Source organism: Oryzias latipes, chromosome 12 (genome assembly GCF_002234675.1).
Source record: "Oryzias latipes chromosome 12, ASM223467v1".
Classification (NCBI taxonomy): domain Eukaryota; kingdom Metazoa; phylum Chordata; class Actinopteri; order Beloniformes; family Adrianichthyidae; genus Oryzias; species Oryzias latipes.
In genome coordinates, this window is record NC_019870.2 from 6,530,880 (window position 1) to 6,632,057 (window position 101,178).

The following is a 101,178-nucleotide window of genomic DNA, read 5'->3' on the forward strand; positions in this document are numbered from 1 at the left end:
GTTGGCCCCTTTGCATGGAACATTTAAGGCGTTTTAAACATATATGACAAAAAATATATATGTAGTGTACTTGTACAAAACTTCAATGAGAATAACAGAACAGAAAACCTTATTGATTCCTGGGATATGAAAGGTCGGCTCAGGGGAATAAGAGATGTACAAAGAGCTTTTCAAATGGACTAAGAAACGCAGATGTTACTGCTCAAGGGGACTTAAGAGAATAATAGAGGGGAGAAAAGAGATGGGAAAAAAAAAGTGTGTACTGCCAGCAGGCAGTAAGCAAAGACAAGCCTTTCTTATCTGGATCTACATTCAGACTCAATAATGAAGACGTCTAGTTTCATTTTTCTCAGGTTTTACGTAACAAGCAATGTTCAGGTCCAACTTTGTGCTGACAGGAAAGGCCTGTGCTCGCATGAAACCCGAGTCTGAGAAAAACGATCACATAAAACAGTCGGCTTCAATCACTTCAAACCCGAGTGTCCCTGTGCCGATTCATCTCGTCCTTTCATGGGCAGATGAAGCAAAAAGAGAAGGCTCGGCCGGATGCATCAGACGTGGAATGCAAACATCTGCCGTTTCAGAGACAAAGGCTCTTGTGTGCGGCACGTGGGTCAGGCTGCTGCCATGCCGACCATGCCGGCAAGTGCGTTTCGTGTGAAGTTTTCTGGGGGAAATCAACTCCTAAAAAAGCTTTTAACTGGGGCTTCCTGAAAGGGGAGTCTAACATGTGTACCACTCAACGCCCTGAGCTCAGTTTTTATCTAACTGTCATCACAATTCATTCGGGTCTTTTTTTTTTCGTGCATGTTTTTCAACTTTTCACAGTCAACCACAGAACAAATTAAAAACCCATGAGTCTCATCTTGTAGAAGAGTACTGTCATCAGTGTTGCAATGTGGCAGATTTTGCACTGAGGGTTACTTTGATGTGAACCTACAGCACAGTGTTATGCAGGAAAAGATTTCTGAGAGCTTTCTTAAAGACTCACTCTGATGAAAATTGTGTTTTTACCATGTCTGTGTGGCAATTGTCTGATGATGGAGGACATTTATAAAGAAAATTAAGTCTAAAGTTGCATTTCTGAAGGGGAGAGAAAGGGGGTGGGGTTGCTCTATGCCAGGAGTCCCACCCACAACTCAGAGACGAATTTCTAACAGACTACTGCTGCTCTGCAGAAACTATGTTTTTAAAAAACCACACAGGTTGTGGTAAAATTGGCAAAATTATAATTAAAGGACCACAGGGAATGCTTTTACAATTTATGTAAAGATCTATTGCTACCAATTTAAATAATCTGCACTTCCTACTCTGCAGTATGAAGATTAAACCCCAGAGAAAGGAAATCCTATCACCAAAAGCCTGTAAAAATACGGGCTGTGACACTGACTTTTTAAACATTTTTTCTGTTTCTTTTATTAAACAACATGCAAAAAAATTATTTGGTTTGAAAAGTCTTTCTAAAAAAGAAAAATGTTTGATCTGATTGACTTTTAACTTAACTTTGGGCTCATCAAAGTTCAAACGTTTGGGAAAAATAACAGCTAAATTCACTGAAAGCACTTTTTTTTTTACACAAGAAAAGAGTGAAACAAGTCACTTCCTTAAAAAGTTCCTCCAAACTTTTTTTCCATACGCTCCCACAACTATGCAAAGCTTGTAGTCGGTTTTGCTTTCACTCTTGTTTCCAGTTGCTCTCAAACCAGCCTGATATGGTTTAGGTCAGGAGATTTGTTCCTATTTTCTTCTTTTACCCTGAAGACATTCTGCCATTGATTCCAATAAGGACTTCAGTAACTTGCTGCAGCATGACCCATCGACTCACACCTACTCACATTTCGATAACATTTCTATACAGACTTTTCAAACTAAACTCTTTGTTTAGAATAATGTGCACAACAAACTAATTAAAACGTCAGATTTAAATTCAACATTGCATTTTCTGTGGATTATTGAATTTTAAGAACATCTCAGGGCTTCAATACCCTAAAAAAACAGACATCCTGAATTTTTTAGCCTTTATTAACCAATTGGTACCAAGCAACACTGATAGACCGGTGAGGATGAATACCAGCGCATACTTCTGTAATGCCAGTTTCACAGTCGGAATTTTGACGTGCTTTTGGTGGATAGGATTTCCTTTCTCTGCAGTTTAATCTTTATCTTGCAGAGTAGGAAGTGCTGCTTGTTTAAATTGGAAGCCGCCAAACCAAAAAGTTACGTCATATGAGCACTGTTCACGGTGCGGTAAGACTGAGATGGTACACTTTGAGTGAGAGTGTTGTCACTTACAAGAAACCAAAAAATAAAGTTCATTATAAAAGTTGGAAAATGTCTTGAAGGAGCTATTCAGTATAGAGCCGTGGGAGGACTACAAAGAGAAATTAGTTCCTTCTTCTTCTAGTTGGCACTTGTTTTGTGCAATGAATAAGCCATTGGTGAAAAAGCATGACACAAACTGAACGGAACAGGAGTGAACATTTTCAGTTTTCCCGGACAAGTAAAACAAATTCCACATGACTTGTTTAACCACTCAGAACACTTTCAGCAGGGCTCCAGACTGCGAGCAATTGGTCGCATTTTGCGACCAAAATTTGAGAGTGTGCGACTGAATTTTACATCCAGTCGCACATGCGCGACCAGTAAATTTGCTTCCCCCACCCTTCGTATTTTTTATACATTAAACGTGGAAGGGGCACGTCAATGATCAATGAAATAATTAATGAGACGCAAGCGCACACGGACGCAGGCAGACACACACACTCGCGCACATACTGATGAAACGCGAGCACGTACACTCTCGCGTGATGCCTGTGTGCGAGGCGGCCACTGCGTGTGAGAAGAATAGGGACAGCCACTGTGAGTGGCTAAAATGCGTGTAGGGGGAGGGGCCTAGAGATAATCGAGTGCGCGTAAACATCTGTGGGAAGGAAACGGAGAGACAAATATCAAAACCTGATATGTGCGTCTGAGCTATGAGCAAGCGAACTATTGATTCGTTCTTCCGACCTGCAGCTAGTGTACCAGTGCAAGAGTGTACAGCAGGGGTCTCAAACTCGCGGCCCGCAGGCTATTTGCGGCCCCCAAGATGATATTTTGCGGTCCCCGCCTTAATATGAAGGTTTAATGTTACTGCAGCCCGCCAGTTTTAATGAATGACACTTTTTCATTGTCGTGCGCGAAGCTGACCAACCAATCACAGTGGGGTAAATGACTCTTGGGGGCGGGACAATGACCGGGCTTGAAAGCAGGAAACCTGACAGCTCCCTCCCCGGACCACATTAAGGAGTTCCTTACTTTCCTTTAGAACGTATTTATTCGCTCGTGATTTTCTAAATACATGCAGTCCGTGCTGAACTTTTCTCTGGGCCGCACAGACCCGGAGGAAGGTTTAGGTTTTGGTTACGGTTACGGCGGCGCATAAAACGGTCCTGCGCGGTTGTTACGGCAGCACACCGTCCCGCGGGAGTCGGGTCAGCTGAGGAGAATAAATGTCCCACACCTACATGCGTGACAGCTAACGGGGCTCGAACTTTAAACACGTGCGAGCAACAACAACATTAGTTTTAGACACACTGAAAATATGTGGGGAAAATGCAACGATAGACGTGTTTGAGATGAACCAGCGGCTCGCCTAGATCGTTGGGGAGACCGGGGGGGGGGGGGGGGGGGGGGGGGGGCTGTGAGATGAAAGCGAATCTGCAGCAAGACTGAAGGAGGACAGGAAAATGGAATTGTCCTTAACATTCAATTTAGTTTTAATATTCTTCTCCCCCTTAGTATGATCTGTGTTATTATATATTTTATGATTATTTTATTGTTTTGTGATGTATGTAGCCTTTTTTTAATGAATTGGTATTTTAAATTATTTTAATTAATCACTCCACTACAAAAACCATCAGGACACATGTCCCATAATGCATTGTTTTGTAGTCTGTAGGGCAGCTTTCAGTCAGTTCAGTTTCCAGCTGTGTCCGGGTAGGTTTGCCCCTTGCCCCACCCCTTTCTCGATTGACAGTTGATGTTGGAGCAAAAACAAAAATATATGTCACACACCAGGTGATCTGTGCAGCGTTGAGTTCACCTGGGTGATCTCAAACACGCTTATTGTGCATCTTGGCTGCACCTATTTGGTGTCACAAAGATAAATTTGTACTGTCATGACAGTGATGCTTTTGTTTTGTTGCATCTTCAAAAGTGCAGAATAAAATGTGACACTGAATTTGAAACAGCACATTGTAATTTCTGCATCTATTATTAAAGTATTTATTAGTAATACAGTGGAAATTAGTAAATTTGGTTAGAATGTTGATTTACGGTATGCGCCCCTAAATTTTCTGGTTGCACCCCTAAAATTTTCAGTTAGGGGCCACTGTGCTCCTAGTGAAAAAAGTTAGTCTGGAGCCCTGTTCAGGGATTTTCTTGCCAGTATTGGCACTGTCAGAACACTTGAATTACAACAGATTTGTGACCGCCTAACCCAAACAAACACTAGAAAAGTATTAAAAAAAAAACAATAAATATAATCCATTTTCTTGTGGTTCATAAACTGCATTTACTGCAATTCAATTAGAATAAAAACGTTTTTAGTATGCATGTTCTGGCTGACCTTTACCGTTACCTTTTACATCACAGAGTCAATATTTTTCCTCTCTTGTTCTTCTGCACTTTCTCAGCCTTTCAGGCGCTCTCGGCCCAGAGTGGTTCCGACACATTTGCAGAAGATTTACAAGGACGTGAAAATCACATTCCCTACAGAAATTTGGTGCAAGAACGTAACAGCCTCTGTGTTTGGCTGAGTTTCTTTCCACTGGACTCCGTTCAATTTACAAGTTGTTTGGATGTGTAACATTGACATCACTTGCAGCACAGCCATATGCAATTCTATACTAATAATCAGTAGCCACCCATACTGTTTTTGTCGTTTGTATTTGTCTCTGTTTACACACTCCTGGTGAGTGTTTCTCTGTGTCTTCCAGCCTCCACGGAGATGCTCTGTTGACTGACAGGCTGACATCAGGAAGGCTTCCTAACAAATGGGGTCAAATGGACTCAAGCCATTGATGCTGTTGGCCACAAGTCAAGTCTTTAGGCTTACAGCTTTAGAAGGTTATTTAAACACCTTTACCTGACTAGTCTAGGTGCTAAATCTCTTAAGTGTAACTCGCAGCACATAATATCTTCCCACCAAGCGTTTTTGTTTATTTTTTTTGTGCTTCCCCAATTCAAGGGCCTATTTCATGCAAAATCAACTTTTTGAGTCTTTAAGTTTATCATAATGTTCAATCATCACAAAAAAACAACCTGGATGCAGGTAAATGCCCACACAAACGACACTGTCTAATTTCCTAATTTCTAACAGTCAGGCTGCAAGCAAGGAGCACACACTTGTCACGTGAACAGCACTGATAAGGAGGTGGAAAAAGAAAAAAAAATCTGTACAACGCGCCTGCATCTCACCTACTTCACACTTGCTTACCCATACGTGTTGTATAAGAAAAAATGTGAATGAACATATTTTGCTCTATATGCTCACAGGGTGGTCTTGATCTTGCTGTTTTGTTCGTGCATTCTGCCTGCCCATGACATATTTGCCCATTCCCCCCCACATCAGCCCATATCCACTCGTAAGGGCAGTTGTGACTGAGACTCAAACTTCACTTCATCTCTGCTCCACTTTGGATTTACAAAAACGTTGTTTGCATCTGTCGTTTCCCATTTCTATTCATCCATTTGCAAATGGCGAACAGCTCATGCTTTCCTCTTGTGTAGCTGTCAGTCTGCAACATTAATTATTTTTTTCCCACAATCTATATTAGGAAACATGCACAGCTTTCCCCAAAGATTCAAATATAAACACTGACCCAAAATCTTATCAACTGCAACCATCTGAAGTGTGCTGAAGGCTTTGTGTCAATGCTTATAGAGAAAAGACACAACTTGATCTTTTTTTTAAGAACCAGAAAATGAAAAAAAAAAAAAAAAAAAAAAAAAGCCCCTGTAAAGACAACAAGGGCTTCATATTTTAACTATTTTTATATGGGATAAAAATTTTTTTTTCAATTTTTTCTATTTCCTATGCAGATTCTACTGGCTAACGCTAAAGGAAAAGAAAAACATTGAATCCTACAAGATTCTAAGTATGAAAAGCATCTATAAAATTTAAAAAAAGATTAGCTTAAGTGTATGTGATTTATTAAATTTCTGAGATCTGTCAAAATAAAAATTAAAATAATAAACAACACCCAGGAAGTGATGACCAACCATTAAACCTGTTCCTTTTGTCTATCCCAAAAAAAACAATAAACGTCCTACTGCAACTCTAAAATAGTAAAAAATTATACAATTTTTTAAATCTAAAATACTGTTGTACTTCCTGATAACTAGGATCTTCAACTACATGTGTGAACATATCTGGATCTTATTCTTCAACTGCTCCAATGTTGTTTGGGGTTCCACAGGGCTCTATTTTAGGACCGCTTTTAAAAGACAGAGTTTTATTTTATGGCTATGTCGATGATAGTTAGATATATTTTCCAATTAAGACAGGTCATTAAGACAGATCTTTGTGTCTATAAGTCATTAAAGACTGAAGCTTTTTAAGGTTTAAAAAATGGTAAAAATTGAAGTGATGATGCTCGGTCCAACTACTTCCTGTGACCTCTTCAAAGTGGAGTTGGGTCCTTAGGCTCCACATCTAAAACAGTCTGTTTTAAAACTGACATCGAATTTAAACATGCCTATCAAATCAGCTCAGCAATAAAATCCAGCTTCTTTTATTTGAGGCAGTTGGTGAAGGTGAAAACATTTTTTACCAAAAAAACACTTTGAGACAGTAATCCATGCTTTCATTACATCTCACATGGGTTACTGTAATCCTTTACACTTTGGAGCTGGCTGGTCCTCCTTCTCACGTCTCCAGCCGGTCCAGAATACTGCCTCAGGTTCTGGTTCCGTAAGAAGGACCACACCATCCCCATCCTGGCTATCCTTCACTGACTGCCTGTGAATTTTAGAATTCATTTTTAGATTCATCTATGTGTTTTTAAATCTTTAAATAATTGTGCACCACATTCGGCAGTCATCCTCACCGTCTTCAGGCTTTTGACACGGCATGAGATTCTGCTCTGCTGGTGCTTTTTATTTTTTATTTTTTTTAGTTGCCCTTGTTTTTATCAGTGTTCTTGATTTACCATGGTATCTTTTTATAATTTTTTTAACTTTTTATCTGTTTTTAATTTTTGTAGATTTACTGTATGGCTCCTTGTTTGACTTTGGTCATGTTAAGGCGCCATCTAAATAAATAAACTAAAACTTCTATGAGAGTTGCATTCAAATCAGCAATAGTAGAAGTTTCAAACTACAGTCTCTGACCATATGAAAGAGCCTGTAGAGTATAAGGAGCCAGAAGGACCCTCCATGTCACACAGAACAGCAATATGTCTTTTTTATTGAGATATGAATACAGAAAAACACACACATGTTCAACACAGGTTTTTGCCACACAGAAGTTTATAGATGGAAACAGCACAGACTATAAACATCATATTTTCATCAGCCCCTAAACCCTGTAAATAACTTTAATCTGCTTTGGCAGCAACTTCACAAAGTGAAAAATGTCTCCAGCAGACGAGAATAAATGAACCATGAGGTCTGCTGAAATACTAGATTATAACTCTTAAGCAGACAATCCACATCCCAAATCGACACGCATTATTGGAGCCAGGTCAGGCAGAGTTTTAGCACATGACAACACGAGCAACAATAGATCTTCTATGAAGAGCTGTGAGATGTTTTTTTTTTCTTTCTGATACAGCCTTGCAGCATTCTTACCCATAAGGCCACAGTTTCATCTGGATATTATTTGTGGATTTTAGAAGCGTAGATCTTCTTCAAAAGGAGAACTAAGAGGAAGCCTCTTAGAAAGTGCTTTAAGGAATCTCAGCTGGCTTAATCCCCCTTGAGGAGAAAAGTTGAAACTCCCTTGGTTTTGTCCTCCTGTACTTACTAAAGCAAGCGCTCAACCTTTCTCATCTAGGACAAAAACATGCAGACCTATTTACATGTCAATGAAGGCCACAGTTAAGGACCGTCTCTTTTTGTCCATCCTCTAAAATCTCTGATCTCTCTTAGACACAACAGCAAATGGAATCCTTTTTATTTGATGCAATTTATATTATTTTGATGCTTAAAAAGTCACGTTTGTTTCTAGCATGTCTTGTCCCAACAGAGCTGTACCACAACTACCAAACCACTCCTGTCCAACACTTACCAGTCAATCATCTTAACTTTAAAGAAAAACAAAGCTGGGCTCCTGGATTCCTGGCTCTGTAAAACTAATTTTTTGGGGCCTGAAATTGGACTAAAATGACTGGAAATGTTCATGAGAAACTAAGTGGCACATAAACCAACCAGAACATAAAACAATTAACCTTAATAATACCCAGTGTTTCATTGTAAATTATGTTTTAAGGTGGTCAAATCAGGATCAGATTAGCATGAATGAAACTTCAGATTGCAAATTCAATTTCTTTTTTTTATGTAATGACACAGGCTGCGCCAAAAAAAATGATGGGACTGAAAGCGAAGAAACACAAATAAGAAACGGCTACTGTTAAGTTTAAATTTTTTTTTTCTTTTTTTAAATTTTCAATATGTATTTTTCCACAAATCTTTTTCAACAGCGTTTTAAACTTGACAGAACACACTGTAAACTTAAAGGAATTACTGAAAATGTGAACAAATTAAAATGGAATTTGAAAAAATAATGAGATTTTTTTGCTTTTGTCCCTCTCTGCTTTCAGTCATCAACTAGCAGTTTCAATACAGAATGTTTCTTTTTGGTCCTGAGCCTAATTTTACATGTGGGTTGGGTGTGAGGCCATTAGTTACCGGGACATATGACACCGGGTGACAGAGGCTCTGATGACATAATTTCCAGTCTAAAACCGCGTCTGTTCTTGCTGCAGCCTGTGTTATTAAGCTTGTTATTTATTTATTAAATTTACAATGTCTGTTTTTTTTTAAATTCACAGTCTGGTTTTCCATTCACTTTGAGTTGATTCGGATTTAACCCCATACATGTTTTTAAACCTCACATATCTAAATTCACTTAGATTGAGACGCTAGTTTACTGTACCTTTTAGATAAAAACATCTTTCAGGTGTATCCAAATTGGACTAATCGTGTACAGCTCAAGTCTTAGCAGATCATCATCCTACTTGATCTACCTTCTATTGATTACTTAAATGATGTGGATTTTGTAAGAAGCATCAAGGCAGGGGTGTTCCCAAGAGGCCTGTGCAGTCACTGTGCCATTATGCTTGAAGAGCTGTCTAAAGCTCAGTTCTCAAGGCTCAGATGTGTGACCCACCCAATGTGATTCTCAAAAAAACCTGAATGGAATACTCTGCAGCTATATGACATAAGAGATATGACACGAAAAGCTGCGTGTGCACATTACGAGACAGACCATAGATATAAGCATCACATGTATTTAAAGACCCACTCCGATCATTGATTTATTTTCAAAAACATTGCCACAGGTCTTTCAATTATGAAAACCAAAAAACCTAAGTCGTTTTCTAGGACATAGTTTCTGCAGAGCAGCAGTAATATATTAGTATAGGTAAAAAATCTGCCTCTGAGTTTTGGGAGGGACCGTTAACACGGAGCAACCCCAGGAGCAACCCCACCCCTCTTCCCATCACCCACAACAGAGAGCCACCAGTTGAAGCGCTCTCCAGCTAGCTCACAGCCCCTCACACCCCAAATTAACATTACTAGTGCAGCAATAATGGCAAGCGTGATTGAAGCTATCCAGCTGTACAGTTTTGAGCCAGATGTAAGGTCGGATGAGGAAAACAAAGAAGTACATGGATCTAATCGTCTACCAGTGGGTGCATCAAAATGGAACGGAGCGTGTAGCAAGTGCCCAAGCACATTTTTTTATGAAACAAATAAGGTCTTTTTCAAATGCCATTTATTTTGTCTGCTTCTGATTCACCACGATTTGAATAAACAAGTCCTCAGAAATGCACATTTAGGCTCAATTCTCTAATTATATGTTATCTAAGACTGCTTGATTTCTATGCAAAATGTTTCTATTGGTTACATCCACATTTCTATATATTGGTAAATTTGGCTACAAAAAATGAATTACAAAATATAGGAAGAAGTCAATAGGAACTGGAACGTAACCAATTAAAGATCTGATTTTTTGGAGTGTCAATGATCCCATTTTATATCATCTTAGGCACAGAAGATCACATAGAGAAGTTGTAGCGTACAAATAATAACAAGAAGTGCTGCATCCATAAGGATGTGAGTAAAACATTATATTTAAAATGCAGGCTGGCGTTAGCCGTTAAAACAAAATACTCATAATACAGTGGGTGATACGGACACCAACACGGATATGAAAAAGTGGGATTTGTGTCTATTTTTGCTTTTTATAGTGAACTTTCTGAGTTGGATTTACAGGTGTGTAATGCCAGGCTAGTAAAGGTAAAGGAAGTAGATCAATGTTATTGAGTCTTTTATCTAATCTGAAGCTTTTATTTACTTCAAGATGCAGAGCCAAATTGCACAACTTTTGTGTTTAACTCCAGTTTCCACTGCCCATTCTTCATTACAGTCGTGGCAGACAGCCCAGTGCATACGCTGTAGAGATCAGACGCTGCTAAAAAGAAACTATGGCCTCTTGAAAATATGCTCCTTGTTTCATTCTCTTAACCACACTCTTCACCAGGAGCACAAGCGTTTTACCACACTGACTGAAACTTTTCTGTCTCTTTTTTCAATTTACCAGCCTGTGCTCTAAGTAGCGGAGGAAGAGTGGCAGCTAAAAAGAGGAGAAGGAATAAATACTCGCCAACACTAGAGTCTAGATCACTCTGGAATTCTATGTGTACATAACTCCCATTCTGTTTCTCCCCGTCTCTATCCCTCTGTATCCTACTTTCATTTCTTTGCCCTGCTTTGAATCTCCCAAATAAAAACACCCACATACTGTACCCAACAGCCTACAAATACACAAATTCACACAGCCGCCAAATGATTGTGCTCCATTTGAGGAGGAATCACACACCCACGGCTCTTGCATATGCTGATTATTATGCTCAGATTCAAAGATGAGAGCTTCAGGAGCAGAATCCTGAAAATGGTTAGAAAAAAATAATAGACAAGCAGAAACAACACAACATACAAAAGGTTATACTGTCAAACCTTAAAAACTATTAAGACACTTTTACAAAATGTTCCTAAATTTCTGGGTATTTAACAGGCGGTTCATTTTATCATGTCGTCATGTAACTGCCTTCACCTTTAACCCTGCACCAACAGTTCAGACTGAAGTCTTATTCATAGCTGACCACAGAGGCCCAAGTCAGTCAAAAAAACCATAAAAGCTAGCTAACAGGAAAACCATGTGACTTCACGAGCGCACTCTTCAACTTTTCCATTTTATCACTTTTATCTTTTCTCATCCTCCCCTCCGCCTAAAACCTTACTCACCCTGCTGCGCCTCTTGCCCGGTATTGGTGACGGGGTCCATGTTAAGTTCACAGCCTGATGAGAGCCCAAATCAACACATCCATGTCCTGAATGAGGAACATATAAATCCAAATGGCACTAGCCTTGCCGCTGCCGCTCCGCAGCTCTCTCCAGTCAGTATCGCTGGCTCGGGCCTGGTCCCTGCAGCCTGCCAACTCAGCTCAGGCTTCTACCACTGTGTTACATCTGTCTGACTGAGCCCCTCTCTGGAGAGCTGGGAGTGAGAATATAACAGCCCAGAGTGGGAGGGAGGAGACAGAGGGGCAGTTTCCAAATGGAATGAGACAGATGTAAATGGAAGGGCTTGTGGCTGCATGGAGGGTTTCTCCTTTGGATAATGTGAAGCTTTCCCATATTTTGTGTCATAGAAAAGATATAAAGCATATGTCACACAAGATCACACCTTGAAAAAAGAAGGTTAAAAAGTTGCATGAAAGGACAAGACACTGTTGTTTTAGGAGATCCACAACAAGTTTTTAAGCTCTCACTTGTTTTAATCTGTGGAAGGCTAAGGCTCATACCAGGAATGGATAACTCTGAAGGTACCTAGCAGAAAGCAGACCCTTTCAATGAAAAGTCTATGTAAAGTCTATGTCAACCTGTATATCGGGGTTCTGCATTCAAAACCGTCGCTAGGCAAGTTTTTAAGTCTGGTGGCAGGCTTTATTTACAGATGGTGCGCTGAATGTTCAACAGTTGTGTTGGGTTGTGTTTTCTTTTTTTAGGGCTGTTTTAGAGCAAAGGGACCAGGACAACTGATTTGTGTAAAGAAAAGAATGAATGGGGCCATGTATTGTCAGATTTTGAGGGAACACCTCCTTCCATCAGCAAGGGCATTGAAGATGAAACATGGCTGTGTCTTTCAGCATGACAACGATCCCAATCACACTGCCCAGGTAACGAAGGAGTGGCTTCGTAAGAAGCGTTTCAAGGTCCAGGAGTGGCCTAGCCAGTCTCCTGATCTCAACCCCATAGAAAATCTTTATAGAGAGTTGAAATACTGTGTTACCCAGGACAGCCCCAAAACATCACTGCTCTAGAGGAGATCTGTATGTAGGAACGGGCCAAAATACAGCAAGAGTTTGCAAAACCCAAGACTTATGTTTGACTGCTGTCATTGCCAACAAAGGGTTTATAACAAAGTATTAAGTTGAACATTTGTAGTTGACCAAATACTTATTTTCCACCATAATTTATAAATAAATTCTTTAAAAATCAGACAATGTGATTTTCTGCAACTTTATTTCCTTTTGTCTCTCATAGTTGAAGAAAATTACAGGCCTCTCTCATCTTTTTAGGTGGGAGAACTTGCGCAATTGATGGTTGCATAAATATATTTTTCCCGCACTGTATTTCATTGTGTGGAAAAGTTCTAATGACTTAATCTATACTTTAAAAGCAGATCTACGTCATGGAATATGAAACTCAATGATTGAATCTGGTTTATTAGCAAAGCCTCCATGCAAGGCACCCATGATGAAGCAAATGCAGAAAATGTCTCACACAAAAGCTGACATTCTAAACACAACATTTGTTGGACAGAAATTCCTCACCGAGGCATTTGCTCTTCCCTAAAAATTTCAAAAGTTCATCTCAAGGTTGTAAATGCATTCAGTTTCACTGGAGAACCCACTGTACAGCAGCTCACGTGTCCAGCACCATAATTAAATTTGCTGACAACACAGCCGGCATCCAGCTTCTTTCACTGAGAAATGAGTCAGCATACGTGAGATATACAAAGTAACATGAGATAGAGAGACAGTCAGCGTAGTGTTCAGTAAACAACTTGAAACTGTACGCCACAAAGACCAAAGAGGTGGACTGGAGGAAAGACAACGCAAAACCAGCTTAGCTGAACACAAATGAGGTAAGTCTGGAATGGCCCTAGTCAGCTGATTGGAATGCAGTTGTCTGAAAAAGCAGAAAAGACCTTCCATTTCTCAAGAGTCCTAAAGGTACACAACACAAGGAGAAAGCCACTGGTGACCTTCATAAACATCAACTGATAGTCAGATAATATGCTCATCTCAGTAGAAGGCGAAAGTGCAGAGGAAAGGGTTGAGAAAGCATCTAAAAACATTACTTTCATTTTCTCCCTTGGGAAGAGTTTTTAACCTTAAACTACTGCAGCAGTGAAGCTAAGACCATCGAGGACTCCACATAGTAAGGTCACTACGTCTGTGAACCTTTACCCTAAAGCAACTGCTACACGTTCAAGAAGCACTGACAGATTCAGACAGTGTAGTTTTCAAGAAACGTACACAAACATGTCTGCATTAGCATGAGGTCTTTAAGTGCTTTAATTAATTCTCAACTCACTCCGATCATCTTGCGATCTATCTTAAAAGTGTTCCCAGTGGTCTTTTGATTATGATTATGCCATTTGTATCCAATATGCCAAAACGTTAGAACATCCTATCTGCAGAGCAGCTGCAGTTCATTAGAAATTCACCTCTGTGTTGTAGGCAGGACTGTTGCCACACCCTCATTTCCCATCATTCATCTGCTTACATGCTCTCCAGCTAGCTTACAGCCCCTCACACGCCTCAACAGAACATTACTGGCACAACAAAAATAAAAAGAGGGAGCAACATATCTCTTTTCCCAGTTTTTTCACAATTTAAGTACTTAAATATCTTACTACAACTTCAAGTATGTTTTATTAACATTTAATAAACAGTACAATAGTATTACTCTGGTACTAATCTACTATATTATCTAATTTTCTTGTTTACATAAACTGAAAGCTCTTTGTTTTCTTTTTAAATGAGAGGTCTTGTGAAATCCGTGCCCTCACTATATTATAAAACGTATCTAAGCTTTTGCCTCAAAAGGACCTTGATCAATTTGAACCCTTTATTTGTCATGGAAGCCAATTTTATGTTCAGTTTATGAAGTACTCAAGATTGAAAAGAAGAAGGAATAAACCATTTATTGAAGTGGCCCATGTATTAGTTTTATTCCTAAGGTTTGGCACAAACCAGTAAATTGAAAGTATTTCTATTGACTGACTATGAAGAAAGTAAGACAGAAAACCTTCGCTATAAAGAAATAAATAAAAGAGTGCAGGATTCATCTTATGTAATTTGTTTTCTTGGTTTAACCTATAATATGTTGAAGCCCTTTGCATTGTGTGATAATACACTGTGTCTCATACCACTTGTTAAATGACAGACTGGATGTAGTCATTAAAGCTGTCGCCTCCAAGCAAACATGTCCTGGTTTAGTTCCTCACCGCGTTTTTATGTTTTTTTTCGTCCATCCGCGGGTTTTCTGCAGAGATCCTGGCTTTCTCCCCCAAGTCTAAAAACATGTCCATCTGGAGAGTGTGAATTGGCCTAAGGCAGTGTTTCTCCAACTCAGTCCTCGGGGCCCACCGTCCACCATGCTTTCTACATTTCCTTGCTCAAACTCACCTGATTTGTGTGACTGGCATTATCAGGCCTCTGCAGAACACCAGGATAAGTGGAATCTGCTGTATTTTCTGTAGCAAACATGCAGGATGCTGGGCCCGAGAGCCCAGTTTGGGAGACACTGCCCTTAGGAGTGAGTCTGACTGTGTGTAGTTGTTTGTCTGTATGCTACCATGTGGTGGACGAATAACCATGTACAGGTTTGGCAGTTTATCACAATGCCTGGAGATGCCTGGAAAGACTTCTGCAGGTCCACTGAACGTGATTAGAAATAAACAGGTAAATTAAAAATATAGTAGTGCAAACCTGATGTGGAATAGGTCAAACTTCATTTATAAGAAACAAAAAAAAAAGTGTTTTTATGGTACTCAAGCTGAGATACTGGGAAAAAATCCACTGTATAACGTCAAAAGATAAGCACACTTGCTGGAGTGTTCCGATATACACCTGATAGTACCGAAGCCTGAATATTACATAACAGATAAGAAAGCATTTTTTTTTAGATGCTTCTGTTTTGTACGACGGAGATTTAGGGTCACAAAAAAAAATGTAAAATTACGAAATTTTATCTCCGGCCGATCCAGGCATCCAAGAGCCTCACCGTTAGACAAAGATCCAGGATCGACCGCCTTCCCGTGCACCGGACCCCCACCACAGAAACGGAGACGGAGGTCAGGACCCATGAGCCCCCCGGCCGAGGAATAGGAGGAACAGAGAACACGCAGAGCCGGAGCCCCGGCCCCGGCAGGGACCCGCCCCACCCCAAAGCGCACCGGGCCTGTACCAAATGCCCCAACCGCTTGAGACCTACGCCGGCGCCCAGACGAGAGTTCCAAGCCCCCACCCGCCCCCAACCCCAGAGGAAGGCTGGCACAGCCCATGGTCAGCCCACACTGCGCACCCGTCCAACCTGCCCACCAGCCCCACCAAGGTCAAGAGGGGGGAAGCAGCGGAAACCGACCCTCCGAGTGGGAAGGCGGACGCAGGCGCCCAGCAGGGGCCCCAGACAGGGCCAGGGGATGGTGAGCCTGAGGACCAGGCTCTAGTTGCTGTGAGCAACGATGGAAAAGATTGGGGTGTCCCGGTATGCACAAGAGAGGGGCCCCACCCGGCCCCCAGGGGATGCCGCCCAGCCCGCTCAGATGTTGTATACTCCCTCCCTGCACGGAAAAAGAGCAGCATGATCAGGGGCGCAGGAGCCCCCACAGCGTCACCAAGTCCCCGGCAGCAGACGCCGGCCCATCCTACTCAGCGAGGGGAGGAGGGGACAGGGAGCAACGTGAGCATCCCCCTCTCGTTGTGTGTGTATGTTATATTTGCCGTTTAAATAAAACATGAAAAAAAGTAGTGACCGTGGTGACCGAATTGCTTTTAAAATCCAGGGCTCTAGATTGTCCTGCACTAGTTTTGTAGTAGTTAGGGGTTGGGGAAGAAATCCGGACATAGCTTAAATATTTATGTTGCCTACTGCAGTTTTACTGTCCAATGTTTCAAAACTCTCAGACAAAAGAGAGCATTTCCTCATATTTTCAATCAACTTTCACCATGAAGAACTTTCAAAACAAACTTAATGTACTTAAATATTGGCTAACAGCTCCTCCTAAGGCAGACTGCTTAATGGAACATGCTGCTGCAAAGGCGTCAAACGCACCTCCTAGCTAACACTGCTGGCTATTATGCAGTTTGGGAGCAGGATAACAAGCAGGGGCTGGAAAGCGTGCAAAAATATTTAACAGCCTTTGGTCAGCTCCACTCATTTAATCCCATTTAAAACAATAGAGCTTAAAGCGAGGTAAAAGTGAAAAGTGGGGCAGCATATGCCCAGGAACCTCAAGCTGACAACTCAGCTAAAACTTAAAATAGAAAAAAATAAAACTTCTTTACTTTGTACTTAATGACTGCAGATGTGAATAACAGTTCATTTCTTTTTGGTGACAAACAAATGCTTAAAACAATAGAAGCATCACTTCCCTGCTTTTATATCCTCAAAAGTGGCCGTTGCTTGTTTGTTTGGATGGTTCATCTTTTCTTTTTTTTTACTCACAAAGGACAAAAGCAAATTAGAGCCAGCTTCACCCTCAACCATGGATTAAAGAGTGAATGGTGAAGAGGGGACAAAATGATGAATCAATGCTTGGTTTTTAGGGTTTTCGTTTAACAATTTATCAGTAGTTTTGTTTTTGAAGAGTCACTTGCTTTTTTTGCTTGTGTGAAAATTCCTTTTACAATTTAACAAGGGTTTTAACAACCCAATTACAGTGTCTCCCTGTGCAACACTTGAAAAGCATGATACTATAAAGTAATGAAGTGTTTGCAATTACCCTCCACTACTGGGTTCAGCAGCATGTTTGCTTAAATAAAAATTGTTTTGATGTAAACTCTTATTCCTAATATACTAAAATGTCCAGCATTATCTGATCTCTTGGTAATTTTACTAAACAGTTAGAGCATTCAGAATTTCGGCATTTTTTAATGCCATTTTATAATGCCATTTGTAGTTCCCCACAGAAAAAAAAAAAAAAGATAAAGAAAAAGAAGAAGACGAAATGGTAATTGATCATCAAAAATCATGTCTATTTGTTTTTATAGAGAGACTTATTAAAGATGTCTTATGCAACGATGGCAGTTCAACAAGTTTTATACTTTTTGTGCAAAGATACACAAAGAACTGTCTACACCCAAGACGTTTGTGTGTATTTGTCTTGGCATAATCTTATAGCAGAAATACCTCTGAAAACATCTTCAGCACATTTGTCTCCAAAGATGTTAGAATGCAGACACATGCAAAGCTGCAAAAGCTCTGCCTTTGGGTGTGCCGCTCTCTGCGACATAAAGCAGTGCAAAAGAATGCTTAACAAACTCCTAAAATAACACCATAAAAGAAGAGCTGTATGCTTCAGAGTTACAGGAACCACAAAATCCAAACACTCCTTCAAAGATGAGAAGTCACTTCCATGCCAGATCCTGAAAAACTCCTAAAAGAGGAAACATCCTAATATTTCCTGCAGACATGACAGTTTGTTTCAGTGTTGCATCACGAGTGATAAAACAAGAAGCTCAGAATGTTAGTTTGTAAGAAAGAGACTGTTTCACCTCATGCATGCAGGCAGGCGCAGGAGACCAAGATTAGCATCCATATATAGTGTGTGTGTGTGTGTGTGTGTGGGTGTGTGTGTGTGTATGTGCGTTAGTTTGTTTATCTAGAGCAGTAAGGCTCCTGCTTGATGAAAGCTCCAGAAAACCCGTCTTTTGCATTTAAAATGACAGAAAATCGGAATGAAAGGACTGTGATAGAAGACGAAACAAAGATCTGATTATACTTTACAATAAGGGTCCCTTTATTAATTATAGTTAATGTATAATTCAACATTAATTAACAGTAAATAAAGTGTCAACCTTACTCTATCTGTTGCAAAGCATGAATAAAAAGCTGGTTTGATTTTATAATGCATTAGGTAAGGCTGAATTATAAACATTAGTTAACTACTAACTAATACAATATGTAATACAAATCTTAATGCTGAGAAATGCATGTCTATTACCCTATATTTACTGTTAATTCTTGCTTAATAATGCATTATCTAACAGTACAAAGGGACCCTTATTGTGGTGTGTTACCAGTGTTACCAGATCTTTGTTTTGTCTTCTATTCCGTTCATTTCCCTCCAGTTTGTAATTATTGTAAATTCAAAAGAGAATTTTCTGAAACTTTTACCTGACAGGAGCTTTACTGGTCCAAATAAACTAGCAACAACTCTTAGTTTCTTACCCACACACATGCCATGCATGGATGTTACTCTGGGTCTCCTGGGTCTTCCTGCATCAATGAGGTGAAACAGCATCTCTGTCTTACAAACTGCATCAAGTTCCATGATGAGCTCTTTGGTTTATCGGTCCTTATGAATCACGGAAACAAACGGTCATGCCTGCCGGAAGGTTTTGGATGTTTTGCCTTTTTAGGTGTTAACTGCTATCTAATGTATAAAGTAATACACTTAGTAATGCGAGGTGACATAAAAGTGGCTATTAAAACTTTATGCAATAGTTAATTTAGGATTAATTATGCTTTAACTATTGTAAGTGAAGTGAACATTTTTTATAAAGTGTTATCAAATATGTTGTAAATGATGAGTAAAATATTTGTTTTCCTTGTTTTTTTAATGATTGAAGACCTTTAATCAAATAAAATCAAATACATGCAAAATTACATAAAATGTTGTTCGACATTACTATAATTCTCAATGATCAAATATCATACTCCTGATCATTTTCACCCATTTTAAGGTACAATGTTGAGGCACTAACAATATCTTTTAAATATTTTGAGCTGCAGGAGGTGAGATGTGGCACCAAAACACTACCGCACTGCAAAGCAGCAAGCTCTCCATCTAGTGGATGGGAAGTAGAAAAAACATATTTCGTGTCTGTTCTAAGCATGAGAGCATTGGAGAGTTTATATAAAATGGGGTTAGTGTTTAAATTAGAAGGGAAGTTAACACTTTTATTGACCAGGGAGAGTTGTGTAGGTTTTGAAGAAAGGTTTTTGTTAATGTCTCCTCAAAATAACACGATATAAAAATAAAATATGAATAAAACCAAGAGGCTGAAAACGTTAAATATTTGCCGTATAACATTTTAGGATCCTGTCTGGAATTAAATGGTTTAAAGTTTTCCAGCTCATAAGTGCAAGACCACTGCGTGGGCACGGCCTCCGGCTACTCACGGCTTTCAGTGGACAGCTGGCTGTGGAATCCTGGAAACTGGGTTTCCACCGGAACGCTGATGGTGCGTCGCAGAAGGTGAGCCTTTCCCGACGAAGAGTGCCTCTCCTGCAAGCACACACACAAAAAAAAAATTTCTGCAGGAAGTGAAAGAAATGAGGAGGGGTGGCAGATGAAACCCTGAGTTTGTTGGAAAAAAAAGGCAGAAAAAAGTACAGAAGAGTAAAGAATTGTGCAAAGAAGAAAGAAAACTACTGGCTTTTTATCTGAGCTGCTGATCTTCATGTTAAATGCTGTGCCTACAAAACCCACAACGGCCATCACAACCCTGATAAATGAGCTACCACTGAGCAAAGCAAAGCAGACATTAAATGAACATCTATTCTGTGTCGGCCCGTATCTCCCACTCGCTTGCATTGAAAATGTTTGGCTCCAAAAGATTCAGCACACAAAGGAGAAAGAATGGCTGTGGTGAGAAAAGGGCCCGATGTGTTCCTCTTGGAGTGATAATGGCTTATCGAACGTCCTCACACCTTCAAACTCCCTGCTGCCGCCTGTCTATCTTGTTTTCTCACTGTCTCTGGTTTTTTTTGTCCTATTATCTCCATGTCCACCTGATCCTCTCACCTTCCTCATGGGACTCCTTTGACACCGTCTCTGACATGACACCATTGTGTGCTGATCTGAGCTATGATGATGAAACTGTACCGAGAGCTGAAGCACCAAACACTTCTCACTGAAGCATTTTATGTTGTAGACATTTAATGAGTCTGGATTCCCCCTGTTCAAGAAGACAAGAGGATGACGTGATAAATCCCCATCGTGAATTGATCCTTGTAGTACAAACCTGTGGAGGAAGTACCATGATCAGGGTTTGCTGCCATTGCCCAGGTCTAGTTTTAGCAATTTCTCTACCATAAAGAATGACGTTTGCTGATTTTTTTTTATTTTTTTTTAAATAAGATGGCGGGAATGCTCATGCCGTGTACTCACTGGCCACGCGTTCAAGAATGCACGATAAGCGGTTCCATGAATTTAGTCGGTGGGGTTCACAGCGGACACGCAGGGAGCAGCAAGCAGGGGGAATCTTCTTCTTTTGTTTTTTTTTCTGTTTACTAGCGTTTGTCTGCTACCTACAGTGGGATGAGGCTTGATGTGAAATGTCCAAGCGGTGCAAATCCCGCAAATCTTGCTCCAGGCTTTTTCTTTCACAGCTCTATTCGGAAACATCAAAGACTAGGACCCAAACCACCATTATTCATTTCTCCCGCGTGATCTTGTTTACAATGTTTGGAAATGGATGCAACCTACATGTCACAACCAAATCCCAGTCCCAGATTGGTCAAAGTTCAGCATTGTCACGTTTTAGCAGCCAGGAAGATCAATCGGTTAAATTTCCATCGCGCCCGTTCTGTACATGGAGCCCAGGATCGGACTCAAAAACATGAACATTCTGAATGCAGAGGCCCATTGAAAGTGGCCCCTCAAACAAGAGTCGATGCAGCCGGTCTGAACACAGCTTGAAAGTTACAAGAAAAAAGTGTCACCCATGAATCTAACTCTTTTTTTCCAGCACCAGCAAAGACTTTGTGATTTATTTTATCAAGTTTGGATTTGGAATTTTTTTCTGCAGCTTGTCTGTGAAAAATCCTTCAGTTTAGACGAGATAATTGGAAAGTGAAGCAATTTAAAACTTCCCTCATAAATGCTGCTTTCACCTTTTTCTCCATGCATGATTGATTTTCAATATTACGTCTAAGATTTTACAAGATTACTTTTGGCTGTGAAACTTTTTTCAAAACAACAGTACAATGGATTGTTTGTTATTTGACATAATGGAACAAAAAAAACCACCAAACCACCAGGATCAGTTATGGTGAAATAGCTTTACATGAGACTGAAATTATTCGGCTCAACATATAGAAGATGCATGTTTTCCCTCTTTTACTTCAATGATCATTTCTATATATTGGGTTCATTTATTGGATTACAGCTGAAATGAGGAAAAGCCATGTTTTGAACGTAACTCCTTGAACACATCTTTTTCTTTCCTGTTACCTAATTGTTTCAAGCCATGAGCCCTTCCCCCAGCAACCTCATAAAGCTTAGAAATGGAGCTCCAGTTTACAGCGGCCTAAGCAGATAAATCAATTGTTGACGGCTTTTACTGGTGGATACCCACAATACATTTGGACTAAAGAGCCAATATACAGGACCGTTTTGTATTTTTCCCCCTCGACCCATTGTTAGCTTGTTCCTCTTTTCTGTTACAGAGTATAGACGTGGATTCTTCTGGTCTGGGATGTGGAGATCCGGACTTTAAATGTAAACAGGTAGTTGCAGGATCACAGAGACACACACACCTATGGGCAATTTAGAAGATACCAGTTAACCTATAAAAGGATGTTTTTGGACTGTGGGAGGAAGTTGGAGAGCCAAGGGAAAACCCACGCATGCATGAGGAGAGCACGCAAATTCCAAGCAAAAAGAACCCCGCCAAGATTCCAACGAGAGCCTTCTCACTGTGAGGCGTGAACGCTAACCAACACCGCCATGCAGCCCTGAAATAAGGACATTAAAAGTCCAACAAAAAAATGTTGCATTTGATGCTTGGTTGTTTTTTCTTTTCTTTCATCCCAAATGTAGCCTACATTTTGCACTTACTAAAGTACAAAAGTTTAATATGTTTTTTATTTAATCTCTTGAAAAAAATAATGTAGGTGATTCTTATAAGGTCAAATGAGAATGATCTTAAAGTAAATAAAAAAAAGTTTTTAAATAAATGAAAAGAACAAAAAAAATAGAAAAATTTCATTTCCAAAATGCATATTGTATACATCAGAGAAATAATGAAAATCAGAAGAGGGGTGACACGAGCGGCGCCAACCCCACACGCTGTTTTGAGGTCAGAAATGCCATCACCATGTTCTGGTAGCCAGTGGACTTCACCCCCATGTGAAGTTTGACTCAACACTTACATTGAAAATTCTGAACCAAAACTGTAAAGTAATGACTGAAAGTCAAAAGGAACAGAAACAAAAAAACAACAACTTTTTTTTCAATTTTTTAAAATTTCTTTGGCGTTATTTACTCTATTTTTCACATTTTTAACATTTCTTTCAAATTTACAATGTCTATTTTTCAAACATTCTATCTGAATGGATGGATGAATTATGACAACTATGCAAAGATATAAAATTTAAAACTCACTTGAACTCACTTCTTCCCACTCCTTTTCAATCATCAAACTTTACTCGACTTTAGTTAATAATCAGTTTGCAAGCCAATCAATCCACGACAGAGTTTTAGGGCCACGAAAAAGAAAAAAAAAGTACAATTACAAGATTTTAAGTCGTAACTTCACGAGAAAAAATCTCTTAAATTTACGAGATTAAAGTGGAAGTGAGCAAACATTGCAGCAGCAAGTGAACGCCACGCAGCAGCAGAGCAGCCCTTATAAACTCAATTGAACAGGTGAGCTGAATGTTTATTGATAAAGTTCCAAATGTTTGGAAGGTCATTTGTTTGATTTGCGATTTATTAATGTTTTATTTATTGATGGGTGGTTTGCAGGATCTCTCCAGCCCAATGAAGCCATCAGTATCCCTGAAGCTGTTCTCTTCAATCCTTTCTTCCTCCATTAAAGACAAGATCTCTACATTTGTGTGACGCTTGTCTGAGGAAGAGCACTATCTGGCATTTTCAACGTCCTAATGCTAATATAACAGACTATATTCATTCCTTTTTATTGTTCTATGTTGAAACGGGACGTTTCATCTGTAGGAGGGGGCGTATGTAACACTGTTTACTTCCGCATTGGTGTTCGGATGACAGGTTCATGACGTTAGGTGACAGATGAACTTCAGGGTGTGTGAATGAAAAGGAAAATAAAGGCTGCAGCGGTCCTCTACACCCAAACGTGTCTCTGAGCTCCTTATTTTACAGATAAAACTCTGCTTTACTGACACTGAACCCCAGAAAGCCGGCTCCACTGACAATAATCTGATTTTGAGTCGCCAAAAGGTTCTGAATCTCTTTGTTTTTTTAAACTTATCCGGAAATAAAGCTTCTAAAGGCTCCACATATTTCATCTTCAAGCTAAGCTCTGATAAACAGAAAACTTTGGTGTTTTTTCCTCGTTAATCTATGACTTTTTGCCTTAAAAGTTTTTATCTCGTAAATTTACGACTTAAAATCTTGTAATTTAACAGTTATGACTTTCTTTCTCGTAAATTTACGACTTACAAGTCGTAATTAAAAAAAAAAAATTCTTGTAAACTTGCCCTAAAACTCCGTCGTACTAGTGTGTATTGTATGCATTACTGCAAAACAAAATTCTATGATTACATCGTTGTTTTTTTTTACATTTTTACAGATTTTTCTTTGCTTTTTAATCAATGTATTACTTTATTTCTGAAATAAATTAGATTCATCCGTGTTTGTTTGTGTTGCATGCTTCATAGGTTAATTGGCAACTCTAAATTGTCCATAGGTGTGAATGTGTGTGATTGTGACCCTGCCACAGACTGGCGACCTATCCAGGGTGTCCCCTGCCTTCGCCCACAAGTGGTCCGGATAGGCTCCAGCAGCCCCGTGACCCCGAAAGGGATAAAACAGCAGAATATGAATGAATGAGTGAATGTGCGTGTTTTTATTGCTTTGTCTAAAGTTAATGTTTGAAGTACGGTATTCAAATTAAATCAAACCAATCCAATCCGCTTTAAGGTGATCCTTGATTCAAGCCCATAGATTCTTTGAAGGTTGCATGAATGTTCAGGGGCCTTAAAAACTGTTTTAAAAAATATAGAACATGAGAAGTGGTCACTGGAGACTTAAGAGTATAGGAACAGGGATATACTAGACTGTTGATTTAAGTGAGTATCTAAAATGAAATCACACTTTACAAGGCCTCAATAAACAAGAGAAGCAGAACAAGGAGATAAAGTTGAGATTTTAAAGTCTAAATTCGAGTCTGGTTTCCATTTGTTCCTGTTCATGCAGAAATATAACACATTTTCTTCTGACGTTTTGGTGCAGTCTCTGTATTTGTCACTCTGACTGCATCTTTGAGGACAATTTTAAAAAGATTAATTGTGCTGCTGGTGATTTACATTTTGCTTTTTTATGTTTCCTCCTATTCTGCTGGAGAAATGATCCGGAAGTCGAGCTGCTGAGTACTTGAAATCTGCCTGTGTTCTCTTCTCAGTTCATAAACAGAAAATAAAGCAAAAAAGAAAATGAGAGTCAAGCGCGTTTCAGAGAAAATATATGCACATAAACAATATAAAATAAAGACAGAACAGAGAATAAAAGAGTGGCTGGTCAAGCTATGAACAGAAAAAACTCCCAGTCTGTTCTATCTTCAGTTCCTGTTAACAGAACACAGTGATTCTTTGCAGCAGCAGATTCTTTTGATACACAGCCCCTGTTTTGCAGATTTTGTCAGTAAGTTTAGGATCACTTCCTTCTTCTGATGACTTGGTTCTGGCCGATCTTTGGCTGGACAGATGGCCTCACATTTGCCTCCAGAATACTTTGGTGCACTGAGGAGTTTGTGGTCGAATAAATGACTGGAAGGTGTTAAAGTACTGTAGCTCCAAAGCAAGAACAAACCAACACCCCTTCATCCAAACGGGATGTTTGTTAAGAGCTGTTTGAACTGAGAGACTTGTGTTGGTTTTTGCAAGAGAGGTACACAAAGTGGTGCTAAACAAAAGACAAACTGCACCCCACTTTGATCCTGTCTGTCCAAAGACGTTTGGGACAAAGTTTTTCTGAGGTTTGTTCTGCTCAAACTTTTGGATTTTTTGCAGACAAGTTTAAGCAAAGCATACTTTGTCAGACATACTATTTGAGGCCAAAAGAATGAGATATGTGGGAGTTTTTGTGTCTTCTTACTGTAAATAATATGCTTTCCCATTTGATTGAATAGGTTTGGACATCCATTCCAACAAATAGTGACAATTATTATTATTATTTTTTTTTAATAAATTATTTTCTGAAGTGCATATTTTATGGAAGTCACCCCTTTTCTTCAAACAGCTGGACAGGAAAGTGTTAAAATGCCAGCCCCCACTTATTTTTTTTTTTTTACAGGCAGTTGCACAAACGTGCACAGCACCACTTTGCAGGTAAAGTAAACAAGTAAGTTACAAGTGCAAGTAAACAGATTCTTCTGAAAAAGTAACATTTTGGAGAATTTTCCAAACTTGCTTTATTCCCATACAGGGTCAAGGGGTTATTAAAGCCCTCCCAGCTACTGAGGGGCAAAGGCAGGATACACTAGACAGATCGCCAGTCCATCGCAACACTTTTTTGGAATAATTTCAGGTAAGTAAAGGTTTATCTTCCCCCTCAGTAGTCTCTGGACTCAACAGTCAGCTGGCCAATGAGATTAGCCGTTTACAGTGATGTATGAATGACATCCATTAGTATTCATTGAAATTTAAAGGGATGGTTTCTAGTAAGGTATTTTGCTTTAATTTATTTATTTTTTGCTTAAAATACATAACTGGAATTTAACTCTATGCGTTTTACTTGAGTTTAAACATATCCTTGGAACATAATTTTGTGGAGTTTTGCCTGTTTGTTAGACATGTTTCACATTTGTTTTTGATTCGTACATTTTTATTTTGACCTTACAAGTTGATATTTGTCATAATACATAAAAGAAAAACTCATTTCTAGCAGTAAAAAGAAAAAGAAAAAAAAAAACAGACTAAATGTATAGCTTGTAATTAACTTTTTTGGACAGTTTCAGGTTCATTGTGGAATTATTGTGTAACATAATAAAAAATATAAAACAACCAAACCAAAAAAAAGATGGGTTCATACCAAAACGATGGACATGAAGAATTGCCAAAAAAATTGATTCAAAGAGAATTTATTAGAGCAAAATAGAGCATATATGGACCCAGATAGAGCTATCAGAAGTGATCAGAAGTTGGTGCAAATTCCAAATATTTTCTTTGTTCTATTGTTTTATGTCAATAAAACATTTTTTCACAACTCTGCTTCTTCTATTATTTACAATTTCCTGCTGTCTTGTTATATTGACTTTACCAATGGTATCTTAATTTTAAAGAAAAAGGGTTGTTTAAAGTGAAAAATGAAAGAGTCAAAGTTTAAATAAAGTCTTGGGAAGTGACAAGGAAGAGAACAGTGACACAGAAGGACACAACAGACAAAAGACTGCACTTTCTGTTCTCACCACCTCCTCCTCATCGAGAAGCAGCATCTGACAGTCAGCGACTGAGTGCTTCAGGTTCCACACAGTTTTCTCCTCGTTCGAATGTCCACGGGAAATCCTGTGCTTCGGAGGACACCACATATCTGCAAGGGGAGACAGAGGAAACACAAAGTCACCAAACAACAACAAAAAGTAGTGTTGGTGCACAGCTGAACTCTGAAGGGCACAAAAATAGAGACACTTTTCAAATAATTTCAGGAGATGTTTTTCCTCTGCAAACTTTTTAGATCATTTCAACTGGAAAATATTTTTTACTGTGGAGTAGGGCTGAGCATCACCAATAACTTCCAGAATCGATTTGATTCACCAAAGCCTGGATCGATTCAATTCGGTTTGACATTTAGACGTATTTCTATACAAATACATTATTAATCTATGTGTGTTTTGAAGATATTCATATTATTCTGAAACAGTTCACATACTGTGAAATGTATTAGTGAAATAACAAGCCAATGAGATTGTTAACACCATACAGTGTTACATATTTTTTCAAAAAGAGAAGCTCCAACAAAAATGCGCAGATCATTAACATTGTAAAGGCTCTAAACCGATCAAATTATAAAAATAAATGTTCGTTCTCTCCTGGAGGGCTTTTCAGGTGGAGCACACACTATAGTATGACACTTTATTTCAGAAGATTAAGCAAAAACAGTGCTTTAAACCAGTGGTCCCCAACCCCCGGGCCGGTACCGAGCCGCACAGAAAAAATAAATAACTTGCATGAATTCCATTTTATTTATTTTGGAATCTGAAAGATGTTTTATTTTGGAAAAATTGCCCCATTATCTGTTACATCCGTCCAAGTCACTCTTGACGCAGGCCAAGGTGCTCTTCTCGGTCACGTGATAGGTTACCGCTAAAATAAAACCCAGGAGCTAGCAAAATGAGTCAAAACAAACGTCTTTGAAAAGTTTCTTTGCCAAGGCGAAAACGCTCAGCCAGGAGACAGAAGAGGAGCCTTTGACTTCCAAAAAAAGCTACATTTAATAGACAGTACTTCTAATCGTTCGTCACATTCTATAGACCGGTCCGCGAAATCTTTGTCTGAAGTCACACCGGTCCGTGCCTTCAAAAAGGTTGGGGTCCCCTGCTTTAGACCACAAATGGTTACTTTTAAAAGAGTTTGGAAAAGTCAAACCTTTGAGTAAATAAAGCTGTTCATAAAGCTAGTCAGCAATGTAAGTTTAGGTCAAACAAACATTAGCATTAGCCGTTCTATGGGAAATTTCATTATTCGTTGTAGCATCGAGTTAGCGAACTTTGGCTTTACTGCTATTAAAGGGTCACCAGAAAAGGTAAGGGATAAAAGGTCGATATCTACTTGTATGCATCGATTATTGATTCATTAAGCTTGGTTCGATTCAGATTCATTAATCAATTTTTATTATTGTGGAGTAAAAACAGATTTGAATAGAAACTATCACTCCAACAACTCAGGTTCTTCTAGCCTTCAGAGACTAAAATTCAATAGATCTGCCTTTACATCCATTAACACTCAGCTGCCTTAATGCTGCAATCTTTGACACAAAACCTTTTCCAGGATTTTGAAGTGGGTGGAGGTCAGGCACCCTGTAGGTTTCTGTGCTGCCTTGAACACTGTACAGCAACACTGCTGTTGACAGTTTAGTTTATTTCTTAGTGCAAACATTTCAGCTTTGTGGTTGTGTCTGTACTGTCGTCTATTACATAAGCTAAATGCCTTTGTGTCAATGTACCCAATGTCTGTATGTTTCCTTTGTTTTTATCTGCCTCAGAAAAAAAAACAGAAGGTATTTAGCTTTTGTGCTATTCTGGCTTATTTGTGCTCTAGCTATGCTAAAACATTGATTATTGCACAATGTCCTCGTTTAAACAAATAAAGAAATGTAAAAAAAAAAAAAAAAATAGCTTTATTTTTCAGATTGGTATCATTATCTCAAGAAATTGATCCACTGCTATTTAGTCTGGATTTTCTCAAGTACTTGATTTAGGGAGGGTGTTTTAAATAAAAAGATTAACAATGAAAGTGGCGAACGTGGCCACGAATGGATCCTTCACTGTCAACGTATGTTGTATTATATTGCATATTTTTACAGAAAAAAAAACCTTTTGAAAAGGTCCCTGCTGTCAGAAAATATTGATAAAACAGGAAGTGTTTCTAATAAAAATGTGTGTACAAAATATTTCTTACAATTGAACATTCATGACTGATGGATTCATAGTAAAAACAAACAAAAAAACACATGCAGGCTTAGGTTAGAACAACATAAGAGCTGCTGAAAGCCATTATCATGCTGCTTCTGCTTTGAGTGAATATTAAAACATACCCCAGAAATCCTAATGATCTTACTTGTATTATTTAAAATATGTCTCAATTTGTTCAGGATGAACAAAATAGTAATTATTATACCAACTCCTGAGTGCACAAATATATTTTGAAGTTTCTTCAGGCAGAAATAATGTAGATGCTGCAAGAAAAACACTTTTTTTTACTGAACTTCTTTGGATTTGCTCCCTTTTTAAAAAAAATTCCCCAGTTCCCTAAATTATGCAACACAGGGTCAGCTTGAAAAGCTTAAAAAAAATAAGGAAGGAAGACAGAGCTAAGAAGAACAAGAGATCGACATGAAGGGTGACACAGTTTCGAGAGATCACTTTCATGTCGAGTGTCATTGCGTTTGATGAAACATGAGGAATGAGCAGCAGAGCTCATGTGGAGAGCAGACAATCCTGAAGCTTTAGAATTTTGGGAGGGAGATTTTCTTCATTAGAAACCGGCTGTGGAGTGTCATGATTTAGAACCAATGAGAGCTGAAAGATGGATCTTGTTGAAAGATTGCATGAAAAAAACATAATAAAATCCAAATTTGAAAACTACATTAACAATGCAGTTATTCTAGGTTGTTTGTATGATTCAGATAAAAAGTCAGAATACTAATCTATGCCACCAAGGAGCAAAAACTGGGGCTCCAACCCAGTACTAGCAAGTTGTACCAATAGACTGTATACGAGAACTGGACTGAGTGAATTCCAATTAAATGAAGTCAATTCAGTCGCCATTTTAGACGACCTCAGTAAGGACTGATTGGTCCGTGTCAGTCTGAGTCTACATTTCTATGGAGACCATTCTCTCCTATCAGGAATGAACTTGTTGGAAGGCCGGGAAATTCTGTTAATCAAACACTGAGCATTCAGCGTGAGGCCACCTACTTTTACTGAGGCATCTGGTTGGCCAGTTTATAACTTGAATAACGTGCACTACAGCAACAATATCATGAAAACAAAACAGAATCAACAACAACATTTAAAAAAAGGTTATTCTGACTAACAGAATGACTGAGTATTAGCTGTTCATTTCTCTATAGCAGTCTATGGCTTTTTGGGAGCAGCGGTTACTTTCTATTTGTCAAGTGGAACTAGGAGAACCAAAGAGTTGAACGTTATAAAAACAGTCCCGCTTGGATAGTGACGACCTTTGTCTGCTTCTTTAATTTATCTTTTTTATTGAGAAGCCATTCATCTTCTTCAGTCTCCTCTCCTTATGCTGTGCTCCCACTGATTGTCTTGTAGAACTAATATCAGGCATATTTCACATAAGATGCAATTACCGGTTACAGCAGAGTAAAGAAACAACGAATTACAAGTCAAACGCTGAGTGTTTGTAAGTGTACCCAAGACTGGTATGGATGGGTGGGCCTTACACCACATGGGAAAGATGAGGAGCATTTCAATAAGACTGCAGCTACAGATGCAATCCAATCTAACAAGGATGACAAGTGGCTGTGCCGCTGTCGTATGTGTTTACGGCCTCGGCGTAAAGCTCCTGGATGGAGCTGAACTGCTGACCTGCACACTATGAGCTTTATACTTCCTCCATTAATATCTGCTATGGACAGCGCATTACCGCTCACAGTTTGCCAGAGAATTCTTCTATCGTTGTGTAAAAATACAAAAGTAAAAGCAGCTTTCTGTTAATATTTTAAATTTGGTCAAGATGCTTGAGAAATGCATTGAATACTTGCAGCTACTTTGGGAGATACAAACATGCTTTTTATTTTAAAAGCTCAACAAAAAATAAAAACAAAGAGGGTGACTATTGACTTTCCATCTTTCTGCATGTGAACCGTCTCCCACAAAATATGGATTTCAGCCTCCAAGCTCACCTGAATTAGACTCTTTTGGGAGTGCTATTGTTATAAGGAACATTTTACACCACAATAGGCTAGCCTACATGTTGTTTAAAATACTATTTCATGGGAATACTATGGAAAAAAACAATTGCCAGCGGGTTTAATTATTTTTTGTTTATCCTTGAATAAACCCAAATTGAAATAAACAATCACAGGTGGATTGCTTGGCAAAGTCTATAAGTGTTTACTTTATTTTTCCAGATTTAAGGACACCCTTAATCATTAAAAGAGGCTATTTCTTCTCTTTTTTTGACTTATAAGATATTATAATGACATTTTGTCAATTACATTTACACACATTTTACTAAAAAAGGTTTAATTATGGTTTTCTGGTGATCAAAAACCTAATTGTTCATATTTTGTGATAAATACCCGTTTAATCTTTCAAAATTATTTAGCTTATTTTTTTTTCCGTTTATTTATGGTTTTCTGTTTTGGAAATTTTCTGTCTTCACCACCTGCAGAAATTCCCATGGTCGCCTCCAACAGACATGTGTGAGCTGCTGCTCCACCAGGAAAATCTTAATGCTCTGCCTGATAATCTACATTTCAGAGGCTCTCCCTTTTAAAGTCATCTCCCACATCGATACACATCTTCCTTCATATGTCTGTGAGGAATCTCATTCATCCAGGATGATTCCACAGCTGAAGAAGTTTCAAAAAACAAACGAACAAAAAAAACTCTTGTTCTTGCTAGTGTTCAAAAGAAACAAGAACCAAAAAGGAGCCTTACATTTCCGCTCTGTCAGACAAACTTAAAAGGATTTTCAAACAAGAAAAAACCCAATCCAACTTAAACCTTTTAATATCCTTAGATACAAACTAGTTCATCCAAAGGACAAAATCCCCAGTCATAGAGTTATATGATGTACTTCATCCTCCTCAACAAAAACTGCAATGAACAGACCAAGAACAGGGCTGCACCTCTACCTGAAGGTCAAACACTCTGCATCTTAGCCAGAGAGAAAGGATGGCTTGAGCAAAGAGTGACCTAATATAACCTTCCACGTATTTACTGCCACACTGACACACAAACAGAAAAAGCCTATTACACCCAGGTCTTGAAAGAGCCACTCTGAGAAATTGTCGTTTTTAACTTGTGGCATTTTTTTACATGGAGGACCAACATAAAGAAAATAATGCTTGACATTGCATTTGCATTGTTCTGCTCCATTTTGATGCATACACTTGTAGACGACTAGATCCATGTACGTCTTTGTTTCGTTCTTCCGAGTTAGAGCCTCTGACTTAAAACTATGGTTGCTCCATAGCTCCAATATTTGTGTTGCACTGGTAATGTTAGATTGGGGGTGTGAGGGTCTGATAACTAGCAGGAGAAAGTGTTATCAGGGGACTGATGGGAAGTCAGGGTAGATGTACTCCACACCAACAGTCCCGCCTACAACTTAGAGGGGAATTTCGAACGATATACTGCTGCTCTGCAGAAACTATGTCTTAGAAAAAAACATGTTTTGTTAAATGTTGGGTTAAAAACAGCTAATTCTTGATTAGAAGACCACTGAGAACGCTTTTGGCATGATCAAAAGATGATTTTAGTGGGACTTTAACACCTGAAGGAGCTACTTAGGTATAGGAGGGTAGCAACTGTCCCTCACCCCAGCTAAGGACTCCCATAACAGATCATTTCCTAATTCAAATTTAAAATCATCAGCATGGCTTTCAATGGACTCCCAAGTCTCTGTGACCCAAAACCACTGAGGCTTTTGTTCTACTCACTTAGCAGACATAATCATCAGGTCCATATCTTCCTTCCGAGGAGCCAATAAAGACAGTTCTCCTACAAGTTTAATTCAGAATTGAGTGGTTTTTGGGTCAGAGGCCACTTAGAAACCTAAGTTCAGATGACCTTTTACTAACTTTTTCGGATATCTTCTTTTTTAGTAGCCAGAGTGTTTCATAGATCGGAACTATGTGATTCCCATCACAACAGTCATCATCTCCAGTTTCCCCTGTTAAAATTAATTTGAGTATACTCATGATGTCTATTTTTATCACCAATTCCACGCAATTATTCTGCTGCATCAGATAAATTTCTATTATACTGTATATTCTATTCAATTGTGTTATATTCTTTTTCATCACAAAAAACATTTGCAATGCGACTAAAGATCTCTTGTTCCATTACTCCTACAGATATTTGAGTTGACTTCCATTAAAATTGGGTTCATAGTACGATGATTCATTTCCAACCGATAACAAAACACATGCACTGCTTGCAAAAACTCCACAGAACCAAGCCTGCAAACCAAGCTAGAAGAAGAAAATCACACATTATTCAGTGAAGACAAAGGGTGACACGGCTTATCACTGCAGGTTTCCTTTAAACCACAACAGCTGAAAGGATCTTACATTTCAGTTCATAACTTATTGGATGAATAATTGGAAACAACTTTTCCCAATTTGAACTTTTTTAGTATATTTTTTGAGTAACACAAAAAAGAGAGATCAGTTGTGATTCAATGCTTCAGAAATACATTAAATAATATATTAAACTAATATTATAAAAACAAATTAAACTAAGTTGTCTGAGAACATTTGATGCTGGCTGTGTGTTGGTACAACTTGCTAATTTTAAAGCAGTTTTTCACAGTAAAGAAAGAAATCGTACAATTCTCTGGTCAAAGAGGAAATCAGCATTCCTGTTACACTCTGAGACTGATGAATGAAGAAGACTGAGTACAGACAACACAAGGACAACTGGACAAGATTGGAAAGATTGGAGAAAACTAGCGATGATTGAAAAGAAAAAAGGGAAAAAGAGCATTTTTCAACTCCAAATGTTGCTGGATTGTTTATAGATTTTCCGCTGCTTCCACTAATCGGTCTTACTATTGATTACCTATTGGTTTTATATGAATTTATTTTATGTAAATAGACACAAACTGTAAAAAAAAAACCAAATACCTCAAGGAGTTTCCCTGGAAACTGAGAAAGGAACAGATTTTTGCCTTTTTTTTTGCATGAAGAAAAACTAAAATTAGAATACAATCCTAATAATTGAAAGTGGCAAGTTTTTGACCGTTTTTGGCTGCTATTTTAATGAAATGCTGATATGGACTTAGAAATCTGCTGCAGTGTGTAAACGTTTAGTGACAAAAGCTGCATTTCGTTCAATCTCACTTGAATTAAACTGTTGGCTTATGTTTCTCAGAGCTTCTGAACTTGCTCAAGTAAAAAGCATAAAACATTGACATACGGTTCAGCGTATGTAAGGAGCATTAATTAAAACGTCTCTTTGGAAAATCTATTGATTAAAACTATTACATTCAAGTAAACCCAAAACACAGTAGATGTTTTTGAAATAATAATCTATGATTGCATTACAGTTTTGCCTTTGTTTATAAAATTTGGAGGAATTTTGACAAAAGACAATTCTGTCAAAGTTACTTCAAGATACCGTTCTAGTCTAATTTCAAAAATTTTACAAGTATCTTGTGAGTCTTAGTGCGACTCAGGGATAAACAGGTGAAGTTTTCCAGATTCCTTATATTTCTTGCAGGATAATAAATTGTAACTTAAATGTGTACAAACAAACATGTAAACAAGAATTAATGGCAAATCCATTGACATTTTAGTTTGATAATGTTCCACCCACTGTTGTTTTTCCACATCAAACTAGAGCATAATTAGAACATTCTACCACATTGTATGGTGACATGTCTGTAAAATTCAAAGTGTTTCCAGGCATTGGACTGTAATGATGGTTTGAGCATCTTTTGCTGCCATCCCATGTGTGTTGTCCGCTGTGATGACACTTGGTTGTTTATGTGGTATAGTAAAATAAAACTACCATGTCTCAATCCAAATGGTATTTTCCAAGATTGATTACAATCCAATTATTTCGATTTGAAACTATATTATGATAGGTTTGATTAGCAACTTGCCTTAGACAGATCAACCTAATAGAATCGTAGGAATATAATGAATTGTTTCATAATTTAGGATAGCCTCAATTAAGATATATTGTTACACAAGGCTGGGTATCAACAATAACTTCCAGAATCAATTTGATTCAAGTAACCAGAGGCTGGATTGATTTGATCCACGATTACTGCTGTTATGCGTTAGGTCACCAGAAAAGGAAAGGCATAAAAGATCGATCTCTACTTTTATGGATCAATCATTGATTTATTGAGCTTGGATCATTTCAGATCGATTCATCGATTTTATCAACCCAGCCCTATTAGTCTTTTTTTACTATTTTTTTTCTTACCAGATCACTTCCTTAAAACCTGATGATATCTCTTTTTTAAAAGTTAATTTGTTAGTAGAGAATGAATGATTGATTTATATTTAGACCTAATTTGATGGTAAAATGCAGACTTAGCAAATGAATAGGAATGAGGTCATACACAGTTTAGTCAGCATAACTGTGTTACGGTTAGGCATTATTGATCTTTTTTGTTTTGACCCCCTCAAACCTGGTGCTAAAGTCTATAATTAAAGGGCAGAATCCTAACAGACAAGAGTCTTTTGTTGTCATTAAATTGGGGCAAAGTAAAAGTTGTTTCATAACGGGTGTTTTTTCTCTCAAAGCATGATCTGAAAAAGGCCGTGCAGATGAGCTTATGAAGATTTTCCTCCTTGAAGTAAAGAGATGGGGCTAAGATATGTGATGGCTGATGTGTTTTCTCTTGGTGGAGGATCTTCATCCAAACTCTTGTTTCAGGTTGATCTGAATCCCCACAGTGACGATTCAACAACAGCCTCTTTTTTTATTGGAGAAACGCAGAACAACATTTCATGTCACGCCAATCAGCTGCACCCGTCAGGGGAAAATGAGCAAAAAAAAAAGCAGCTTGTTATTAAATCTAGGTCAGAAGAATGAACTGCTCCCTGGTCCATATGCTTGTTCACAGCTGTGCTCTAGGAGTGAGGCAGTCATAGTTAGCAGGAGCTGCACCTTCAGCGCTGCTGTATGGAAGGAAGCTCACTTTCTCTTTTCTGCAATAACACTCATTGAATCATTTCTTACGGCACACTACGGAATTAAGTGACAGAAAATAAATGGATAGATTAATTGGATTTTAAAAAAAGGCAGGACCTAGCAGTTTTGAAGAAAACAAGGTGCAAAAATGGTGCAAGAAAGAAAAAGATGGCATGCTCACCTGAAGGGTGATGAGGAAACACACTTTCTTGCTTCTGCATCTTTCTCCAGCGTGTTTACAAGCTACGGAGAAAAGGAGAGCCCGCTTGCCTCACTCTGTGTTTGGGTGACAGAGCCTCTGTAGCAGCTTCGACAGCGTGAGCCAGCAGGCGAGTAAGGCAGGAGGACGATCCAAGAGAGAGGAGTGGAGCGTCTCTACTGCCTCGCCAAGAGTCATCTATGTCAGCTTCTCCCATTCTCGCTCTGTAGACATCTACCATGGAGCACATGTACTGCAGATGAGGATTTATGACGAGGCTTGGAGATGGGAGGAGCGCCAATGGAGGGAGTAGTAAAGGCTGAAGAGGAGAAGGAGGACGAGGTGCTGAAGAGAGTAAGACAGCAATCACTTCTAGTATTGGCTTAGTCGCTCAGGCAGTGAGCCATCACTCTTCTCTGCACTCTCTCCTACCTTTGCAGTGGTGAACGCTGTTCCAATTCACAAACTACATCAGTTCGGCTGTGCATGGCAGAGCCAATCTTCTGCCAATTTGCAGGCTGAACAGAATCAGGTTGGTACGAAAACAGTGGAATGGTTCTGGTTCACAGCAGTTGAGGCGAAAAAAAAAAAAGAGTCCAAACAATGCTGTTTCATTTCTTTAAACTGTTTGACGGTAAAAAGAACAGCATAGTTTCTGTTCAGATAAGCCGGTGTGTAAGTTCCCACACTGACTGGGATTTGTTTTGCAGAGGATTGGCAGTTTTTTAAGTGTATATGTAACTTCAACATTATTATACATCACTGATTCCTTGCTAATGTTATTCATTTTTACTTTATAGTGTTATTGTCTTAGAACTGTAATGCATGACACATTGACTTCATTTCTTCACAAGTTCACTCTCTTTGCAGAACATAAAGATAAAGTCTGAAAAGACAAAATGTAGTGCAGAGCATTTCAACATTAAAGGGACTTATATTATGCTATCCGCAGCCTTTTATTGTAAACAATGTCCATGTATATGATAATATAATACCTTTGGCACACAAAAGAAGTTTTTTTTTTCATTAAATATTAGTAATTTTCCTGAGTTCTCTTCCAACCCGGAAGTAAGGCGACTCAATCTCTGGGGAACCGGCTTTCACTCCGTGTGGATGTGCCCATTTCGTGATGTCTACCTAGAGTCAGCCTCAACAGCGTGTCTGCGTTTCGCCAACGAAAACACACAAATTTCAAACTGTTGGAAAGATGGACGTCCTTCTAAAACGAAAGTGTTTTTGTCAAACACCAGTTGCTACACAGCGAAAGTGGGTGTGTGTGTTAGCCTAGGGGCGGTGCTGGAAGTGCAGACTCTTCCTAGAAGGGGCTGTTCCTCACCTTGTGATGTCACAATGTGAGTATTCACTCGTTTTCATGGATCGGGAGGGGCTGGGACTAAGAGAGCAGGTTTTTAGAGCAATATTCAGAAATCTGTGAACGGATTAAAATACCGCTTTGGGGCCTCTTTTCGTAAGGAACAAACGTAATACACTTGAAAAATAAAAAAAATTGATTTTGCATGGTGTAGGCCCTTTAAAGACCCACTCCAATTAAAATCATGTTTTTGCTGTTTTTAACATTTTCTTCTTACATTTTTCTGATCATGAAGGACAAATATAAAAAAACACAAACTCAAAATTGAATTTTGAGTATTTATTTATTGAAGTTGTGAATCAGGAGCAGACTAAAAAATGCAGTTTGAAAAAGAGCTTATTTGTGACTTAGAAAACACCCTGGAAAGGCCACAAGCTCTGCTCTGCTACATGGAGGGAAAGGGGGCAGGGTTGCCCTGTGCCAACGTTCCCGCCAACTCATAGGCAAATGAACTACTGTCACTCAATGCAAATAACTTAAAAGATGATCAGAGTGGATCTTTAAGGTGACGGGCAAAGTGATTTAAAAATGAAAACACTTGGAAAGCTCTCAACTTAGGTTATTTTGTGCCCTAAAAATAAAAATATCAGTCAACGTCTTTCAAAAAGTAAAAAAAAAAATAAAAACATGTGGAGAACCTCTGACAGACTAAAATACATGATTTCTAGTTAAGGTGGGTTATTACTTAGTGTCCCATGGGGATGCCAGTGACATTTATAACTTTTTCAGCAATCTTGATATTCCTGCTCTCTCAGAGGACTTTCGGAAAAAATTGGAAGAGCCCATATCGGAGGCAGAAATAGTTGCGGCCATCAAGTCAATGCAGTCAAACAAGTGTCCTGGTCCAGATCGCTTCCCCACAGAATTTTTAAAAAAGATTTTCTAGATTACTCTCACCGGTACTTTGTTCACCTATACTTTATAGAATCTTGTAAATTGGATCGATTACCTTGGTCCTTTTCTGAGGCCTGCATTACACTTATTGCAAAGAAAGACAAGGGTCCTACTGATTGCACATCATACAGACCCATCACCCCTTTGAATACGGATGCTAAGATCCTAGTAAAAGTTTTAGCTCATAGATTGGAGAGCATCCTTCCTACCATTTTTTCCAAAGATCAGACAAGCTTCATTAAGGGCAGACGGGCATATTTTAATATTAGACAGCTCTTTAATACTATCTATTCTGCCCCTGAAGACATACCTGAATGTGTGATTACCATTGATGCAGAAAAGGCATTCGATTGGGTTGAGTGGCCTTATCTGCTGGCTGAACTGGATACATTTGGTTTTGGGCCTGCCTTTAATCTATGGATCAAGTTACTGTATCTAAACCCACTGCTCCTAAACATCAAGCCCCTTTAACTTGCACCCTGGCAGCCAACAGGGCTGCCCTTTGACCCCTATACTCTTCAACTTAGGGATATAACCTCTTGCTTTTGCATTCGCAGCTGTAAAGACCTATCTGGTATTAGGAGAACAGGTGTGGAGCACAGGGTCTCCTTATATGCAGACGACCTGTTGCTCCATGTCTCCAACCCAGCTCAGTTCCTTCCCTCTGCCTTGACATTGCTCAGTCATTTTGGCAGTTTTTCAGGCTATAAGGTGAATATTAAAAGACTGAGCTCTTCCCAGGTAACGAAGCAGCATAAAGCCTATACCTCAATAGTTTCACTCTGAAAGTTGAGCGCAGTAGATTCACTTACCTTGGAGTCACAGTTACCAAAAAATATAAATATTTTGTGACGGAGCGCCTATAGATGCAGTCACCTGCGCACACACACACTCACGAAAGCATACACACACAGTTTTTCCACACATATTAACCTCTCACCGCATTTTCAGACACTGTGTCGCGAGGCGGGCGCTCCTTGGGTGGGTTGTGTTGAGGGTGCACACTCAATGCGCTTTACCGGGATCCGTTAAGAACCGCGAGTTTCAAACGGAGGGGAAAATGTGGGGAAAAACAAATTATTCATGTAAATATATTATTTATTATTGTTTGTAGCATTTTGGGATGGAGGGATTTATTCCTAAATGGTTTGGGATTATTCTGTGTTTTTTTTATTTTATTTTCTTTGTAAATGGGTGGCAGACATTGCCAGAATGACAAGCAAAGGACTAATCAGAGGAATATGCAGAATTCAGCCTAATGGGAGGGGCTTAGATATATATATGTATATATATGAGGGAGAGGTTAGTTGCCGCAGGCGGGCAATGAAGGAAGACATGAATGTGCTCCTCTCCTGTGTAAATGCTGTTGAACCCATGTAAAATAATTTCACTGAGGATTATTGCACTTGGGGATTTGTGGAGAAAAAAATAAACCAGTTGCAATTGGAGCACGGCTGCCTGGATCTGTGAAACACCCATCCTCATCACATATTTATTCAAAGAAAATTTTGCAGTTACTTTAAACCAGATCAAACTCATAGTCCGGCAGTGGTCTTCCCTATCAATGTCTTTAGTTGGACGAGTGAACTCTGTTAAAATGGATATACCGCCTAAACTTCTGTATCTTTTCCAAACTCTACCAATATGCATTACCGGCTCATTTTTTCAGCAACTAGACTCTCTTATATGCTCTTATAAAAGGCAGGGTAAGCAACCTTGTCTAAATAAAATCTACCTCCAAAAAACTAAAATAGAAGGGGGGCTTGCCCCGCCGAATTTTCGCTTCTATTACTGGGCATCCAACTTAAGAAATATTGTGAAGTGGTCTTTCTACTATGACCACTCGGACTGTCCTGACTCGATTGCGCTCGAGCTTTGCCAAGACAACAATCTCTCGCCTCTGACCTTTGTTGGCTCTGGTTTGCCTCTGTGTTTATTGCATCTCTTAACAACCCTATAGTTAAACACACACTGAAGATATGGTCTCAATTTAGAAAACAGTTTGGCCTTCACAGTTTCTCTATTTGGAGTCCTATTGCTATGAATTTTTAAGCCATCTACTATGGATCCAGGTTTCCTGCGGTGGCATCACAATGGTATCACTCGCTTTAAAAATCTACTTATAGAGGATAACTTGGCTTCATTTGTACAACTGAAAGAGAAATTCGATCTTAGAAACTCAGATTTTTTTCGTTACCTTCAAGTACGCCATTTCTTTGTTTCACAACTACCAAAATTCTCAACCACTATTGAAACAGAAAAAAACTGAAAAGATTTTTTCACTAGATCCATCCCGGAAGGGTCTTATTTCTAAATTGTATAACATTATGCTGGACTTTAAATATCGCTCTGTGGATAAATTTAAGATGGCTTGGGAAGAAGATATGGGGCTCCCTATATCAGATGATACTTGGGTTTCTGCTCTTAAATTGGTAAACTAATCTTCATTTTGTGCTCGAGACCAACTAATTCAGTTCAAGGGGGTACATCGGGTCCATATTTCCAGGGTTAGGCTGGCCTCTATGTACCCCACAGTTAGTCCAAGATTTATAAGATGTAACCTTACAGATGCCATGTTCTTTTCGTGCCCTCATTTGAATGTATATTGGAGGACAATCTTTAAAACCAAATCTATTAATAGCCATTTTTGAGGTTGTGAAGGACCAAGCTGTTTTAAGTAATGCCACAAAAACACTGTATAGCCTTTGCATCACTCTTATATGGAAAGATGCCTCTCCCCCTTCTCATTCCCAGAAGCTACAGGATGTCATGTGCTGCTTAAAATTGGAGAAAATTAGGTGTTCATTCAAAAAGTCTTTTGACATATTTGAAGATTTATGGGGTCTCTTTTTGAAAACATTTCCAGTTTTTTAGTAATATAAGCTTACAGCAGCTTAGCTGCATGTGGTAGCACAAAATGCAGGTCCTGTGTGATGGAGTGATGGTATGACTGAGGCAGTGACAGGGAATGGTATGGGGTATTTTGTTTATTTTATTTATTATTCTTACGTATTATTATGTTGTTGTTTTTTCCTTAGCTTTATTATAAACATTTCTTTTAGTAATTTGTCTTGGGTTAAAAAGAAAAAAAGAAAAGTGGTTTATTACAACACTTGCTAGCCAACAAGATGGACATTTACCCTTGTTAACAAAAAATGAAATAACTTGTTTGGCTCTATAAAGTCTTTTAGGACTTTGTAGACTCTTTTATTCAATTAGAAATAAATAAATTAGTGACTGACTGTAGAGTTGCTCCATACTGAAGCATTTCTTGGGAGTCACAAGTCTCAGCATACAGCTTTCATCTATCCTCCTACATACAATCTCCCAGCCTTTTATTTCCTGGCATCTACTAACTCTCTGTATTGGCAGAGAATTCAGCCCTTTTCCTTCCTTTTTATTCATATTTATGCTCAAAAAGTAAAGTTTTAAAGGTTTAGCTTTAGTGTCTAATAAATGTTCATCTTGTTCGGCCCGCAACCTAAAGCGTTTTGGATTTAAGTCCACTGTCCAATTTGAGTATAGAAAATTCATACTTTTTTTGTGTGTGTGAAATGGCCAAATAAAAATAGGGAACACCAAAGCGTGTTCTCAAATTGTGTGTATGCGGTTGGGGTTACTTACCCAGGCAGTAAGTTAGTGTAGAACCACCACTGCTAACCGGCAAAACAACTCAAACAAAACCCCATACAACACCGAAAAAAACCCCAACAAAATGTTATTCAATGCTTCCCCTCCTCCCCAGCCGATGGTTTAGTCCAGGTGAGCAGCTAATTAGCCCCCAGCTGATTCTCCTCTGGTTCTTCTCCTTGTGTTAATCCAAGTAGACCTCCTGTAGGGGTCAGCCTTGGTTAAAATTAACCTGTTGGCAGAACCTGGACCTGACGGAAACAAAACCAGCAAATGTCCATGCAGAATACATGACCTGAGGGTGGAGGGACGGCATCCTCACACTGACTAAAAACAGAAAAAAAAAGAAAAAGACCAACCTGAAGCCACATCATAACAGATACGACCTGCTTTATATGAGCTCAGCTTATAGTTCAAGTGCTGCACTTTTTTAGCTTAAGAAGACAAATGTTTCTGTGTATGTTTGAGCAGCTGCATGATAAATAAGAGAGCATAACAGCAATATACAGTGGATTTTCTGTATTGTTTTGTCAAGGAGGGTGATCCAACACTGTTTGCCTGTAGGTACCCCAGCAATTTTCCAATGCAATCTGTTACGGTTGTGTGTAATTAGCCCATTTATCAAATAAAATATTCAACATCTGTTAAACTGGACTCAATTAATCTGACTAAATCATTTTTCTCTTTTGACTTGGTTTAATATTACATTTTTGCACAGCACCTAAACAAATTTATGGTTGTCAATAGTAATTTGTAAATAAAATGAATTAAACTGATTTAGTTAGTTGAAATAACTAAACATGCAATCATTCTAGGAGTTGGAGAAGCTAAAACATACCCAAGTTTAGTGAAACTGCTGGATTTCCTGAATGCATATGTGAATATAATGGTATTTTATTGTGAAAACCCTTTTTTTAAGCAACACACTACACTGACATGTCAAGATATTATAAATACTATCGTTTTCTGTTTTGTGTTTTACTTAAGAGATGTCAGAATCATGTAATCTTTCAAAATAATTGTATATATTTAGAAAAAAATGCATGAATCAGTTCTTAAAAGAGATTGTTTGACTTTATATCCGCCAGATGGAGAACTTTTCTCTGCAGAAAAACAAGACATTATGATTATACAAGGAACCCAAGCGTTTTTTCTTTTTTCTTTTTTTTTTATATATAACTTTAGGTATAAAATCTTTAAAATTTGAATTTAGGGTATAGAATATTTGTTCACAAATATTCATTCAGTCTTCAAATAAATATAAGCTGTTCTTCAAAATAATCTTGTAGTCATTTTAAACCAACAGTGTTGGATATAAACTCTCATTTGTTATTTTTAATATTCCTATTTTATACAACTATTTGTATTTATAGTAAAATAAAATAAAAACAATATAAAGAAATTTTTTATTATTATTATTTTACGATAATGATTAGCTTTGGGCCTGTAAAGGAACAATATAAGGCTTAGCAGTTTCTGATTTTTTTATTAGCATTCACTCAGATCATTAAACATAAATGGAATGTTTGTCCACAAAAGAATAGTGAGGTATTACCTTTTTTATCAAAAATAAACTAGAAAAAATTACTTTTTTATATTGAACTATACTATAAACTATTGTCTGTCGTGCTATGGCATCTTATTGAGACTTGGGTGTTATCTTAACAGAGATGCTAGTTTTAACAAATAATCCAGAACCAAATGTTTCTAAACTTTCTATTGATCATAAATTAACTTATTACATTTTCCAACAAAACGAATTTGTTTTTTCAAAAGATCAAATTGCATGAATAGTAACAAAAAACAAATATTTCTAGAAGTAAAACTTTGTCATGGGAGACGCGATTTTAGAAATGAATGTGATCTAAAAAATAACTACAGTATATTTTGTGACAAGCAGATGGAAAAAAGTCAAAACAAAAAGATTGTTAATTAATCCTAATTTGATTTTTGGATTTGTGTTTACAACACAAGAGATTTGTAGTAAAGCTAATGCCTCTCCTTTTCCATTTGACAGTGAATCTTTTTTATAGTATCAGCATTTACCCACTCTGAAATCTTAATTTCAATAATGGACATAAACAACAACAATAACCGTTCTTTATAAGCAAACGCAGCAGTGGTGAAGAGGTTGAGCGCTCGCAGATTCCCGGGTTCTTCCAAACAGCACTTGTTTTTTTTTCCTTTTTTCTTTCTTTTAAAGCAAATTTTATGATGACTATTTATGTTTTCAATCTTTGCACTGTTATGTATTGTAATTTGAATACATTTTCCTGTTTTGTGAAGCACTTTGTGTACAAATTGTACTATACAAATAAACTTAACAGCTCCTAATTCCCAACAATTTGAATAAAGAAATACTCAGAAAAGCAATTTTAACCATAATATACATCATAAATGTGTTATGTCTTCATAAAAATGCAACAAATATGTTAAAAACACAAAAAACACAATTTTCATGGTATTGGGTTTTTAAATCAGTAAAAAAATACAGGTTTAATTAAATGTAATAAAAAGTCATTTATGGAGGGAAAATTGTTTATTTTTGCAGTTTTACTATCATATTACGCTGACTGGAAATCATTTCTCTGACTATTGAAAGAAGGGGGAATTATTGCAAATTGCAGTAGCACCATCTAGTGTACATTTGTTAAAAGTGCAGGAGCATCCTTTGGTGGTTTCAGTTTTTTTATTTCCCTTTTTCCTTCGCAAGATACATCTATATTTAGTCAGCAAAGCACACAAGTCTCTTAATACACCAAAAAAGATAAATAAATAAACCCTAAACACATGGAACGAGCATCAACATTTTGGTAAAACATTCTGAAACATTTTCATTGTATTGTCTCGCATTTCATTTGTTCCCCGGACCGGACGGGGAGGATTACAGCGGCTCTGCAGACGCAGCACCAAACTGGAACCTTGTCTGCAGTTCTTTTGTCCAGTCTGATGGCAAAAAGTCTTTCTGCATAACAGCGCTTCATGTGTTTTTTCGTTTTTTTCATTTTCCAAAGCGCCCCAAGACCTTTAATGCAGTGGACTCAAACCAAAATAACAGGACTGGTGTGGGATTTGGGAGAATAATCTGTTCAATATTAATGATATTGTTTAACACAAGAGTTTTTTTTGTTGTTGTACTTTTTTCAATCCTAAAGTTTAAAGATAAAGAAGCTTCACCACACAGAGACTTTCTCTTGTTAGAACCTGCTCGCAAAAAAAACAACAAATATATGAAATATTTAAAAATATGATAATTATACTTGAAATGTTTCCTGTTTAAGGAAAGGGTGTTGCGTAAGTACATATGATATGTATATCAATGCTACAAAGTGGAAACCCGTCATCCACTAAACGTTTAATGATCAGGAATGACAAAAATAAAATTAAAGAATGTTGAAGAATTGACTTAACTAAAGCTGCCCTAAAGAGCCCAAACTGAGCCAATTTAAACCTTACCTGTGATATAAAACATCACTGCATAACCTTTGGACATTTAAATACATTAGATAGACAAAAATTATTGAAAATGTACTAATACACATGTCTAAATCTACTTCAAACTTGTATTTCGAAAAATTAAACGTTTTGTTTCAAGCCAGTGAGCAGAAAAAAACAAAACAACAAATCAACTTTGGCCTCTTCTCCAGGATTTTTAACATCCAACATTTCAACATCTACAGACAAACTATTTAGCCAAAAGAAAATCCCTGAACTGAGACAAAGAAGGAACATTTTAAATCTTCTACTCTAATATGAAGAAACAACAGATTGCCGTACCAATAAATAAGCTTAAAATAAAAAATTTCTGCAAAAAAAAAAAAGTTTTTTTAGTTGTTTAGCAATTTAGTTGTTTGTTTAAAATTTTTAAAAAAGGAAGGAAGTACTTGGTCACAACTTCCTGATGCTTCACATTCCAATTTTGGCTTCAAAAGTTCATTTGATCTGGAGAAAACTGAAACTGAAACGCAACAATCTAGACTTGTTTGTTGTTGTTTTTTTGATAAATATATGTAAATTACTTTTAAACTAGCATTTTGCTTTAAACGTTTGTAATAATAATTATTTGAAAAGCTTCAAGTTGGGTTTTGCAAATGCTGCACTCTGCTGGGCTTAGTTACATGACGTCTAAATGCTGCATCTCAGAAAAGTGAGTCGTGAGGAATTGGAATCATACAGTCTATTTGTCCAAATTTCAAACTTTTCCCTGACAGTTTGATCTTCAAGTGATTTACTGAATAACATTGATCCCCAGTTTCTTTTGAGGGAACCAGTGCAATTCAAAAATAAGCACACCTCCTACCGACTGGCCTTGGAGTCGACAAGGCTTTTTCAGGGTGTCCTCTTGGATCCTTGTTGAGGCGCGGTCACTGAGCAACCCAGGATTTGGTTCCAACTGCAGGGATCAATCATCCGGAACGGCTTCATCAATCCACTTCATGTAATCCAGACTGCCGTCCTCCACTGGGAAGCTGAGGATTTCTGGGGTCCCATAGGGATGGACGGACCTTCAAAAGGGGCCGCAAAACTCATCACAGAGCTCAGAGTCCAGCTACACTCGTGATTGAGGAAATAACAGTGGCTACACACAAAAAGAAATCTGTTTATACAATGAAATTCAAAAAAGCTGCAAATTACAAAACAGATGTCCTTTAAGTGTCCTTTAAGTGCTTTTATCTTAAAAAACAGATTAAAGTGTTGACATTTATTGTTTGTTACTCCTCTGTTTCTTAACTATTCCACTCATAAAAGCCTATTTCAGATATGATTTCCATTTTCTTTCATAGTTTTACTTTTATTACGCTTCTGACTTGTCTTTCTAAACTTGTTTTTTTAAGGCATGATCTATTGGCCGGATCGCCCTTGCAAAACTTGATCTCAAAGGGTCTTTTCTGGTTAAAATAGGGTTAAAGGTCCTGTATCATGCTATTTTTTAGCCTTTCAGAGTAAATGATATCCATATATGATAATATATTACCTTTGACACACTAAAGAAGGAAGTTATTTTCAAACCCCCGTTTTTTCTACTCAGAAGTAAGATGACTCGATGTCTGGGGAACCGCCTTTCGCTGCTTGAGGGTGCCGCCCACATCCTAACTTTTGCAAAGATGGATGTATATTGTGCATGGAAAAGGAAGCGTTTTGCCAAACACTGCTAGCTCCATGGAGAAAGTTGGTGTGTGTATTAGCCTGGGGGTGGTGCTGACAGAGCAGACTCTTCCTGGAAGGGGCTGTTCCTCACTTTGTGATGTCACAATGTGAGAATCTGCTCGTTTTTGTGGATTGGGAGGGGCTGGTGCTCAGAGAGCAGAGTTTTAGAGGAATGCTCAAAAATGCATGAAATAATCAAAATAGTGCATTGGGGTTGTTATAGTGAGGAATAAACATTAAAATACACTTCAAAGCTCAAAAAGATTATTTTGCATGATATAGGCCCTTTACACAAAACCTATTATAGATGCCAACTATCTCGTTAATTAGAGGCATTCACAAAGAAAAGGTAAACATTATTTGTGATATTTGTCATAAACAAGAAAGGGACGCTTTGAAGTTTTTTTGTTTATTTTTATTTAATTATTCTATATCGACAGGAATAAAATGAAAAAAGGTCAACAAAGCCTCCGAAAACCCACCCTAATCCTTAACTAATAAAAAAACGATATAGTGCAGGACTATGTAGTGCCCTGAATTGTATTGGCAATTAGGACACCATCCCCACTATTTTTTTTTCCCTTTAAATAGCGAATATGACATCATCAATTTCATGACCTGAAAATTAAATTGATATGGAGCCTTTTACTATATATGCATCTACTAAAAACATTGCTGGTTTATTAAAATATACATTTAGATAAAAATGTTGGCTAAAATTGTTCAAACACAATACATTGTGGTCTATATTCACCAATCTAGTGAGCATTGATGCACACTGGTTTTTCGCAGAGTCTCCTGGGAAATTTTTAGGGCACTTGGTTTTGGAATTGTAGATTCGGACAACACTACAAAATGAGGAACGCTTCATATAGGGCACTATGTAGGGAGTAGTGAAGGATAGCAACCGAAGAGCACATGAACATGGAAAACAGAATTGTGAGGCTCAAAAATCAAGTAAAATATGCATATTTTCTTCTTAAAAATAGCTTCTTTAAAAAAAAAAAAAGACTGTTGTTTAAAAATATGACAACAAACAAAACAAAGACTTTTGACAACAAAGAGCGTAAATTAGCCTTAATAGTAATAAAGTGGAGTAAATAAAAATATAAATCTTAAAAAGCTGGTGCAACAAGTAGATAAACACTAAAAAAATTTAATTTAAAAGAAAAAAGTCCAGATTTTATACAATCCACTCAAATGGAATAATTCTGTATTTGGTCTTTCATCGTATTGAGGCTCATTTAAGGCTGTGAGAGTGGATTTTTGTGTGTGGGTGTGATCCTGGTTTTGGTGCGACTGCTATGGAGGATACGACCACAACAATCCAAATGTTTTGGCTGATTTTTTTTCAACAAAAGCCAACCAAAGGACAAAACTGTGGGAAATTTGGGGGAAATTCCAGGGCAAAGAAGGTGAAATGCAGAGTCATGATCAAAGAGGAGACATCTCTTTTTCAAGCTCAAAACCAACAAGTGAAGTTGTGAAGGAATCAGTGCAGCTAATAACAACCCCGTATTTCCATTTGTCTGCTAAAACTGAACATTTCGTTTTTAATAGAAATACAATGCCACATTTGTTTTGTTCATTTTCTGCCAAATAATAAAAAAGGAACAAATCTAAATTGAAATTTCTAGGATTTCCACAGTAAACTCACTCAAAAACAGCTCTTACCTCACATAATTCACGACTTGCTGGATTTTGGAGCTCCTCGTCTTCACCAGCTAAAACAGGAGTTTGGATTTAATGACACACACACTTTTGGGTTCATTTAGCCGGAGAACTACACTTCACCCAGAAACACTCACCATCAGGATTTCTGTTGCATCCTGGATCTCGCTTTTCCAATAATACCTGAAAATACCAGAAAGAAAAAAATGTTCGCAGACTTTCAAATTTCAGAAGCAAAAAAAAAAAAAAAATTCTGCATAGGCGTTTACATTGTGGAGGTTCTGTAGAGGATGTTAACACTGGCTGCAAGTCGATGCTCCATGACGCCCCTGAGGGAAAAAAAAGCTAAAGCAGAAGGGAAAATTGAAAATCAACATAAAAAGAAAACAATAAAAACGTAATATGAGGTCACAGACACTACTTTTTTAAATGTAAAATACAGATCTCAGCAAGCAGAGGCAACTAAAGTGAACAACTGCAAGACTCCCAAACGTTGTTTCTGATAAAGCTCAGATGAAATATTTTATTGCGGGTGCGCTGCGAGGTGATTTCCATAACATGAATCTGCTCCGCGGTTCCTTTCCTGTCCTGTGCTTAATAGATGGAGCTCATTAGCATGCAGCTGAACCGCCATCTAAGGCTATGAGAGTGCAAACGCAGCGCTCCAGTCAATTTGCAGCTCTGACATAATTTTCTCCGCTGCCGACAGAAAAGTCCGATTTGTCTGGAGTGGAATGACTCTGAATCACATAAATCACTTTGGCACATGTGCAGAACGTTACCGTAGACCAAAGCTCGATCTTCTGGTTAGCACGCCGAACAAACCCACTTTGCAAAACAGCACGTGATCTGCTGGACTGATAAAGAGATAGATGGCGCTCTGTTGAGTCGACACAAAGTTATTGTTTGTGTACAGAAAACAGAAACAAACCAAGATCTGTTTAAATTAGACTCGGTTCATAGTGGGATGGAACAGTGTCCAGCTTTTTTAGGTTTAACTAGGCCTGTGGGTCATTACAGCTCAAACCGCGATTCTTACTATTTTAGATATTATGGGTGCTAAATGTTTGTCTTTTTACTGAACGTGTGAAAATTCTTATCACTTCAAACATTCCCCCTTAACACTTTCTCTGTCAACGTCCTGGTGAATTTCAGCAGTAGACAAAACGTTAATGTTACTTTGGATTATTTTACAACAAATCCTAAAAATGTTCGGCAGTTTATCCTATCCTCAAGCTTTAGCTGATTCCAGTTCCAGTAGAAGACGATTGTAAATGAAAACGCAGCAACACCTCAAAAAAAATGTAACAACTAGAAAACACTCACAGTCCTTTCATCTAAATGGACAGCAGTGTTTCTAACAAATATGTTTTAATATCAGATTTTTTTTACATTTTTAGTGGAAATACCAAAAAACTTTCAAACTTGAGATAATCATTTTACAGAGGTGTTCCAGTATGGTTGCCAAGCAACAGTCATATGATGTCACATAATTGGTGTCACCAGATTTTCGTGATGTCAACTATTTATTACATTTTTTTTTATTCAAATTGTTGAATATATTTAAAACAAAATAACTTTTTAAAACCAATTTCAGTAAACTGAACTTCAGATTATTTTTTTTCCATCTATGAAAAAGATGATAGATTTCGTTTGAAAATGAGAACTTTCCCCGACATTTTATTTTGAAAGGTGATTTACTTAGCCTTTACATATAGTTTTGTTGATAAACTTAAAAATCAAACATTATTCTGCAATTTTACATAAATAAATACATTGCCTGACGTGTATTTTTTACTATAGTCTAATTATATGTGCAATGATAGGAAATTTGCGATGTTGGACATCACAAATATTCTTGCTTGTTTAGATCGTTAATATCCGAGTATCAACCTCAGCTTGCCCCCAAACTCTTCCACCTTTAACCCCTTGTGCTATCCTAGTGGGTCATCTAGACCCACTAGACAGTGCGCTGAAACTTTTTTCTTCAATGATTTGTGATCTTCACTGGTGTCCATGGATTACATGAAATCTTTCCACCTTTATCCACCTTTGTCATGGTAGGGAGAACACGTCAATGTAAGGGTGGGGTCATCTAAGATAGCACAAGGGTTAACTGGATTCAAAAATATAATATAAATTATTTACCATAGAATAGCCAAAGTTTATAAACGCTAAACACCAGTTGGTTTAGAGAATAACTTTTACTAACTGATCAGATAAACAGAAAGCTCTACAAATGAACTGGGACTCTGGGATGTCGACAGAGACGTTAAAACACCGGAGAGTTTTTCGAAGTAAATATGGATTATGAGTAGATGAGACAAGGACGATGCTCTCTCGTATCGTTTCACCATGATGGCTCTCAGAGTGGTGGGGAAAGAGTCTGAGCATGCCCAGAAGCTGAATCTGCTCTCAACTGCCACCAGGAACCAGTTTTAAATGGGAATGTTTGCTAATGATGCTTATCTAACACGCCTGCCACCTGATGCCTGGCCAGCAATGAAGAAATCAGTGAAAAAACAAAAAAACACACGCATTGTACTTGATTTCTGCACTGTTTTAAACTGAGCTAGAAGCGATTTCAATGAGTCGCTGAAACACCTACAGGACGAGCCGTCCCAAAGATCTCATTTGACTCGGCTTTTAGAGACGGAGGCGGGTGTTTAAGCTGCAGACGATCTGACCTTGAATGCAGAATTCCAGTCCTTTTAAAGTATTTTGGATGTTTGCAATTGTAAAATTGATGACCACACATGTAAGAAGGTTTTTCATCAGGCACTAAAATTTGTAAATTTCAAAAAATATTTAATTAAGTCCAGAATAATTTTAATACCAATGTTATACTTGATACTGTCATATTTGTTACATCTCACACAGATCTGTCCTTTACTTCTTGTAGGCATTGTTTGCAAATAAAACATGGAGTTTCTTTGTCATCATTAGAAACACGTAGTCATGACAGCGGTGAACTGAACCATAAAAAAGGGGGCCGTCAAGCCAGACGCCATTCAAAATCCCTCATAGTATGTTTTTTAAGGGGTGACGATGACTAAACAATTTGCCAAATTCTTATTTTTAATATAAAGCTTAATAAAACCTTTTTTGACATTAGTTAAGTAGATAGACAGACTCCATTCTGCTGCAAAACCTAGGCTAAGTTCAACTGTGCAACCAGTAGAATACATGCCATTATCAGGCCGAATTTGTATTATTTTTTATTTATCTTGCTCTAAAGTTTTTTTTTTTTTTGTAATCTTATGGTTCTGCAAATCATTCTGGTCTCTGTTTATATTTGTGTGAGTGTGGCGAAAATGTGTTGTTGTTTTTTTTTTTATCAATTTACCATTGTTTATCTCGATTTTCTTCACACCTGAAGGATGTGACCTCTGTGGGACACTTGCTTTATTTTATACTCGGCGGGGACAAAAATGCAGGAAGCCAGATGCCAGCTAAGACGAGGAAAACAAAGACGTACAAAGATCCATTTGTCTGCCAGTGGATGCACCAGAACCAACAGGAGCCGATTGTTGTACCAACGTCCCTCCTAGGATTTTCCAACTGCACTTTTATGTCTGCTCCTGATTTATAACAATTTGATAAAAAACAATACTCAAAAACGCAATTTTAAAATGCATTATGATTATCTTTTCATATGCCCTCCATCATAAGACAAACAAGTGCCCGAGACAGAGGTTGAAAACACTAAAAACATGATTTCTATTAGAGTGGGACTCAAACTCCAGGAACTAAGAAATGCACCACTTTGTGCATCTTTACCTGGCAATTTCCTTCGCTGTTTGCTCATTGGGGCTGTTGATGAGAAGAACGGAGTGGTGGCCGGCTACGTAACTTCCGGTTAGAACCGACTTGAGGCGAACCCCGATGGACCACAATGCCGGATACAAAGACATGAACAGGAACAGAAACTGCGGGGGCAATATTTGTACCAACAATACCGTTAGAATAGCACATTAAAAAAAAAAAAAGTTTATGTTTTCGAACTAATTTATTGTCGTTTTATTTTCAGGTCGAACTGAGACCAACCTCCAATCCTTTTGTCAGTTAGTTAGTCACAGAAAGAAATGAATTAAAAGTTGTTTTGTTTACACGCTTCTCCCTTTAATTAAACGTTTTAAATGCCAGAGCGGGACGGTTTGGGTTCTCACCAGGCCGGTGAGCAGCAGAGACGAGCGGAGCGTTGGGGTCTCGCGGCATCGTTTGAGCAGCGACTCCATCCTCGCGGCACCACAGAGTGACATCAGCAGATTCCGACAGGTGCTGACACCCCGGGCCAAACTGCGCCGAACTTCCTCCATAAGTTTCCCCCGACGCTGTTTTTTGACTCCACAAGAAGCCTGTGATTTCTCATAACACTTCTGTGCTCTTCAAAGGTCCCCGGAGATCAGGAACTAGGAATCTCAAAACATTCAAAACAGCAGTGTGTTTTTTTTAGGTCAAGTGGTAAAATACAGTGACAAAATGTTGGGTGCTTTGATTGGCTGATTGAAACGTCTATCATAAAATCCAACCAATAAGACTGTAGTATGCAATTTAAGCCCGGCCTCTACCCCTGCTGTCATAATCGGCTTACTTTTCCTTAATAAATAAGCGGTTGAGTTGTTGATGAAACATAAAAGCAAAGTTTGTGGTGTGTAGATAACACAACTATTGAAAAAAAATTGTAAATTAATGTCCGTCACTTTCTCGAGTGTCAATATAAAAACAGAATGGTATTGATCCCACAACAGAGGACTTGATTTGATACCACAGCTCAACATAAAACACCACTAAATGACTGCTTGAACACAAACAAAATACAAGATTGTCATAATTACAGAGCTCCACACAGGCCCTATAGAAAATATAAGTTCTGGTTTTCAGCTAAATATTTTGTGTAGTAGAAATCTTGGAGAATTTAGCACACTCAATGACTAAAGAAGTGCATTTTTAATAAGGGAAAGTAAATAAATACAATATTCTGGCTTGATGAGTTTTTAACACTTTTTTAAAACAAACTTGCAGCAAGATTAAATTAGTAAAAGTTTTTTTGTTTTTAATAAGGATTTTCATGTTTCAGCATTTTCTGACGGTTGCACGTCTTAATGATTTACATTATTAACCCCAAATACAAGGTCTATTTGAACCTGTACTGTTGATATTTAACCAAAAAGTTGAGCATACTATTCATACCTGACTCCGCTCAAAGTTATTTGATGAAGTTTTTTGTTGCTTTTTGTTTTTGAAATAAGTTTAATACTATTTTATATATTTTTTTTTAACCTAGCATAGTGAACTTTATTTTTACAAGATTATAACATCACAGTTTCTCGGTCTTGCCTAATAAATCACATTATTCCTTTATTTGAGCAGTTAAAGTTTGTAATTGTTCTGTTACAGGGTGCATCATGTTGAAAGTTTATTCTAATGTTTTTCCTTCCATCATTCGGTTAAAAAATCTACTGATAGCTTAACGTAATCAACTGTCCAATGTGTTAAACACTAATTACAGGCTAATCATGTTTTGAATCATCAGTATAATGATACACTTATGTGTGACGTTTATGATGTGGAACAAAAACGATCAGCGGTCTTCATAAAGCCTCAAACAGCTTCTGATTTAAAATAAACTCACTACAAATTAAGAATGAAGTCACTTTTTATGTTGAGCTTTAGTATAGGCATGTCCAAAGTCTGGCCTACAGGCCAAAGTCTTGTGAAAAATACCACCAGCCTACAGTGTGTATGATTTCTTGCTTTTGATTGGCTAACTTATGTTTTAAGTCATTTTAGATCCGTGGCAAAACCATTGCTCGACACTTTTGTGATACTTTCTTGCTCATTTATAAAATGCCACATGTAAATTAAAAAGAAAAAAAAAAAAAAACTTATTGGCTGTTTTTCTGTTCTACATGAAGAAAATAAAAGTACGCCTAGCACTTAAATTTTCATTAACATTTAACGCCATTATTAGGGTTCAAAGAATGCAAGCCAATTGACTGGTCCTCACAAACGTTCACCTGACCAAATCTGGCTGTCTTTGCAGAAAAAATGTGGACATCCCTGCTTTAGACAATGCCCAAAAAGTAGACCATCAAGGACAGCATTCATGCAGATGACATTGAATTCTAAAAAAGATCGTCTTTCATGGCGTTTCTTTAAAAACTCTCTGAAAACCAGCCTGAGTTTTTTTCTCCAAGTTGCAAATAAAAGGATATTCCATCAGTGAGCCACTGCGTTGTTTCATAGAAATAGGACACTTGTTGCAGAGTAATAGCAGCCTGCAGCCTGTTAAGGAAAGAGGAAGGGTTTAGATTAATTTTCCGGTTATGGTGACTAAATCCAGACAGACTTATTTGCATAGCAAGACAGCACAGTGAGTAAAGACACACACACATTCACAGAAATATCCAGTGTGAGGTCTAGCAGAGAAACACTTCTTCAGAGAATGGAAGGTTGATCTAGAAGCTGCTTTTCCCCACTGTGACCACATGGGGAAGCTGTGGCTTCATCCATTCTTTCCTGTGAGTGGTCATTAAACGTGTAAAACTCACATGGACTTAAGATGAAATGTAAATGCTCCGACGCAGCAAGCAGCATGACTCATCCAGGCAGCCCAGCCCTTTTTGTCTTGACCTCTTCTCCGCCATCCTTGTCGTACCTCGTTTCTCTTTCACCCTGATTTTTTTTTCCCTCTGCCTGGGCACAGAGGAGCGATCGAACAGCAGGGGGCGCCACGGGAGTCGCCTATCTGAAAAATGAACCAATTTATTTCCCATGCTCTCATTGGAGAGCCCATCAGAGATCTCCAATAGAGCCACTTAAGCCACTGCTCGCCGACATAAAAGAAGACAACCAAAATAGAGCGACGGGAAGAAAGCCGAGAGGAGAGGCGTTTGATCTGCTCGTTCTGGGACATCACTCTGAGGGGTTTGCATCCCCCCAAGGAGAGCTAAGGCCTGTGTGTCCTCTTAGAAGTCGAATGTGAGAAACGAGATTATTTTTATTTATGTCTGTGCTTTTTGTGTGTTTGTAATGAGGCCACAAGGTCTAGAAAGGGAATGGAGGGAGGGTGGGGGGTGAAATGCGATGATGGGGCCAGTAAAGGACTCTAACAAGTTGCTCTTTGATTAATTGACATTAAACTGTGACCATCGCTTTGTGGGATCAATTAAGCAGCTTTGCAACACAAGTTAGGGGAAATGAAAACCTACTCAAATGAAAATTGTGTTTTTGGAATTTTTAACATGATCTTGTGGCTTTTTTGTCATGATGGAGGACATATATATTTAAAGTTTTGATTGTGTTTTTTAGTTTTTTTTTTTTAAATTATTATTCAAACTGCTGTGAATCAGAAGCAGACGAAAAAAATGCAATTTGAAAAACCTTGTAGCAGTGATGTAGGACCTACAATTGCAAGCCACAGACTCACTGCTCTGCTCCATTGTGATGCATCCACTTGCAGACAAATAGATCCATGTACATCCTCAATTTCCTTGCCTGAACTGGTATCTGGCTCAAAACTGTACGACTGTACGGCTGGACAGCTATGAAATTGCCCACCATTTTTGTTGCAGCAGCTATGGTAGGTTGGTGGTGTAAGGGGCTGTAACCCTTGTGCTATCCTAGGCACTTTAACATTGGGAGTTGGGTCATTTAGACCCACTAGACAGTGCGCTGAACCTTTTTTCTTCAATGATTCGTGATCTTCACTGGTGTCCATGGATTACATGAAATCTTTCCACCTTTATCCACCTTTGTCATGGTAGAGAGAACACGTTAATGTAAGTGTGGGGTCATCTAAGATAGCACAAGGGTTTTTAAGCTAGCAGGACAGGAGAGTGTAAACAATGGGATGATGGAAAATGGAGGCAGGCTCACACTGCGCCAATGGTCTTATCCACACTTCAAAGGCAAATTTCTAATGAACTATTGCCGCTTTGGAGGAAAGGTCTGAGAAAACAACAGTGTGCTTTTTAATTTTGGCTTAAACCGAACAATCATAATCAAAAAAACCACTAGGAACCCCTTTGAAAAAGAGTAAAAGATGACCGGACTGGGACCTAAAAGAACGCCTTGGTGAGACTGAAAATGAAAATCATTCAGTTTTCTCTAGCTTTTTTTCTGCCATTTAAGTTCTTCCCTTTATGGCTGCCGCATTGCCAAGTTTAATGCGAGGTGGAGTGAGGTAAAGAAAGACATGAAACTCTCAAAAGGTCACATAAGTCCTAATACCAGGACTTTCCAGGGTGATTACTAAGCTCGGTTCACCCGAAGAGGTTAATTAAAAGAAAAAAAAGGCAAGTAGGCAGAAGTAAAGGAGTGTCTACATCACTGCTTGAAACCCATGTGACCTTGTATCCGCTCAGACAGACACAACCATCCGTCACGGCTGATTCCCAGGCACCTCCTGCTGCAGCTACCGAATTCCCAGAGTGACTAAGAAACTGAAGCGCATGTAGCATCACTCCCAACTCTGACAAGACACAAGAAAAAAAAAAAAAAGAAAAAAAAACACAGCCGCCGAGACACCCCAGCTAAAGTCCCTCAGGTATAAGGCGAGCTTGGTGTTTTGTCATCTTTCCTCAATTCTCTTCGTCAATCTTCTTTTACCCTCAGTTGCAGCCACTGGAGCACACAAGACCATTTACCCGAAAAACTCCCTTATTTACTTCCTTGTTTACAATATTCACAGCTAAACAGTGGCATAGTTAGAACATTTTATATAGAAGACTATGGAAGGGTGGTAAATGGGAACAGGAGAGTGGAAGTCAATTACACATTAAGTATCAAAAAAAAAAATCATATTTCAATCATATTTTAAACAGCTTTATCATTGTTATTAATAACAAGTCCCCCACATTGCTTCTTATGGTGTAGGGCAGCGGAATGTGCAAATGTGTGTGTGCAGAGACTGTGACTCTAAAGCCCTATGGGCCTTCGAGGCAGGTAGAAAAGTGCTATATAAGTCTACACCAAGATTTCATTAAAAAACATTACTTTTGTTATTTTTGAAAAGCATAAAGAAGCTTGTGCTGATGTTTCTTTAAATATATTTGTCAACTAAAATATAATATTTACTCAAAAATTGGGGGCCAAGTAGGGGGACAAAGCCTTTTGCTTGTAGCTCCGCCCCTGCAGCTTAAATTGATCCCAACAGTGAACTTTGGGGGTGATGGAAAGAGAAAAACGAGGAGTTAGGTGAATCATTTGGGGAAGTAAAGTCTGGAGAGGCTTTTTAAATAAAACAATAATTAAAAAAAAAAACAACCTTCAAAGAACTGCTTAGTTCACACGCAGGGATGAGAGGCTTAAACCACATCAGTCTCTGCTGGTTGAGAGTGAGAAGCCTCTCCTCAGAGTGGATGGGGACACCTACGGTGCTTCCTCATTACACTTTCTCACCAAGCCGTCTGCGGCACAACCGTCTCTTGTGCTGACGCAGGTGGAATGAGCTTGTTCTCTCGCCATTCAGAAGCTCGGAGAGGGGAGAGGCATAATAAGTTCAGACTCCAAGTTAGAGTGCCTTGAGGCAATAACATGGAGGCTGAACAGTGGAGACCTAATGGAAAAAGTGTCTGCATGTGTGAAGGGAGGATTAAATAAAAAAAAAAAATCCGTTACACTGATACTCTGCATTTCACAACTCCTTCACAGAAAATTAACAACTCCTTAAATGTATTGATTCATAAACATCAACCAAAAGACCTCCTTTTTATTCTTCCTTGCATGTGAGGTAAAAAGTACACGCTCAGGAAGAAAAATAAATATGTAAATTTAAAAAAAAAATCCTTGTGGGTTCAGGGTTGGTGTCAGACTCATGCAGAATGCATGCGCAGATGAAATAATACTACGTGCATGAAGATGTTTAATTCACCATCATTGCTGAAGAAAAAAAAACACTTTTAAAAGAAAGTCCTTCAGCAGAAATTCTTTCTGCAAAAGCAAGGTCACCTGGAAAAACACAGTAGAAGGCGGAGAAGATCAATACATTCACTGAGGTGCTGTGCATTAGAGATCAAACTAGGTGTTTGGTTTACGGCTGGGTTGAGGCGAGTTTCTGGAAGTGTGCTAGAAGTTGTTTGGACGATCCTGTTAGGACCCGTAATGGTATAACAAACTACTTCAGTTAGATTTGAGTAAAGTCTTCGGCAATGTATGGACTTAGCAAAAGTAATACAAGAATTTAGAGAAAAGAGCAACATTTAAGAGTGAATACATTCTTAAAAGTAAAACAAGGATTTAAAGACTGAAAATGATGAGAACGAAAAGGAAACAAGTGCTTTCATATTTTCTTTTTTTAAATTAAAGGTGCATTTGTTCAGCCCTTTTTTGTTGTTGTTCTTCTAAACCAGGGGAGTCAGAATCGAGGCCTCGAAGGCCGGTGTCCCACATGTTTTCCAACCAAACTGCCATTGAAAGTCGTTAACATACCTGATCCAGGTAATCAGAAGCAGATAAGGCCGGAGGAGGCCAGCCTTTGAGACCCAGAGTTGACCCCTGCTCTAATTGGTGCGCTTGTTGTGGTGGGATTCCAAACCTGTAAAGATCCAGGAGTAACATGGTTGATGGCGTATCCTTGTTAGAAATTAGGAACTTAAAAGTTAGAAACTTAGACAATCAGTGTAGTTTGTGTGGGCATCCTGTGGGGGTCACACAGGCACTTGCACATCACCTTCACACCCCGTACATGCAGTATTGTTGTGTCTACAGAGGAACCATTGAGAGCATCCTCTCCAGCTGCATCACTGTGTGGGGTGGTAGCTGAGCACACAGCAACAGGAGAGCCCTGCAGCGCATAGTCAACACAGCCAGGAGAATCATTGGAGCACCACTCCCCTCCCTGCAGGACTTATACATCACCCGCCTCCCCGGCAAAGCACTAACAATTATCAAGGACGCACACCACCCTGCACACAACCTGTTCAGCTTTCTGCCCTCGGGGAGGAGGTACAGGAGCCTCCGCTCCCACACCACTAGACTCAGAAACAGGTTCACACACCAGGCCATCAGGATGCTAAACACCTTCTCCCCTTTCCACCCAATCACCACCCATCTCCTCCCATAATCAGTGCTCAAACGACGAGTGCACTTTATTGGCTAATTTTGTGAATTGTCTTTCTTTTCTTTCCTTTCCTTTTATTTTCTCTTGAACAGGCATGAGAGAGTAAGAAACGGCATTTCAATTCATTGTACACGTCACTTGTGAAGAATCGACAATAAAATTGACTTTGACTAGTTATTGTTGTGTAGTCAGTAAGAGGCCAGTATGTGCACTTTACTGACGAGTGCGACTTAAGGACACCGTATGACAGCATCACTCATTCGTGCGCGTAACTTGCTTTATCCTTACAAATACGTCATGATACACTTACCACACACATGACAATGGTATGTGCCTCATGACGGTGGCCTCAATGCCACCTGAAAGGAACTGCAAGACACACCTGTGCTCTTCCTAAAATGAAGTCGCTCCTGTCTATGACCCTCCACGGATCTGGAAAAAAATCCATAGAACCCGTACGGATCAACCCCACGTATAGGTACATGCAACTAAGGCCTTGTCATGGAAATATCAACTCACGGTGATGTGAAGAATCCACACGGAAGGCTTTTGGGCACCAAATATATGACAAGAACTGGTAGATTCAGAGTTAGAGCTGTCAACCTCTTCCCGCCCATGTGCCAAAGTGTTCCTGGGCAAGACACAGAACCCGACATTGCTCCGGATGCCTAAAGGTTGGCACCATCAGTGAGTGAGTATGTGTGTGAATGGGACTGTGAAGCACTTTGGGCCTTCTAAGAAGGTAGTAAAGCGGCACGTAAGAATACGTCGTTTAGCATTTTCCCAGTACCTCAACTGAATCAGTTAATAGCAGACTGACAGAGGCATGGCTGCCAGTACGCAGCTACGGTCCCTTTGACCATCACCGGGATCATTCATACACATTCACTCACTGGAGGCAGGAAGGGTGAAGTGTCTTACTCAAGGACACGACAGTTGTCTGGGGGGAGCGGGTATCGAACCCGCCGATCATTAGCCGTTCTACTCAACCATCTGAGCCACTGCCGTGTGAACTGGTGTGTATATGTGTGTCTTTTTGTGTGCTTTTGACAGACAGGGAACATGAAAAAAGTATCATGGAAATGCAAGATTAGGCATGAAAAGGCAGCAATGAGCATGCTTAGGGTGGCCTTTCATGTGGAGACCAGCAGACCAAGTGCCTTTTGCTCCTTCTTCACCAATTTATGAGTCACCCCTAAACCTGCATCCACCAACTTTAATCTCCCCTCATTCCTATCCGTCCCCTCTGAGAGGAAAGCAGCAGTTTTTTTTCCAGTGTTAACCATCTTTGCCAGGAGCTTTTAGCTGATTTTTCAGATCTTCACTGGCAGTCAGCTGATAACCTCCAACTGCTGTGAGCAATTGACAAGACTATTTCCACGGTCAGAAGGGGTCCAGAAGGAGGGATTCCTTTTGATCCGTGAAGAAGCAGAGCAGCTGAGATTATGACAAAACAAAAAAAAAAGAGGGATAACAGAATGAGAGATAGGAAGACGGCAGGGACAAAGACCCATTTTATGGTCATTCAAAAGGAATTTGCTGCTCAGAATGGGTTGGTTCATGCAATCTGCTGATAAGGAAAGGCCCAGCTTTCAGAATACTGCAGTTACATGCTCTGTGTGTCTTTGCATGTGCAGAAACTAATAGAAACGCCTGCTATCAAGGTCAAACAACCCACTCCTGCATGCGATGGTAGACACAGGAACCCTGATCCTTGTGGAAGTGGTGACAGAAGTCCTGCTCAATATTTGGGGAAACGTATCGATTCAGCATCTAGTTTTAACAAAGTCGGCTTCTAATCAAAGATGCCTTTGTGATATTCTCCAGGAAAATGCTTCATTGCTCAAAAGCAACCATGCTTGACCACGCACATGAAAATGTTGCCAGTCATCCAGCTGCAGCTCTTTTACAAATGGTAAAAATGCATAGAAGCAGCAAAACCAGAGCACAATCATTTGCTTGGCTGCACTTGACACTTCTTTCCAAGCAAAAGGAAGGAAGAAGAAGAAGCTACGACTGACTTGAGCAGCAAGATAAAGTCAGGTCTGAGCAGGTTTGTGCGTCTGGGATTAAGGGAAAGCTCTTCTCCGTAAGTACTAATTAAAGTGGGAAGGTGTATAAACAGGCTACAAATTAGCAGCATGCCCCTGACGGTATTGAGTATTTTGCAGGTTGCATTTGTAAACACTCTGATATCACCCGTTTTTTTTTTTTAAACTGCTGATATTTATTTGCTTCAAAAACTTTGGCAAGTGGCGCAGTGAGTGGAGTCGGGCGGGTGGAGGTTTACAGCACATTACAATAGAAACCAGGAGAGGCGAAGATCAAAGAACTGCGCTTCGATTGTAACATGAAGACGTGTGGCAGGGTGGATAGGGAGAATTCTTGGATGTCTCTGATGGGACCGCTGCTCCAGATTCTGATATCCATTTTCTCTTTGTTTTCTATCTCAGCTCTTTGAAATATTTAGCGTGAATTCCTGATGAACACATAGAGCATCTGCATATGCAAGCACGTTTACAGCCACTGCGCTCCCCACAGGCATCAGCCGTCAGCCGGCGCCAACAACATCTGGAAGGGGGCAGTCTTCCCCGTGGGGTAGGAAAAAAAGTCTCCATTGGAGCACAGAGCTCATCTTGAGGGAACGCTCCTGCCACCCCGGTCATGGCACCTCATTTACTTTTTGCTGCTTCAAGCACCTCATGGACACCATACATCCATTTTTTTTACTTGTACTTCTATCTGTCTCTCGTCTCTCAAGAGTCTGTTCTTTTTAACTGTAAAGCTCAATAAAAACAAGCCAACACTGGCGCTAAGAGTCGTTTAAAACGCTATTATATTTCAAAAAAGAACATGATGTATTTGCAGGCAAAAAGCAGCCCAGAGGATAAACAGCCTCTCCAGGGAATACATAAAGTTCAATAAATCTTCCTTTTACGCCGCTGCCGCCGCTCTACTCCTCTCATCATGGCCTTTACCCTCTGTGGCGTTCAACCTCTAGGAATGGTCCTGCAATCTGCACCACCTTGTTAGGCACACTCGCCATCTGAAGCGTGTTGTGTTAGCTATTCCAATGCATGTCTTGTTACCCATATAGATGAGAAAGGGAGTAGACCAAACAGATGGTCAGGGACAGAGGGACTTGCAGGCGTAAAATCCTCCTCCACCAGGAATGGAAGGGTGGATTCAATCGCTGCACATATTGAGAAACTAAAAGGCATTATTATATAATCGCCAAATGTTTTCTCCTGTTTTCTAATCTCTGCCTAATTCTCTGTGATCTATTGATGACACCTGTTTAGGTACAAAAGATTGTAGAATGAGACCTATTTTTTCTTCCTTGTTGTAGATGTAAAACCTCTCTAAAAAGTACCAATATTATGCCTTTTTTGTCACTGATATTCATCTTCGAACATGACAAGCATGCACAGAAGCAGTCCTCATACTCATAATGCGTGTCATTAGCTATTTGCAAACTCATCTAGCTTCCATCTCTGGAGCAATTCCACCTCAAATTTGAGGGAATTTGTCTATGATGCAAAGCATATGCTAAGCTAATTGCAGACAGAACTACAAATGGGACACCAATCACTGGATTTATCAACACGCACACGTGTGCAAGTTTATTTTTGCGGGGACTATACTGTCCTAAGAGAAAGCTTTGTTGTATTTCCTTTTAAATAGCAGTGAGTTTAACAGTTTGGAGCATGTAGAACAAGATACATATTGAGAAATGATGGTTAAATGCATGTATTTCAGCTCTGTAAAAAAAAAAAAAGTTTAAAAAGTATTTTTGCCAACTGATAGTTGTTTATTAATTCTTTATGTGACATTAGGGAAGACATCCTCCAAGAGGGAGAATATATCCATTAGTGTGCAACAGCAGAGGAAGCAGAGTGAGAAACTCTTAAAAGGCTTTCCTATTGCATCAGTTAGCTTTTACTATATTTGTTGGAACTGCTGGCTGGAGAAAGAAAAATTCAGATAGCAGTGACTTGTGCTGGAGGTAAAACCTGGGCTTTATTTACACGATCTTCGTCTGTTGAAGTCTGTATGAACCGTCAGCGTCCTGCTGGCTCTCCTCCTCCATCGGACACAATGAAGACTGACGAGTTGCCCTGAGATGCTGTCTTTGTGATATTATCTTTTTTTCCCCCCAAATTCCTCTCCAAGGGTGTCTTCTGTCATAAACCTGCATGGACTTCACCAAGCTTCCCTTCATCACACAATTGTGTTACTCCAAATGTTTGGATGGGAAGAAGAATGCATGTAGTCATCGGCAGAACAAATAAAAGGGAATTTGATCTAATTTTCTGAAACAATCCCCTCTGCTCATGGGTCTTGAATTTCCATTCTTGTTTGTAAAGATCAGCTCCTTTCGCCCCTTTGATCAATCAAATGTGACTCAAATCAAGCTCCATGCATCATTGAGGCCTGTAATGTAGGGGGATGAATAAAGGTGACGCATTGGCCTCGAGAAACAAAACAAGGATGCTTCTCATCTTCCAATGCTGTGGTTATGCACCAAATATGGATTTGGACTCATGTTAACTTGATCCAAATCTGTTGGGGCCGAATATGGAGGACCATTATTTTTGTTGTCATTGCTAACTGCATCACTTACCTACATAGGGGGATTATTGCTTTTCCAATTCCGCTATCTTATAGATATAAACACTCCTGACACACATCGATTTTTACTGTTACCTTAATATATTCTTAAAAAAACGTTAGTTAAAACTCCTTGCGGAGCCCCCTCATCTGTTCATCAGTGCTTTATTCAACCATCACTCTCATCACTTGTCAAAACATTTTGCTGAGTGCAGCAGTTCAGGTAATAACCACAGAGGAGGGATTCAGTTAATATCAAGAGGACTTCAGAATTCCTGTGACCCCCTCTCTAGCTGCACCGCACGTATGGAAAATCAATGTCTATAATAATGAAAAGCTGATACGACTCCCAGTGCTTCTGTATGGAGCTGAAAATCAACTGGCCGGGTGTCAAAACATAGATTATTGGAAACTTTTCATCGAAGATTTTACGCATATTGGAATACGGAACATTGAAATTGGTTGATAATCCTAGTTTTTCCAAATGTGACTAAAAGGGCTATTTTTAGACCCTACTTTAGTAGAGAAAATGCAAAAAAAAAAAAAAAACCCTCAAAAAAGGGATATGAACTGAGAACTCTGCACAAAACACATATTATTAAACCAAAGTGTTTAAAACTGCAACTTTCTTGCCACTTAAAGCCAAATTTCACAGTCTTTCGAACAGAAAAATATCCGTCAAAGTGGAATAAAATCACCATCAGTGAGAAAATCAGGGATGGCAGCGCTCCCTGCTTGGCCTATAATGGGGATGTTATGTGCAGCAGAAAAAAAAAAAAACATGGCGATCTTTGAAGAAAAAAGGGGAAGAAAAATTACAACGCGCCTCGGAGGGTCTGTCTCGTTATTATTAAGTTTAGATGAAAAACGCAACTCAGGAGGGAGCCTTATGCAGCAGACTGCCATTTTCTGACATTTGAAGGGATGGCAGAACTGGAGAAGTCGCCACGGAGACAACATTTTCTTCTCCGAGCACTGAGTCATACAAGATGCTGGCCTAAGTAGCAGTGCTTCTTAGATAAGTGCCAGGGCAAGGCTACTATTTGTTCTGAGAGGAGTTTTTTTGCCCTATTTATGTGGGATTTCCTACAAACAAGACATTTGTCTGTTTTCCAGAGGTAACTAGGAATGTTCAAAACTTAAGGAAGGAAACATCTGCAGTTATGGAAGGTGAACTGCATAAAAAACATGATACGGCGCTGATATATTTTGCTCTCTTTTTAACATAATTTGATTTTTTTACTGAAATACAGAAACCTATTAGGAAAAGCAAAATTTAAAGAGAATCAGACAATTATTCTGAATCAAAATAGTAAAATAAAATGATTATGTAAGATTATAAAATGATGAAGATTTTCTCTGTCATTTTTCCTTCATTTGCTTCTTGACTTGGACTCGTTTATTGGTAGTTCTCATGTCAGTGGTGCCAATAACAAACAGGTCCCATAAGCGTTTTGTTTGAGGCCCTTTTTGAGGGACTGACCCGGGGCCAGTTGATGAAAAATTAGAAACTTTAGCAGCTACATCCAAAGTTAGGAGTCCAACGCTGAAGGCTCACGCCTTTCTGAAGTTTAGGAGGAAAAAAAACTTCACATCTGTTAGCAGAGCATAGTTCTCAGTGTTTTTGAACACGCATGTGCTATCTATCCATCCATCCATCCATCCATCCATCCATCCATTCATCCATCCATCCATTCATCCATCCATCCATCTTCGCTACATGGATTACTCCATGTTGGAGCCAGACGATGCTGTTAAGCAGCGATTGGCCCAAGGAATTAGAGCAAGAATGGATATTAAAACAAGTATAATGACTAATGGCTGCTTATTTCTCAATAGAAGTCTATGGGACTTTGGTTTCTTGGAGCCAGCGGGTACTTCCTGTTTGGAATGCTAGGCGGAAGGAGCCACTCAGTCCAGTTCTCACATGCAGTCAATACCTTAGATGGGGGTAGGCAATTATTTTGACTCACGGGCCACATAAGGTTCTAAAATTTGATCGAAGGGCCGGACCAGGAGCAGATGCGAGGAGTGAGAAAAAAATAACATGGAATCTGGGAATCTAGGCTCCAATAAATGGAAAACTTTGGTGTTTCTTCCTCGTTAATCTATGACTTTTTTCTCATAAATTTACGAGGTTTTAAGTTGGAAATTTATGAGATAAAAAACACGTAAATTTACGAGATATTTTCTCCTAATTTAAGACTTAAAATCTCGTAATTTAACAGTTATGACTTTTTTCCTCGTAAATTTTCGACTTAAAAGTTGTAATTTATAAATTATATATATATATATATATATATATATATATATATATATATATATATATATATTTTTTTTACTTGTCCTGTCCAACAGCTAGGCAGACAGATGAAAGCTGAGGGCCTCTTGTGTTGGACATATTTTACTTTAACAATAGGGGTTATTAATCTTCTGACAAACCAAAGGTGTGACTGAATAAACCCCTTTTGTAATTGAGGCCAAACTTTATTGATTTCAACCATGTTTGTAAATCTTTGGTGTTGGACCGGACGGAAAATGAAAGAAGGGAAGATGAGAGAGGGATGTTAGAGAGGGGGGGGTGATAGTGAGAGGGGGGGGTAAGACCATGAAGCAGCATAGAGCAGACAGGTTTACTGGTTGTTTATCATTACGGTAAGGTTCAAATGTAGTACAAAAAGGGCGGGGCCTGTCCACACACACACTCAAATGTTATCAACACACCTGCTAGCTGCAAAAATGTCCACATATCAACATGTACACAAAATAGATAGTGTTCACAAACGCATACCTATGCCTTTAAACCAACTAGTGTGAAATCTTTCATTCATTCAATCATGCAAACTATGAGTGCAAAGGTGAGCTAACACCTGTGCTCAGGTGAGTGTTTATGTTCTTCTAAAATGGATGGTGGAATGTGAAAAGAAGGAGGAGGAGCGCCCAGCCACCCCCACACCCAGACCCCCGCCGCAGCAGCAGTGGCAGCCGGAAAAATTTAATAAATAAATAAATTAAATTATATTTTTTTTGTAAACTGGCCCTAAAACTCTGTCGTACTTTTTCTTTAAAACTTTAAACTTCTTTTATCTTTCTTTTATTGTAAAGCCTTATAATAATGTTTTATTAACTCGTGATGCTTTTAATAAAATTAATAACACTATTTATGAAATAAAAAATGACCAAATAACTGATTTTCAAAGACAAAAAGTCAGGAAAAATATACTGATATATTCAAAAGAAAAAACAACAAAAAGTTGATCCTTTCCCGTCATTTTCTCGCAGAAAGGGCTGCAGCTCCTCACATGTCTCACAGTTTGCACTAAAACTGAGAAGCTGTGTCCTGCAGGTCTGTTTCTCATCCAGTAATAATGAAAAAAAGCAAACTTCTGTGTTTTCTGCTGCAGCTAAGCATATATCTGCATTACCTTTTCACCAGTACAGAGTTCCCTCGTTTATTGCAGAAGTTGCGTTCTAAAAGTAACCGTGATCAATGAAATCCACTGAGTCTGATTACAGACGTTTATGGCAGTAAAACTCCTCACTGCCTACTTTAGACACTTTTCTCCGACAGACGTGAACATTTTCACGTAGAACGAGAAGACTATCTTCTGTTCTGTTTGACAGGGATTTTAAAGGGTTCCAGATCGGGACACAGACTGCAGAAGGATGGAATAAAATGTCACGTTCTATGCAGGTGTTGTTCTTGTGGCCAGATAAAAATAAAACATGGGTCTCTGATATTCTTCAGTGGGCCGGACCAAACATGGAGATGGACCGGATCCAGCCCGCGGGCCGCAGTTTGCCCACCCCTGCCTTAGACTTAGTTCGTCTAACTATGGGTAGAAGAATATTCCAGACACGTGGAAAGGAAAAAAAAGAGAGATGGAGAATTAAAATGCGGTCTGGAAGACAGAATTTTACAAACAAACCTCAAAGCAGAAAAATACTTTAGTGCTGTAAAAGAAGACAGTCTGTCAGATGTGGTAGAAGAAGCACAAAAGTAGGCATTGATTACTGAAACATCCAGAGGAGTCAGTGAAACACTTGACTCTGCCACTCTGTAGTGCTGCAACTTCACCTGCATGCTAACTGGATATTTTGTAACAATATATATCTGCTTGTCAGAGTGACAGTAAAGCATAAGTGACACTTCACTTCTGCAGACTGACAGCCTTGTGCGCTGCATGTCTATCCATGCCAGTCCATTCATTACGGGGTAAAACACAAGGAGTGTTGGTTTTTCAACAGCTTGTCATTTTAACTCAGACATGACCACATTTACACTGCAGGTCTCAGAGCTCCATTCGATTCTGTTGGTTAGGATCAATGTTTGGCATTCATGTTCATGGTTTTCTTCAAAATCTGCCCTCAGATTTTGGTATGAACGGACTAGAACCTTGTCGTGACCTGCATGCGCACACCACTTTCCAAGATGGAAACAGCCAACAGGGGAATTTGCTCTGGCATTTTTCATTTGTTGTGCCGCGGAAGTAAGAGAAGCATCAAAAGACTCATTACAAGAAGGAATGGGAGAAACCCTCTGCTGTACTTGGCTCTTCTGCCTCCTGTCAGTGCAGATTTGTGATGAATGTTGGACAAAGGTGATGTAAAAGCATGAGGATTGCACAAAAAGACTAGAACAATGTAAAAACTAAGGTTACCAAAAAAATGTCTGCACATCAAACCAACATTGGCAAACATTTTATGTTTGACGAATGTTGTATATTTTTTTATTAGACTTTTAGTTACTTTAACTGCAAAGATTACCCCAAAAATTTGGATACAGTTGTCCCTCCTTAAATCGCAGATCACCTTTCCTGGTCTTACTGTTTTGTGGATTATTTTCTTCTTTTTTTTTTTTTTATGGCACACTGTGTTCTGGGTCCTGATTGACGGCATACCATTATCAACCAATTTCATCTGTCTTCTGTACAAATTCTAAATAGCAGATCTTTGTTTTCATCCTACAACACTGGGCTCCTTTTGTCTATGAAGGTTTGAACTTTAAGCATGCTTAACCCTTTAACACCGGAGATGTTGCAGACGACTCCTAAATAACACACGCTTATTGATGTACGATAACTCTTCAACTGTTTACTTGATCAATGTGAATCAGCTGATTCTGAAGAGGAGCAAAGTGGATTTTATGTCAGCTTTGCACTGATATGCAACACATGACCAACATATAGTGTTGCAAAAGAGCTGGAATTACACTGGAACAACGTTAATTGTGTCAATGGTTGAAGAGTTACGATAGTCGAAAGAATGTCAACACTGGAGCTAAAGCTTTGGGGTTAAGGGGGTTAATGTTGATTATAAAGTGTGTAGTGAAGGGTCTTAAAGCCTTATCTGTCATCATGTCCTACATCTTCGATTTCGACCATCATGGGTTATGGGAACCGCTGCACGGCAAAAAGAAAAGATTGTATAAATATAACTTTGGCAGGCAAACTGAGTCAAAAACAGGGTCAGGAGACAGAAGATCAGGTCCAAATATAAGACTCGGATAGGAAGGCAGAATGGCACAAACAATACTTTTCACTGAGTGTGGCTCAGTGCACTGCTTAAGTACTGTAGACTGTGATTGGTTGAGTGAATTAGGATTCGGTGTGTGGCATCCAGGATGTCCAGGCTGGGGTTGATTGGAGATGAAGCGCGTTCAGTACTCTGGAGATGGTTCCCGCTGGTGAGGGGGAGACAGAGTTCTAACTTTGGGCTGATTAAGACTTACTGACAGCTGGATCTGTTGTTCTACTGGGAAACTCGGAGGTGTAATTGAAGCAACTTTGCTTGACAATAACTTTGGAGCAATTAAAAAAGAAAGTTTCGCAAAATGCACCAGTTTTGAAATTATGCGTGGCTTGGTTGTTGCAAAGCAACATAAAGTGCAGACACCTACTAGTTTGTGTAACTTCTTAATGGCTAAGTTGCTTTTGTCTTTTATAATGATTTACCTGTTGAGAAAATGAGTCAACACATATAGAAAAAACAAACAAACAAGTGTGCTTTCTTTGTTTTTGCTGAATACCTGGCCATTTGGCTGCAATTAAATTATGAAGTGCAGACAGTTTGTTTTTATAAAAAAAACACAAACAAAAAAAACATGCAGCCTTTACCAGAACTTGCCGTTTATTGTTGGCAAAGAAAATGTTTATTGTTGAAAGTCTGCTCTGTTATTGTTCTCTTCTGCTCACAGACTGTGAGGCTCAGTGGCCCACATACTGTTTCATTCAAACTGTAATGCACTGCTGATTACTTGTTATTGATTAAAAGAGACTGTCAGGAGTTACATGGTTCTTGTATTACTTTTCAGTGATTTTATTTGTAAAACCTGCGGAACTACACAACACAAAGGAACAAATGAGCAAAAAGCTGGTTCAGGTTTAATTGTGTGTCTGTGTGTGAGGACGCTTCATAATAATACTGTTATGCTACGTACGCACCGGGCATGTGTTATGCACAGTGTGTATACTGGACATGCGCTGGCCGCTACCCAATACTACCGCATGTCCGCCACCTAGAGTTGAAAGAAGCTTGGTACAAAATGTCAAAGCGATGCAAATCTTGCAAGTCTCGCTTTTTTTGAAAGCGAGACTTGCAAGATGAAAGAGTTGGTGTCATAAATAATCCAGTCGGAGATAATGAATTTACAAATGGCTGGCACTTTCGTGAATTAAAGGAGACGTCAGCCATACGTCACTACCAAATCCGAGTCCCCGATTGGTCAAAGTTCTACCTTAACTTTCGACACACGAGTTTTGTTTGTAGAGCCTGAAGCCAGTCGTAGAAATGTCCGTAACTATGGTGAACGTGAGAGTTTTGAGCTCAAATTACGCCTCTACATACGTTAATATATGTAGACTTTTCATTGAAAGTTGTCACTTTGCAGAGGGTGGTGTGAATGGACCTTCATTGTTGTTTACTTAAAGCAGGCATGTCCAAAGTGTGGCATGCAGGCTTCTGTTAGAAATCAACAATATACATTCCTCAGCTCTTTCTAAAAACTGTTTACAATGTCTTGATTATGATTAGCTAAATTCTGACATAGTAGAGTTTGACTTTTGTCCCAATAGCTAGCGACAAAAGCACATACTCATCTGACGCTGCTTAGTTACTGTTTTTGTTTTTTTCGACAAGAGTGGATGAGCTGACCTCCAGAGCCTTAAGGGCCAAATAGGAGGAACAGATTTGTTTCGTTTATCAAAACCGCAGTTCTAATTCTAAATAACAATAATAAAACAATAATTTGTGTTATTTGTGCAACATGTTTTGTTTTTTCTCAAATTTCTTTGTTTTTTCCAGACAGATTATTTTATTTTATTTTATTCATTTTCCTCAAATATATAATTGAAAGTGATTTTGGTGGGAAAAAAATATGCATTTAGATGTATTTCCCTTTTATGTGAAAAAAATAAATAAATAGAGAGTTCATTTGCATTTAATGTTATTATCAGGGTTCAGAAAATGCAGACCAATTGGTAGACCTTCACACATGTTCACCTCACCAAATCTGGTCTTCTTTGTCAATGTTTGGACTTCCCTGACTTACAGGAAACACTTTTGAACGAACAACCTCAGCTTTAGTCAATTTAGCCCACAAGGTTGAAGTTTAATATTTTTATTAAAAGAAAAAGAAAAAAAGAAAACAGACAAAACAGAGAACCTGGGGCCTAAAACAAAACAAAACAAAAATATTACTTATTCATGGTATCAGTGCTTGAGCAGTTAGTCAGTTGGTAAATATAAGTTACTGAACATGCAATGAGTAAAATATTACTAAAAATTCATTAAACTACTTTGTTACAGTAAAAATGAAAATATCACAGTAATATTACTTTAATAAGGAGTTACTCCCCACAGAGCCCATGCATCTTTGACCTTAGCTGTGGCAGCTGTTGTCTCTGCAAAGCAAATGTTCCTTCAGAGGACAAGCACCCTTTACAGCTGTGATTAAAGAGAGGTTAAAATGATGAAAACTTGCTATCGACAAGGTAATATTCATATAAATCACAGATTGAAGGTTAACTAAAAAAATACACCAAAATAAACACTAATAAGCAGGACAGTGCTCCAACCACTAAAAAAATAGACTAGTAAAAGCTGAGAATTAGCTGATATTTTTCTTTTTTTGTAATCATGTTCTCCTAATTTTCTCTCTCGTATCTGTTCATAAAGGTTTTCTGTCACTTCTACAAATAATAAAGACAATTCTAAAGTTGTGTATTTAAGCATTCTGACAAAATCCTATTTATACTGTGTTCAATCAGTTATAGATATTAACAGTTTGTTGAAATATATTTAAACATTTTGTTGAAATAAGATCCAGAGAAGAAAAAGTTGGTAGATGTGGTAATAACCTATTCATAAAAGTGTCATTGTAATGTGAGGGGAGTGAGAGGTAGGAATTTACAGTGAATGTGAAAGTAATTAGTAATGTTAAAGAGACATGGGGGGGGGGGTCTGTAGGAGCTCCCACTGAATAAAAATATAGTCTTCAATTACTTCAGAAAGAGTTTTCAGATATGTTGAAAATTATTTTTCCTACACTTTCTAAACACGTGACAAAGTTTACTACAAGAACCCTGGGAAAAATGGAAATTATTCTGCTGAAAAATCTGAATCTGCTGAAAACTTGGTAAGACCAACTAGTAGGTTCTGGGTTAAACAGAACATCAATGGTTTGGGATTTAGTACAAAAATTCACCAATCCAGGTTATGCAAAATAAAACAAAAAAATAAAACACATAATTGCAATTGGCACCGTTTGAAACATGGTTGGACAACATTTATGCATTGGCTTTTTATGACATACTTACATGACTGTGCTCCCAGATCAGAGGTTCCCATCATTGATCCTCTCCTTGCCTGTTTTGCAGCTCTCTCTAGTTCTCTCTAGTGTCTCAGTTGACTCAGCTGATTTCAGCGTCTCTGCATTCTGATAGACTGAACACACCTGATTAAGGTAATCAACGGCTAGGGTTACAAAGAGAGCTGGAAAACAGGCAGGGTGGTAGATCTTGATACCAAAGTTGGGCAGTCCTGTCCCAGATTATCTGAAACTGTTAAACTCGGTGAACCCAATTATCATGTTGACATGCCACCATATCCCTTGCCACTGCCTGCTCAACCAAACGTTTGAGTAAACTTTGAGTCACCATATTTTTATTAGAGAAGTTTCTAACTTAACTCAAACTGATTTAGCCATCTCAACCAATTGGTAGAAGCATTCAAAGCTAAAGAAAACCAACAGATGGCCCTGTGTCAGTCAGTGGTTACTTGCCCAACGTCTTTGACTGACAAGCAAGTCACAACTTGAAAATGATCACACACATTTTTTTTCCTTTTTATGAAAATTTGAAAGGTAGGAATATTTTTCTTACTTGGAATTACTAGTAAAGGCGTTAATCAACAGAAATATGTTCTTAGATAAACAAAAATAAACAAATTTCTGTTTGTAATAACTTTTTAAAAACATGCTCTACCAAACGGTTGATTTGTCACTTTATGGTATAAGTTGCAAAATCAAGCCAATGTTAAATAAAGGGACCGTTTGTCATAAAATCAGTTAAAACAACCTTCTAAATCATCCATTACTAAAGAAATATTCATTAACACATCATAAATAATAATTTAAAATACATAATACTGTATAGTTTTGTCTATTTTTGAGTTTATATAAGTTGGGGTGTAAATAAATAAAAAAATAAAGATTATCACAACCAATTCATTTAAAACTAAACAAAAAAAGCTGCAATAATAATATTAACAACATTTACAAAAGTTTTTCTATCATTTCTTTTGTTTTACAACTAGTAGACAGTAAAACATTCTACAGTGCTAGACCACGACAAAGTCCACATGAATCAGATGCAGATCTGTATGACAGTGAGGATGACCCAACAGAGGATCCTGATTATCAATCCACACATGCAAAGGGCATTGGTGACAGTTCTTTTGAATCCATGGATGAAGAAGAATCTCTTCTTCAAGGTTCCAGAATCAAGATTTGAGCCTCCTGAAGATGTACACACACCCTTCCGATACTTCAAAATGCTTTTCACTGATGAAATGATTGCTTATGATACAAATCTACAAAGCTAAATAGATCTCTTTGATATGCTGGTGCACCTGTACAAGACCTGTACAGCTACATCTAGGTGACGGTACAGTCCCCTGTTTGGATACATCATCGACTTGTGTGTCACTAATTCATGACTGGTCTGCAAGAGGGACCTACTGAAGCAAAAACCAGTATTACTCAAAAGGTTCTACCTGGCTGTTGCACACAGTTTAAATAAGATCAACAAGCAAGCAACCAAAGTTGGCTGACCATCATTGAGCTCTCTACCACAGATGTGGAAAGGCCACACACCAAGACCATCACGACCAAAACAACAGTGTGCACTACGACAACATGGTACAGCGCCTCTCCATTCTGACAAGCTGGGACGATGAAACATCGGCCCAAATAGGTCAAGATGTCAGAAATATGATTTTTCTGTGTTTCATTCCAAACCAAGAATCTATTTATGAAATACCATCAAAAGTGAGTCAATATCCAAAATAGTTGTAGTGTCAAACAACTTCTAGGAAATATAGGTCAAAATTTGCTTTGTTTTAAAAAAGTTCAATGTTTGAGGCATGATAAAAAGAATGGAGACAAATGCCCTTAATATTGAGTGTTAATAAGGTCTAAATGAATTGGTTTACATGATTTTTTCAAATATTTGTTGTATCTGTATGAAATTTTGCACTTTTACCATTAAAGGACATCTCAACCGTTTGGTAGAGGTCATTATTTAAAAAACTAAAAGGTCAGTTAAAAAAAACTAAACAGATTGTGGTCATTACTTACCTAAAGCAATAAGAAATGCAAACAAATAATTTTTTGATAGCTTTTTTCTTGGTGGGGTAGTTAAAGAGATATAGAGATGGACACGGCCGGGTGTGATGTCACACATGAAAAAATGCCTTATCTCCAGCTCCAGCTACAGCGGAATAAAACAAATTTGGTCGCCAATCTTCCATAAAACTGGCGCCGCCATTTTGAGCCAGTTGACAGTGGTTGGTCCGAGACTGTCTGAGTCAACGTTTCCATGGCCAATAATGGGAAAGCTTGTTCCTAGTGCACACACCTTCCACTGAAAGTAACTCGGGAGAATCTGTCAGACGTTTGAGGTGGGAGCCACCGGGTACCACATGCTTTTACTGAGGCATGTGATTGGTTAGTTTATAACTTGAATAACTTGCAATAAAAAAATATATGATTAGCAAAAAAAAAAAAGCATCAGAGCAAGAATGGTTATTCTGACATATGATGACGGTAGTGGCTGTTTATTTCTCTATTGAAGTCTATGGGATTTTGGCTTTTACAGACGTTTTTGTTTATTTGGAAACAAAAATACTCAGACGGAAACCTGTGGATTCATTTGTTCACTTTAACAGCTTTTTTCATCAAGTTTCCATCAGTAACTCTCAGTTATTCCTGCATGCATTTTTTGCTGAGCTTCTGCACAAAAAGTTCTGTAGCTGTAAAGAAACCAGAGCCCCACATTTCAACACCAAAGAGGACAAGAAACATTTCTGAAAAGCAAAAGGCTCAGGGGGGAGATAATTGCAGGGAGTTATCATCAACTGCCTTTTGAGAGATTTTTTCTCTCTGTAAAACCATAGGATCACTGCAAAACCTCCCAACAATATTCAGCACTACAGGAAATTACTGCTTTTACACTTAAAGTTTGAAAGGAAATCCATAACTCATGACAACGGCAGAAGATCTACAAACTTCCTGAATCCCTCTGCCTCTTTCTGGCTCTGTTACTTTTTCCTAAAAACCTTTTCATCAGCACATTTGCTTTACTTTTAGAAGTATCATTAAATGTTTAGTAGTACAGAATGCTCCAGAAAAACTACAAGCAGAAAGTTCTTTAATGTTGGGGTATTTGGCCCTCATTTATTTCCAAACTAAGTGAAAAGATTGCATTACAGAGGACCATTAATATGCTACAAATTAAAAGAACATGCTTACACCCAAACTATTCAGGGTAAGGTAATTGTGTCAGAGAAAAATTACTTTCTGCTTAGACCTAGTTTTTGGTATGTGGAGCAAATTAATTCAAGTTTTTCAACAAACATGCAGCAGAATCATAACTTGGTTCTAAATGTTATAAGAGGTAGGCGATTTAATCCCTTAACCTATGTAAGTAACCCTTGTGCTATCTTAGATGACCCCAAGCTTATATTGACGTGTTCTCCCTACCATGATAAAGGTGGATAAAGGTGGAAAGATTTCATGTAATCCATGGACACCAGTGAGGTTCACAAATCATTGAAGAAAAAAGGTTCAGCGCACTGTGGGTCTAGATGACCCAACTCCCAATGTTAAAGTGCCTAAGATAGCACAAGGGTTAAAAATAATCAAAATATTTTCAAAGAGATGTATCTTTGGTATACAATAATAAAAAATAAAACATGTTCGAGACAATGAAAAGTTTTCTTCTTCATTTTTTATTTACAATGGTTTTCGTACAAGAGGCTTTTATTAAGGTGGAAAGAAAACTGAACCTGATTTTTTGCCATTTTCAAAATGAACAAATATTTAAACATGTGCCTTATGAGAGGTGCATATGGAACTGTACATCTTTTGATTTATAGTAAAAGAGTTTACAGTGGTCTTTTAACTATAATAAAATGTGCCTCTGAGTTGTGGGCGTGGAGTAAGCCTTCCCCCACCTCCTATCATCCATCTGTTTGCATGCTTTCTTGTTACCTTACAGCCCCTGAAACCCCAATTTAACTTTAGCGGTGCCATAAAAAATGGTGGTCAAAATTGGAGCTACCCAGTCATCAGCTCAGACGAGGAAAACAAAGACGTACATGGATCTATTTGTCTGGACCAGGGAGCTTGCAGCCCACCCAGTGTTTTCTGCGTGACTAATACAATATTTTTCCAACTGCGTTTTTTCGTCTGCTCCTAATTCACAACGATTTGAATAAGGAAATGATCAAAAATTTGATTTTGAGCTTAATTTTCTTATATATGTTCTCCATGATGAGAAAAAAACATCTCAAGAACATGTTAAAAACACCAACAACATGATTTTTTGTGGGTAAAACAACAGAGGTAACATTTAAACACTTGACCCTTTATGTAATGTATTTGATTATACTCGGTGTGACAACGTAGCATCACAGGTTGCAGGACAGCACATGAACGGCATCCTGATTTTTTTCTATCAGTCCATCAACATTCTTTATAGTTCTACACCCACCTCTTGCATGCATGCGCACAAATAAACCACTCACGTTTCACCAAACCATAGTCCTATTTATTCTTTTCTAAGGTGCACATTTGGTCCTACATAGAATTGCACTCACCATCCAGGCTTCCCACTCCAAACTTTTAGACCAGAACATTGTACACATCATCATATGTATCCATTTGCAACAGGAAACAGGAAGTGACTTCACATGTCAGAATACTTGTTTTTTTCTTTTTGTCTAAATGATTTATACTTTCAACGTATTTCTGTATTTCACAAGTTAAAATCCTGTTTAGATTATTGTTTTTTTTAATTTTAGTTTATATTCAAGAATGTTTTGAGTTATGAGGTAGGAGATTGCAGTGAAGAATTGTTTGATATATTGGTCTGTGGGAGGGGTTAAGCCTTTATAAATGGGACCTTTTTTCCAGTTAAGGAGAGAGCAGTCCTGGTTGCAGTGGTGGCAACAAGCTTCTTTGTTTTGTTAGAGAACAATGAAATCCCATTGTTTTTTCTTCCTAAAAATGTTTTGCTCTGTCATCTTATTTTCAATTTTTTTCTTTATTTTTCAATGTTAAGAAGAACCACATTAGACTCGGACAGACAATCAGCCTGTTCTCGTTTTCAGCACCAACCAGAAAAAGCATTGCAGAAATGCACTAATGCAGAAACCACAAATCATGTTAAACTTTCCTACACACTGGAGATGAGAACTCTCGGCTTCATTATTGCTCCTCTTTGCCAGATTTTTTTTTTTTTTAAGTTTACATAATCTGCACATGATAGCTGGCTGCTTTCAATTAGAACAGAATGTGCTTCTGTTATTATAAAGATATAGAGGTTTAGAAAAAAAAAAAGAGATTTTACTCCTTCGCAAAACTTTAGTGCTATATCGAAGTGTGTGCATTTGTGACTCGGAGTGTGTGCAATTCAGAATTATGATACTGTTCTGGCCTCATATTAATCTCACTGCTGTAAGAATAGTAAAGAGTGCTACTGAGAGAAAAAAAATAAAATAAAAAAAATCATATTTTGATCCGACTGTTCATATGAACGTAATTATATATATATATATATATATATATATATATATATATATATATATACATATATATATATATACATATATATACATATATATATATATATATATATATATATGTATATATATATATATATATATATATATATGTATATATATATATATATATATATGTATATATATATACATACATATATATATATACATATATATATATATATATATATATATATATATATATATATATATATATATATATATATATATATATATATATATTATATACATATATATATATATATATATATACATATATATGTACATATATATATATATATATATATATATATATATATATATATATATATTATATACATATATATATATATATATATACATATATATGTACATATATATATATATATATATATACATATATATATATATATATATATATATATGTATATATATATATATGTATATATATATATATATATATATATATATATATATATATGTATATATATATATATGTATATATATATATATGTATATATATATATATATATATATATATATATATATATATATATATATATATATATATAAAATTCTGGAGCTTTTTCAAACTTATTATAACTGTTACCTAATGCTAAATTTATTTTTTTTGGTGATTGTTTATATCAACATTTGTCAGTTTCAGTGCGAGCGGTTAGTTGATCGATGAAACATGTTTTTTGCATTAGATCTACGTTTGCATGTGTTAAAGAGGCTTTATTGTAGTAATGACTCAGAGAACATTTAACACCTGGCTCTGCCTCCCCTGAGCAACGCAGGGCATTTTATCATCTGACAGATGACGACTTTAGGTTTTGTTGCAAGTCTTTACCAACAGAACAGAGCAGCTGTTTATACTACAAACTATATGCTCAACATCTGACAGATCGCACCAGAGGTAAGAAGATGTCATAGGTGTTTCGCTTTCTCTGAAAAAGTATTAAAAGTGTCACCTTATATATACCTTCATAATGCAAGGTGATAATGCAATATTTGACAAGTCTTATTTTTTTCTTCAACTTTGCTTCTTTACAAGTAAGGGGGTAACGATATGCTAAAATCTCAATTCGGTTCGATTCCGAATTTCATACGGCTCATTTCGGGCAGGTACTGCTGATTAACAAATCTGCCTGATATAAACTGCTATTTTATAAACTATTATTTTATTGTTATTTATTGTGTGTGTTTTGCTGCCTGAATTTCTCCCTTGGGAGATTAATAAAGTTTTTATCTATCTATCAATTAATTAATTAATTTTCGGTATTTTTTTCTGTACAAAAAACCAAGGTAGAAAAAAATTACTTACAAAATGCATTTATTGGTTTTCCATAACAATACATAAAATTGACCAATGTAGTTGATCTGCTTATAAAAATAAGAAAAACTATTACCTGCCAGGAACCAAAAACGTTGGGTACTTAACACTGGCTTGAAAAAAACATTTGAACTTGCACAATTTTTTTCTTGTAGACCTGATTGTTACAGTCGGGTGATGCCGTTTTAAGTTCGTTAACAGATCACTATCTTTGTGTAACAATGTTGACACACAGCATTCGACTTATCCAATTGTTTTTTCGCTTCATGGATGCTGACAACAAAGACGAAGGCGGTTAGCCCCACCTATAGCCACTAAGACTCATGGGAAGTGTGAAATCTTGTGTGTTGAATCCTTCACCATCACCGAGAAAGCTATGAAGAGAAATGACCTTCATGTTGTCACCCTGTTCTTGTCTGTTCCCAATAAATTGATTTTAATGTTGGAAAGGAGATAGAGTAATCCATTTCTCTGTCGACTCTCTCTGAGACTGTTTTAGGGCCTGTGGAGTATGAGGCAAGGACAGTCAACTCAGCTAGTTAATTAACACCTTAGCTCTCGATTCCACGCTACGAGTGACAAAGCAGCTGGATCGTTACAATGCATGTGCGGGGAAAAAAGAAAATCGTACCAAAACGGTACAGAAGTGAACCATACCGACACTGCCGTAACGAAACGGTTCGGTTCAACTACATGTATCGTTACACCACTAGTCTACAGCCTCAAACTGTTTTCTAAGAACACCTGAAGGGTTATTTATACAATGAAAATCAGCTGTGTGGACTAATTTTGTGAAGCAAAACCATTTATCAGAACTCGTTTTTGTGTAACTAAGCATTTGTACTTTTCTGAAGGTGCTGGATGTTTTTTTAATACATGATTTTACAAAATTTCTGAATGGATTTGAAAAAGGCTTTTGAACAGAACTTTAGCTCTTCTATTAAAATACATATATATTTCAGGTATCCTGATGACAGTTTTTTTCTGCAGTATTGTGTTCATTTGGATTCCCATAAAAAAAAATATTTTGTTTACATGAGAGAGAAAGAAAGCCAGAGTTTCATGTTTTCATGAAAATTACAGTGCAAGCCAAGTTCATACCAATTTTTTCAATAACCTTTCTGAATGCAGGTTGCTGGGGGAGCATCCTGAACAAGGAGGTCATGGGATTGGCTTCTAGTTGAACCAGCCTCAAACATTTCACCAAAGAAGCTCCCAGGTGACATTTTTAGTTTTCTATGATGTAAAGTTCAAACCTTTTCTCTAAAAAAGATGCCAGCCTCCAGTCTGACCTTATTTATGTGTTTTTTTCTGATGATGGAAGTGTATGGAAGACATATATTTAAAAACAAAAAATTAAGCTCTAAATTGCATTTCTGAGAATTTCTTTATTCAAATCGCTGTGCATCAGTAGCAGACGAAAAAACGCCATTTGAAATACGATGTATTAGTGACTTAAAAAATATGTTGGATGGGCCGCAAATCTCCCTGCTCCGACCTCTCAGCAGAAGAGTGGGGAAGGGGGGCGAGGTTGCTTTGCCAATGGTTCCGCCCACAACTCAGAGGTGAATTTCTAATGAACTCCTGCTGCTCTGCTGAAACTATGCTCTAGAAAATGACATAGTTTTTTTTTTTTATTTGGGCTTAAAACTGCATAGTTATAAAGAAAAGACCACTGAAGATGCTTTGACAATAGGTCAAAAGATGATCAGAGTGGACCCTCAAAACTCACAGAATCATGTTAAAAATGGTGTGGTCATGTGACTCACTGGTTTGTGATTGCCTTATATAAAGTCTGGTTTTGAGCTCTGAAGGGATTACTGTTGTTAAAGGGTTAAAACTTTGACGATCACATTTCAATTTAAAGACCTCAATTTTCTCTGTCGATGAAGATTCTCCTTCATCCAGGTAACGTTGTTTTTGAGTTGAATCATGGTTTCTGTGCTTCTTGTCATCAAGGAGCTTGAAATTATGTGGATGAGTGGGAAAAGTTTTCAAGAAAAGACAAGAAATCCAACTTCAAGACAAAGTGTCTTGTCAAAAATAAAATAAAGTGACGAAGTTCCTACAAGTTCTCAATGGAATTACTATTAACTGTAACCTCAGACAGAAGTAAAAAAAAAAAAAAGAAAACTTCTCAAAGTTAGACTGTTTTTAAGATTTTAAAGTGAATTTTTGTTCTCACTGTAAAGGTTTTATAAAACCAGCCACCAAATGTTTCCTTTGTGACCCGATTTGGTGCTTTTGTTTTTAAATGTGCTTCAGTCTGGAAGTTGAAGGGTTGCAAATTTGTATTAATGTAACTCCACATGTTTAAATCCCTTCTCTAACAACTTTATGAATCAGATTATAGTGGCATTGGCGTCAGATACATTCTAATCTGTCATGGAATTAAAAGCACCAACCGTCACATACTTTTGAACTTTACCTGGGCCTGGAACTCTTATCTAACTAGAGAGAAATTTTCACTCATTCCTCCTATCATCTTCTAAACCAGTTTTTGTCCCTTTTGGGGTCATGGGGCTGCCAGAGCCTATCCGGCCACAAGTGAACAAAGGCAGGGGACGTTCTGGACAGGTCGCCAGTCTGTCGCAGGGCGAGAGAGGATTTCACTTTTATCATCTTACTTTTGAGCGTCAGCCTTTGACTTGATCCTGCTGATTCTCATTGCACTTGGCTGCAAACTTCAGGAGGCCAAGGCTTGGTGGGGTCAACGTAAGCATGTTGTCTGCAAAAAAGCAGATGTGATCAAAAGGCTTCCATACTCCATCTTGGAATTTTGGTTACAAAAATGTAAACAAATTTAACGAAAAAAAAATGCATAGCCCATTTCCATTCAAAAAAAAAAAAAAAGGGTTATAAATGCAAATAAAAACTGCAAATTAAATAAACGAGTAATTTAAAGATGTATAGTTTGTGTAATTTTTGTGCTGACAACTTCTAAATAATTTTAAAAACAAATATTTAAGCAATATATGAAAACTTTATTTGTCCCTGTTTTATGTAAGTAAAATAATGTTCTTCTATAAATGATTAATTCTATGTTTTAATAAAGTCTAATTTCTTATTTTTTCCCCAGATTATATATTTGCAAAAAACAAACAAAAACATAATTGTTATGTCCACAAACGTACAAGTCTAGGGCTAGAGTGTACGCAACATAAACACACACAATGTAGGACTTCTAAGGATTATATTGAACATGGAGGAGGGGAGGTAGGGACTAAGGTTGGGCCAAAGGAATGAAATAAATAGAACAAAATCCAGCCTGGCTATCAGAGCTCTAAAACTAAAACAAGAAAACAAAAGTCTCAATAACTTATCTATTAAGAGGTGGCACCAACCAACTTACCTAGTGTGTCTAACAGAAAGCAAGCTACATGAGGTGTACAGGGTACCCTGGCTACCCCCGCTACCCTGTCTTACCTGCCCACAAACCTCCCACAATCTCCAACACAAAGAGCTGTTCAAATTCATCTGGGTCTGTGATCCAGAAGGAGCTATCCTCAAGTGATTCCCAGGAGCTTATATGCAGGCCTGGTGGCTGGCTCCGGGGCCTGATTGTGCAGCTCGTCAGGTCTCCACCAGGTGTCTTCACTCAGCACTTGAAGTACATGCAGATGAAGGAAACCCTCCTATGGTTGCCGTATGGAGTGGGCCCCCCCTCTTTCGGTTTTATTTGCACCTTAGACATGTAGGGTCCTTGGTAGGGGGGGTGCTTGGACATCACTGCAAGCAAGCAGCAGATGTCCTCCTAGCACCCTACCCGCCAATTTTAACCGCACCTTAGACATTTAGGGCCCCTTGGTGTGGAGGGTGAGGGGACATCACTGTGAGTAATCAGGAGATGTCCCCTTAGTGCCCTACTCGCCAATTTTAACTGCACCCCCCTTAGTACACACACCCCTCCCCCTTCAATATATACACTCAAACATAAACACACACACATGCACACAAACACCCACAAACCTTTGGTTTGTCTGAAGATTAATAACCCCTGTTGTTAAAATAAAATATGTCCAACACAAGAGGCCCTCAGCTCTCATCTGTTTGCCTAGCTGTTGGACAGGACAAGTTTAAAAAAAAAAAAAAAAAAGATGAAGGAAACAAAAGAAAGACAATGAAAAACCCCTGCATGCAACAAAAATTATGCAATTTCCCATTAAAAAAATAATAATAACAATAATAATCCACAGTTAGCAGTCAGTACAATAAATTTATGCACATAATGATTGGTCAGGATGAATTATAGAGCTATAGCAGAACCAACACAAATGTGTTTCAATGCTAGATCATTTATTTACCAGTTATCACACAAGAAATCAATACTAACTTTTTGCATCCAAGACACATAAGGTCAAAAGGAATTCATGCATTTTAGCCTTCGATCTGGCTTGCTTTGGCATCAACCCCTTTTTCTTTCCATATGACTGCAAAGAAATGTTTGGAAAAGTTTACTTCAACATCTTTATAGCAGCTTTTTCTGTCCTTTGGTGCATAAACCCGCTAAATCATGTGCAACTGTGTTAAAACGCGTGACACCTGGGACGATTGTGAGGCTGTTTCTGCTAATGTGCAGTGCTGAGACTGCAGCATTCCTGCGTGAAACAGCTAATTATTTTACTTGCTATGTTTCACAGATGGAAATTTACACCTGATGGAGGCAAAAGAAGATCCTGTGAATGTTAAGTTTCTCCACCATCGCTGGTGTAGGTTCCTGTGAACCATCTGGACTTTCTGTTTTTGTTTAGTTTTTGTTATTGTGAACAGAAAGTAAAGCAAACTTATTGCTGTGTGCACTTTAGCATTAAAAAAAGGAACTAACACAAAGCATAAATGTGAAAAGAGCATAATCTCACCCTGTTTTCAAAATGCATTTTTGTTCTGTACAGTTGAGTTGTTTTTTCCTAAATATTTTAACTGTGGTTACATGGTAAAAAAAAAAAAAAAGTCTCGAAATATTGAAAAGATCCAGGAAATACTGAGCACTATGGTCCCAGTTTATGGAAATAGATTTTTTTCTCTAAAAAGTAAACATTAACCCTTATTAAAGTTTTTATCGAAGGTCATAGCTTTAGCAGTTTGGCATTTATTTCTTTGTAAAATATTCATTACAGAAAAGAAAAAAGAATCAAATTGAATATTTTAGAAATACAAGACAATCCAAATATAATTGAATTTGCACGGTTTGACTCGGACCATCGCTATCCACTTTTTTAAATTTAATGAAGGCAAACTTGGTGATTTCTCCCTATTCAATAATTTTTTTTCAGTTTTCATAGAGAACATGAATGCATGACTGAAAATGGCCTCATACTGTACAAACTGAAGAGCACGGTGGTGGGTGGCTAGTGATATGGGGGAGAAGTCATACATCCCGCAGTCACTAAGGGAGCCTTCAGCTCTTTGTGCTGCACAATAGTAGTTGACCTCAGATAGTCTGCTTGATTAGATTTGAGTCTGGAGCAAACAGCCAAATTCTGGTTAACCAGAAACTTATGAGGCCCCAGATTATAAGGTGAACTTTCTATATTTTGAACAAATTCAAGGATTTTACTTGTGCCTTATGGTTAGAAAATATGGCAATGTCCCCTTAAACAGCTCCCAATTTAATTGTGGTTAGTTGGATTTAAAAATCGCTGTCCGAGATGCGATTTTTTATATATATATATATATATATATATATATATATATATATATATATATATATATATATATATATTTATTTTAAAAGTCACATTTTGACAAAAGAAATTGCTCCGGATTATCAGAGAAAATGATCTCTGGTTCACTTTAACCCTTGTGCTATCTTAGATGACCCCACCCTTACATTGATTTACACCAGGTGCAGTGGTTAGCACCTTCAAATCACACCACGAAGGACACCAGTGAAGATCACAAATCATCGAAGAAAAAAGGTTCAGAGGACTGTATAGTGGGTCTGGATGACCCAACTCCCAATGTTAAAGTGCCTAGGATAGCACAAGGGTTAAGCGAACCAAATGTGTCCACTCAGCATATACCCCCTAAAGAGGAAGCACACAAAGACTTTCGAAGCCATCTCCAGAATTTAGGTTTAACAAAAAAAAAAAAGTTTAGGAAGGTCTATTGCCTAAATGACACACTCTCTTTGACCAATAGCTCTTCGACCATTTCCCCAATCACTGTGAATCAGCTTGTTCTGACGTGGAGAAATAAAGCTTTTTATTGCACATTTGCATCAATTTGAAACCCTGAAGCACCTTATGTCGGTAAATTCCATTTGAAACAATACGCCACTAGCTTTACGTCAGTAAAGTGTTGCATATTAGAAGTTGATATTTTCCGCTTCAGCATCAGTTGGAATTGATTTAAGTATGTAAACGGTTGAAGAGTTACAGCAGTCAAAAGAATGTAAATACTGGAGCTGAAGTGTTAAAAAGGTTGAAATGCAGCTTTTAATGCAGATGTTTGCCTAATGAGACAATTAGTGTGTAAAAGCATATAAAAAGATTACAATGTTGGTCTAAGATGATGTAAATGCTTTTCTACCTCCAGCACATGCTGAGCTTTACTTGGACAAAAGACATAAGTCAATAATACTACACAAATGACACCTATAGAAAATGTAAATGTATATAACAAAGTCTCCACCAGTGAGACTAAACAAGCACTGACCTGTTCACAGGAAAACAAGCCCCCCCTCAGCACATGGCACCGACTTCTATTTTTGGACCAAAATCACATGCAGCATCAGTTCAAGGAGTCTGGAGAGGTTCCTCTGTGGTTGTTGCCTTTCTCAGATGCACTGAAGGCTTTGTGTATCTGTTACTGAGGACGGCTGCCAAACAACAACTGCCAAAGTCTCAGCACTGTTGTGACACTGTGGGGAAAAGGACCGTGCCAGAATGAGCGAGGCTAAAAATGAACACTGTATCTCCTTTCATGAGTAGCAACATGAAAAGAAAAAAAAAAGAGAAAACTTTAAAAAATAGTTTTTTTTCTGTTTTCCTTTTTGGCGTTAGACTGACCCCGAAAAAAGAAGTAAAAACCCTTACACAGGAGTAAAAGCTAAAGCACTTATTTGATTTAAGAATTTGGGATGCACAATGAAATTCTGCCATGAACTGTTTGTTTTTTTAGGACTTAATTTAACTAAAACGATGCAACATTCATTTAACCGAGAGATTTTCAAACCTCTCAGTTCACCATTATTTACAAGCCAGACACTTTCTTTGATATGAAAGCGCACATCTGCATTTTCCTATTTTGTTGTGTCGATACAAAAGAACACATCGCAGGGCCCTTCATTTATGCATGGATGACATTTCTCCATAAGAATGGATCAGGAGCATCAAAGGCTTCATCTCAGCTCACATCTATTCAACGAGATGCCTGTCTGTCAGGGTCAAAATGTGCAGAGAGAATGGTGGATAGAGGGTAGAAGGAGCAGAGAAAACCTTCCTTTGAACATTTGTACCTGCAAGCAGATGTGTAATGCAGCTAAGAAACACAGAGCAATAAACAAGGAGATGCTTAATCTTAAATACCAAAGAGCCACGCCAATGAAAACGGTGTTTTTGTGCCATTGGTTTTTTATTTTGTTGTTTGTGTTTTATGTTGGAGGACATCAGCTTAAAATTGCATTTCTGAGTATTTCTTTTTTTAAATCATTGTTAATCAGGAGTAGATGAAAAAAGAAAATGCTGTTGTATGTTAGAAAAAAACACTGATGATGAATTTGTTTCACACTCAGTTTCTATAGGAACAAATGCCAGTCTTCTGTCTTTTCTTTAATACTTGAATGATTGAACAGAGCAGTTCCCTTTGGAGTGGCATTGATAAAAAAACAAAGAAAGATCCACAAAATTACCATTTTTTTTGCTCCTTCCTTTGATTTTCCTCTTCTTTTCCGTCCCCTTTCCCCTCAATGATTTTTCTGTATTTTAATCTTGATTCTGTTCTTCTTTTCCCATTTTGTCTTTCCTCTTGGATTTTTGGAAGTGTGGCAACACATTTCTTGCCTTTCCGTTGATTTATTACTTAATGTATTTATTTTACAGCCACTCGGATAACTGCGCTCCATCTTATTGCTTTTTTTTTAACAATAATCCATTCAAATCCATTTGAAAAAAGCATATTTTTTTATATTAAATTATAATTTAACATCTGGGTTAATTGCTGCTGCTCAGAATCCAACAGGTGAAGTCAAAACTTGATGGTCTAGATCCAGGATGTCACAAAACCAATTTTTAGCACTGCTTGTACTATCTGAGTCAAAATGTCAAATATTGAATGGATGTTGATATGCATCTGCTACAGTCCATATGTTTGCACAAAGCCACGAGTAATGATTTATTTATAATAAAGATTTTTTTCGGAAGGGATGTGGTAAAACCTGCTGATTGTAACAAACTGATAAAAGCTGCATTGCTGCACAACATGTTTAGGAAAAGGTCTGAGATCATTTATCAGTTTAATAGATTGATTTTCTTCTCTCGGCAGGAGAAAATTAGAAGTAGTTCTAAGAAAAAAAAGACATTTGGACTTTGATTAATTAGGAAAACACAAGCAATTTCTAAAAGGATGTTGTTCTTTTATTGCCATGCACTGCTTTAGAAGATTTCCTGTGGATCTCAACGAAACTCAGCTGGCAATAGAAGTTCTTTAAAATCCCATCTTCACATTGCATAAAATAGAAACACCTTTGAAAAATGTAATATCAGTGTAATAACTTGAGATAAATCTAATCTTTATCAGGGGCATATTAGTTTGTGGAGCCCCAAATTTATCCACCATCATCCTCGATATTTGGGCTGATAGCGAGGACCAATTCAGCTGTGAGAACTGGACAGATTAGAACGTGTTCACAATCTTTTTCAGCACTGGTGAACAAACCTGTATTGATTTCTTCTCTGCAGGTAGATTAAGAAACACACTACCCTCCTCAGGGAGCCGTGCTGAAATGGTTTTAGTGTAAATATGAAATATTTGTGTGTGTGTGTGTGTATGTTGGTCCTCTGTTTATGAGAACAGATATTAAGAGCTATAACTTATTGGCTCAAAGCCTGGCAGACTTGTGGAAAGCTGGATGTCCTCAAAACTTTGAACTAAGAATGTCTGCTTACAGTTTACTAAAAGTGCAATTAAGATGAATGATTCAGAGTTCTGCTATGGCTCGCCAAATATTCATGATAACAAGTACTTTACCTTTGCAAATTAGCGGCAAACAGCGTGAATAGGTTAAATTGCGACGGTATAGAAAAACTGAACTGAATGACTCCTCCCCTGGTGTTACACAGAGTTTCCAAGGGGCTCCACTGGGCTGCCAGAGCCTAACCTGCCTATTGTTGGCCAAATGCAGGGTACACCCTGGACAGGTTGCCAGTCTGTCACAGGGCCACACAATCCCACACCTACACCTACACACAGTCACACATATGGACAATTTAGAATTACCAATCAACCTATATGAAGCACGTCTTTGGACAGTAGGAGAAATCAAGAAAATGGAGGGAGAAACACAGGAGTCCTCCCTGTGTTTAAGTAAACACAGGGAAAACAGGCAAGGCTGTAGCTGGGATTTAAATCTGGGCCTTCTTGGTGTGATTTGAAGGTGCTAACCACTGCACCACTGTTTCTATTTATTTTTTTCAAGGTATTTTTGTTGCAGCACAAGTTATTCAAGTTATAAACCGGCCAATCAGATGCCTCAAGTTAGCTAGGTGGTCTCGATTTGAACGTTTGAAGTGTTTAATTGACGGATTCTAACAAGCTTGTTTTCAGTCGAAGGGGTTTGGTCTTCTAACATGCTCACTCTTGATTGGAGAGAGTGGTTGCCACAGAAATATAGACTCAGACAGACTTGGACCAATCCTTGCTAACTGATTTTTTTTTTCCAACATGGGAATTGCTGATCCGCAAAAGTATGTCGACTGAAGTGAATTAATTTTGTTGAAACCGGAAGCAAGTCCCTTTCTGTGGGTGACATTACACGACTCGGTCTAGTTCTCTTATACAGTCCATGGGTAATATTTAATTCTAAAGTAAAAATGAAATAAAGAATTTAGTAATTTTTGAAGTGAATGCTGACATGTTATTACGGTATAAGACAAATTAGAACGAGTCCACTTAAATTGCCCAATAAAAAGCAATACCTGTTACATCTGTGTTTCCCCACCTATTTCATACTATGGAGCGGTTTAATGTTCCATTAATGTTTTCACAAGATAAATATATCTTGCAGTAACACAGTGGGCATAAATAAAGAAACATGTGGATGAGCAGCAGAGCTGAGAGTGACTTGTGGATATGAAAATATTTCCATCTGTTACCCTGATGGTCACAGTGAAGTGTCTTACAACCAATCCTGATTGGTCCAACCTGATTGTAATCTATGTCTTTAGTTCAGAGTGTATACTTTAGGTAGAAATATAATTTATTGCAACACAAACAATGGATCTTATTAACACTTTCAGGTATTTGCAAGACATTTATAATGCTAATAAATATCTTACTAGCATCTTACACATTAATAAAGCCTGTTAATTTGTTAGGTTAGTTAATAAAACGTTAATAAATCTTATTAAGCTTATTAACACTGACAAATTTGTTAGGCATCTATAATGCCAATACATCTGATTAGCATCTTAAAACATCTTAATAATAATGCTTGTAAATGTGTAAGCTAAATAATTTAACAAACCTTAGTAAGACATTTATTAGTACAATAAGTCTAATAACACCCTAAAATTTTTATTATAATGCTTGTTAACAAAGCTTGATAAGGAATCTTAATATAAAGTATTACCGCTAGCTTTTTCTGCATCTTTGTGAAACTGTAGTTTCAGTTTAAATATTCCATGCTTTTATTTTGTTAAGAAAAATAATAATAAAATAAAACATGCCATTCTTGTTGCGGATACTTTAACGTGTTTTATTTACATAGTATACAAATTTGTCATTGCCAAAAGGCAGTGTATTTCAGTAGCTGACGGCTGACAGGATGTGGGTCATTGTGTGCAGACTTGTTATTGAACATACAGAGTCAAAAAGGGCAGCTATTTCCATTTTCTTTTCTCCATCATATTTTATTGGCTTATCTATTTTTCTCCCTCGTGTTAGTGCATTTAATTTTAATTTCATTCAAACTGTCTGCAGGCTACATTTGTTCATAGTTGTGACTTTTAAGTAAATAGAAAAGCAATAGATTTAATTTACTGTTTTGGTGAGAAAAAGTCATGACATTTATATTCCATTTGTTAGGAACATGTGGTTAAAAAATAGCTACAAATATGACTGATGGTTTTCCTGAATATTGGCTCCAAGGCTTTGACAAAAGGAATACGCTTTAGGTAAAAACATTTCTACTTTTACAGTGTGTCAAGTCTGCATAGTGTGCAGCTGACATACAGGATAAGTTGTAGCTGTCTGCTTGTATTTTTCTGCTTCTCTGACGCTGTCTTATTACCAGATCCTTTCCCCAGAGGAGAAGACCCCTTTTTACCTGTGATCTCCCAGCCTTGACACTATCTGCTCACCGTTTCTGCTGATGCCACGTAAAATGACAGCACCAAGTCTTTTGTTCCACCTCCAGATAACAGAGGAGGGGCCCCATAAAAAGGAGAAAATTCTAAATCACATTCGGCTAATACCCTTCGTGGTGACAGCCCCTGCTTTAGTTCACTTGAAATTCAGTGCAGCAGAAATTGCAAAAGCAGCTTTGTAAGTGAGTCAGAAAAAGTTTTTATTGAGTTTCTATGAGGGAGACATGAAGTTTGATTAGAAGAACAATTTTTAGGTGCATTTTTTATAAACTTTAAAGTTTTTTTGTCATTTTTCACATCACTGCTGAAGATAAGTGGGATTTGGGGTATATATATATATATATATATATATATATATATATATATATATATCTAAAGGCTTCTTTTTGCTTTACAAAAACGGACTGCGGCATGTGATTAAGAAGTCAATCAAAGGCTTCCTTACACAGATATTCTTGGAACAACCAGCTGGGTGGAGACTCAGGGTTACATATGCTTTCAAGCCAGAGACCGTCCACCCCATACCCGTCATGTTAAATACTGCAATCTCTCCAAATCTTTGACACAAGCACATGGTGTCCTCCGGCTTTGGCGCTCAGGCTGGTCGTGACACTATTAGACAGTGACAGCAAGCGCAGCAAATGTCTTTCTGAGGCGTTTACTTATGAAGACGTGACAAGAGCCTCATGAAGTAGATGGAAGGGAGGTGGTTACCTGCAAACATTAAAAAAGGAGTTCTTTTAACTGCTTTTTTGTATCATTCTTGGTTATTCTTAATTTAAGAAGGTTCATTCAGCACTAGTTCTCCAAAAAGAGAATAAAAGACTCATAAAGATTGTAGTTCTCAATACATGTCATATATATTTTGCAGTTTTCTTAACAAAAAATTATATTTTACAATATATTTTCAATAAATACGGTTATTCAGAGGCTCCACCGTGTTGTAGTGGTTAGCACTACAGAGAAGCAGGGTGGCCCAGCTTTATAAAATCAAACTAAGTATAAAGCTAGATTTGTCACAAAGTTATAACAAAAGGTATCACCAAAAAACTCTTCTGCACAGTAAAAGCATGATGGTAGAAATTCTTTCCCTCTCTGCACTGTTCAATTTCAGAGCTTCTACCACCAAATACTTAGTCACCAAGTAGAATTTGGTCCTGCTTTTGCTTTGATTGATCAAGCTCTTATTTTGACAGGCAAAAATAGATTGAATTTGATTCAACTTTATTGTCCTTGATGTGTACACGTTGCAAGGCAACAATAGGCAGTTTCGGTCAATAAATAGCAAATGTACTCACATTTACTAAAAAAAAACACTAAATGATTGCCATATGAACATAATAAACATTTTATATTAACTATTATCGGGAAGTCAAAACCCTGTTGATTTAAAAGGCTCAGTCGGTTAAACATAAGGACATATGAAGAGAATTTGACTAGACTTGCTTTGTTGGCTTAGTCTCCTCCCACGTTCCTCTCTGCAGGAAGTGTAGGTGTTCATCTGCCGTTTATTTTTCTCACTGTTTGGCACAGAGCTCAGGTGTTTCCACAGGTTAATGTTTAGAACTAAATCTTACGTAGGAGTCACAAAGAGCCAAGATCTGCATGCTGCATCAGCGCTGTCTTTCACCTTCTGCTTAGCAAGTGGATTAGATGGAAACTTGCCTTTTTCCCCCCCTGTGGTACCTACTGTCAGCGAGAACACAGCTTATGCTTTTCCTGTCCTCACTTCGAAAGGTTGTAAAAAGCAACTGGTAAAGGGGTGATGCATTTAGATTTGTCCGTATAAAAAAACTCCTAAAGTATTCATATGTCTCAGCTTTCTCTGAATCTCTGCTACAGCAGGCATTTCTGAGGGTGGAAATGAAGACAGAGCTATTAAAGGAGGAGCTGTTGAAGCTGCAGATTATCTTGGTATTGACAGGATGACCGATTTACTTTTATAAATGAAAGCCATGAATATGTAGGGTTGTGCATCACTGTCATTGAACGCAGTCAGAAAGTGAAACAGGGGCAGAGATAAAGACACGATCAAACTGAAGAACTACAACATAATCTATCATTGAGTGATATTGTAATTTGCTAAATAGCAACCATTCAGGTGAGAAAAGGCCTTGGTCAGAACTTTTTTTCTACCGCCTATGTTTATTACATGGCTTTAGCAGTGTTAAATCCCAACCTTTAGCTGCAGTCTATCTTCCAAAGAATGGCGAGGTATGCAAAATTAACACGTTTATTTTTTCCTCATTGATGACCTTAATAAAATCATTTACCAAACAGAATCTTTGAGTCTTTGTTGCTCTCTGCTCTGATTCTTTCAGAATCTCTGAAGACTGAAAGAACGCGGAAAGATTTTATCGAGCAGAAGTTAAGGAGTTGACGGCATATTTTTGTCCAAAACTACAATACGACAAGACATGCATACACGTGAAAACATTAGGTGTTCAAAGAAAAAATTATACATTTTCACGTTAACCTTGTCTGAGGTTATGAAACATCTTAAATTAAACCGTTCATATGCTGCGGTCAAATGAACCATTGCCATATATATATGTATATGTATATATATATATATATAGAGTTATATATTTATCCCTTGTGCTATCCTAGGCACTTTAACGTTGGGAGTTGGGTCATCTAGACCCACTAGAGAGTGAGTTGAACCTTTTTTCTTCAATGATTTGTGATCTTCACTGGTGTCCATGGATTACATGAAATCTTTCCACCTTTATCCACCTTTGTCATGGTAGGGAGAACACGTCAATGTAAGGGTGGGGTTTTCTAAGATAGCACAAGGGTTAAAAATATATATACATATATATGTTAAATAAGCTTTATTTTTACTTATGTAAAAGCAAATACGCAGCAAAAAGTCTATTGCAAGTGTTTTTGGAATATACTGTAAAGTCTGAATCTAATATTCTTTACATCTAACCAAATAGTTGTTAGAAGATGGAATTTGTACTTAATGGTTGAAAGTAATGGGCTGCATGGTGGGGGTAGTGGTCAGCACTCTCGCCTCATAGCGAGAAGACCCTGGTTCAACTCCCGGCTGAATTCTTCCAGTGTGGAGTTTGCATGTTTTCCTATTGCATGCCTTGGTTTTCTCCAGTTTCTTCCCACAGTCCAAAAACAGGTAAATTGGTGGCTATAAATTTGCTTCTAGGTGTGAGTGTGTGGCTCTGCAACAGACCAGCAACCTGTTCAGAGTGTAACCCGCGTTTGCTCAACAGCGGTTGGGTTGCCTCTAGCAGTCCCGTGAGCCAGAAAGGGATTCAGCGGACTCTGAAGGCGGATGGATACATGGATGGCTTAAAATTGTGCAATTTCTACTACCTGTGTAAAAGGGGTTGAAGACCCATTCTGCTGAAAATGGTGTTTTTGTCCTTGTGGCATTTTTCTGATGATGTAGGACATATATAAAGAAAATAAAGCTCAAAATTGTATTTTGGAACAGTTGTTTATTCAAACTGTTGTGAACCAGGAGGAGGTGAAAAAAATTACCTTTAAAAAAAAATGGATTTGTGAAGTAGAAAAACAAAATGCAGGCCACAAGCTCCCTGCTCCGCTCCATTCTGATGTATCCACTTGCAGGCAAGTAGATCCATGTACATCTTGATTCTGCTCGTCTGAGCTGGCAGATAGAGGCGTGGTTACCCTGCACCAACAGTCCTGCCCACAACTGTGAGGCAAATTTCCAATGAACTACCGCTCTGCAGAAACGAAGTCCTAGAAAACAACACAGGTTTTTTGATTTTGGCTAAAAACCTCATAACACTAATTAAAAAGCAAACAAACACTGGGAATGCTTTCAAAAAGCTCAAAAGCTATCAGATTTTTTTTTTTATTGGTTCATAACTTTTTCCAACATCCAGCTGCCTAAAATGTTGATGTTTTGCCAAAGTGAAATATTCTTTTTATTCTAGATGCCTCCTTTTGTGACACAGGAAGGCAGAGACTGCCAGGTTTCAAACTTGCCACCTGCTAACTTTGAAACCCCGTGGAAGCCCCACTGCTCCACAGCCATGGGGTGCACAAAAAATAAAAAGACCGGTTTGTGAAAAAATGTCATAAATATGCATGGTTTTATTATCAACAGCTACAGTGTTAAACTAATTCTTGCCCAAAAAAGTGCAAAAACAGACTCTATAAACCCAGGACAGTAAATTTATTCACAACAGATGTGGAGCACCTGGAATGTTGTTCCACAAATACCCTGAGTGTTGGTGTTTCTAAAAATGTCATTTAACAATTATTTACATTGGTACTCTTCTACATTTTGAAGCAGATGAATTCAGGGTAAGAGAGCTCTTTACATTTGGTCCCATCAGGGAATATTTCACCTTATGCAAGATGAAGGTGATGCTCTTCTAATGTTTATAGAGACCTTTAATTTTTTGCCTTTCTGAGAAGTTTGTCTCCATCTGGGCTCGAAAAACTGAGGATTAAACAGCAGGGAACGAAAGATAATATGCTTTTGAGTAAATACACCGGTTCCCATGGAGACTGACTTTCAACTGTGCATCACTCGTGTGGTACAGAGAAACAAACCAGGTTGCAAAAGCTGTTGTTTGTTCCCAGACACATTCTACAGGCTGTTTGCAGAGCAAATGTCGGTGCACCTCCGTGAGTAAAATGTTAGCTCATGTTGGCTGGATAGATTTTCACACTAGGCAGATTCAACTAGAGAGGCTTCACACAGGGAAATTGTTTTAGATCAAGCAAACAGACACAAATGAGAGGCGCAGGAAAGGAAAACAACACAGGTTTAAGGAACACTTGATTTGTTTCGTATCGTTTCGTACTCACAGGCATACAAAATAGTGATCTAAAGTCAATAGCGGCCGATAGTTTTTGGAAAAAGTCTGCTCCCCTCTGCTTATACTATTGACACACTTGTGTTTTTCCTTTCTCCTTCAAAAATGACATATGTGGAAACCACAATATATCTGTACCTTTAAATCCATATCGTGTTTTTTTCTAAATAAACACAAGTTTGATCATCTTCCGATCTATTTTCAGGAATGCAAAATTTAAAGCCATATGCCCGCCATTATCAGAAAATTGTTGCCACAAAAACATGTTACAAACACTGTTTTCATTGGAGTGGGTCTTTTAATAGAACATGTGTGATCTCTGTAGAGAGTCACTGCTTACATGGGAAACAAAGCCTGTGGTTATTGAAGGGTACTTCCCACGCTTAAAAAAAGAACAACATAGTGGTTAAAGCGAATGATGGTCTTGAGGAGGAAGGTGTATCATTATGGGTGAAAAGGTTACTAAAGGAGCCAATACCCTGACACAGCATTGATTTGTACTCAAACGGCAAAAAGAGAAAGGGATGACCAAGGGAAAACACGTCCTCCTTGCTTATTTTGGTGAGTAAATGTTAAGTGGAGCCAATGCAATTTACGATTTAACCACTTGGTGGCCTTTTCACATTCAGACCAATCCTCGTTTGAGTCATTTTAAAATAAGTTAACCTCACTGTAGAACTAAGCATTCTCTTGTGCTTCGAGTCCTGTAGGTCAATTTGATATCTTAGATAATCTTCTGGTGGTACGGTTTCCTAAAAGCGCAATTTATAATGTATGTATGATCAAAATTACACTAAAACTGGGGCATGATGATTTGAATGTTTGCTCCAAAGTAGTCTCTGAGTTGGCTGCAACAATTAACCCTTCAGTGAATGGATACTCAGACGTCATTGAATGCAGAAACACGATTATTGAACTGTAACCACACAGAAACATCTGAGGCCACAGGAGGTGGTTATTGCGCAACAATCAAGTTCGTCACATAATGGGATTCTGACTGAGCTCCACTTAATACTGAACACAAAACCAAAGGCACCACAGGGGTACGGCAAGCACTGCTCACTTGTTTTTCAATGGAGGCGAAGAAAATGAATGAGAAAAGATGGACTCAATTGTTTGCAGTGTGAGTGTGTCCAATAATACTGATGTAGATTTAAAACAATTTCTTCTCTCAGACAGGCCAAGATTTAAATTTCTATACATGAAATAAAGCAAATTCCACACTCAGTAATTAAAAAGAAGAAATGTTTGTCATAGTTTTTATTTTTTTATTTAAAACAATTACAACAGTAAAATGCTTCCTATCATTTAAGCACACGACATTAAGCATTTGACACTTTTGCAATAAAAATTCAATACATTTTTGTAATGTTTTTTAGGAAAAAGATTGAAAATTACAAATGTAAAATGCCATATGATTGTGTGTAAATAACAATAAACAATTTACATTTGGCATTTTACATTTGTATTTTTACATTTTTTTGCATTTGAAACAATATCTTCTTTGTAATTTGTTGTTTGGATTTAAAGTTACAAGATTTCATGACAGGAAACAATACGATAAGAGTGTAGAAAAAATGAAAGAAAGATGACAAGAATGACGGACGGAAGGAAGGAAGGAAGGAAGGAAGGAAGGAAGGAAGGAAGGACGGAAGGAAGGAAGGACGGAAGGAAGAAGCACAAAAAGTGTGTAAGTAGAAGAAGGGGTTCTGGGAGTGGATGGATGGACAGCAGCATGGATGTAAAAAGTAATGGATGAATGTGTGCATTAGAAGAAGGGACATATGCATGGAAGGGAGGAAAGCACGTGTCAGTAGGTATAAAAAGATGGATGATGGCAGAGGAGGTTGCAGTCAAAATAATGAAGACGAACAGAGTTGGATGGTTTTAGTTAGTTAGACAAAGCTGTCAGATGATGAGAGGCAGTCATCAGGTGGTTGAGGTGCAGTTCTGCTTCTGAGCTGTAGTTAACCGTATTAACTTACATAGATACACACTAAATTAAGCTCAGATTCATAATTTTATGGTTCTTTAGTTTACTGCAAAACAAGGTAATATGCTTTTACAATGAAGTCCCACTCCAATCATCTTTGATCTATTGTCAAAGTGTTCCCTGTGGTCTTTTAATTATGATTATGCCATTTTTACGAGAAAGAAAAAAAAACTTGAACAAAAAAACAACCTGTGTTGTTTTCTAGAACATGGTTTCTGCAGAGCGGTAGTAATTAATTAAAAAAATAATCTCTGAGTTGTGGGCGATTCCAGACCTGTGAATTCCTGACCCTTTTATCAAGCAATTTAAATCTAAAGTGCAAGTTCAATGTTATCATAGTCCACTGTGAATAAAATTTCAGAATATGAATCCTAAAACTTACTTAAAAACCAAAAAAAAATTGTAAAATATAATATAAAATATAGGCTGCAGGAAATTCAATGTAAAGTTCTCTGCTACATCAATATCTGCAGAGGTGTAAAGCTGCCACTGTCACGCCATTGCTCTTGCCACACAAAGCTGATTTGTGAGAGCTGCGATCTCCCTAACGATGGAGAGATCCACGAATTCCCACTCTGCCACCAAAATCTGCAAATCAGTGATGTAGTGTAAAAAATAAAACAAATTTCTTCTGTTAACCAAAAAAACACCAAACAAACTTTTCCAGGAATTGCTGATGTAAATGTCTGCCATTGACAGCTAGGCATGGTGTCTCCAGAAGAGGTGAACATTTGGAGTCATAGTCAACTGTACAAAAATAGTCTCAGCTTGAAAAAATATTAAAGAGTACCGGTAGATGGATCCTTACCGGGTTAAACAGTAGAATTAAAATTTGCGCTCAAGTTTTTTCATGTCAGCGAAAGGACCAATTATCAACATTGATTTTATGTGTCAAAATGAAAATACGTTAGATGCATGGTAGAAAAGTTTAAAACCAAGGGAGCTGAGGCAGTGGACTGGTGCCCTTAAGGAAGCATACTGGAAAATGTCTCTAGTTCTTACTTTTCACAGCAGGAAATCCTGGCCTAGTTTCATGTACAAAGCGATTTTGAAAAAATTTTTTTTTCCTTCCAAAAACTATCCTGTCAACAAAAAACATCATGAAGAGGATTTCAACTCACCCAATTAAGTTTTATGGTAAATCTGGGAAAATTTGGTACAAGTGCTTGAAACGTCCTCATTACCACCTCTCGTCAACCCAAAGTCATTGGCTGGTCTCCTACAGCCTTTTTAAATGTGATTTAAAGACAACTTTTCAAAACTGTCAGCTAAGATCATAACAGTTGTTTTCCCCTGTTGTGCAGGAGGAACAACTTGCTGAAAAAAGAAAACTTTCTATTTTGCAGCAACAAACATTTTCGAGATGTACAACAACAAGAGGTCCCATCTGGTTTCCTCCAGCGCCACTGACTTTGTCAGCCGTTTCGTCCTGGATTGGAGTGGAATCTGCTAACGTGTCAAAATTCATGCCAACAAGGGGACAACTAGTGCTTTCTAACCTTGTCCAAATGGATCAATACTTTTAATGCATCCAATATTTTGGAGATTTCAATAATCCCCAATATAGTCGATCAAAGCAAAATGGATTTAACAAATATTTTTGGAGGCCAAAGTTAAGAATAAATGGGACAAAGAAAAAACTAATTAAATGTACCTTTATCTGTAAAAAAAAAGCCTCTGACTCATGACTGCATGTGAATAATTTGCCTTAAGACCTGTCCTTGTGTTCAGGCTCACAATGTTGAGGTTGACATGGAAACAGACACTGAAGGGAAAACCGACCCAGCAAAAACAGAAATGGAAGGAAAATTTTCCAACTCAAAGTGACTAAAGCAGAAGGTTATTTTCTTTGTTCAGTGTTTTTTTTTCCCCTTTGCAGATAAAGCTGATCATTCGTGATCAGTAATGTGTTTTCATTAGCGGCTTATTCTGAACCGTTAGAGTGACTAAGAGGCTGTGAGCAGACATCATGTCTGTTAATCAGAAAAGTTGACGATGCTAATTGCCTTTTATTTTTAAAAACCCAGGGAAAATCAAAAACGACTCTAGAAGCATATGTAAAACAAATCTGTCATTTTAGTCTTTTTATGAAAAATGGTGCTCTAATCATTCTTTTTTTTTAAGTTGTGTGAAAAACGTTCACTGTTCCTTTCGTCCAAGTATGAGGTCTGCTTGTAATGTGATGACGTTTCAATTGTATCTTCTGAGTGTAACTGGTGGAGTTTTCCGCTCTGCGTTGTGTTCAGGCGAATGAGAGACCACACTTGGATGCCGAGTCAAACTCTTTTAATCTGGTTAACAGAAAATACAAATTCAGAATGCTGTCTGGAGTTTCTTCTGTGTGATTTTTTTCCCCCTCAGCCACGGCTCCCAGCAGTCTCAGTGCTCATGCTTATTAGCACCTCCCCCCACAGCATGTAAAGTAATACAAAAAGAACACGATAAAAAGAGAAAACTGCACCGTACCTGGTTAACAGAAAATACAAATTCAGAATGCTGTCTGGAGTTTCTTCTGTGTGATTTT

General features: G+C 38.0%; 2 protein-coding genes across 2 annotated transcripts; both read right to left on the reverse strand.

Annotated features, from left to right (window-relative positions):
- Positions 1-6,081: 6,081 nt before the first annotated feature.
- LOC110016037 (ras/Rap GTPase-activating protein SynGAP-like) lies at positions 6,082-36,999 on the reverse strand. The gene is made up of 4 exons (XM_020707547.2): positions 36,235-36,999; positions 26,898-27,019; positions 19,690-19,795; positions 6,082-7,003 (listed from the first exon to the last, which is right to left on the reverse strand). The coding sequence occupies exons 1-4, from the start codon at positions 36,272-36,274 to the stop codon at positions 6,993-6,995; spliced, it is 279 nt and encodes a 92-aa protein (XP_020563206.1). The 5' UTR covers positions 36,275-36,999; the 3' UTR covers positions 6,082-6,992.
- A 7,673-nt stretch (positions 37,000-44,672) lies between these two features.
- LOC101161173 (protein CutA homolog) lies at positions 44,673-53,982 on the reverse strand. Its single transcript, XM_004074531.4, has 6 exons — positions 53,137-53,982; positions 52,748-52,896; positions 49,237-49,296; positions 49,105-49,150; positions 48,971-49,020; positions 44,673-46,653 (listed from the first exon to the last, which is right to left on the reverse strand). Exons 1-6 carry the CDS (start codon positions 53,284-53,286, stop codon positions 46,551-46,553), a joined length of 558 nt encoding a protein of 185 aa, XP_004074579.1. The 5' UTR covers positions 53,287-53,982; the 3' UTR covers positions 44,673-46,550.
- Positions 53,983-101,178: the final 47,196 nt, after the last annotated feature.

Coding starts and splice junctions, on each gene's coding strand:
- LOC110016037 (XM_020707547.2), bottom strand. CDS start 36,274: ATGCAGAAGCAAGAAAGTGTGTTTCCTCATCACCCTTCAG. Junction 27,020..36,234: donor GTTTCCTCATCACCCTTCAG/GTGAGCATGCCA, acceptor CTCCCCTTGCAG/ATATGTGGTGTCCTCCGAAG. Junction 19,796..26,897: donor TTCTCGATGAGGAGGAGGTG/GTGAGAACAGAA, acceptor GTGTGCTTGCAG/GAGAGGCACTCTTCGTCGGG.
- LOC101161173 (XM_004074531.4), bottom strand. CDS start 53,286: ATGGAGGAAGTTCGGCGCAGTTTGGCCCGGGGTGTCAGCACCTGTCGG. Junction 49,021..49,104: donor ATGCAACAGAAATCCTGATG/GTGAGTGTTTCT, acceptor CTCCTGTTTTAG/CTGGTGAAGACGAGGAGCTC. Junction 46,654..48,970: donor CAAGTCGTGAATTATGTGAG/GTAAGAGCTGTT, acceptor CCCCTTTTGAAG/GTCCGTCCATCCCTATGGGA.